At 46.4% G+C, this 118627-nt stretch overlaps 1 protein-coding gene across 1 annotated transcript; it reads left to right on the forward strand.

The window, feature by feature from the left end:
- Positions 1-39574: 39574 nt before the first annotated feature.
- UBASH3B (ubiquitin associated and SH3 domain containing B) lies at positions 39575-115303 on the forward strand (the record flags this gene model as incomplete). Its single annotated transcript, XM_084221646.1, has 14 exons — positions 39575-39717; positions 94574-94627; positions 96029-96215; positions 96636-96834; positions 100890-101059; positions 102132-102340; positions 104970-105105; positions 106668-106788; positions 108515-108637; positions 108906-108998; positions 110450-110594; positions 112846-112952; positions 113139-113248; positions 115166-115303. 14 exons carry the CDS (start codon positions 39575-39577, stop codon positions 115301-115303), a joined length of 1935 nt encoding a protein of 644 aa, XP_084077772.1.
- Between the last annotated feature and the right edge of the window lie 3324 nt (positions 115304-118627).

Consider the following 118627-nt stretch of genomic DNA (forward strand, 5'->3'; position numbering starts at 1 on the left):
GAAAACAAAACCTCTGTTCTATCAGCAAGTCCACTCTGCAAAAGTTAAGCTCAGCTCCCAGAAAATTGTGGCTGTTTTCACTTAAACCAAGTTTACCTTCAGCAGAGAGAATGAGCAAGCAGAGAAATGCTGGATTTTTTTTTTGTTTTTCTCTTTTTTCCCCCCCCAAAAAAAAAGTTCAGCTGTGCTGGAGATGGGAAGGGATAGAGGAGAGCAGAAACAGGGCAGTTCAAAAGTCACAAAAGCTGCTCGCAAAGTTCCTCTGCGCCCCCTCGTACTGACCTAAGCAGTCTTCGTTTCACAGGTAGCAAAGTTTTGTCTCCTTCTCCAGGGCGAGATTCCCACTCGCAGGAAAGCATCAAAAGAACATTGTTTGCACTCCTCTGAGGAGGAGGGAAGGGAAAAAAAGCAGCCCAGGCAGGTAGGGTTTCTTCCTGAAAAGTAAATCCGGCGTTCTGGACCGAGTTCAAACCTCGGGCTTGACAGGCAGGGCAGAGAAGCTTTTTGCACTGAGCATGCTTCGTCCTGCACTGCCTGCACACTTAATGAACATTACTTCCTTCCCAGTGGTTACTCCTAGCAGAAATCCACACCCCCTCTTTGAGAAGTGAGGAATGCAGCTGAAACCAAAGTCCAGAAAACATGCCCGGCACCCAGACAAGGCCCCACGGATCAATAAACTCAGGTTGTGACCCGCAGGTCAGTTTGTCAAACAGGACATCAGGGTGAGTTTTTTCTACACTTGGTGGAGTTTGCTTTATGCCTCAGCTAATGCTGCTCGCTCCCCAGAGAAAATAAAACTGTGCTGCCTTTTGGAGGATGATTAAATGCTCCAATAACAGATGGGAATTCTCTTTCAAATCTTGTCTTTCCGAACCTGATGGAAAGTGAGGAAAGAAGTTGTGCTGTTTTTTTGTTTTTTTTTTTTTTCCCAGACTAAACTCGGTTCTTGGACTCCTGAACAAAAGCTGTTTGAATTTGTTGTAGGGAAGGAGTATCTGGTGACTGAAAAAAAAAAAAAAAAAGCTCCTTTTATTTAGTTAGGGTCTAATCCTGTTCCGTTTGCAATCACATGGAGTTTTGTCATTACCTCCAGCGGGAATAGAGCTGGGGTTTTAGATTACAAATGCTTGCAGGCAAGAGCTGTGTCTACTCCAGTGACCTGCACAGGCCAGACTGGTTTTGGCACTTCAATTTGCAATTTACACCATTGCTGTGCCTGAACCCTGCACAGCAGACACCCCCCCTTCCCCAAATTCACAGGGAATTGCTGAGGAGAAGCAATTTTGCAAAATTGCATGGGTCGTTTTCAAAGTTTTCTTTGTATTTCCAGGGTTTTTTTCCCACTTTGCTCTCATGTCTCAACCCTCCTCCACAAGAGGAGTAGAAATTTTGGTCCTGGACTCTCTGCTGACAGGAAAAAGCCAAGTTCAAGAATTAAAAATGAAATAACACAGGCCATGATATTGTCAGGGTAAGGAGCACTAATCCCAGTCACAACTGCGTGGGACATTACATTTAAAATGGGTTAAAACTCGTCATGACCTCAGCGTCTGAGCAAAGCCAGGCTCCACAGGGCTGCAGGTCCTGATGGGAGCAGGACAAACCACGACAGAAATTGCATTTCTGGAGTCCAAATGGCCCAGACCTTGAGAGCACAGACCCAGTTTAGCCTGCAGATTGTGACACTGCACATGGGGATGCATTCACACCAACCCAGTTCAGAACCACTTTGCTCCCAAGGGCAGCCAAGTGATGTCATTTCGTTAAAAAATTGTTTCCTTGCCCACTCATCTCTGGTTTCCCTTGTTTCCTTCAGGATCACAGAAGAAAAAGTCCAAATCCTACATGACAAAACCAAGCTGTGCTGCTTTCCCAGCACACACAGAGCTGGAGGAGGTTTTGGAAACCCCCAGAGAAAGTTTCTGGCTGGTTTGGAGAAGCAGCCATGGCAGGCTAATTAAACCCAAATGCAGGGAGCAAAAAGATTTTCCCTTTGCTGTTTCCACTTCACATCCCAAAGTTTCATTTGCTCAGGAAAGTCCCTGGTTCCCCTCAGATGCATAAAGTCCCACACAGGGGACTTTCCTAACAGGCAGCTAAATTGGGATTTTATCTCCTCTGGGCCATCTCAGAAGCTTTTCTGGGATGTGCCAAGGACTAAAATCAGGTGTTTATTGATGTTCATGGAGAGCAGGGGGACAGGGGCTGAAAGGATTTACCCTGAGCTCTGAACTGATAACACAGAGTGGGGATTTCAGACAACCTCGTGTCCCTCAGCTGTTCAGAGAGTCCTAAAGGGGTTTTGGTTGGAAATAGAATAATTATATTAATAATTTTATTAATATATAAAAATATACAATATATTTATATATAGATTATTACTTTATATATATATCAATATATATTTAAAATAGATATTTAAAATAGATATTTAAATAAACATGTATATCTATTAATATATAAAAATACAGTATATTAATATATTAAATATATTATGCATTTATATGTTATATATAAATATGTATTAATAAATATTTAAAATATATATTTAAATATATGTGTGTGTGTGTTTAGATAGATATATATATTCTATTCTGGCACACAAATTCCATGGTTTTGAGAGTAGTTTCATTTCACACAGGGATCAGTCCCACCTGTGACTGCAACTCCGTTCAGTGCTTGAACACCCTCCAGGCTCTGCAAGAACTGCCAGAGAGTTGAGCAGGATGGAAAAGAGCAGGGAAAAGGGACATTGCCCATGTTTGGAAGCTGTGAGGAAATCAAAATCCCACCCTCACAAATTCCAAACCCTGCACTCAGGAATCCCAAATTCCACAGTCACAAATTCCAAACCCCATGCTCAGAAATCCCAAACTCCATTCTCACAAACCCCAAACCCCACACTCACAAACCCCAAACCCCACAGTCACAAATCCCAAACCCTGCACTCAGGAATCCCAAACTCCACGCTCACAAACCCCAAACCCTGCACTCACAAACCCCAAACTCCACACTCGCAAACCCCAAACCCCACACTCACAAACCCCAAACTCCACACTCACAAACCCCAAACCCCATGCTCACAAATCCCAAACCCCATCCTCAGACACCCCAAACCCGGGCTGTCACCGCAGGGATTGGAGCACCCAGCCTCCTGCAGGCCCCCTGAGCCCGGAGCTGCCCGGGGCTGGGCACAGGAGGGCTCTGGGTTGGACACCAGCTGTGTTTGCCACAGCAGCCCTGCAAGGAGCTCCCCACTGTCACTGCTGTGTTTCATGAAAATCCCTTTGCCAGGATATTTCTCCTGACAAGCTGAGAAGCCTCAGAAAAGGAAATGTCTGATGGCTGTGGAAGGTGCTCTGGAGGTGGTTCACCAACGGGTGCATCGTGGATTGGGCTCATGGGGATTGTTTTTACTGATGACCAATCCTGGTCCAGCTGTGTCAGGACTCTGGTCAGTCACGGGATTTTATTGTCATTCCATTCCTTTCAGCTTTCTGATGTCTCCTTTCTCTCTGTTCTTTAATATAGTTTTAGTATAGCATATGCAATATGATATGATGCAATATGATATGATGTGATATGATATGATATGATACAATATAATATAATACAATGTAATACAATGTAATATAATACAATACAATGTAATATAATACAATACAATGTAATATAATATAATGTAATATACTGTAATATAATATAATATAATATAATATAATATAATATAATATAATATAATATAATATAATATAATATAATATAATATAATATAATATAATATAATATAATATAATATAATATAATATAATATAATATAATATAATATATATACAATATATATTATATACATTATATACATTATATATGATGTATTATTATATATAATATAGAGTATAATATAATATAATGGTTTATATTATATATGATATCTATTTTATATATAATATATGTATTATATATTATATATTATTATATACAATATATATAATATACATAATATATAATATACATAAAATATAATATGCATAATATATAATATATTCTATATTATTATATATATTATATATGCTATATATTATATATATTGAATACGATATCATATAATATATTGTATTATATTACATATTTTATATATTTATATATAATATATAGGTATTATTTATATTATATTATATTATATTATATTATATTATATTATATTATATTATATTATATTATATTATATTATATTATATTATATTATATTATATTATATTATATATTATAAATATATTATCAGCCCTCTGAAACATGGAGCCAAGATTCTCATCTCTTCCCTTGTCGGGGCTGCCCGCAAATCCCAGAGCCAGGGTGAGGCCAGAGCCCAGCAAGGCACGGGCACCACCCCGGAGGAGCATCCATTGTTCCTCCAGCTCTGCCACTTCAGGGAGCGCCGATCCTCCTCCTCCCCCGGAGCAGCATCTCCAGCCGGGACAGCTTGGCCTCCTCTCTCCCCCTCCGGAGGCACAAACGCGTTCCTGCTCTCCTTCCTGACACCAGAGGAGCCTGGATCGCTTCCCACTGTGCTGCCAGAGCTTGAACCCTGGCCATGCTATTTCCAGCATCCCCCTTGCCCGGGGGGCTGGAGAGGCATCCCGGTTTTTCCAGCATATGCGAGCAGCAGGCGCCGCTGCCCGTGCCAGCTCGGCCCTACCTGCCCGTGCTGCCTGGTGGCCGCTGGAAGCACTACAGAGGGAAAAGCCTGGATTTCCCGAGGAGTTCTGTCTGTGTCCCCATTGTTCTCAGCATCCATCCTTCGGTTCTTGGTGGGAAAGGACAAATTAAAGCAAGGCTCTCGAGGGTGGGGCTCGGTTTCTGCTCCTCTGAACTGTCATGTTCGCTTTGGGCCGCTGGAGAGCTTTTCAAAAAGGCTTTCAGTGACTCAGAAACCTCAAATCTCTTGGTTTTCAGCGGGAGTTGGGCTCCTGGGCTCCTGCTGGAGCTGCAGAAAGCATGTTCTGCTTGTGAGAACCATCCTGCCTTCTCCATGGACATTTAACAGCCCCGGGACAGGCTCTGGGTGTTTGGGGTTGGGATATACCTGGGGTGACCTCTGGAGCCTGTTGGATGGGTGGAGGTGGCCCTGCTGCTCCTGCAAAGCTCATCCCAGCCTTGCACTGGCAGCAAAAGTGACCCAGGAGACTTCATTGCTATGGGCAGGACAGAGAACTCAGCCAGGGTTTGGATAATGTCAGAGAACACCAAAAACCAGAGAACTCAGTCAGGGTTTGGATAATGTCAGAGAACATCAAAAACCAGAGAACTCAGCCAGAGCTCAGATAATGTCAGAGAACATCAAAAACCAGAGGTTTGGATAATGTCAGAGAACACCAAAAACCAGAGAACTCAGCCAGAGTTTGGATAATGGTGTGTCCCCAATGTCCCCAAGGGAGAAGGCTCCAGGAGATCAGATGGATCAGGGAAGGGTGCCAAGGATGCCAAGGAGGGAGCTCCAGAGCTGGTACCAAAGTCTGCCTCAAAGGGACTTTGGGGCTGTTTCTGTTGGGAATTCAGTTAAGGAAATTAAGACAGCAAATCCTGCTAAAGAGCTCCAACCCCCAGCAGGCAGAAGCAGAGGGAAGAAAAGGAGTGGGAGTGTGTGATGTGCACAAAAATGTGCCCAACTATTGGTCTCCTCCAACTTTGGGACCTGCTAAATAAAGAATAATTTACTGCATTAATTTGATGGAACACTAAATAAGAGTAGCTGGCACGTTTTCCAGCGTGCAGCAGGTAACCCAGACATGTTTAATGCTAAATTACAAGAAAGTTTAACTTTGAAGATGGTGCAAGGACAGAGCAGGAAGCTCAGCAGCTCCCAAGGCTGTCCCAGCATCCCCCTGATCTTCCACACAACTTTGGGGCCAGGCACTTCACATCCCTGATTAAAGGTGATCAAAGGTTGCAAATAATGCAGCCACAGAATTCCAGGGGGCTCAGCTCAGTTTAACAAATTAAATTAATGATGATTTTTTTCCAGTGTCTTGTTGTAGGGTAATAAATGACAGCAGGCATTTACCTGTGACAACCTCTGGTTTTATATTCCAGGAAAAATAAAGTTGATAGAAGGAGGAGAAAAAGACAAACTGCCCAAGCAGCAGCATTGAGCTCAGGGAATTTAATTTTTCTCCTCTCTCAGGAGAGAGCTGTCTCAAGGCTAAATGTTTTGTGTGCACAGGTACATGTGATAAATCCTCGTGGAGAGATGTTGAAGTGCAATTCTTCTGAAGGAGCTGAGCTGCATCCCTCGTGCTGCATTCCTAACCTGAAAACAGCTCAACTTCAACAAGACACCATGCTTTAAAAGAGAAGGGAAGAGAAGAAAGGGGGAAAAAAAAGAGGGGGGATATCAAGATTTGTTTGTAATTTCATCAAATACACACCCCCTGCCTTTTCAAGCCACTGCTGATTTATTCCAAGGACTCTCCTTTCTTCTCACTATCTCCCTTATCCTTTCTTTGCCTGTTGGTAACTTGGCTTATCCCATTTAAGCAGTTTGCAGGGTCAGAGTGAGTGTCAGGGGATGTTTGTCTTATGTCCCATGAATTTAAAAGTCCCTTGTCCTGCACATGCTGTTGTCCCTGTGGCTGCATCACCCCCTTAACTGTGCACCACACACAATACTTTGGGTTTTTTTGTTGATTTTTTTTTTTAATGAGCTCTTTCAGTGATTTTTAAAAATTTTAAGGTGTTTGGGTGAATTCACACAGCTCCAGATCACCACAGCCTTGGTGCCTGCCAGAGGAGTGAAAGCTTTTCATTTGTTGCAGAGGAAAATGCAATAAATACCCACAACATCTCCATCAGGCAGGACTTTGTCTGGTGTTTACTTGGAAACCACTCTCAGATGTGTTCCTGCCATAAACCCCTAATTGTGAAATGCTAAAACTCTGGGTATTGAGTGCTGCACCTCGTGGTAAAGTGTTTGCAGCCTTTTTTTTTTCTTTTTTGGCTTTTAAACAAACAAATTGCATACAAACAAGGTTTAGAGAAACAAATAATAATAAAAAAATCACTCCAGACTGTTTCACACACTTCTGCTGGGGGTTTATTTCCCTGCCAGCATGCAAGCAGTTCCTGCAATGAAATTGAAATCATTAATAAATGTAACCTATGCAGCAGGAGAAAAAGCCCAGCAATTTCAGCTGCAATTTCAGGAGCTGTGGGTGCTGCTCTGCCCTTCCTGCTCCAAGCACAGGGAGATGCTGCATTCACCTCTCTGCTGAGCCTCCAAAGCACTTCAGGTACCTCAGACAGAGAAAATGTCTCAAAGAAAGCCAAAACACATTGCAAAGTGGGGTTTAAAACAGATTTCTGCTATGAACTTCTGCAGAAATTCATTATAAAAAGTGAACAGACAGGTGTCTTTACAGACAGGTATTTATCATTTATACACCCCTCAGGAATCCCAGCCTCTCACTTGGTAACACCCCAAATCCCACTGACAAAGGGGGTTTGCAGTTCTGGGCTGGAGGTTATGGATGGGAATTCATGGAATTCCCCCAGGAATCCTTACTTCTCACTTGGTAACACCCCAAATCCCACTCACAATGGAGGTTTTCATTCTGGGCTCGGGGTTATGGATGGGAATTAATGGAATTCCCCCAGGAATCCCACCTCTCACATTATAACACCCCAAATCCCCTGCTCCCACTGACAAAGGGGGTTTGCAGTTCTGGGCTCGGGGTTATGGAGTGGAATTCATGGAAATGATGGGAACACCCCTCAGGAATCCCAGCCTCTCACTTGGTAACACCCCAAATCCCACTCACAAAGGGGATTTACAGTTCTGGGCCTGGGATTATGGATGGGAATTCATGGAGATGCTGGGAACAGACCTGAGGAATCCCAAACTCTCACTTTATAACACCCCAAATTCCCCTGCTCCCACTGGAACACCCCTGAGGAATCCCAACCTCTCACTTTGTAACACCCCAAATCCCCTGCTCCCACTGACAAATGGGGGTTTGCAGTTCTGGGCTGGGGGTTATGGAGTGGAATTCATGGAAAGGATGGGAACACCCCTCAGGAATCCCTAATTCTCCCCTTGTAACACCCCAAATCCCCTGCTGCCACTGATAAATGGGGGTTTTCATTCTGTGTTCTGGGTTATGGATGGGAATTCATGGAATTCCCCCAGGAATCCCTACTTCTCACTTTGTAACACCCCAAATCCCCCTGCTCCCACTGATAAATGGAGGTTTTCATTCTGGGCTCGGGGTTATGGATGGGAATTAATGGAATTCCCCCAGGAATCCCAAACTCTCACTTTATAACACCCCAAATTCCCCTGCTCCCACTGACAAATGGGGGTTTGCAGTTCTGGGCTCGGGGTTATGGAGTGGAATTCATGGAAATGATGGGAACACCCCTCAGGAATCCCAGCCTCTCACTTGGTAACACCCCAAATCCCACTCACAAAGGGGATTTACAGTTCTGGGCCTGGGATTATGGATGGGAATTCATGGAAATGCTGGGAACAGACCTGAGGAATCCCAACCTCTCACTTTATAACACCCCAAATTCCCCTGCTCCCACTGGAATACCACTCAGGAATCCCAACCTCTCACTTTGTAACACCCCAAATCCCCTGCTCCCACTCACAAAGGGGGTTTTCATTCTGGGCTTGGGGTTATGGATGGGAATTCATGGAATTCCCCCAGGAATCCCAAACTCTCACCTTGTAACACCCTAAATTCCCTGCTCCCACTGACAAAGGGGGTTTGCAGTTCTGGGCTCGGGGTTATGGATGGGAATTCATGGAAATGATGGGAACTCCCCTGAGGAATCCCAACCTCTCACATTGTAACACCCCAAATCCCTTGCTTCCACTGGAACACCCCTCAGGAATCCCAAATTCTCCCCTTGTAACACCCCAAATCCCCTGCTCCCACTGACAAAGGGGGTTTTCATTCTGTGCTCTGGGTTATGGATGGGAATTCATGGAATTCCCCCAGGAATCCCTACTTCTCACTTTGTAACACCCCAAATCCCCTGCTCCCACTGATAAATGGAGGTTTTCATTCTGGGCTCGGGGTTATGGGTGGGAATTCCTGGAAATGCTGGGAACAGCCCTGAGGAATCCCAGCCTCCAGCAGCAGGCTGGGCAGGCTCATCCCAGGCTCCAAAGCCATCCCAGGCAGCAGGACAGGCAGGAAGGGGGCAGGCAGAGCATTCCAAGCTTTTCCTCTCCTTTCTCTCCCAGGCAGGGCCAGCTCTCACACAGCTCCTGCTGCTCCACTGCCAGCTGGAAGGAGACCCAGCTCTTCATGGGTCAGGACTCCTCAGCAATGCTCCAGTTTCCAGCTCTCTGTGTCTCCTGAGATGCACAAACCCCCTCCAACTCGTGGACATCATTTCCTTTCCATCTTTCTCCGTTTTCAAATTGCTGAGCAATAGAAATGCTTTTAATGCTTGGTTTACTCCACAGTTTCTGAAGAGATTTCCTGATAACCCAAGCTCCTCTGAATCCTGTCTTGTTGGTGTTTTTAACTTGCAGGAGTTGATTAAAGAGGAAACAACTGGTGGGTGGCTGATGTGGAAGGAGCTCCCACATCTCAGAGTGGTTCCATGGCAGGACAGAAGGGAGCTGCAGGTTTTGTGTGAGTTTGATTCTGCTCCTGTCCCTTTCTGTCCTTCCATTTCTTTCTTGATTTCTCCATTTATAAAGCCACAGCTGTGAGGAGTTCATTTGTACATTTATACAGGAACGTTTCTATATTAAACCATAAAATCATTTAGATTGAAAATAATCCATTTTCAAGAGCATCCAGTCCAACCCTCCACCCAGCACTACTGAGCCCATCACTAACTGTGCCCTCAAGGTGCCACATCCACATCTTTTAGGTAAAAAAGGCCAATTTATTGCTCACAACCATTTCTGCCATACCCTAGATGCTGTTATTGCTCCTCTTGTGTGGTGTCTGCAGTCCTGCTGTGAGAGACTCTGCAAACACAGAATTAAAACCAGACTGGGAGGTTTGGAGTGGCCTCAGATCCACTTTCTGTTCAATGTTCCCTCTTCAGGTGTTCAGAGGAGGCTGTGCCAAGAGAAAGGCAGGAAACTCTGGGATTTTGGGGACTGGATGTGGCCTTTGGCCCAAGCACAGGAAAGCAGGGAAGACCAAAATGCTGACAAATATTTAAAGTGTCATTGGTGCAGGAGCAGGCAGTAAAATGCTGCTTCTGACCCATTTTCCCTCAGCCTCACCAGCCATCAAAGCCAAACCACTTCTCCACTGCATCCTTTTTTTTGTGTTGATAAAGAAATTCGAGATTTAACCCAACTTTTCCCCCTTAATCCCACCCTGATGTGCAGCTGGAGAATCCGAGGGAGGTTCAGAGCCAATCTCATCCCATAAATGAAAGGAACCAGGGATGCTTTATGCTGCAGGGACACTCAGCTGCCACTGGCACACCCTGGGGAGGGCACAACCCTCACCACTCCAGGCAGGGATGATTTTCAGGCAGCAAACCCTGACTGGCCTCGTTCTCCACCTGCAGCACTCATTTCATCCACTTCACTCCATCCAACCCTCAAAAGAAGGGCTGGAAACCTGGGTAATTAATTAAGGAATGGGTTTGAGCTTGTGCTGGAGAGGAATCCTGAAAGCTGAAATTTTAAATTCCTAAACTGCACACAACAGTGGGGGGAAAAGGAATTTTCATGTAAAATATATTCCAGCAAATATTCAGTGTTCCACAAACCTGGAAGCAGCTGATGAGATGAAACACCCCAGAGCCTCCACAGAGAGGTGGTTACTCCCATACCACAATATTATTAACTAATAATACAATAATATTAACTCAGCCATATTTTTATTTCTTTATGTCTGATCTTAATTTAGTGACAATTAACAGACCAAGATTTGAACCTCACAGGGCAGAGAGGAATGGAGAAATGACTCAGGGTTGTTTCAAAGCTGCTGGAGCAATGCTAAATCCCAGTGAAACCCCTTTTCCTTCACCAAAAATTGGCATTTCCCTGAAATTTTAGGGGAACTCCAAGAACTTTGCTCACTGGTGATGACTGAAGGGTGGAAATGGCAGGGCAGGCTGCAGGATCACCCCAAATAAAAGATATCCAAGCATGAGTTTCACTGGGGAAATTGAGGGTTGTTTAGGGAGTTTTGGGGATTGTCCAGGGATTTTGGGGGATTTTCCAGCACCAACACATCCTGGAAAATCAGAATATTATGGATAACACCTCCCTGCCACCTGGAGCTGAACCAGCAGCGTTTTCATCTCCAGCAGGTCCATCCCTGCTCCCCCCTCACACATTCCCACCTCTCTGCCCTCACCCCAAACTCTGGAATTGGGAGAGAAAAAAAAATCCAGATTGACTTGGAAATGGGTGCTTGGGAAGGAAATGGGCCCTCCCTGGTGACAGGGGGTGACAGAACTCATGGGTTCAGCAGAGCCAAAGCAGCTGGAGAGGAGAAACCAGCATGGTGAGCCCCCCAAACCCCGGGATTGGGATGAATTCCTGGATATTTGGGGATATTTTCCCAAGGTGGGGATCCGAGTGTGCCAGGGGGAGGGCAAAGCCAAGCCCAGAGCTCAGCACAGCAGCAAAGAAACCCCTCTGGGACACGGGGACACAGCCCAGGGACACTGGGCTGGCACTGGAGCCAGCCAAGGTAGCAGAAAATGGGAATTAACGAGCTGCCCTGCACCAAAGCTGCTCCCACACGCAGCCATTCATGCCCTGCAGCCTTTAGTAACCCCATTCTCCAGGTTTGCCCATTGTCTGTGGACAATGAAAGCCGGGCTGCACTCTGGCACCTTCCTCCTCATCCCCATGCCCACCCCTCAGCCTTTCCCTCGACAGAAAGGGCAGCACAAAGTTCAAAAAAATTAAATAAAAATTTAAAAAAACTCATACTTTGGGTTCTTCCCTTGAGCTCTGATCCGCTTGGGCTGAATGATCTGCCAGAGAAAAGACCTAAATACAAATATTAAACCTTAAGCTCTCATTTCCCACTTAATTAATTAATATTTCTATAAGCACACGTACACCTCTCTCCCCAAACTTCTGTAAGTCAGCACGTTTTTTATTATTATTATTTTTTTTTCACTGCAGACTGTAGCTCCTACCCCAACCCCCCCCAACCCTCGCTTCAAACTTTATTATAAAGCCCCAAAAGTTCACATAATGTCTGGCTATTGTTTCTCCAAAGAGGAATTCTCCTCCCCGCCTCCTCCTTTCTCTGTATCTCTGAGGCACCACATGGCACAATAAGAGCCCTTTCATGTTCAAGACTCCCGGTGGTTGCTGTGGTAACTCACCCAGCCTCACCGAGTATCCAAATAAATAGTGAAAATTAAAAATCCCCAGCCCCAGCGGGGCCGGCTGCAATCTTATCTCTGCTTCAAGGGACATTACGAAGCCAAATAATAACCTTTTGCCCAGATTAGTCACCTAAAAGTGGCGATTATTGGAGACAGAAGGACATTTGTGCTGTTCCAACAAGTATTTGGAGCACAAAGAAGGGGAAGACGCAATGCAGAGCGCCAGTAGCCAGTGGCATCAAAATGCTGCTCTGGAGTTTTTAACCACTTGCAGACAGATTTCTCTCCCTTCTCCTTTTGCTCCTCGACAGCTTCGGGCTCGACACTCCCGGGGATGCTTTTTTTGAAGGATTTTTTTTATCTCACGGGCAACGAGCAGCACAAAAGTGTCATTAATTGCTACCTCCTCGCTGCAAAGAGAAAGCCGTGCTTTCCCTAGGAAAAAAAAAATATATATTTTTTAAAAAGGGATTTTTTAATATATATATTTTATTTTTTTCTTCTTTTTTTCTTCTTCTTCTTCTTTCTCTCCCCTCCCTCTACGTGCCGAGACAAGCCACCGCTTGAGGCCCCCAAGTCTCAGCTATTATCAGTTAAGTCACGTCTAGTGCCAGGCAAAAGGTCATTTCAGGTCATTCCGGAGATGAAAGGAAGGGGTAATGTATGTGAGAATGCCTGAACTGGCAAGCGAGGAGAAAAAAGGGCCAGGGGGTGAGGGAGAAAAAAGGGAGGAAGGAAAAAGGATGCGAGACGAGGAAGAGAGGGATAGAAAGAGGGAGGGAGAAGATGAGAGGATGATATCAGGCTGAAAAGGAATGTTCTTATTGCCAGGAAACAAATAAAAGCCCGGACCGCAGCACCTCTGCTGACACGCTGTGAACTTGATTCCTCATCAAATAAAAAGGCTGCCACGTTTTCCGGGGTCATCTTTTTAATTCATTCCTTCAATTAGGGTTTTCTGGTCGGTTTTTTTCTTTTTTTTTTTTTTTTTTTAACCTTAACTGCTGAGAAAGGCAAATGCTTAAGGGAGACAGGACTATCCATTGTCTGGGGTGTCTGCTTCAGCTTCCTTTGTCTGGGAATTAGAAGAGAGAGGTAGAGGCTGCTTGCTTGACTTTTTTTTTTTTTTTTTTTTAATGCACCAAAAAAAAAAAAAAAATCAATTTTGCATTTAGCGGTGAAAAATGAAATATCACGATGCTGGAGAGCAGACAGCCCAGCCTTTCTCCATTCGCCTTTTCTCACTTCTTCCCCTTCCCCCGCTCAGCTCAGCTCAGCTCGGCTCAGCTCAGCTCAGCCCCCCCTCTCCAGAAGGTAGAAGTCGGATGAGATTTTCAGCGGAGCCCATCAGTCATTCCTGAAGCCATTCCAAGGCTCCTCGCAGCCTCCTCCCCCTGCTCCCAGCTCCGGCTGGACTTGTCGAACAAATCATTTTTGTAGGACAAGCTCCCGGCGCTCCCCGGCACCGCAGCGAGCCGGCGCTGCCGGCGGAGCCCGAGCCGGGTTTTGTTGTTGTTGTTCCTTTATTTGTAAAAACATTCCCGTTCTGGGATGCCCCCCTCCTCCTCCTCCTCCTCCTCTCTGCTCGCCCCCAGGCTCAAGCTGACCGCGCTGGCTTTGCCTGGAGCCTCAGTGGAGTGTTGGGAATGACATCACATGAAATGATCCTTTTATCAGCCTGCCGGGTTCCCTTCTGAGCGCAGCAGCCTCACCCAGCCCCATAAAAACGCCTTCTTTCTGCTTTATCCCCCAGAATCTTTATTTTTCTTTTTTTTCCTGGATGGTGCAGCTGTTTCTCCCTCTCCATCCCACCGTACCCTTGTGGATTTCGGGCTTCCAAAGATTTGGGAGAAGAGAAAATTACCTGGGGAAGGAGCCCAGATGTCTTTGTTAGCAGCAGGGTGCTGTGTTTGGGGAGGGGAGGGTGGGTGCTAAACTACCTCCAAAATTTGGGGGGCTGCTAAGAGTCTGGGTGGGCCCAGAAGAGCTGAGGTTCAAGGGACCTCTGGAGGTGACACAAAGGCTGTGCCACCCCACACTGCCTTTCCTCTAAAAGCCCGGTGCTAAAACAGCTCTGGACACTCAGAACCCCCAGGTGAAGCCTCTGGCAGCGGCTGATAAGGGTGGCACTCCCACCCCAGGCCTGTCCAGAGGGCTTTTCCTGGTTATTGTTCTGGCAGAGGCTGGAACCAACAATTAAAATTCATTTCAGGGTTTTTGCAGCCAGAGTCCTCCGAGAGCCCCAGCGACTCCGTGGCTGGAGCTGTGCAAGACCAAGCTTCCAGTCCCATACCTAATTAACCAGGCTGAATTAAGTTCCCTCTCTCCTGCTGGTGGTTCTGCATTGCCAATAAATTACCCAGTGCATTTCTTTTTCCCTTCACTCATGCTAAGTTTCCAGCAGCCCCACTCTTCTCCCCCGTTTGTCACTTTTATTGCAGCGCTATCAGAGACTCAGAGTTGCAGGCACTCCATCAATCCTGCTTTTGTGGCTCTTTGCAACTTGCTGCAGCTCTGGAGAAGGTTCCTCCAGGGTTCAGGATCTGCACTAGGAAACCTTGGCATTCTTGCTTGTCCATTTATTCCCTAAATAATTCCCTGCAAGTTAATGCTGAGTTGGCCTCCTCGGAGGTCACTGCTGAACAAAAATCACTCCTGCTGTCAGCTCCTGAAACGTGGGGATAAAACAAACCCAAAGGCCCTCCTTGGCACAGAAGTCACCCCAAATCCAGAGATTCTTTCACCCCTCATGCTGACATTTCTCCAGCTGTGCCTCTCCAAAGGGTTAAAGCCTGGCAGATGAAGAAGCTGCAGGTGTGAGAGCACTAATTGGGTGGCTGAGCAGTAATGAAGGGTTTGCAGCACTCTGGAAAACCCCAAACACATCATTCTGTGCAGGGACAGAACACCACAGTGAATTTGGTGTGGGATTGATCCCACACAGCCCCGCTGGGTCTGGTCCACCTGGGATGGCAAAGCCCCATCAGCTCCTCCTGACCAACTTGACTTTGGGCTGCAAGCCCAAGCCAAGCTCAAGTGACTTGAATATCTGAGCTATGATGAACAACACTTTAATTTTTAAGTAAAAATTCAAATTTTCAGCCAGAACCCAGGAGAAAAATAAGTTTGGCTCACAAAGGAAACAAAGGGAAATATTATTAATTATTAGAGGCAAAAATTCCAGTAATGGAAGGTAAAAATATCCTCAGCTGTAAGGTTGAGAACCACAACAAAAGCAATCTAACTCAGAATAAATAATGACCCCAGCAGCTCTTGGAGCTCCCAAAAATCCTCAGAAGAGCAGGGAACACTTCCAGGGATGGGGCAGCCCAGTTTCTCTGGGCAACCGGTGCCAGGGCCTCGCCACCCTCACAATAAAGATTATTTTCCCCAATATTTAACCTAAACCTGCTGAGTGTCAGTTTGAAGCCATTCCCCCTTTTCCTCATGTGAGACACCAAACCTGAGAGGGGCTCTCACAGTGGAATTTTTTATATCCCTCAGGTGGGCATTAAAGAGCAGCACAGAGCTCACCCAGGGTTTGTTTATCACAGCTAGCAGGGGACACGCTGCAGAGACTCCTCATCAGGGACAGCAAAGAACCCCCCTCAAAATCAAAAATGTAAATGCATTTATTTCTGATATCGGGTTCAGATTCCATCCCCACACCCCACTTCCTGAAAATCAGCGTGGATAAGCCTCTGCCACCAGATTTCCAAGACAGCTTCCTGCAGCAGGACTGGAGGCATATGCCACCAGCACCTGAATATTACTTTGTTGTTAGGGACCAGCCATATGTTTCCTATTTGAAAAAATTACTTTCTATCACAGGAAGCCACTTTTTTTCTAGCAACAATAGCAGAGGTTCTTGTAACCATTTCACCCACGGAGGGGGGAAAAAATAATGACAAAGCAGCCCACTGGAACAGCTTTCTCCAAGTCACAAGTGGAACCTGGGTTTTGAGGCTTCATATTCAACAAATCTTGGGTTGTGATTAATTTATTCAGTGAAATGGTGCTGTTGCAACAGCAGCCAGGGGAAATTAAAAGACTTCAGGATATGAACAACATGTTGGAATAGTGTCAGCTTCCTCCGTCACCGAGCCTGGAACCAAAGCTCAGCTTTATATAGGGACAGAAAAGACGGGATCTGACAGAATGTTTGGCGCTCTGACAAGGAGACACCTCTCCACCATGAAAACTGAGACCCAGCCACTCAACACAGAATTTCCAAAATCACATTCGAGGCGGTTCCTGACGCTACACACAACCATAACACGGAGTGTCTGCAATGGGAGGCAGATGGGAGCCTGCCAAAACCGTATTACGTTTTTTCATTTGAGAAGGAAACTTTCTTTCAAACAATATTATTCGCTCTGACAGTGATTTTCCTCCTGGAAAACATCCTGAGCACATTTCCATGTGAAGGAGTGCTGCATCACCCCTGAGCCTGGGACAGGAGAGGGATCAAACAGCGCTGCAGGCACGAGGCACCAGGATGTCTCATTGCTGGAACCTAAACCATTTGGGTTTTCAACTACAATATTTAGTATTTGATTTCTAGCAGGAATAAGAAAAAAAAAAAAATTTGTCTTCATCAGAAGCCCTTCTGGAAAAGTTCCACATCCCATCCCTGCTTTGCCAGCTGGCCAAGCCTCCAGAAACATGGCACTGAGCTTGTGGATATTTATTTCCCTTGGATATTGAGGTAGACATTTGATGCGTCTCTTGACAGAAACTGAAAAGTTTTGGGAAAAAGCAACAACAACCAAACAATCAGGAAGGTTTTCCAGCGATGGGAGGGGTCAGTATTTCAGTTTTATCGAGGTGTTCTGGAGGTGGCAGGGATGTCTGGATGTCTCCTTTCCAAGTAGGGAGATTTCCAAGTCTCCAGCTCTGCTCTGGGAGAAGCAGCTCCGTTCCACTCCTGTCTCAGCTGCAGCTGGGACTTCTCAGTCGCCAAGGTCACAAAATCCCCAGTCAGACACAGCAGAGCTCTAAATCTGGTTCCTCATCGAGTTTAGGTTGTCACAACATGTGCTTGAATTCCAGCTGAGATTCTCCTGATAGTTTTGGGGGAAATAGAAATTCATGACAACCCCTGCCTTGTTCTACAGCTGAGCATTTTAGGGTTTATACCCCAATCTAAATTTCCTCCTGGGGAATAAAGTACTGCCCATGTAAAACTCCACGGCCTAGCCCAGTTTTGTCTCACTTTAATTCATAGTGTCCCACTGAAATTGCCACAAATTCAGGCTCAGGCTCAAGAAAAGCTCAGGCAAAGCTCGGAGGGAAATGTTTTCTCAAGATAATTTGATGCTTCCAGCCCAAATGTGTGAAAATCAGCAACCACTTAAGGTTAAAAAAAAAAAATCAAACAAATGATTATTAATTTTTTTTTTTTTTTGCCAAGTAGATATTTTGGACAAAGGCTGTGGGGTGGTTCAAAGTGCCATCTGCATGGGAGACAGTAATGGGATGTGATGGGAGCACAGACACAACACGGCCGCGGCGGCTCCGCCTCACCCCCACCATTGTCTGGGAGCCTCTGGGAGCTCTGCCTGCATCTGGCAGAAAAGTTGATCAACTTGGGGTAGCTAATCAGGCTGCTGCAATTTCCGGCCCTTTCTTTCCCCAGATTCCTCAGATCAAAGTTCAAGTCCCAGAATTATTATTCCCCGAATGCTTAATGAGCTCCAACCGAGGGACACCAAAGGCAGAGCTCAAACATTGACCGTGCACTTCATTGAGCTTGGCCAAAGCGCCTAAAAACAAGAGGGTGGGATCCATGGCATGCAAAATCACAATATACAGATTTGTATTTTAATCCAATTAAGATTCCTGCGAGGGAAAGGGGAAGGCAAAGGGCTCTGGGGGCTCTGTAAAGGGACCTTTGCTTTTCCTCTTCGCTTTCCCCCCATCTGAAAATTTTGCCAAGGTGGAATCGGCCTCGTCGTCAATCATTTCTGAAGAGGGAGAAAAGCAGAGCCCCACAAGCACAAAAGCTTCCTCGGAGACTAAAGTTCAGGATGTTGAAATGCAAAAGTCAGATTTTGCCAGGAGGCATGATTTCTGAAGCCAGATGATTCCACCTCAGATTAACTTATTGAAGATCTTTGCATGCAGAAACATTTCTTTGTTCTGGCAAACCCTCCCCAAGTTTCCTATTCACAAATCCTGACCCTTAGGAAAGCCAGCCAAGATTCTTTTGCATTATCAGGTCAGAATGTTCAGGGCCCAATTATTTTAATAGTTACAAAAAAAAAAAATAAAAAGGGGAAAAAAAAGAAAAAAGAACCTGACAATGCTTCAGAGCACCAGTGAGAATAGAATTCAGGGACTTAACAAGTCACTCACTCTAACATCTGGCATGTTCTTTGGAGAAGACTAAACACATGGAGAGTCTTGCTGCAAAAAGTCAATGGAGAGGAATGATAATTGCTCATTAGAATGCCTCCTCCACAGGTTATTTTTAACTTCCCCTACTCTTTCTAATCATGGTGCACGCATCAGATGCTCCTGAAAAGGGTCAGTGCTCAGGTTTCTCCTCTGCAGAGCACACTCGGAACAAAGCCCTTTAACCAAGCTGGGGGTTCACAGGCTGCACCCAAGGCACCTGCTCTGGGTTCAGTCCCAAACAAAACAGCCCCAAACCCCCTGGGTGGGAGGATGGAGAGCTGTGCTCCAGCCTGTGATGTGTTCCAGTCTTGTTCTCCCTCAGCTTTAGGAGCAGGAGCAACCCCAGGTGCCCAGGAGCAAAGATGTGAGAGGGCAGCAGAGCCCCGACACCAGCAGCCCAGTGCCAATAAAGCAGAAGTGCCAGAGGAAGCAAAACTGATCTTTATCCACTTTTGGAGGGGGAAGAATCCTGGCTGGATTTTCCCAGCGTGTTTCACGTGATGCTTCCAAGTCTGAGGAGACAACTCAGCCCAGCCCTGCCCAAATGAGCGCAGATCTTTGGGCTGGGGCCTTTGTGAGGGACACCAAAACCATTTCCATGGGTCACCCCACTTCCTCCCAGCCTGGCTACGTGAAACTCTTCTTTTTTTTTGGTTTTGTTTTTAATGGGGGTTCAGCAGAGCATTTGGAAAAAGGGGGAGATTCTTTGTGGTGTAACATCAAAGGCTGCACACAAGGAATCTCGTTCTGAAGCCTCTCACCAGGAAAAGCCAAACGAATTAAAAGCTCACATCAGACGCTTCGAAGACAGCAAAGACAACGGATCCAGAGGCACAGGGAAAGCTGAAAGCCAACGGTTTATGGCCAAGACTGGGGAGGCTGTGTCCTTATTTAAGGCTTTTTAAAACAGCAAAAAGCTGTTTGAAGAGGAACTGAAGGACATGCTCATAATGGGCTGTAATTTGTTTGTTTATCTGTCTGTTTTTAATGAAGGAACCGCAGAGCCTACTGGAGAATATTCGAGTTTCACTTCTGTCACCGGCCCAGCCATTCTCTAAAAGCGCTGCCACCACATCAAACAGCTGCCAGAGCTCCCTGGGAATGGGCCTTAAAACATATTTCAGAGCCCTGAGGGAAGAGAGCCGGCTGGACAGAGCCCCTGGAATCTCCTGGAATGCAAATCCCCTTTCAGCAGCCAGCCCCCGTGCGAGCATCCCTCACGCCTCCTGCTCCAACCTGCCCCCGGACCACCCTGGGAGGAGAATCGCAGGAGGAGGGATTGGGATCAGCCTTGGAAGGGTTTTTCAAGCCTTGATAAGTGGAGCGGAGCTGCCGGCGAGCCGCCCGCCCGCCCGCGGGGCGCTGCGCTGGGGTGGAGAGGTTGGGCTCCTGCAGCAAAGAGCTCCGGGGCCGGAGCAGGGCTGGCACGGGGAGGGGAGAGCCTGCAGATCGAGGTGCACCCCAGCTCAGAGCCTCTGAGGGTCTGCTGCCAGCTCCCCGAGGCGTGAAATCCACACTGTGCTCCTTTGACCCTTTCCCTTCCCAAAATCCACACTGTGCTCCTTTTGCCCTTCCCAAAATCCACACTGCGCTCCTTTTGCCCTTCCCAAAACCCACACTGAGCTCCTTTTGCCCTTCCCAAAACCCACACTGTGCTCCTTTGACCCTTTCCCTTCCCAAAATCCACACTGTGCTCCTTGGGCCATTTTCCTTCCCAAAATCCACACTGCCCTCCTTTCACCCTTTTCCTTCCCCAAAAATCCACACCATGCTCTTTTCCTTCCTAAAATCCACAATGTGCTCTTTTGCGCTTTTCCTTCCAAAAATCCACACCACTTTCCTTTTGCCTTCCCCAAAAACCCACACTGTGCTCCTTTTCCCCTTTTCCTTCCCAAAATCCACAATGCGCTCTTTTCTCCTTTTCCTACCCCAAAAATCCACAATATGCTCTTTTCCTTCCCAAAATCCACACTGTGCTCCTTGGGCCATTTTCCTTTCCAAACATCCACACTGCTGTCCTTTTCCCCTTTTCCTTCCCCCAAAAATCCACAATGTGCTCCTTTTCCTTCCCAAAACCCACACCATGCTCCTTTTCCCCTTTTCCTTCCCCAAAAAATCCACAATATGCTCTTTTCCTTCCCAAAATCCACAAGGGTGCTCCTTTGCACTTTTCCTTCCCCAAAATCCACAATGTGCTCCTTTTCTCCTTGTCCTAACCCAAAAATCCACAATGTGCTTTTTTCCTTCCCAAAATCCACATGCCCTCCTTTCACCCTTTTCCTTCCCAAAATCCACACCATGCTCCTTTGGCCATTTTCCTTCCCCAAAAATCCACGCCATGCTCTTTTTGCCCCTGCCCAAAAATCCTCACCGTGCCCCCTTTTTCCGTTTTCCTTCCCCAAAAATCCACACTGTGCTCCTTTTCCTTCCCCAAAAATCCACACTGTGCTCCTTTTCCTTCCCCAAAAATCCACGCTGTGCTCCCTTTTCTCCTTTTCCTTCCCCAAAAATCCACACTGCGCTCCTTTTCTCCTTTCCCTTCCCCACCCTGGACACATCCCCGCTCCTTCCAGCATCACATCCTCCGCCAGCTCTGCTCAAACTGCCCCGGAGTGCCCGGCAGGAATGAACCTCCCTCCTGGGTCAAGTTTTCCTCCAAGGCCACTCTGACTTTTCTCTGCCATTTCCACAGTGCAACACTGACCTCCTGTGGCTGCGGCTCCCCAGCCCTGCCCCAGAGCAGCTGATGAATATTTAGATTTTTATTCTGGGGAAAAAAAAACCGAAAAAAATTCTCCCTGCGCACATCTACTGGTGTTGTCTGTCAGCAGAAAGGGGGTGAAGGGAAATGTGGCTTTGCTGGCATCAATCCCAAAAGAAAAACAACTTTTAGGACACCAAAACTCCTGGTTTGTGTATTCCTACAAAGCAAGGAGTGTGCTGTGCAGAGTTCTTGTGGAATTGCTACAAGCAGGTGGATTCCATCCCTAGTAATTTGGTTTTTTCTCTATTTTTTTTTCCTTTTACCAGATTTCTGGTAATCTGTTTGTTGTTGGGGTTTTTTTGCCTAAATTGAAGCAGAAATGGGATCTTGCCTGCACTGGAAGTGGATCTTGGAGAAGTGAGGCTGTGCAGGCATCCCCACACCACCACCCTGAGCAGCACAGGGGCAAAGCAGCTCTGTCAGGATTTTGGGATTTTGTGCTTGTCACAGCTCCCAGGTGTTTCAATCATTTCCATGGGTGCTTTCCCTCCCTGCAAGCTGGGGCTCTTAAACCAGAGGTGAAAATCCCTGCTGGGAGACAAAGGCAGATTGTCCAGGAGAAATCCTGCTGGCCTGTTCTGCAGCTTAGAGCCCAGAAAAACAGGGGATCCCATAAAAACAGGGGATCCAACGGGAACAGAGGATCCCATAAAAACAGGGGATCCAACGGGAACAGGGAATCCCACAGAAATGAGGGATGCCACAGGAACAAGGGTTGCCACAGGAAAAAGGGATGCCACAAAAAGAAGGGATCTCACAGGAACAGGGGATGCCAGAGAAATGAGGGATCCCAGAAGAACAAGAGATTCCACAGAAACAGGGGATCCAACAGGAACAAGAGATCCCACAAGAAGAAGGAATCCCACAGAAAAAAGGGAGCCCACAAAAACAAAGGATCCCATAAAAACAGGAGACCCACAAGAACAGGGGATCCCACAAGAACAAGGGACCCACAGGAACAGGGGATCCCACAGAAAAAAGGGAGCCTACAAGAACAAAGGATCCCACAAAACCAAAGGATCCCATAGGAACAGGGGATACCACAGGAACAAAAGATCCCACAGAAAAAGAGATCCCACAAAAACAAGGGATCCCACAGAAAAAGGGAGCCCACAGAAAAAAGGGAGCTCACAAGAACAAGGGATCCCACAAGAACAAGGGATCCCAAAGAAACAGGGCATCCCACAGAAACAGGGGATTCCACAAGAACCAGGGATCCCACAGCACATTCAAGAGATTCTAAAAGGTCCAGACTTCCAAAATCCAGCTCCTCCTCCAGAAGTGAATCAGACACGTGCCCCAGATGTCCAAAATCCCGAGGTGAGGAGGGCCCTGGGATCACCCCAGATCCCTCTGGGAATTTCTCCACCCAGGACTGTGACAAACCCGATTCCAGGGATCCCTGGGATGCTCAGCACACTCCCAGCTCCAGCAGCCCCAGCCTGCCTCTCCACACAACCTCCAGACCCCTGTCGGTGCTGCTGCTCCTCCCCACCTTCAAACATTTCAGGATCCTCTTTAAAACACCCCAGAACGAGAAGATTTTAACCCTGAGCAGCAGCAGCACCCCCCCGACAGACAAACAGGAGCTCAGCAGGGACCAGCTCATCCCACAGAGGGAGATTTCACCTGCTGGGTGCCTCTGGGGGACCCCAAAACCTGTCAGAGCCCCCCAGGAGCTGCTGCAGGGGACAGCCAGCCAGCAGCTGTCACCTGCCATGGGGAGGACGCTGTCCCTGTCGTGCCAGCAGGCAGCAAGGGGGAACCAAGCCCTGCTGGCCTTGCCAGAAGCTGTTCATCAGCTGGGCTGTGCCCCCACACAGAACAGGGGCTCCTGCTGAGCTGAGGCTCCTGAAGCTGCATTTCCACTCCTGTCCTGCCCCTGCCTGGGAGCACGGGGTTGTAAATGATGCATGACCCTTCTGGGCCTTCTGCCTGGGCACAGGAACCCTCCCACGGCAGGGGAATTCAAATCTAGGTTAAACACACTTGGCACTCCAGTCTCTTCCTTAAAGCAGATGTAAAAACCTTTTTTTTTTCTTCTTTTTTTTTTTTTTTTTTTTTTTGTTGGTCACTTCTCATTAGATTTTTGTGATGAGATCCCCCTGCAAGGCTGGAGGTGTGAGATCACAGCAGAGAGGAGAGATGCCTCTGTGTGCCTCACAGGCTCCTTCTCCCACAGCTTTCAGCCATTTCTATATTTATTTTCCAGAGTTTATCAGGGAAAATCCACAGCAGAGAGGTGAAACTGGCAGAACACCTGAGTGCACATCTCATTGCCCTGAATGCCTGATACCTCAACTGAGCATCCAAAAAAAGCTGGGTGGGGTGTTGGGAAAGGAAGCATCTCACAGTACAGAAGGGAGGTTTCCACACAGGGCATCTCCTCCAACAGCTCCACGGAGCCCCAGAACGGTTTGGGCTGGAAAGGAGCTCAAAACTCATCTCATTCCATGGGCAGGGACAGCTTCTACTAGAAAAGGTGACTCCAGCCTGCCCTGGGCACTGCCAGGGATCCAGGGGCAGCCACAGTGGCTCCGGGCACCTGAGCCAGGGCCTGCCCACCCTGCCAGGGAACAATTCCTACCCCAAATTTTAGTTTGAGCCCACTCCCCTTTGTCCTGCCCCATTTCCTGGTGCAGAATCCCTCTCCAGCTTCCTTGGGCACCCTCCAGACATGGGAAGGTGCTGTGAGGTCTCCACAAAACCTTCTCCAGGCTGAGCTGCCCCAACTCAACCTTGCTCCAACCCTTCCACGTCCTCCTTTCCCTGGGGGCACCACACCCGGGCACAGCACTGCCACTGTCACGTTTTTTGAAAAATCCCTTCGCCAGGATTTTCCTCCTGGGAAGATGAGAAGCCTCAGAGAAGAATGAAAACAAGAATTGTCTGATTTGCTTCTCCTGTGTTTTGCTACTTTGGAACGTGGCTGGAGATTGTTCACCCACAGGGGCATGTTGGATTGGTTACATGTGAATTGTTCTGATTAAAAACCAATTCTGATTCTGTTCTGATTAACAACCAGGAGTCAGTCATGAATTTTTATTATTCATTCTGTCTTATTCATTCATTATTCATAAGTCTTCTGTCTGTATCCTTTCTTTCTTTAGTATAGTTTTAGTATAGTAATATAATATAATATAATATAATATAATATAATATAATATAATATAATATAATATAATATAATATAATATAATATAATATAATATAATATAATATAATATAATATAATATAATATAATATAATATAATATAATATAATATAATATAATATAATATAATATAATATAATATAATATAATATAATATAATAATGTGAATTGTTTTGACTTAATGACCAATCACCCTCAGCTGTGTCAGACTCTGAGCAGTCAGTCAGGAGTTTCTCCTTATTGTCTTGTTAAACCTTCTGATGTCTCCTTTCTCTATTCTTTAGTATAGTTTTAGTATAGCATAATATATTATAATGCAATGTAATATAATATAAATATGCTATACTATAATAAAATATACTATAATATACTGTAATATACTATAATGTAATATACTATAATATGATTATAATATGATATACTATAATATACTATATTATAATATACTATACTATAATATACTATAATACAATATACTATAATACAATATACTATAATACAATATACTATAATACAATGTACTACAATATACTACAATATAATATAATATAATATAATATAATATAATATAATATAATATAATATAATATAATATAATATAATATAATATAATATAATATAATATAATATAATATAATATAATATAATATAATATAATATAATATAATATAATATAATTAATATAATATAATATAATATAATATAATATAATATAATATAATATAATATAATATGCCTTCTAAGAACATGGAGTCACATTCATCAATTCCCTCCTCCGTCCTGGGGACCCTGCAAACACCACACAGCACTCCAGGAGCAGAGGGGGAGGAAATTCCTCCCTGTTCCTTACAAAAGTGGGAGCCCTCAGGACCCATTTCCCCCTCTCAGCACCCCCAGCAGAGCTGCAGAGAGCGAGGCACGGGCAGAGGAATGCGCAGCTGGAGGAGAGGGAAGGCAGCAGACACGCCGTGACACGCCGTCATCAGGGAGTCATCATTTCCTTCCTGCAGTCATCCAGCAGCTGGCAGCAGCAGCTCCAACACAGACCAGGACTGGAGCACCAAATGCCTCCTCAGGCAGGGAGGGGAGAGGGCAGCCGGGTGGGTGAGGAGCAGCGAGGAGGTTTTGACAGCCTGGCGTGCTCACCTCCCCGTGCAACACCCACAGCCTCTGCAGGACCCGGCTTGGGACGCACCTTCCCCAGCTGGGTGGGCACAGAGGCACCAGCAGCACCCCCAGGGCCAGGGGACACCCACCCACCCACTGGGACACCCACTGGGACATCCACCCACCCACTGGGACACCCACTGGGACACCCACCCACCCACTGGGACACCCACTGGGACACGCACTGGGACACCCACTCACCCACTGGGACCTCGGGGCTCCAGATGTGCAGCTCCACCCCTCCCAGGTCGCTCACCACCCCTCCCAGATGTGCATTTTGGGTTCAAGAGGGCCAAGGGGATGCTGTGGGTGTCCCATGGGCACAGGTTGTCCTTGCACATGGGAATTGCCTCCTGCCTTGCCTTCAGGAGCAGGGAAGGCATCCAGGCATTTTCCAGGCATTTTCCAGGCATTTTCCAGGCATTTTTCACCTTCTATCCATGATTTTTTACCAACCCAGTGTCGTTCCAATGATGCCATTTCCAACCAGAAGCAACTCAGACCCTTCTTCCCTCCATCCTGAACTTCTCAGGAGGCCCCAAATCATCCTGTTCCACCTCCCCTTGGCCATGAGGTGCCAGCCAGATCATGGGAATTGCCTTCTGCCTTGCCTTCAGGAGCAGGGAAGGCATCCAGGCATTTTCCAGGCATTTTTCACCTTCTATCCATGATTTTTACCAACCCAGCATCCTTCCAATGATGCCATTTCCAACCACAAGCAACTCAGACCCTCCTTCCCTCCATCCTGAACTTCTAGGAGGCCCCAAATCATCCTGTTCCACCTCCCCTTGGCCATGAGGTGTCAGCCAGCACATCTCCAGGACAAATTTTCCTGACATGGACCAAGTCCTCAAGGGTTCCTGCACTCCAGGTGCCTCGAGTGTTTGCCATCAGCAGTTTATCTAAGGCAGGCTGATTATTAAAGCTTCCAGTGCAGCTTTTCCAGGAGCAAGGGCTCTCATTACGAGGCAGGCTGCAACAACTCATCAATCTTGGGCAAAAGATAATTAATCAGCACCCAGAGCCATTTTTTTTGCAAATATAAAGCCTGGTTGAAACAAACCAAAATAAGAGGGGGGGAAGGGGGGGGCAACCATGACAGAGCTGTTGGCACTTGCCAACTCCTCTTGATTAAACTTATTTTCACCTCCAGGTGCATACACAGGATGGGTTTTGTTAATTAAACCTGCCAGTCACCTCATTATGCATTCAATTAAAAAAGCCTGATGCCTTGATTTCATGCAGCTGGCAGGCTGAGCAGTGACAGGCAGCGTTGTTAGAGTGCCCAACTTCTGATGGGGAGGGCAGCAGAGACACTCCAAAACATGGCCAAGTGCAGGATTTACTAATTGGAAACCCCCTCTTTTTTATTTTTTAAATATTTTTCTGTGGGTCTAACGGATGGGTTGTTTATCAGGCAGGCTGTTCAGAGAGGAGGAGGAGGCAGGGAGTGGAAGAGTGTGCTCATCTCATTTGGAAACCCATCAAAGATGCTGGGAATATTCATGACAGGCTCTGGCAAGGTTAAGGGACGAGGAGAGTGGCACCTAGATGCCATGGTGATGAATGCTGTGTGAATAGATTAGACAGAGGCCCTGAAGCTCCTGTAAAATGGTGGGGGTTTAATTTAGATGAAAGATAGCCTTTATTCTTGAGGCATCACGCTGGCAAGAGCTGGATGCAGGTCCTGGCTCTGCTACAAACTCCTTGCACGACCTTGAATAAATCCCATCCCCTAAAGGTACCTGCAGCTCCATCTGAGCTCCTGTCCCTTGTGCCTGGCTGTGACTCCCCAGAACAATTCCTGCTGCTGTACCCCACCAGGAGCCCTGGCACAGCAGGGCTGGGCTGGCAGGAGGAAAACCTGAAATATTTGGGACAAAAGGCTCTGTGCCTCCACGCTGCAGCTTTCCACCCGCCTCACACTGACATTTCTGAGTCTGCCTCACGCTGACAGCAGCTCTGAGGAGTGACCTGCAGCAGAGGTGACCCATATGTCGTGCTCTGAGGAAGGCAATTTTTGTTTTTTCTTTTTTTCTGCAAGTTTCCAGTGAGCTGCTTGAACAGACAAGAGAGATTCTCTCCCAGCACCCTGCTAACGTGTTAATCACATCTGCCCCTCTCAGACCCTTGTGAAAATCTGGGAATTAATGCCCATGGAAAGACCTCTGGACACTGCCAACAGCACTGATTTCCTCTTCCCCTTTTCACTTTTTTGGAATTGTGCCTTTTCCCACCTTTGCTGCAGCTCCCCAGTGGTAAGAGGAGATTTTGTGCCTGATGAGGAGTGAAGGAGATATTCTAAACCCCCCTGGCTGGAAGTGTGAGGAGCTGAACTTTGACCAGGGGGATCCCTGGAGTGTTGTTTGTTTGCTCAGAGGGTGAAATGGAGAGGGTGTTGTTGCTGCTGCTGTATCCTCCTGGGCTATCTGCTTTCAGCCCCCTGGGAGCTCCACTGAGGCCAAAACAGCTCCAAACCCTTGGGAAATCCCTTGAACCACCTGAATCCCACCAAAATGAAAGAGCTGGTCCCAGTCCAGGGTGTTCCCAGTGCAGATCAGCAGCCCAGCCCCTCTCCCCTGTGGGTTTATTCATTTTCCTGCCAGCAGCTGTGTCCCTGTCACAGCCAGGCCACTCGGGCTCCCAGGAGCCACAGCAGCTGGGCTGGAGTTTTTATTACAACTTGCATTGAGAAATTATTTTCCAGAACAGCAAAAGGAGTTGTGGAGGTGTTGGGGTGGATGCTCCCTGCTGGAACAAAGCACAGGATGGGCCACGGAGCCCATCCAGCCAAATTCCCTTGGGATGGAGCTGGGCTTGGAGGGGTTGGAGCAGCCTGGGGTGGTGGAAGGTGTCCCTGCAGGGGAATGCAACAGGATGAAATTTCAGGTTCCTTCCAACCCAAACCATTCTGGGATTCTCTGAAAATGCCAAGTTTAGGCTCAGTTTAATGCTCAAGTTTAGGCTCAGGGCTGTTTTCTGAGCCAGGCTTAGACTGGAGCCTTTCACATCCCAGGTGGGAACTCGGCCCCCTGAGCCAGCAGCTGCTCTGCTCAAGGAATCTCATTTCCCTGTGAAAGTTTCCTGAAAAATCACAGCTTAGACTCAACATCTGGATGGAAGAAAGTGATAAAACCACTTTTTTTTTTTTTTTTTGGTTGTTTTATTTTTTTTTTTAGGCAACCTGTCATTCTTGAATTCCAGCCAGGAACACACAGCAGCAGGAAGAGCCCATCTCCTTTTCCAGCAGAGGATGCTTTGCAATTCCCCCCACAGTTTATTAACACATCCCAACACACACAGACCAGCAGCTACTGCTCAAAAATCTCAGGACAGGACAAAATTTTCCTTCCTATCTCAAACTTCCAGCACGGGAAAATAGCTGGGTAATTCTCCTGGTAACAGAAAAATAAATTGAAGGAATGGGATATGCACAGAGATGTCCTCCCATGCTTTGTCTTTCCAGGGATTTTCTCAGGCACAGAAAACCAGCTGAAAACTGAAGCTGTCACCTCAAAGGAAATCCAAAAAAAAATATAAATTTTTTAAAAATCAGAAATTCCAAGAGAAGCTGGAAAGTTTTTTTTCCACCCTACCACTGTAATTGTCCTCTCTCCAGGTTTATTTGCAAGGATAAAATAGAAAATTAGGGATCTACAGCACCCATGAGGAATGGTTTGAGGGCTGTTTGTTCCTTGTGAATCCCAGCAATTCCTGTGCTCAGCTCTCAGCTGACCCTGCTCCCCACCCCAGGACCAGCTTGGTTTTGAACACCTTTATCCCTCCCCTAGAAAATCCTGGCCTTTCCTGAGCTGCTCTTTTTGGGGTAGATGTGCCCTGTTCACTCCTCTCAGTAAATAATGATTGAGTTATTCTGTTATTCCACCTCTCCCTGTGCATTTCCCACCCACAATTATTGCCCAAACAGAAATCAGGGACTGCGAACTTGGGAAAAAAAAAGCTCAATGCTGGCATTAAAATACACCCAGCTCCAGGCTCAGTACATTTTGTACCCACTAGATGGGGCAAAAAAGCCATATTCTGATTAAAAACGCTCTCCAGGTGCTCCTGTGGCTGCTTTCACCTGGCCCCGAGTGGGGAAAAGGTCCCAGAAATGTGTAGGAATTACAGAGAAGCTTCCCCTGAGCTCCCAAAGAGAAACTCGGGGTTCCTGGCACCCCGGGGTGGTCCTTTCTCAAAACCTTCCTAGAAAACACCTGGAGGGTGAAGTTCAGCTCACAGGGAGGTTTTGAAGGTTGAAATCCCATTGCCAAACTGGAATTCCAAACCCCACCATCCCAGAGCATTCTTTGCAAAAAGAATTAGAAACCAGGGCTGGGACATGACAGCTGATGGGAAAACTCATCACTCCTAAAAAAAAAAAAACAGGGAATAGAGCCCAGATTTGGGTTTAAGGGTCTGGGACAGAGCCTGAGCTTGGCACTGGCTTAAAATCCATGGGCTGGAGGGGAATGGACAGGCAGGGCCTTTCCCTTGGGGAGAAATCTGCTTTTTTGTTCATCAAAAAGTCCAAATGTCACCATCCCAGGGCAACTCCTTGTGGTTGCCAAGCTGGGCAGAATTATCTCAGAGCACAAAAAGAGAGGGGGGAAAAAAAATTTAATTAAATTGGGGAATTATTTAATTATCCAAAAAAAATCTTCAGGAAGGGGAGGATGAGGGGAGGGCAAATCAAAGCTGCATTCAGCAGGGTATGGGGAGGACAGGAGGCAGAGGAAATCCAGCCAACAGCAGAGGGAAGTGCAGCACCAAAATCCAGCCCTGAAAGAGCAGCAGGAGCCAGGCTGGGCTCTGGGGTCTGTGCTCACACCCAGGGGTGGGGAAGGTTTGGGGCTCTCCCTGGTGGAGCCTTCCCCCTCCCCTTGGAGTGATGCTGATTTATTTCCCTCCAAATACTTAAGCAAAGGCTGTCACTTAAACCCAGGCTTACGTTCAAAGTCATTTAAACCCAGGTTTAAGTTCGACTGGACTGCATCAAGGTGCATTTATAATTATCCACATTTTTTCTCCTCTCAATTCAGGTGTTCCATCAGCTGCTCTTTGTCACAGTGCCCCTAAAATAATCTGGGTGTCAGCTCTAAATTGGATAGTTTGGTCTTAAAAGCCCTTGGAACAAGAGATTGTTGGCCATTCTGTGCCTTGCTGCCAAACTCATGGCTGTGAGGCTGTTTCACTGAAAGAAATAACAAACTCCTGGGTCCCAACATGAGCTGCTGCCTCAAATGCCTCAGTCCAGACCCAGAGAAACCAATAACTGCCCAGCCTGACTCATTCTCCCAGTTTAGGTTTTTTAGGGATTTTTAGTGTGTTCTGGATGGCAGCAAGATGGAGGGCACAGGGTGTCATCATCTTCTTTCTTCTCCATGGGTTTGGGTGGCATTTTGTAATTGGGCAGAAAAATCCACATTGAGGGATCAGTTATTGGGTTAAAAGGGGAAATAATCCAGGTGTCAGCTCTTAATTGGATAGTTCAGTCCTAAAAGCCCTTGGCACAAGAGATTGTTGGCCATTCTGTGCCTTCTGATGAAAAGCTGCAGAGCTCACAGCAGTGAGGCTGTTTTAGTGATAAGAAATAATAAACACCTGAGTGTGAGCATGAACTGCTGCCTCAAGTGCCTCAGTCCACACCCAGAGGAACCCACACTTTCCTTCTCTTTAACCCAGGAAGGTTTGTCCCCCTGTTCTAGGGCAGCCTCCTCCAGGCATCCCTGGCACCCCCCAGGTCCCTGCAGGATTTGGGGGCTCAGAGGAGGAAGCCCCGGGCTGGTGCTCTCTGCAATGAGATGAGCTTCCCCAGAGCCAGGCAGAACGAGAAACAGATGGGCAGGGAGCTGCAAACAGGAACTCTTCCCTTCCCCTCTTTGCCTCCCTCGTTTTGTTTATCCCTGAGAATCCTAACACCAAACACAGGCAGGGAAAACAACTGCAAGTGACTCCAGGGCAGGGCTGCAGAGCGCTGACACGTTTATTTTGGGTGGGTTGTCTTGAGAAAGGCATCGAGTCCTACCTTGGACCCCAGCCCAGCAGGTCCAGGGAATCATTTCCTTGCTGGGAATACAACAAGGATACTCTGAGTAGTAAAATTAAACATGTGTGTGCACTTTTGGGACTGTCTTCAACAGGAAATCTGATTTATTCTTTTTTTTTCCACATGACAAGAGCAAGGTTCATGCTAAATATTATCAATCCAGATCAGAGTTTGGACTGAGAGCATTTCATTCTCTGCAGCACTCACATAAAGAGAGAAGCAGCTGAAATCAAAGTTCTATGGAAATTTATGCTCCAAAGGATGAATGTAACATTTGAGTAAATGATTGCAAAGAGTTACACATGGAGCCACAGACGGGGGAATTCAATTTGCACAGAGCAGCCTCTCTCTCTTAGCCACTCATCTAATGAAGATTTAAATATGAAATAAATTGCAGACACTTCCAGCAGGAGCAGGATGTTGGATGATGCTCATTCATATTGAAATTGCAGCTCCCAGTTCCTCTCCAGCTCCAGAAATGTGTTTATAATGGACACACACGTCCATGGGAAATAATCCTCTTCTCTAATCGTTGCTAAAGTGATGTTTTCCAGATAAAAATCTTATCACAAACATTAAAAAGCTGCCTCCTATGTCCCTAAGCCTGTTTGATGGTTACATCAGAAATATTTCCTTTTCAGATTTTGCTTCTCTCTGCCATGTGCTGCTTTATTATTTCTCTTTCAATGAACTTTGTGAAACTTGGCTGAGCATTTTCACAGAAGCACTTCCAGGCTCTTCTCCATTCACAGGCTGTTGTTCTGCACAAAGAGAGGAAAGTCAAACAGCAAAAATAACTCAGGAAAAATGAGGAAAGGAACCAAAGCATCCCCCCCATTGATTCGAGCTGGTTCCTGCCTGTCTTTGAGATCAAATTAAATCAACTCTCATATTATTTCAATACCCTCATATTATTCCAAACAATTTTGATTCCAATTCTACAATTTCAACCAACTCTATCAAAGAATCAGGATGATTTCAAATGACCACAAACACCCCCTCCTCTTCCTTTCCAACATTCTGTCAAACAAAAGCAATTTTTTATTTTTTTAGTTCCTCCAGGGAATCCAACCAGGGCTCAGGAATGCAGCTAAACAAATCACCACCAAAAAAAAAATAAAATAAAATAAAATAAATAATTCAAAGCAAAAGCCCCAAAAAGAAAGAGATTTGCAGACTTTGTACAACCTCCTGCAGCTCAGCACATTTCTCTGTGTGGGGGAGTTGGGGAAATCCCAGCAGCTTTCTCTTGTGCCACGTTATTTCTTGGCTCAGTCCCCAGCAAATAAACGAGGGTGGAAATAAACTGGGTTCACACCAGGGCCAGCCAGGGGATCCACGAGATAACACAGCCAAGGACCTGCAGGTTTCTTGCACAAGGGCTGCAAGTTGGGGCTTTTTTAATATTTAATTTACTCAACTCTGCTGCTGCTAGCAAAGGGAGCAGCCCAGCTTCTCCTCCAGCTCAGAATAAGTGGAATTTATACCAATAAAATTGGTTTTTATACAAATAAAATTGGTTTTTATACCAATAAAATTGGTTTCTTATACCAATAAAAGTGGGGTTTTATACCAATAAAAGTGGGGTTTTATACCAATGAAAGTATTATTTTATACCAATGAAAGTATTATTTTATACCAATGAAAATGTTATTTTATACCAATAAAAGTATTATTTTATACCAATGAAAGTATTATTTTATACCAATGAAAGTATTATTTTATACCAATGAAAATGTTATTTTATACTAATGAAAGTGGTTTTTACACCAATAAAAGTGGATTTCACACCAATATTTTCATTTGCCTGTGGTTTTAGCTGAATCCCACCTTGTCCCAGCTCACTGCCCGGAGCTGCCCCAGCTGCTGGGCCAAGCAGGAGAAATTCAAATAAAAATTTGCTGAATTAAACTCTTGTCTAGGTAGGGTATTCAATACCTGTATGAATAAAGGGTCTCTGTAATCACCTGTAAATTAGGTCTGTATTTGGGGGTTACCTCAAAATAAACAAACACTTTCTAACTAAACTGCCAGAGTTTTTGGGTATCTTAGATCCATAGATCAATATCCATATTGGAGTTATGAATGTGCATTTGTACTTTGGGTGTTCAATGCCTGTGCAGATAAAAGGGCTCTGAGATCACCTGGGAATTGGGTGTGTATTTGGGAGCTATCCCACAGTGAACAAACACTAACTTTTAAACTTTAAACTTTAAACTTTCTAACTCTAAACTGTCAGAGAGTCTTTGGATATCAGTACTGGATCAAGATCCATATTGGGAATGGGATGTACCAAAGTGATGAATTTGTATTTTGAGTATTCAATACCTGTATGAATAAAGGGTCTCTGTAATCACCTGGGAATTGTGGGGTGTATTTGGGAGCTATCCCACAATGAACAAACACTAACTTTAAACTTTAAACTCTCTAACTCTAAACTGTCACAGAGTTTTTGGATATTGTTACTAGATCAATATTCATATAAGAAATGGGATGTACTAAAGTTAAAATTTATATTTTGGGTATTCAACACCTGTATGAATAAAGGGCTCTGGGATCACCTGTAAATTCGGTGTGTATTTGGGAGCTATCCCACAATGAACAAACACTTTCTAACTCTAAACTGTCAGAGAGTTTTTGGATATCAGTACTAGATCAATATCCATACTGGGAATGGGATGTACCAAAGTGATGAATTTGTATTTTGGGTATTCAACACCTGTACAGATAAAAGGGCTCTGGGATCACCTGTGAATTGTGGTGTGTATTTGGGAGCTATCCCACAATGAACAAACACTTTCTAACTCTAAACTGTCGCAGAGTTTTTGTCCCTCACAGCTGAATATCGGTGCTGGATCAATATCCACATTTTTAGTAAATCATTGGCAGATGGGAGGGGAGGAAGGGAACGATCCTGTGGGAATGAATGCCGATTCCAGCTCCACATCCAGCCCCGACAGGTCCCGCAGCTGGACAAAGGGGATTTATTCCCCAGGGCTGCTCTCAGGAATGTTGTTCTTCCACTTCCACCGAGGCTCAGCACCCACAGCACAGAAAATGAGCTGGAGTTTGCACTTTTTTCTGCTCTCAGCCTCACAAAAAAACCTCCTAAATAACAATGAAATCATCATTTCCCCTCTGTTTTGGTGCTGTTTTGAATCAAGTGTGAGGCAGCTGTTGATTTTCCTCAGCCATAAATCAACGTTCCTTGACACTTGGAAACTCAGGAGACTGGGGGGAAAAAAAATTAAAAATTAAAAAATAAAAGGAGGTGAAAGGGGAGGGGAACAGCTGAGGGTGGGCTGAGTTTGATTTTTAATTTCAATTTTTTTTTTGATTTTTTAGCTGGTATGGGCAGGGAAATCAAAAAATGAGGATGGATTTGGGATGGGGGGAAAAGTGAAGCCCCTGCTCCATTTCCTGCTGCTGAGCTGTTTATTTCAGAATATCCCCACTGTTAGGGAGCAAAGAATTCCCATGGCAGCACCAGGAGGGAGCATCAGGCTGGGAAAAAAAAGCTGAATTTGGCTCAAATTCCTCAGAAACCTGAGCTCTTCCTATGGAAATCCCCCCTACCTGTATTTTTAAAAACACTCCCCCCTCAATTCTGCCTTCACCCCAGGAAGAGAAATAAAAATAATAATAAGTTTAAAAATCCCCTAAAATAATAAATATAATAATTAAGAGAATTATATGTATAAATAAATATAAATAATAAAATAAATAAATATAATTATATAGAAATAATAATAAAAATAATCCCCTAAAAACTCATTTTCCTGTAGGTAAAGGGATAAGGATTGGAATTCACTCAGGAAAATTTAGGATTTCCCAGAGGACACAGACAAGGCTCTTGGGGCAGGAATTTGTGCAATTTCTGGCTTTGGGCACCCAGAATTTGTTGCCCTCAATGTGCAGCAATAAGGGAACACAAACAGAAATATCTGGGATCAGGCCAGCAACACGAGGCCATGTGAAAAAAAAAAAGTAAATTAAAAACCAAACCAGAAATATTCTCTGTGAAAATGTGACAGCATTTTAAATAAACTGAATTTCACAGCTTTCATACAAGCCAGATCATTTTGTACATTTTGATTATTTTGCTGGAATTATTGTTAATTTTAGAGGCTGCAACACATTTTTCTGGGTGTTCTCCTTTTTTAAAATTTGGCTTTCTGCTTTTACTTTCTTCCCTTTCCCTATCTGATCACTGTGACAGCTTTCATTTTCAGCTTACAATCAAAAAAAGAAAGGAAAAAAAAAAAAGGTGGGTGGCAGCTTTATTTCCAGGCACACATTTGACAGCTGGGGGTAGAAAAAGAAACCTTTTTTTCCAAAAAAATAATAATAAAAAAATTTTCATGTAAAAAAGCCCAGCCAGATCAAATGCAGGGACATTAAAGTTCCAAGGACATGATCTTGGCAGGCTTGGAAAATAATTTCCAGCCAGTCTCACCTAAAATAAATAAATAAATAAATAAATAAATAAATAAATAAATAAATAAAAATCTTATTTCTGTTCCTATTTGTTTGATGCAGCAGCTCATCCAACCAAACCAACTTCAATATTGCAACTTCCCTAACGTGGATTTATTTCTGTTTGAATTTATGGTGTGAATCTGTCACGGGCAGAGGAAGGAGATTCCCATCTGGGCAGAGTCCCTGCGAGCTGCTTCCAGAGCAAATTTCATTTTTATTGTTATTTCCTGCTTGAGGAACTCAGCTGGAGCGCAGGAGGGAGGCCCAGGGAGAGGAGTCCAAACGTTTTCTGCTGGCTGCAGATCCCTGCACTCCCCTGGCAGATGGGAAGGTGGGATCAGGATTCAAAATTTGGGATTTTTGTTTCTCCTCCAGGGTCTCTGGCTGGGATGAGTTTGTGGGTGCCAAACTCCAGCAATCCAAATTTCAGCACAAATATTGTTATTAGCATGCTTAATTCTCCTCCTGTGTCAAAATGGAATAGGAAATATTGTTATTAATGCTCCTAATTCTCCCCCTGAATTAAAATGGAGTGATTGGGTGCCTGATCCTGATTTCACAGCTGAAACCCACAACTAAATTCATTTCACCCTCTGGCTTTAATGAAGTCCTCACCAATTAATAGTGAGGGCAAATTAAAGAACCTCAGCAGGATCAGAGGAGCTAAAAGTGATTTTAAGAGAGGAACAAGAAGCATTTTTTCAGTTTGGTTTTGGTTTTTTTTGTGCTGTGTCTTTCTGGAGCCGGAATTTCTGTGGCATCCTCGGTTCAGGGATGGTTTTTCCCTGTGGATAAAGAGGCAGAAAATCTCCTGGCACAGGAGGAGAATGGAGCTGGAAGGGGAATTATTTTTGCTCCTTCATTGATAAAACAAAATGGAAATGGGCTGTTGGTTTTCCCTAATGTAATAATGACAACTGCACTGATAGATTTGTCATTGCCAGTATTGATTTCCTTCCCCAACATAAACTATTTTTAAAAATGCCTCTTCGTGGGTTTTTATTTGCTGGCAGGGCTGGGATTTCAGGCTGCTCTCCGCTGGGCCTGCAGGAGCAGGATCTGCCTGGCCTCAAAAGTGAAAGGAAAAGTGCAAAAAAGGGAAAGTCAGGGGGAAAACAATTAAAAAAAAAGGCAAAGGAGAAGGATGAGGAGGATGAATTGAAATAGAATGAGGAGAAAAGCAGGAATATCTGTCACAGAGCTGTACCAGGGCTGGAGCCAGGCTGGGACACCTGGGGGGGCTCACCTGGAGAGGAGAAGGATCCAGGGAGAGCTGGGGGGGCTCACCTGGAGAGGAGAAGGATCCAGGGAGAGCTGGGGGTGCTCACCTGGAGAGGAAAAGGATCCAGGGACACCTGGGGATGCTCACCTGGAGAGGAAAAGCTCCAGGGACACCTGGGGGGGCTCACCTGGAGAGGAGAAGGACCCAGGGAGAGCTGGGGGTGCTCACCTGGAGAGGAGAAGGATCCAGGGACACCTGGGGTGCTCACCTGGAGAGGAGAAGCTCCAGGGAGAGCTGGGGGTGCTCACCTGGAGAGGAGAAGGATCCAGGGACACCTGGGGGTGCTCACCTGGAGAGGAGAAGCTCCAGGGAGAGCTGGGGGTGCTCACCTGGACAGGAGAAGCTCCAGGGAGAGCTGGGGGTGCTCACCTGGACAGGAGAAGGCTCCAGGGAGAGCTCAGAGCCCCCAGCAGGGCCCGAAGGGGCTCCAGGAGAGCTGGAGAGGGACTGGGGACAAGGATGGAGGGACAGGACACAGGGAATGGCTGCCACTGAAAAAAAGTGAAATTTAGGTGGGAAAAGATCCCATTTAGATGGGAAATGATCCCATTTAGATGGGATATTGGGCAGGAATTGTTCCCTAGCAGGAGAGGAGAAGGGAGAGCTCAGAGCCCTGCCAGGGCCCAAAGGGGCTCCAGGAGAGGGACGGGGGACAAGGATGGAGGGACAGGACACAGGGAATGGCTGCCAGTGCCAGAGGGCAGGGATGGGTGGATATTGGGAATGGGGAATTGATCCCTGGCAGGGTGGGCAGGGCTGGCACAGCTGGGGCTGCCCCTGGATCCCTGGCAGTGCCCAAGGCCAGGCTGGAACACCCTGGGGCAGCGGGAGGGGTCCCTGCTGTGGCAGGGGTGGGATGGGATGAGATTCCAGTTGGGTTATTCCAAACCAACCCTTCCCATGAGAGTGGGAGGGGCAGAGGGAGACCTGGAGGGTCCTGACACCCCTTCGGGGAGCTGGGTTGGGATCACAGAGAGGATTCCCTAAAATAGGAAAGAAGGAGAGTAAGAGAGGGAAGGAAGGAAGGAAGGAAGGAAGGAAGGAAGGAAGGAAGGAAGGAAGGAAGGAAGGAAGGAAGGAAGGAAGGAAGGAAGGAAGGAAGGAAGGAAGGAAGGAAGGAAGGAAGGAAGGAAGGAAGGAAGGAAGGAAGGAAGGAAGGAAGGAAGGAAGGAAGGAAGGAAGGAAGGAAGGAAGGAAGGAAGGAAGGAAGGAAGGAAGGAAGGAAGGAAGGAAGGAAGGAAGGAAGGAAGGAAGGAAGGAAGGAAGGAAGGAAGGAAGGAAGGAAGGAAGGAAGGAAGGAAGGAAGGAAGGAAGGAAGAAAGGAAGGAAGAAAGAAAAGGAAAGAAAGAAAGAAAGAAAAGGAAAGAAAGAAAGAAAGGGAAAGAAAGAAGGAGGGAAAGAATTTATATCTATAAATAAATAAATGAACAAACAAATAAATACAAAAAATATTACAATAAAGGCAAAGCGAACAAAAATAAATGAACAAACAGATAATTAAATAAATAACAGATTTCTAATAAAGGCAAAACTAACCAAAAAAACCCACTCTAAATGAATAAATAAATAAACATAACGACCATAGTAAAGGCAAAACAAACAAAAAAAATACAAAAAAAAAAAAACCAAAAAAAAAGAGAGAAAACCAAACCGCGCGTGCACGTGCTTTCTTTTTCCCTTTTTTTATTTTTTTTTTTAAAGGAAACCTTCCTTTCTCCTGCCCTCTCCCGCGCATCCCCCACCCACCCTCGGCGGGGCGGGGGCATCCCGCCTGCGCTCCCCGCATCCCTCCCCTCCCTCCCCTCCCCTCCCCTCCCTCCCTCCCTCCCTCCGCCGGCCGTGGGCGGTGTCGCCGCGGCTCCCCGGCCGTGTGGCTGTCCCCGGCGCTGTCCCCGAGCCCGCGGCGTGCATGGCCCTGCTGGGGCGGCGATGGCTGCGCGCTGATGGCCCAGCTCGCCATGGCCGCCCGAGAGGAGCTCTACAGCAAAGTCATCCCCCGGCGGAGCCGCCAGCACCGCGCCGGGACCATCAAACATGGCTCTTCGCTGGAGATCCTGCTCTCCATGGGCTTCCCCAAAGCACGGGCGTGAGTCGCTGCCCCGCGGGGCTTTTCCCCTCTTTTCTCGCGCTTCACCGGGCGGGGAGAGGCGGAGGAGCGGCGGGCGCCGCTCGGCTGCGCTGCTCCGGAGCGCCGCGGGGCCGGACGCGGGGAGGGAGCGCCGGGGAGCCGGGGATCCAGCCCGGGAAGAGGCGGGGATGCTCTGCCGGAGCGGGGGGATGCTGTGCCGGAGCAAGGGGATGCTCTCCCGAGAGGGAAAGGCGCTGCCGGAGAGGCGGGATGCTCTCCCGGCTGCGGGGGGATGAGCTCCCGGAGCGGCCCGGAGATGCCTTCTCGGAGGGAAGCGGGGAATGCTCTCCCGGATGCTGGGGATGCGCCGTCAGAGCGGGGGGATGCGGTCCCAGGGCCGGGGGATGCGGTCCCAGGGCCGGGGGATGCGGTCCCAGGGCCGGGGGATGCAGTCCCAGGGCCGGGGGGATGCGATCCCCGGGCCGGGGGATGCGGTCGGGATGCTCTGCTGGGGCGGCCGGGGCAGAGGCGCGATGCTGTCCCGGGCTGGAGGGAATACGGCCTGGGGATGCCCTCTCGGAACGGAGAGGGAGCAGGAGATGCTCTCCCGGAGCAGGGGATGCTCTCCCCGAGCAGAGGATGCTCTCCCGGAGCAGGGGATGATCTCCCGGAGCAGGGGATGCTCTCCCCGAGCAGAGGATGCTCTCCCGGAGCAGGGGATGCTCTCCCGGAGCAGGAGATGCTGCTCCGGAGCAGAGGATTCTCTCCCGGAGCAGAGGATGCTCTCCCGGAGCAGAGAATGCTCTCCCGGAGCAGAGGATGCTCTCCCCGAGCAGAGGATGTGCTCCCGGAGCAGAGGATGCTCTCCCGGAGCAGGAGATGCTCTCCCGGAGCAGGGGATGCTCTCCCGGAGCAGGGGATGCGCTCCCCGAGCGGCCCGGGGTTGCTGTAGGACCCTCGGGATGCTCCGCTCGCCTCCTCCGGCCAGGCAGGAGCCCCGGGCACTCCGGGTCCCCTCCCCGCATCCCGCCTGTCCCGAAGTTGGGGACGGCCAGGGAGGCACCAGAAGTTTTTGCCGCCCAAACTGAAATTTGCTTTAGCTCGGACACCCGGGGTTTGCTTTGAGCCGGGTACAAGTCACCCTAAGAGCAGCGGAGCAGATTTCCATCCGTAGCCTGGAGCGGTTCGGTTTTTCTTGCCCAATTCACGCCCCGTTTGTGCTTAGGCTTGAAATTAATCAGGCAGCAAACTAATGGCAACTTAATGAGGGAACAGTGGCTGCTGAGGTGGGACTGCTCGCTTTGGGATGCAAATGAAACCGGTGGGGATCGGGATGGTTCCCTGAGCTCCCTAAGTTTTCAGTTTGGTGTTGATACCCATCACAACTCCGGGGTTTTGCAGCCTGTCTTGTCACAGGGTTTTTTTGTTTTGTTTGTTTTTTTTTTTTTAAATATAAATATAGACAGGCACATGCAGTTTAAGGGCATATGTTCCTTGTGGATTCGTGGGATTGCACAGATCCACCAGCACATGCAGGAAATCTTATTTCTGTTTTCCACGGGGCTGCTTTGCACTCCTTCTGGCTGTCAGTTATCCTCTGAGATCAGCACCAGCTTTTAGACACAGTGAATGCAAATGAAGAGCAGGGCAGAGCGGTGACTTCATGCTTAGCTCGGCTGGAAGAAAAGATGGTTGGGAAAAAAAAGATGTGTATCTTTCAGTGGAGCTGGAATTTTATAAAAAATCAGCTTGATCCTGTGAATGAAAGTGGTTCTTACCTGCACAACAGTGCCATCAAGGCTGCCAGGCAGCCCTGCTCTCCCCTGACTCAGGAACTGTGTCTATGGGCCACATTCCTGCCCAAAAAGCTCTGGCATTTGTTAAAATGCACTCAGAGCTTCATCATGCAAAGCAGAGAAGGTTAAACACAGGGAGCAGGCCAGAAAAATGGGCAAAATATCCCTAAATGCAAAAAGAACCTATTGGAAAAGCAGCCAGGCAGGTGGGGAAAGCTGCCTTGAGTTCAGGATAACCCCGTGTGACAGCTCAGCAGAGCAGAGAGGGTTAAACACAGGGAGCAAGGCAGAAAAAGGAGTAAAATATCCCTAAATGCAAGAAGTATCTATTGTAAAAGCAGTCAGGCAGATGGGTAAAGCTGCCTTGAGCTCAGGATAACCCTGTGTGACAGCTCAGCAGAGCAGAGAGGGTTAAACACAGGGAGCAAGCCAGAAAAAGGAGTAAAATATCCCTAATTGCAAGTATCTATAGGAAAAGCAATCAGGCAGATGGGGAAAGCTGCCTTGATACTGAGTTAAGGATAACCCAGTGTGACAATCCAGCAGAGCAGAGAAGGTGAAACACAGGGAGCAAGCCAGAAAAATTAGCAGAATATCCTGAAATGCAAAAATAAAATTTAAAAATGCAGCCAGGCAGGTGGGGAAAGCTGCCCTGAGCTCAGGATAACCCTGTGTGACAGCTCAGCACCACTCATCCCATCTGAAGGAGCAGTGAGTGTCCCTGTCCCACCCTGCTGGAAATGCTACAAATCATTCATCATGAGAATTCACACGAGGAGCAAAAGGGAAATAAACCAAATAAAATCCAAGTGGTGCCACCAAGGGTAGGATGTGGATGGAGCACGGGTTTGGGAGCTTGAGAGGGGGAATTCATGGCAAAAGGACATTTCCTAAAGGCCCAGAGGGAGATTTGTAACTCTCAGCATTTCTCTGGACATGGGAATGAGAAAACCACGATGCCAGGGACATAAAATCATCATCTCCCTCCAGAGAGGGTCAGGAGAAGTAGCCTTAAAGCCTTTGTGAGTTTTCCCCAAAACTCTCCCACCTCTGGTTGCTGCCCCAAAGGCACCAGCAGGAATTCAGTGAGATGGGAATTCAGTGAGATGGGAATTTGGTGGAATGGGATTTCAGTGGAATGGGATTTCAGTGAGATGGAAATTCAGTGAGATGGGATTTCAGTGAGATGGGAATTCAGTGAGATGGGAATTCAGTGAGATGGGAAATAGAATTTCAGTGAAATAAGAATTCAGTGAGATGGGAATTCAGTGAAATAGGAATTCAGTGAGATGGGAATTCACTGAGATGGGAAATAGAAATTCAGTGAAATAGGAATTCAGTGAGATGGGAATTCACTGAGATGGGAAATAGAAATTCAGTGAAATAAGAATTCAGTGAGATGGGAATTCAGTGAGATGGGAAATAGAATTTCAGTGAAATAAGAATTCAGTGAAATGGGATTTCAGTGAAATAGAAATTCAGTGAAATAGGAATTCAGTGAAATAGGAATTCAGTGAAATAGAAATTCAGTGAAATAAGAATTCAGTGAGATGGGAATTCAGTGAAATGTGAATTCAGTGAAATGGGAATTCAGTGAAATAAGAATTCAGTGAGATGGGAATTCAGTGAAATAGAAATTCAGTGAAATGGGATTTCAGTGCAATAGGAATTCAGTGAAATGGGAATTCAGTGAGATGGGAATTCACTGAGATGGGATTTCGGCTCTGCACACAAACACGAGCCAGGCTGGTACTTTAAAAGTGGTGACCATCTGTTTGGGTGGCTTATGCAAAACAAACCTCCAAGTTGTCAGACAAGTCTGTCAGGCATGTCACAAAATACCATCGGTGCCTCCTGGCTCGGTGGTGCAGCTGGGGGCACCCAGAGGGGCAGCTCAGGCAGGGTCACAGGCACAGGGCTGGGCTGCAATCTGCATTTCCAGGGTGCTCTCACTGCCTGGCTGTCAGCTTTGCCCTGTAGGTGTTAAAATCATGGAAGGTGAAAGGTGGAATGTGATCTCCAGGTGCTGCTGAGGCAGAAATTGGCTGAGGCAGGCAGGAACCAGGAGGGGAGGTCAGGTAGCAAACTGCCCTGGATCTTGGGTTCACAGCAAGAGGTTCTTAAAAAGCCTTTATTTGTCCATCCCACGGGGGTTTAGGGGGCACTGGGGTGAAGGGCCCCTCAGGGGATGTGTCCTTCCCCTCTGGGCTGAGCTGTGACTGCGGTGGATGGATCTGCCCTGATCCAGCATCCCCCAGCTCACACTCAGAGCCTTGAGGTTCACCCTGCTCCCCTCTCTGAAGGACTTTTTGGCACAGGTCTGTCTGTTTTTCCTTCTTCCCAGCACCAGCTGCAGCTCAGGGCTCCTCTGAATCACAGGGTGAAGTTCAAACCACTTCTGGAAGGTTCTACCTGAGCGTGGCACCTGCTCAAGCGCAGTGTGTCATCCCTTTGAACCATCTCCACCAGCTGCTGCTCTGCCCTGCTGGCTCTTGCCAGCACCCAGCCGTGGTTATTATGATTTTATTTTGCAATTAGCCCATTAGATTACGTACTGTCTGGCCCCACAGGCTGTCCCCATCCCCAGGAGTTTCTGGTTGAAGCAAGCAAGGAAGGCAAAGGTGAGGTTATAATTCCCATTTTGCAATTTGGGCACCAAGGAAAACATTTTACCCTTGTTCACACAAAGGATTCTTCCAGAAAGAGATTTCATGCAAATATTATTTCCCAGTTGCCCCAAAATATTATTTATCATCTAGTTATGAATTTCCCATCAGTGGATCCTCCTAATTGTCGTCCAATCTGCCTGCCAGCACCTCTCACTGTTGTTTATGATCCCTGTATAACCCTGAGAGCAGAGAGAAGAAAAGCACAAAGTAATTTACAGACCATCAAAACCACAGGGGATCACTTACAACTCCTATGCCTGTAGAAGCAATTAAAAAAAATCCATCATGTGTCCATAAAAGGCTAAAATTGAAGAAAAAAAAAAATTAGTGATGGACTGCAGTTTCATTCAGGATGGAAGAAGACCTTTGACCACATTTGAAATATTGAAACTTGAAATCAATGTGGCTCCAGAATCTGCAAGTTTTCAAAGTTTCATGTCAGCCTTTAAACTCCTCCAAAACATCCTCAAAACCAGTTCAAGTTCGAGCATGAGGAAGAAGAATCAATTCTGCTTTTTTTGGTTTTAATTCTGGGTTCACAGAACGGATATATAAATGGATCTACAAATGGATCTATAAATGGATATATATATATATATATGGATAAAATTCAAGATGTTTCAGCTGCTGCACCCAACTCTGAACTCAAGGCACAGCTCTGAGATGTTGTGTCAGAAGAGATCCAGGCCTAAGAAAATGAAGATAATTCCCTGGTCCCTGCCATTACTCAGGCTGGGTAAATCACTGCCCACAACCAGAACACTGAAATTAGAGATATTGAGCTTTTCCTGTCTCTGATAAGCACAAGAGATGACACAGGTGGCAAAGCTTTCCAAAACTAAATGGATCTTCCTTCCCCTCCTCTGGGCCTGGAGAAGGGTTTAACTCTGTGTCCATGAGGAGGAGTTAATTCCCCTGGACCAGGGTAAAACCAGGATTTGCCTTCTCAGAAAGGAGAATTTATTTATGAGCACTAAAGGTTTCATTATTGTCGAAGAAACGAAGCTCAGATCCCGTTTGCAAACAGCAAAATCTTCTCTGCTGTTTGGGAAGGGATTTGAGCCTGCTAAGACTTGTTTTGCTTAGTAACAGACTTAGCAACATCACAGGATTTCAGCCCAGGATTCCAGGAGCTGCTCCTTGCTCTGGGCTTGGAGCTGGATTTGGGAAATGACTGCGTGGAAGAGAAGTGCTGCTCATCATTTTCAATTTTTAAGTGGTTTCCTTCCCTTCCCTTCCCAGCTTTGCCTTCAGGGGGTTTGTTTGCTGCAAATGCTCCTGGCTGAAATTCATCCTGCTGCGAAGACCCAGCCCAAAACCAGCCCCAAGTCCTGCTTGAGCCCAAGCATTTGAAGGGTTTTCCTCATTCCCAGGAAAGAAATGTGAAGGATTTTCCTGATTCCCAGGATTTTTATGGGAAATAAATTTGAAATATTTTCCCGATTCCCAGGATCTTTCTCGGGAAAGAAATGTAAAGGATTTTCCTGATTCCCAGGATTTTTATGGGAAATAAATTTGAAATATTTTCCTGATTCCCAAGATCTTTCTGGGAAAGAAATGTGAAGGATTTTCCTGATTCCCAGGATTTTTATGGGAAATAAATTTGAAATATTTTCCTGATTCCCAGGATCTTTCTGGGAAACAAATATAAAGGATTTTCTTGATTCCCAAGATCTTTCTGGGAAAGAAATGTGAAGGATTTTCCTGATTCACAGGATTTTTCTGGGAAATAAATTTGAAATATTTTCCTGATTCCCAGGATTTTTATGGGAAACAAATGTGAAGGATTTTCCTGATTCCCAGGATTTTTCTGGAAAGAAATGTGAAGGATTTTCCTGATTCCCAGGATTTTTCTGGGAAACAAATGTGAAGGGTTTTCCTGATTCCCATGACCTTTCTGGAAAAGAAATGTGAAGGATTTTCCTGATTCCCAGGATTTTTCTGGGAAAGAAATGTGAAGGATTTTCCTGATTTCCAGGAAACAAATGTGAAGGACTTTCCTGCTTCCCAGGATTTTTCTGGAAACAAATGTGAAGGGTTTTTCTGATTCCCAGTGACTGCTGCTGGCCCAGGGCGTGGAGGGAAGCCCCATCCCAAGGGAAGGAGCTGATGGACAGAGATGTTGCTGGGAGCAGCAGCTTGGGAGGCTCCATTGCAAGGGATTTCCACGTTTAGCAGCACTGGAGGAAACCTTGGATGGAAAATCCAGGTGTTGCAGCCAGAAGGGCTCAGGGAAAAGCTTCCCCTCAAGCTCTGTCTGTGCTGGGCACTCAGGGCTCTGGGGCTGGGTGGGCAGGGAGGAGTGATGAGTCTGACTCCATGTTCTCAGAAGGCTCAGTTATTATTTCATGGTCTATATTATATTAAAGAATGATTGCTAAAACCATAGTAAAGAATAGAGAAGGGATAGTTACAGAAGGCTAAAAGATAATAATGAAAATTTGTGACTCCTTCCAGAGTCTGACACAGCTTGGCCATAATTGGCCAAAGAGTCAAAACAACTCACAGCAGAATCCACTGAAACATTCACCTGGGGGTGAACAATCTCCAAACACATTCCAAAGGAGCAAAACACAGGAGAAGCAAATCAGATAATTATTGTTTTCATTTTTTCTCTGAGGCTTCTCAGCTTCCCAGGAGAAAATCCTGGGCAAAGGGATTTTTCAGAAAGTGTGACGGTGAGAGTTCACAGTTTGATGTGTTGTTACAGGATAAACTGTTCTAAAAGGCTGCTTGATCTGGGGCACCAGCCCCTAAACCTGGCTTTAGGTCCCTCCTCAGGCTGGGTTTTGTAGGAGTGATGGGGGTGGGAAGTTCTGGAGGTGTTCTGGGGAGTCACCTGCACAAGCCCCTGGTCCCTGCACTCAGCTCTGTGCCCAGGCTGGGGTTTGGGGGATGGGACTGGGGCAGTTGGAGCACTGAGCTGCTCTGGGCTGTGTTTTGCAATTCCTGGGTCAGCTCTGAGGCCTCAGAACTGTTCTGTCCATCTGTGCTGGAGGGGATCCAACAGGTCTGCAGGACAGGGACAGGGAGATAAGGCAGCACTGCCAGGGAGGTGCTCTGGGAGAGCTGCAGAAAATCCATTTGGGGCTCACTCCGTGGCTGCTCTGCACATGGATTTTAATTCTTTTTTTCCATTGGCTCTACTGCAGATTTCTGCTGTGGGACTGAGATGATTCCTGCAGGATTCAGCCTGTTCTGGGCCAGTGGCTCCAGTGTGTTTGGGGTGGGGGGCTCTCCCTGAGACAGCTCCTTACTTTGAAGATCTAAAGGGATAAACCACAGAGAGCTCTTTATTTCCACTGTATATTCTGAAAACAGGCACAGAGGAGCTCAGATATCAAATCTACAGTTGGGCTGAGACTTGCACCTGAATCTGGGGAGTTTCAGTCCATTCATGACAAGACTTAGTGCTACAACTGTTTCCATGACACGGTACAACATTTTCAGAGGGAGGGAAACCTCTTATCAAAGGAGACATTTCTGTGATAAGATCACACTGTAAAATGATAACAGCAGCAGCAGGGCTTGGTGTTACCTCCTCAGTGATTCAGGATGCTGGACACAGAAGAACTGCCATTAATCAAAGGGACACAGACCTGCCATTAATCACATCTGATGGCTGGGAGCCCTGGAACAATCAGATATTTGGGGCTGATATCCACAGGGAAAATCTTTCTGAGGGAAGAGTTTCAGGACAGAGCAGCCCTGCACAAAGATTGCCCAGCCAAGGTCAGAGAAGGGAGGAGAACAAAAATCAAACTCCTCTGTGGTGCCTGCACACCCCAACCTCACTGGGACCTGGTGTTGGTGTTGGAGCAGCATCACCATGTGCAGAGAGGTCCTGGGGCAGCCAGCACTCCCTGCACAGCTGAGCTGTGCCTTTCAAGGCTGCCAGAGATGTCAGAGAGTTTCCTGGTCCCCAAGCACTGGGTTTGTTTTGGTGTTAGCATTACATGGTGACAAGGAAACATTTCCTCGGGCTCCCGTCCCTCTGATGATTTCCTTGTCTCGGAGCCAAGGTCCTGAACTTGATCCTGCCCTCTGCTCCAGGAAGGAGAGGAGCTCAGAAAGTGCAACCAGACCTCACATCTCATTGAGAATTGCTCTGTGCCTTCTGTGCCAAAGCCCCAGGCAGTTCAAAACTTGATCCTTAGGATGCAATTCCCTTTCAAGCTTCCCATCAGCTTGGAGGGATGCAGACACCAGTGTTATCTTTTCTGTCCCTTTTTCTTTCTCTTCACTTATCTCCAGACCTGATTAGCACTGTCAGGAGCCACCTCAGATGTTCTGGTGAGATTCTCAAGACAAAGAGTGACAGGGAGAAGTCAGGATTTTAGGTCAGGGATTTCAGATATCCAGCGTGTCTGAATGGAGCCCTGTTGGCATTAAATGCTGATTTTCCTTCCCCCTTGGGCTGTGGCAGCGTGTTGAGCTGTTTCCTGCAGAGCTCTGCCTCTTGTAAAGCCCTCTGGAAGTTCATCCCTGGATTATTGCTGCCACTTTGCTACGGAGCAGCCTGTGCTCAGAGGGTGCTGCACGCCCCTGAGGCTGGCAGAAGTCAGGGGGGAATTCCATTCTTTGAAAGATCATGAGAAAAAAAAAATAAATTAAACAAACCCTAAAAACATGGTGCTTTTACATATCAACTGCTAACCCTGCTGGCTCCTGAGGACACTTTTGTGTTAAAGTCACTTCAGAAAGTGAATTTAGAGTTGAAAACACTGCCCTGGGTTTTAACTAAGAGCTCATCGTGGATGCACAGCATGTGCTGAGCAATTGCAGGAAGAATAGAGACATCCGTGTGTGTGTCTGTGTGCACCAGCCTAATTATCCTCAACAAGCAGAGTCATCAAAGGAGCTGTGCCTCAGCAGCTGACAGAGATTTGGATCCCAGCACCCAGGCTCTCTGCAGCCTTTGTGCTCCACAGTGGGCTGCACTGCCACGCCAGGGCTCCCTCAGCCTGCTGCCTCAGGTTTAGATTTTCTATTTTCACATTCTGTGCTGCTTTAATGTGTGGGGCTGGGCTCATCAGGGGATGCTGAGCTCTGTGCACAGAGCAGGGAGACAAAACAATTCCTGCTCCAGCTGGGCACCAAGGACAAATGACCCAAATCTCAGCCCAGGAGCACAAACCCCGTGGGCTGGAGAGAGAAAAACAAGCAGGGTGGGACTGCAGGGGCTAAAGCTGGGATGGGACAATGAACTGCAAGGTGCAAATGGAGCAGAGCTGATCCCAGGGAGAGACCCCGTGCCCGGCCGGGCATTTTGGGGCCATTTTGGGTCATCTTGGGTTCATTTTGGGTCATCTTGGTTCATCTTGGGTTCATTTTGGGGCCATTTTGGTTCACCTTGGGCTCATTTTGGGGCCATTTTGGTTCATCTTGGGTTCATTTTGGGACCATTTTAGTTCATCCTGGGTTCATTTTGGGGCCATTTTGGTTCATCCTGGGTTCATTTTGGGGCCATTTGGGTTCATCTTGGGTTTATTGTTTCCCCATTTTAGGTTCATCTTGGGTTCATTCTGGGACCATTTTAGGTTCATCTTGGGTTCATTTTGGGACCATTTTGGTTCACCTTGGGTGCAGCCCTGGCTGGGCTCTGGTGCTGCCCAAGGTGCATCCATGGAGGCCTTTTAATAAATCCCTGCTTTATTCTGTAACTCTACCCAGCCTCTGCTCCAGGGCAGCCTGCACAAGGCACCAAACCCCTCTAGAAACACAAAACAAGAAAAAGAAAAAGAAAAAAGAAAAAGAAAAAAGAAAAAGAAAAAGAAAAAGAAAAAGAAAAAACAAAAAGAGTCCTGGGTGTTTTTCTGTCCCCACCACGTTCTCTGCTGCCTGGTGGTGCACAAAGGCTGAGGCTGGACTGCAGAGAAGTGGAGGGGGGAAAAAAACCAGTGAGAAATGGAGGGAATTGCTAAAATTGCTGTAACAAAGCAGCTGACAGCCTGCAGAAACAGTCTTTGAGACACCCTGGACCTCTTGTCCGTGTTCATCTGGTGCTGTCCTTTCTGACCCACTCTTTACATTTCTCCTGAAGTTTAGCAAGTCCCAGCTGCCCCAGGTGGGGCTTGAGGTGCTCCTGAGCCCCCACAACTCCTGGTACAGAGCTTAGAGACAGCAGCCTCACACACCTGGGAGCAGCAGTGCTCCTCCATTCCCTGGGAAGCCTCAGAATTCCCATTTCCCACAAAGATTCCCAAAAAACAGAGTTGCATGTGCAGGTATGACAACATCTGTCAGGTGTGGACAGGATTGGAATAAAATTTGAAGCAGTAATTATAAACTGAGCCTGGAATGAGGGAGGGGAGATGCTTTTGATGTCTCTGCTTTCCCCAGACACCAAATCTGTGCCCTTGGGGCTGAGTTCTGGCACGGGCAGCGCCTGGCAGGCCTGACAGCAGAACACCTTGGGAATGCTGCTGGAAGGCTGAGGCTGAGCAAACCTTGGGATGTCTGCCCTCTGTGCTAAACCCAGGGACTGGGAAATCTGACAGACACCCACAGCCTGGCAGGGAAAGAGGTTTTAGCTGTGCTCACTCCCACCCAGCACCCCTGGCACTGTCAAACTCAGGGCAAGCGCCGCTTCCCACCCTTGCACGGAGCTCTGGCGATGCTCTGCTCCCCATGGCTGTGCAGAATTAATCCCTGGGGGCTGCTGACTGTGACATCACTTGCCAGTGTAGAGCTGGGGGTGTTGGAGGGAGATTTCTCATCCCCTTGTTGTGTAAAAAATGACTCTTTTCCTTCCCCTGTGCTCAATGAAACCCAGCGTGTTCTGCCACGACTCATCCCGTCAATGGGATGAGGAATAGCTGAGACCAAGATGGCCCAAACGTTTCCAGGCACCAAATGGCAGTGGGCAGACCTGAAACAGAGGAGGTTGTGCTGTTTTCCTTCTGAGCTGTTCCCCATTTCACCCCTTTTTGCACTTTCGTGATGCAAATTTCAAGCCGGGGTGAAACCCCCGCGATCGTTTCCCCCCGTGAGCAGAACTCTGATTTTTGTGCAGCACAGCCTGGCTGTGCAAGCAGGAAAGGTAAACATCCTCCCTGCTCCAGGGGCTGACACCAAACTGGAGCCAGAAAGGAGGGGAGGATGGGGAGAAGGAAGGGAGAAGGCAGGCCCTGATCCCAGCACTGCCTCCCAAATCCCTTTTTTTCCCGGAGAGTTTGATTGCTGGGTAAATCCACAGCTCCATAACTCCCAGATAAGCACCACTCCCATTTTCCAGACAGAAAAATGCACCTTGAGACAGTGCAGGGAGGCTCCTGATGCCAGGGAGGGCACCTTAATTAACATTTGCCATCCCCTGGAGACAAAGGGCTCTCCAGAACTGCAGCTCTAAGTGGTGTCAATGATGTCCTGCTCCCTTCTTCTCCAATTATATTGGATTTCTGCCTCACAATCGATAGTTCCTCCTGAGAGGAGCTGCCAAGCCCCAGGAAGTGTCAGCTCACAATGTATTAGCCAGGGCTAAGCCAGTTCTCCCAAGCTCCATTCAGAGAAATCTCCAGCTCACCCAGATTTGGGTTCTTACTCACATGGAGCAAGCCTGGAAGCAAATGGAGTTTAGAGCTGCACCTTCCAAATCACATTTCTGTTCCTTGTACAGCCCCTTCAGAGCTGTGCCATAAATGAATTCATGTTCTGAGGGGCAAAGCCTTCCAGGAGTGTAAATCAGCCCAGCAGCATTTCCTTTGTTGGAGCAATAATACCACACAGCAGCTGAGCATCTTCCCCAGAAATAACCCAACTTTCATTGCTGGCAAAGCTTCCTCTGGAGAAATGGGGATTTTACACCACTCAGGAAATGCAGAAAAGCCTGGGCATAAAAAGAATCAGCACCAAAGCCTCTGGGAGGGAAAATATAAACCTCAGGTGCTTCACAGCACATTTATGCGCTGGGGAAGTGGAGTATTTTATAAATAATGACTCCAGCTTCCTGCCTGGAGCTGGGGCACATCACCCTGCTTTTCCAGGCACACCATCCTGCTTTTCCAGGCAGCTGGATCCATGGGAATCCTGATTTTTTGTGTCTCAGCCAGGCAGAGCAGAGGCTGAGTCAGGAAGGGCCCCCAGAGTGGGTGATGGCACAGGACAGCTGATGCTCCTTCCAGGGCCACAGCAGACACAGGGGACACATCCCCTGTCCTGTTCAGCCATCAGTTCATCTCTGATGAGCTCTGGGTGGGGCTCTGCTGTAGGGGGGATTTTAAAGTGTTGCTTAGATTTGATGAAAAGAGTCTGATTTGCAGGGGGAAAACAACCTGCTCCCCCTGGTATTGCCTGTTTTCCCCCTGAGGTAACATTTTCTACTTGCATGGGAAGGTCAGCCTTTTGAGGATTCTCAATTTCATCACCCAGATTCCCAAAGAAGCTGCTCACAGAGGGGATTTAACTCCTTAAAACTCCCTGACTTTAGGGATCAGTGCATCTTTCCCATCTTCCTGCCCCAAAGCTGCTCACAGAGAGGATTTAACTCGTTACAAACAGCCTGACTTTGGGATCAGTGCATCTTTCCCATCTTCCTGCCCCAAAGGTGTTCACAGAGAGGATTAACTCCCTAAAACTCCCTAATTTTGGGATCAGTGCATCTTTCCCATCTTCCTGCCCCAAAACTGCTCACAAAGGGGATTTAACTCCCTAAAACTCCCTAATTTTGGGATCAATGCATCTTTCCCATCTTCCTGCCCCAAAGGTGCTCACAAAGGGAATTTAACTCGTTACAAACACCCTGATTTTTGGGATCAGTGCATCTTTCCCATCTTCCTCTGATTCCTGCCCCAAAGATGCTCACAGAGAGGCTTTAACTCCCTAAAACACCCTGACTTTGGGGATCAGTGCATCTTTCCCATCTTCCTGCCCCAAAACTGCTCACAGAGAGTTTTTAACTCCCTAAAACTCCCTAATTTTGGGATCAGTGCATCTTTCCCATCTTCCTCTGATTCCTGCCCCAAAACTGCTCACAGAGAGGATTTAACTCCCTAAAACTCCCTGACTTTGGGGATCAGTGCCTCTTTCCCATCTTCATGCCCCAAAGGTGCTCACAAAGGGGATTTAACTCGTTACAAACACCCTGATTTTTGCGATCAGTGCCTCTTTCCCATCTTCATGCCCCAAAGGTGCTCACAAAGGGGATTTAACTCGTTACAAACACCCTGATTTTTGGGATCAGTGCATCTTTCCCATCTTCCTGCCCCAAAGCTGCTCATCCTCCCCAAGACCAAAACACTTCCAGCCCCTGGGAATTCCAGGGGGGAGGATGAGGTGCTGGAAGTGCAGAGAGTGCCTGGGACTCAGCTGGACTCTCATATTCCTGCTGAAATCTGCCAGCTTTTCTTGGCACAGCCTGTAACTCCTCTGGAAGTGCCTCCCACGTGGAGGAATTTGCTCTTCACCCTGGCTGTGTCCTGCCAGGTCCTGCTGTGACTCAGCCTGACCAAGGGCACGGGGCCTGCTGAGATCCTTTTCATCTCCTCCTGGGCAGCTCCAGGGAGCAGCTGCTGAATTCTTTGCTCCTTCTGGGTGTTCAGAGAGCCCCATCTGCTGCAAAGGGAACACTCAAAGGGCAGGGCCGAGGCTGCCCGGGGAAAATGTGACAGCAGGAGTGGTGGGGAATGAGGAATCTTTCAGAGAAATGAGGGATCTTTCAGAGAAATGAGGGATCTTTCACAGAAATGAGGGATCTTTCAGAGAAATGAGGAATCTTTCAGAGAAATGAGGGATCTTTCAGAGAAATGAGGGATCTTTCACAGAAATGAGGAATCTTTCAGAGAAATGAGGGATCTTTCAGAGAAATGAGGGATCTTTCACAGAAATGAGGGATCTTTCACAGAAATGAGGGATCTTTCAGAGAAATGAGGAATCTTTCACAGAAATGAGGAATCTTTCAGAGAAATGAGGAATCTTTCAGAGAAATGAGGGATCTTTCACAGAAATGAGGGATCTTCCACAGAAATTAGGGATCTTTCAGAGAAATGAGGGATCTTTCAGAGAAATGAGGGATCTTCCACAGAAATTAGGGATCTTTCAGAGAAATGAGGGATCTTTCACAGAAATGAGGAATCTTTCAGAGAAATGAGGGATCTTTCACAGAAATGAGGGATCTTTCACAGAAATGAGGGATCTTTCACAGAAACCTGTCAGCCCCACAGAGCCCGAGGCCAGGCTGGCAGGGCTGGGTTTGGCAGTAAATTCTGGGATCACAAAGTTTGGGGACAGGGTTGCCATGTCTTAATATTTCCTCCCTCTGCTCAGCCCCCACCAACCTCCACGAGAAATGCAAATAAAATCCTCCTGCTGCTTCTCTGAGCAGGAGCTTTGCAGAGGTGCCATGGGATTTCCCTGGGTGACAGCTCAGGAATTTTACAGGATTGCTGTCAGCAGCTTGTTTTGGGGGAGAGGGATGGCAGAGATGTCACCCCAGCCCCTCCTGGCAGCCAGGAGGGCTGTGCAGGCGTGGGGAGGGCTGAGAGCAGGGAGTGCCAGAGCACCCAACCCAAACCCAGCACCCAAAACCCTCTTGTGATTCTGTGGGAGTGGGGAGGATGCTCACAGGGCTGTTTTATCCTTTCTGACAGCAAAAAGTCACTTGAAAACCTTCTCAGATCTCACAGGAAGCTGAAATGAGCAACACAACTGAGGCACCAGTGCAGAAAAAAACATCTTCCCTGGTTCCTGGAGCCAGCTCCAGGTGCAGGGTGCTGCCTTCTTTGGGCTTCAGGAGTGCAGTAACTCCCTGTCCCACAGGTGTTCTGGGGAATAAATCCATCAAACACGTGAGCTGTGACAGTGACAGGGCACAGGAGTTGTGTCTGGAGCACAAAAAGGGCAGGATTCCCCCCTGGAGCACCAAAAGCCAACAAAAATCCCCTAAAAAGCGAATTTAGCAGCACATGGGAGGAAGTTGTGTTGCTGGGGTTTGGGTTTGTTCACAAAAGGAACAAATGGTGAAAGCTGAGGGCTTTGCTGTGTCTGGAAGCCAAGGCCTGAGTGGGAGTCCAGGAGGGATGAGCTGGAGCCAGGAGCCGCTCTGGGAAGTCCTGGCTGAGGGATGGATGCTCAGTGTCTGTGAATTGAGCACCTCCCTGAGCATGACAGCATTTTAAGGTTTTTGCCTGAGGACACAGAGAGAGGCTGTGGCAGCACTGGGTGGTTTGGATTTGCCATCAGGCCATAAATAACCCCAAAATGTGCTCTTAGGTGGAAATTAGCTGCTGTTCCAGGCATCCACCCCAACCCTCCACCCACTGGATATTATTTCAGCACATCCCCAAACCTTGCAGGACCTTTGATGTGACTTTCATTTGGGTAATAGACATGAAATTTTGTGGTTTTTTAGGCTGGATGTAAGTGATGGTGAGGCAGCAATCCTTTTTCCATGCTGCTTTATCTTGCAGCACATTAGCTCTGAGTGTCAGGAGCAGGCAGGGAGTTTATTTGTGGAATATCTCTCTAATCACTGAAGGATCTGAAGCAGTTGAACAATTTAGATGAGCTTACGAAAAACGGGATTGAGTGTTGTGATTAGATAATTGTCCCTTTGCTTCAAGGTGTGAGTCAAAGCAGAGACAAGTTCTTGGTTGCAATGAAAATTCCTGAAAACTCTGGCTTTCATGGGAGTGGTGGTGGTGGTAAAACAAGCAGAGAATATCAGCAGCATCCCAGCTGGGTTTAGGATGTTTAAGGGATAAATATTCCTGTCATTTTTGCTGCATTAAACATCCTGCTGAGGGATGTTTAAGGGATAAATATTTCTGTCATTTCTGGAGTTTGGGGCAAGGCATTCGAGGTGTGAGTCGAAGCAGAGACAAGTTTTTGCAATGAAAATTCCTGAAGACCTTGGCTTTCATGGTAGTGGTGGTGGTGGTAAAACAGGGGTTTGGGAGTTGGGATGTTTAAGGGATAAATATTTCTGTCATTTTTGGAGTCTGGGGCAAGGCATTCAAGGTGTGAGTCAAAGCAGAGACAAGTTTTTGCAATGAAAATTCCTGAAGACCTTGGCTTTCATGGTGGTGGTGGTAAAACAAGCAGAGAATATCAGCAGCTGGGTTTGGGAGCTGCTGGGGGATGTTTAAGGGATAAATATTCCTGTGATCTTTGAAGTTCAGGGTGAAGTTGGGCAGAGGGAATGCTCCCAGTTCCCCACATGTGATCCCAGCTCAGGGGAGGGACCCAGGATGGATTTTGGTGATGAAAAATCCAGAGGTGCTGCTCAGGCTCAAGCACACGAGCAGCTCTGGGGTTACTCAGCACAGCCTCAGGGCAATTTTTGTTTTCAGTTTTCAGGGTGGACTCTGCTGGGAGCCCTTTGGAGCTGGAGTCACCACGAGCTTGGGGCCATCCCACAGCAGAGCTGCTCCATTCCCTTATCTGGATTATGGCTCTCCTTTCATTTCCTCCTGGGTTTTGACTAAGGCGTTGAGCTGCTGGGGGATGTTTAAGGGATAAAAATTTCAGTCCTTTTTGAAGTTCAGGGCAAAGCTGGGCAGAGGGAATGCTCCCAGTTCCCCACATGTGATCCCAGCTCGGGGGAGGGACCCAGGATGGATTTTGGTGGCGAAGGATCCAGAGGTGCTGCTCAAGCTCAAACACATGAGCAGCTCTGGGAGCTGCTTGGAGTAATTTTGGTTTTCAGTCCAGTGCAGGGTGGACTCTGCTGGGAGCCCTTTGGAGCTGGAGTCACCACGAGCTTGGGGCCATCCCACAGCAGAGCTGCTCCATTCCCTTATCTGGATTCTGGCTCTCCTTTCATTTCCTCCTGGCTGCTGATCAGGGAGGGTTTTTCTCTGTGTGTTGGTGGATCCTGTTTGTGCTGAAATGTGCAGTTCCATCCCCTGGCTCTGCTCTCTGCTGTGCCCTCCTGTCCTGGTGGAGGAGCAGGGTTCTGAGCACAGGCAGTGCCCGGGAGGAGCTGTGGCTGTTCTGCCTTCCCTGCGGGGTGAGGAAGGCAGAGAAGTTTCCAGCAGCTTTCCTGCCATCAGCAGGGTGGTGAGTGTTATCTCCATCCCCCTCCACAGCGAGGGGAGTGCAAGGACAGAAGGATGAAGCTTCTGTTTTCCAGACTGGCTGTCAATTTTCTGTTTTCCAGACTGGTGTGAGTGAGCTCTGCCAGGTGCATCCTGCCCTCCTCCAAAACCCTTCCACGGCTGGAATGGGAGCATCCAAAACCTGCACCTGCTCCTGGCTCATCAAAAAGCACCAGTCCAATTTGAGCACACAGCCTGGGATGGGGTGCCTGACAGGATCTGGGAATTCAGGAGTTGTTTTCAGTGGTGGTTTGGGGCTGGATTTTAAAAAGTATTCAGGCATCCCGACAACAATTCCATCCCCTCCTTGGTGATTGTCTCAGCACTGTCTTGGCTGCTCCCACAGCCAAGTTCTGCACTTTCCTGCCTGCCAGATTTGGCTGCATATCTGAACTGGCTCCTCTTGTACCTGTGGTGTTACGTTGCATCTTATAATTCAGAAGGAAAAAAAATAGGTTTATATTCTACCTGGTTCAGGTTAACCTTTCTCATCCAATGCTGCTGCTTAAGATCTAAGTGGAGGGGGCAGGGGGATCTAGCAACCAGCACAAGAGCTTTCTCTCAAGATGCAGATTGCATTATAGGAAACGAGAGGCAGTAATCAAAGGAAGTTCTTCATTCTCGTTATCAGCTCTCCCGTCTCGTTTCTCACAGAGCACTTCTGTGTCTGCAGCTCAGCCCCTCTCAATTCTCCTCATTAGAGGTGGAGCCTCATCCACAGCCTCAATCACCTTCCCTGAGCCAGCATGGATTTATTTTTTATTCCTTTACCCTTAAACAAGTCATTTTCAAGCCCAGCCAAAGACACAGCTCCTCTCCCTGGAAAATCAATGGCCATCAGAGCTCCCCTTTGTCTGGCCTCGCTGCCTGGCAGAGGAATCATTCCCTTGCATTCAGCAGCCCTTGCAAGCATTGATTTTCCTGCCTGCCTTGTGTGCTGTTGATATCTCAGGCAGCTCTGGGGACGTGATAAGCCTGGCCAGGAGATTGGCAGCTGGTCAGCAGGCCAGGCTGGGAAGGGAAGGTGGAAATGTTTGCAGCAGTTGGTGACAATGAATCTCCTGTGCTGGTGGCTGAGTGGGATCTGTTGGGGTTTGCAGAGAAGGACTTGTGGGTTCTGATTGAAGAAAGCCCTCAACACACATTCACATGCCACTGATCTCAGTGAATGGCACAGCCTGAGGTAAAGGAATGTTTTGTTTCTGCCTCCCTGAGCAGGCTGGTTAAGAGCAGAGTCATTTCCCCACTCTGCACGTGCCCACACAGCAAACACCCAGCCCAGTGCTCGGCCTCAGAGGCTGCTGTGCTTCGCTGGCACTGCTCAGAGTTTGCAGGGAGCACTGAATTAACTTTGGGTTCGACTTCCAGGGGGCTCCTGAAGCCCTGTGAGCACCTCTGCTGTGGTGTTCACGTGCCCTCTGAACGGAGAGAAGCTGTGAGACAGGCAGAGAAGGAGGAAAACACAATTCTTGTCTCGCTTGCCGTGCCTGTGCTGTGCTAAAGCAGAATGCAATATGGAGATGGTTTGCCCAGGAGGATGTTTTGTTCCCTTGGCCTGTCAGGGCCAGGTGTGTGTGTGGGACTGTCACAGGACAGGCAGGAGAGAATCAGAGCTGAGTGCAGTTCTGTGCAGCTGTGAGCAAGAGTGAGTGCAGGGCAGATTCAGTTTAGATGAAATGTACATAGTATAGTATGATAAAATAATTAATTAACCTTCTGGTGATGGAGTCAGATGCATCATTCTCTCTCCCCTTCGTCAGAGTCACCTTTGATTTACAATACTCTGCCACTCCAGCAGGCTCCCCGTGCCAGGGACCCCTCTGAGAGCTTTGGGGAAGCACAAAGAGCACAAGTGGAGGTGGCCATGGGCACTGGGAGCTCCCAGCCAGTGCAGGGCACAGCCCCCCCAGCACCCTGGGAACACGAGGATCCTTCCCTCCCCAGCACCCTGGGAACACGAGGATCCTTCCCTCCCCAGCACCCTGGGAACACGTGGATCCTTCCCTCCCCAGCACCTTGGGAACACGAGGATCCTTTCCTCCCCTCCCCAGCACCCTGGTAACACGAGGATCCTTTCCTTCCCTCCCCAGCACCCTGGGAACACGAGGATCCTTCCCTCCCCAGCACCCTGGTAACACGAGGATCCTTCCCTCCCCAGCACCTTGGGAACACGAGGATCCTTTCCTTTCCTCCCCAGCACCTTGGGAACACGAGGATCCTTCCCTCCCCAGCACCTTGGGAACACGAGGATCCTTTCCTTCCCTCCCCAGCACCCTGGTAACATGAGGATCCTTTCCTCCCAGCACCCTGGGAACACGAGGATCCTTTCCTCCCCAGCACCCTGGGAACACGAGGATCCTTTCCTTTCCTCCCCAGCACCCTGGGAACACGAGGATCCTTTCCTTCCCTCCCCAGCACCCTGGGAACACGAGGATCCTTCCCTCCCCACCCATCAGTGCTCCCCAGCCCTGCTCCTCAGCTTTGCCAGAGTATTTGTGCAGATATTTTCCCTTTCCAGGGTCTCTGTTTTTGCAGAATCTCGTATTCCCTCGGAGTGGTGGCTCAGAGCACTGAGCACACCCCAGGAACACTCCCTGGCTTGCTGTCCCTCTCCCAGGAGGGTGAAAAATGCCAGTCACTTGTTTTTAAAATTTTAAAAGTTTAATAGTAATAAAATGGTTATAAAAATAGTGATATAATTAGAGTGGTAATAGTTTGGACAGTTTGAATTAGGACAATATGAGACAATAGAAACAAAGAGTTATGGACATCCAGGTACATTTTTCTGGGCAAAATAAGCCCGAAAAAGGGCCCAGGTTAACAGAGGATTAACCCTTAAAAGCAGCAGCCTGTTGCATATTCACACACCTCACACATGGTGCATCAATTCCATTCACACCCAGGATTCTGTCTGGCCAGCTTCTTCCTCTGAGTCCTGACAGCACCTTTGAGGTGGGAAAAAGTTTGTTTCTCCTGATAAGAGGACAATAAATTCTTTTTCTCTGTAAGATTCAGGTGTCCTGTGGCTGCTATCTCACTGCAAGTCCTTTCTTTAAAAAAAACATCCCACATAGCACAGTTTCTATTTTAACATTTGTTAGAACCTAAAACTATATTTACCACACCACTTAAGAGAATTAACACAGCATCACTTTCTAACACCACACAAATAATATTCATTTTGATATTTGCAAAAAAGCCAATCATAAAATACCCATTTTTCACAAGGAGCATTGGAGGGAGCCCAGCAGGAAACTGCTCCTGCTGGGGCAGGAAAGGAAGGTCAGGAAAGTGGAGCTGTCAATCTGCCAGCAGTGGTTATTTCTGGGGTCAGCCCTGTCACAGCGCTGCTCTGCTGACAGGTGATCTGGCTGCTGGCCCAGCCCAGGTGAAAAGAACTGTTGAAATACAGGATTTTTGTGGATTTCTGTGGATTTTTGTGGATTTTTGTGGATTTCTGTGGATTTCTGTGGATTTCTGTGGATTTCTGTGGATTTCTGTGGATTTCTGTGGATTTCTGTGGATTTCTGTGGATTTTGTGTCTTCCTCTCCCCCTCTCTTTGTGACGCACTCAGAGGAGAGGAACAACAATTCTCCTTCTCCTGAAGTGTGCAAGTTTTAGAGCTGCTCTGGCTTATGAAAGGTCAGAGCAATTCTAAAACTTGCACACTGCTTCTTCTGGTTTCTTGGATCACTTCTGACTTTAAGGTATCTCCATAATCTGTACAAGCCATAAGAGAGGGGTGGAAGACAGAGCAGGTCCCTCCTTCCAGCCAAGCCCTGATATTTGGGTTTTCTCCCTGCTCTGCCTCCTGTCAGCACCAGCACAGGGGCAGTTTGACTCCTCTGCACTCCTGAGCCTGGGCAGGGAAAGGAAAAGGAAAAGGAAAATACTTCTTCCATCCCTGCAGCACTTCTGAACTCTCCAGCTCCCCAAAAAAACATCCTGAGGCAGCTGAAAATCTATCCCAACGCAACAGATGTGTAATGCTGAACATCCCTGAGGGTCCTTAGGGCTGGTAGCTGTGAAAACACACAGAAAATACATTTTTTTCTCTCTCTATCCAGGCATATGAAGACATTTATCCACACAATGCTCCTACAAGAGATATTTGCAGTGAAGCAGCCATTTGTGGCCAATGTGTGGTTTGCTTTCTTCTGTATTTTTTCCCCTCCTCCCTACAGCACAAACCATCAGAATTAGAAGCAGAAACCATGAGAGTTTGTTGGTTCGGAAAAGAACACGAAGCACGACAACAAACATCACGCAATTAAACTGAAAAATGCATCTGAAACCCAGTGAATTATGGTGGAGGGTCTGAGGGGTGAAATGATTCAGCCACCAGGAAATTGTGTGCAAAAGCTGCCGCTGGAAACACAAACCCGTCCTCAACGCATTTGTACATCTTGCTGACCACACTTGCAGGAGCCTGATGAATAAAATCACACCTTTGCACGTTTATTAACGTTTCTGTTAATAAACCTAGCCAATCCTAATTTTAATTTCCCTCTCTTAAGCACAACGTGTGTCAGTAAATGCCCCCACTCAGTGCCCCATCTTCAGGGCACTCCAGAGGTTTTCCTGCTGCTTTTAAGCACAAAAACTCTTAAATTCAGACCTCAGGCTGTCTGAACAAAGCTCTGCATCAACTCCAGAGGATGCCCAAAGATCATGAACTTTTATTTTAGGTGGCTTAAGCCATATCTAGAAGCATCCAAACCTGAGTTTTGCTGGTGAAATAAAATCAAACTTTGTGCTTTGCCTCTCTCCCCAAAGATAATCCAGAAATTCCTCCAACACTCATGTGGGTGCTGCTCTTATATTTTTATAAGATCTTGGGGAAAGCATGGACATGGCCTTAACTCTCTTAAATGCATTTGGAAGAGTTTAGTTATTAATCTTAGTGTCAGTTTTGACTGGTGGGTCAGATAGATTTAAACCCTGCCTTTCAGGAGGGATTAACAGAGCCATGGTTCATCTGGGCTGGGCATTTCCTCGCTGTGAGCCCAGGCTGAGAGCAGGAGTGTAATGCAGATTTCAAAGATAATACTGCTAAGACACATGGGAAATCAATGGCAGCAGAGACCTGCTTGCAATTAAATCATTGCAAGTACAGTTAGAAATCTAGAGTTCAATCTTACTGATTTTTGAAGGGAAAGGAGAGATCTGAGGACACAAGTTACTGCAAGCAAGATCTGGGTGGGTATTATTGAGCTTAATTCCCTCTTGATGGCAAGCCAAAAGGCATTTAGCAGAAGTGGGAAATCCCCCTTCCCCCTTTCAGATAAGAAAATTATCTGAACATCTCCGTGTGAGAGTCTTATCTGCCTGGTATTCCCCTGCTCTCCTGGCTGCCACACTTCTCTGTAAAACACTCTGAGCTCAGCCTTGCTGGAACACCCCAGAAATTATTCAGCAGGAGCAGGAGGGAGCCGTTCTCAGGCAGGGCAGGGATGGGGCTCTGCTCTGAGCAGAGTTACAAACCAGCCACAGAGCCCTGCTGCAGTGTGATACAAACAAACCCCAGGGCCAAATTCATTCCCAAATTCCCAAATTCCCAGGGTTCTGAGCTGAGCTTGTTCTTGGGTGGCTGATGGTGACCTGGATGTGGAAGGGAAGCGATACAGGGGTGGCTAGATTGTCATGTGATGATTTTGGATGCCTAATGACACAATTCTGGATGCAATGCATTGTGCCCTAAAAGTTTGTATTGCTGTCCATGGACTGTAAGAAATGCCTAGCAAATAACTAGAGCAGATATCTGCAATTGCAGAATCACAGAATACCCAGTTACAGAGCCACAGAATCACAGAATACCCAATTACAGAGCCACAGAATCACAGAATACCCAATTACAGAGCCACATTCTGAGTTGGAAGGGACCCACAAGGATCTTGGAGCCCAACTCTTCCATGAACAGCCCAGAGAGGGATCAAAGCCCCAACCTTGGCTTTATTAGCACCATGCTCTGACCACCTGAGCTGACCTCAGGCTCAGGCAAATCCCACCTGCACCTGCACCCAGAAACTGGGAGGCACAATTCTCCTCCAAAGAGAACCATCATCTCCAGGTGTAAGCACAGAACTTCTTTTCCAATCATTCCAACACAAGAGGAATCCAGGAATATTGGGAGCACCATCATTGGGTGCACAATTTGATGCAAAATGAGGCTTGGTCTAGGAGTTAGGATGTCCCAAAGATGGGTTATTCCATCCTCTGCCCCATGGACTGTGTGTTCCCTCCTCTGTTTGAGCTGGGAGCACTTCAGGGCAGGGATTGTGAACAAACCTCAGCTTGGGGTGAAGGACATCAGGGCAGCTCTCACCCTGCATCCTTCAGCATTCCTGGGCAGCCTGGCTGTGAGCAGCACAGGGTTCAGCTCCCAAACTGACAAAAACCACGAGAAAACACACTAAACATCCCTGTTTATCTGAGAGGGGGTTGGGGGATGTAGGTGGTGTCATTTTTATTGGTTTTTTGGGGGTTTTTTTAGCCCCAGTCACATTTCAGTCTCTTGACTGTTGGGTTTGGTGAGAATGGATGGTTTGTTCCTGTGGAGAAGGATGGAGCAAACATCTGAACAAAAGTCAGGGCATCTCCCACCCTGCATCTTCCAGCATTCCTGGGCAGCCTGGCTGTGAGCAGCACAGAGTTCAGCTCCCAAACTGACAAAAACCATCAGAAAACAACACACTAAACAGCCCTGTTGATTTGAGAGGGGGTTGGGGGATGTAGGTGGTGTCATTTTTATTGGTTTTTGGGGGTTTTTTTAGCCCCAGTCACATTTCAGTCTCTTGACTGTTGGGTTTGGTGAGGATGGATGGTTTGTTCCTGTGGAGAAGGATGGAACAAACATCTGAACAAAAGTCAGGGCAGCTCCCACCCTGCATCTTCCAGCATTCCTGGGCAGCCTGGCTGTGAGCAGCACAGAGTTCAGCTCCCAAACTGACAAAAACCACGAGAAAACACACTAAACATCCATGTTTATTGGAGAGGGGGTTGGGGGATGTAGGTGGTGTCATTTCAAATGGTTTTTTGCGGTTTTTTAGCCCCAGTCACATTTCAGTCTCTTGACTGCTGGGTTTAGTGAGGATGGATGGTTTGTGGAGAAGGATGGAGCAAACATCTGAACAAAAGTCAGGGCAGCTCCCACCCTGCATCTTCCAGCATTCCTGGGCAGCCTGGCTGTGAGCAGCACAGAGTTCAGCTCCTAAACTGACAAAAAACATGATAAAACAACTTACTAAACAGCCCTGTTTATCTGAGAGGGGGTTGGGGGATGTAGCTGGTGTCATTTTTAATGTTTTTTGGGGTTTTTTTAGCCCCAGTCACATTTCAGTCTCTTGACTGTTGGGTTTGGTGAGGATGGAGGGTTTGTGGAGAAGGATGGAGCAAACATCTGAACAAAAGTCAGAGCATCTCCCACCCTGCATCTTCCAGCATTCCTGGGCAGCCTGGCTGTGAGCAGCACAGAGTTCAGCTCCCAAACTGACAAAAACCATCAGAAAATACACTAAATGTCCATGTTTATCTGAGAGGGGGTTGGGGGATGTAGGTGGTGTCATTTCAAATGGTTTTTTGGGTTTTTTTTAGCCCCAGTCACATTTCAGTCTCTTGACTGTTGGGTTTAGTGAGGATGGATGGTTTGTGGAGAAGGATGGAACAAACATCTGAACAATCAGGGCATCTCTCACCCTGCATCTTCCAGCATTCCTGGGCAGCCTGGCTGTGAGCAGCACAAAGTTCAGCTCCCAAACTGACAAAAAACATGTTAAAACAACACACTAAACAGCCCTGTTGATTTGAGAGGGGGTTGGGGGATGTAGATTGTGTCATTTTTAATGGTTTTTTGGGGTTTTTTTAGCCCCAGTCACATTTCAGTCTCTTGACTGTTGGGTTGAGCTGTGGTTTAGTGAGGATGGATGGTTTGTTCCTGTGGAGAAGGATGGAGCAAACATCTGAACAAAAGTCAGGGCAGCTCCCACCCTGCATCTTCCAGCATTCCTGGGCAGCCTGGCTGTGAGCAGCACAGAGTTCAGCTCCTAAACTGACAAAAACCACGAGAAAACACACTAAACAGCCCTGTTTATTGGAGAGGGGGTTGGGGGATGTAGCTGGTGTCATTTTTAATGGTTTTTTGGGGTTTTTTTTAGCCCCAATCACATTTCAGTCTCTTGACTGCTGGGTTTAGTGAGGATGGATGGTTTGTGGAGAAGGATGGAACAAACATCTGAACAAAAGTCAGGGCAGCTCCCACCCTGCATCTTCCAGCATTCCTGGGCAGCCTGGCTGTGAGCAGCACAGAGTTCAGCTCCCAAACTGACAAAAACCATCAGAAAACAACACACTAAACAGCCCTGTTTATCTGAGAGGGGGTTGGGGGATGTAGCTGGTGTCATTTTAAATTTCTTATTTTTACCCCCCAGTCACATTTCAGTCCCCTGGCTGTTGGTTTAGTGAGGATGGATGGCTTCCTCCCGTGGAGAAGGATGGAGCACTGGAAGAAACAACACCCTGCTAGTTCTGTGCAGCTCTGACAGCCCTGCCAAGCTGCCATCTGCCACCCAGGAGGGGACTGAGGCTGCCAGGGCCTGGCTGCCTCCTTGCTTTGTTCCAGGAGAGCTGAAATGTGAGCTGACACAGCTGACACCCCGCTCAGGTGCTGTGCCTCCAAAAGAGCATCTCAGAAATGAGGAGCTGCAGGGTTTGTCTGGGGGGTGTGCTGCTGGGAATTGTCAGCCTGGGGGCTGGAATTGCATTTTTTTTTGTGCTGGAAAGATCAGGAGATTCCCTCTGGTAGCACAGCACAGTGCCACGTGCTGTTTGCTCTCTGCTGAGGCTTTCAGGGCTCAGAGAAATGCAAAATTCAGAGCAGCTTTCATCCTGCCCCACCGACAGCACAGGAAGTGGTTCTTTGAGTGTTTCCTACTCAGCTGCGAGGAGGAAACACTCCCAGGGCAGGAGTCCCCAAATGTCACATCTCAGGTGCAGACCACAGGGCTGAGAGGAATTATCTGCACAGGGGGACAGCCCCAGAGCATCCCAAACTTTGCCTGGCCCAGAATTAAGGAATCATGGAATGCTTTGGGCTGGCAGGAGCCCTAAAAATTTGCTCCAAGCCCTGGATGGATGGCAAGCACGAAATCATTGTTTTATTCCACTGGTGGAGGTGGAATTATAAAAGATGTCACTATAGGGCACAACGTGGACACACTGCTCTTTCCAAAGTAAAAAAAATTTTTAAATTTCTAATTCTGAAGATTTATAGATTTCTAAAAGTAACAGTGGATTGGAGGGTGAAAGTGCCACCTCTCCAATAACACTAGACAAACTAACAGCCTGTCAAATTTCCCCTCCTCCATAAAAAAATACAAAACAAGAAGTTATTTACATCAAGTACGTAAAAAAGTTTGTTGCAAAAATGCAAACATCGAAAAACTTAGAAAATCTTTAAAAAAAAAATCAAAACAACCAAAAGTCACTGTGGATGTGGCACTTGGGGACATGGTCAGTGGTGGCCTGGCAGTGCAGGGGAAGGGTTGGGCTCAGTGATCTCACAGGTCCTTTCCAACCTGAATGATTCAGGGGGGTGGGGAAAATGATGCCAGAAGTAGGAGCTGAAATCCTCTCCTTTTTCTGGGCTGTCCTGTCCCTGCCAAGCTGTGAGCACCAAAGAAGTTTGTTGGGTCTTTCAGCTCATTTTCTCTCAAAATTCAGTCATGATGTGGTGGTAAAACCAGCAAAACTTGCTTTTCTCAGCTCTCCTGCCCATTTGCAAGGTGAAAATGAGCAGAACCCATTAAAACAAAAAGCAAAACACATTGAAGGATAATCCTCTGGTGATAAAACCCAAATTAATGCTACAAAGGTACTGATATGCTAAACAGATGAAAATCAGAATTTCCTGGAAGCAGCTGGACCAGAGTGTGGCCGTTGTCACTGCAGAAGTCTTTAAAGAAAAGTAGAGACAATTCCAGGGGTTTGAACTCCTCACCACGTTAAAAACATTCAGAACGTGACTCAGGCAGATGCTTCCATCCCCTGGATAATTCCAACATGAAATTTTCCTCTCTGTGTGCTTCCTCCTCCTCCTCTTTCTGAACGATGTCCCCAGCATCCTGCCACAAAACATTCCTGCTGAACTCTTTGCCCTGAATGTATTCCCATCCACAAAAAAGACAATGCCTGAGGCAACAAGCAGCAGGAGCAGAAGGAGGATGAGATGTATTTTTATTTCCTCTAATATTCAGCCAGCAGGATGGCAGAATTCTCTCATTCCTCGTTCTCTCCCTGAATTACTGTGTGCTAAGTTTAGCTGCTGAACCCATTTGTGCTGTGGTTTTCTCTCTCTTAATGAGGGTAATGACTACCTGGAGTCCAACCCACTGAGAGCTGCAAAGCATTCAGAAAAAAAAAACTCAGGAAATTGGGTGAAATTGGGTGCAGGAGAGCTGCTTCCCCTCAAACCATGGAAAATCCACCTTGATTCCGAGGTGAAATGATTTCCCTTTAAGTCATGGGAGATGTAACTGCAGTACAGACACACTTCAAGAAATTATTTTGGGTTATTTCTGGTGGTGTGTGGGAGGTGGGTGGGGGATGGAGCTGATACTTGGTGGTTGGAGCAGCCTTTAGCCTTTGCATCATCTCCCCCTGCTCTGCACTTTGGGGTCTTTTCAGCCCCTCTGCCTGTGCTCAGGCAATTTTGGGGTTTTTTCAGCCCCTCTGCCTGTGCACAGGAACTTTTTGGGTTTTTCTCCTCCTCTGCCTGTGCACAGGAACTTTGGGATCTTTTCTGCTCCTCTGCCTGTGCACTGGCACTTTTGATTTTTTTCAGCTCCTCTGCCTGTGCACAGGCACTTTTTGGGGTATTTTCAGCCCCTCTGCCTGTGCACAGGAACTTTTTGGGGTTTTTTTCTCCTCCTCTGCCTGTGCACAGGAGCTTTGGGATCTTTTCTGCTCCTCTGCCTGTGCACAGGCACTTTTGAGTTTTTTCAGCTTCTCTGCCTGTGCACAGGCATTTTGGGGTATTTTCAGCCCCTCTGCCTGTGCACAGGCAATTTGGGGTATTTTCAGCCCCTCTGCCTGTGCACAGGCAATTTTGGGGTTTTTTCTCCTCCTCTGCCTGTGCACAGGAGCTTGGGATCTTTTTTGCTCCTCTGCCTGTGCACAGGCACTTTTTGGGGTATTTTCAGCCCCTTCTGCCTGTGCACAGGAGTTTCGGGGTGTTTTCTGCTCCTCTGCCTGTGCACAGGCACTTTTGAATTTTTTCAGCCCCTTTGCCTGTGCACAGGCACTTTTTGGGGTATTTTCAGCCCCTCTGCCTGTGCACAGGCAATTTTGGGGTTTTTTCTCCTCCTCTCCCTCTGCACAGGAGTTTTGGGGTATTTTCTGCTCCTCTGCCTGTGCACAGGCACTTTGGATTCCTTTCAGCCCCTCTGCCTGTGCACAGGAACATTTTTGGATCTTTTCAGCCTTCTGTGCCCAGGCACTTTTTGGTTTTTTTCAGTCCCTCTTCCTGTGCACAGGAACTTTTGGGGTCTTTTGTGGACTTTTTGTGGACATTTCCATTTTGTGGCCGCACCACCCTGGTGATTTCCCTCTGGCAGTTCCTGAGCTCCATCCCAGCTCGGATGTTCCCGATGAGCTCTGGCTCAGGGATCCTTTCAGGGATGGAGTTTTCCAAGGAGGCTGAGGGAGCTGAGCAAGGCTTGGCAAAGCCAGCTGGGTGGGATTTGGGAAGCTCCCACCTCAGGCTGCTGTGAAAATCCCAGCTGAGGCTCTCAGGAGGAAAAGAATCACCAAGAATTCACTGAGGCACCTCCAGGAGGGAGCTGTGGGCACAGCAGGGAAATGCAGAGCTGCCCTGGGGGAATGAAAGGAATAAAATGGGAATTGTGAGTGGCAGGGCTGGGATCCCACACCCAGTGCTGCTCCCCACACCATGGGTATGATGATGATGATGATGGTCCCTGCCAGAGCTCCCTGCTCCCAGCACTCTGCCTCCAAACCCTGCTTTCAATCCATGCAAAAATTAAAGAGGAAAAAAAAAAAACCACTTCCCTGAGCAGCCAGAAGGGAATGCAATTAAGGTGAAGCTCATGAAGGCTAATGCATGAAAATAAGCAGACAAATTAGGAGGGAGCATTAGGAAGAACATTTCTAATTGTGAGGTCGGCTGGCCCTGTTCCTTCAGCTGAGCCGGAGAGGGAAATAAAAGGATCCCACTGGGAACAATTCTGGGCAGGATGAGTAAGATGGAAACTCCTTCTCTGCAATATAATGCACTTTTCCAGCCTTTCTCCAGAAATCCAGCCACGGTTTCTGGCTCTTATTTGTGAACCTGTGTCCTTCAGGAATTAAAATCTGCTTTTGTTTTGGCTGAGCTGTTTTCTCTCTCCCCTCCGGATGTTTCCTTAGCAGAAGATTTCATGCAGGTTTCTGATTCAGGAGAAAACAGGAATATCTCCCATCCTGAAACTCTCAGGCACTGCTGGGATTACTCTCCAGCTCCTACTGACATATTTGGCTCTTCTTTTGGGTTTGTTTTCAGAGCTTGGCTGCTGCTGGAGCTTGAATTACAGAAATACCACATGCACAGAGGAAAAAAAAACCCAGCACCTTGTTCTGAGTGTTTCCTGCCACAAGTCAGCTCTTCTGCCTGTCCTGACCTTCTTTCCAAGCAGTTCTTGTGTGGTTCCTGGAGTGAAATCTGGGAAACCATCCCTCAGAATCCATCCCCAGGCTTTGGGTTCTTGGGATCACCCAGCTGTTTTCCAGACTGTAAATCAGGAATCTCCTATTTGTGACCCAGCAAAAAACCCAGCAAGATTTCCCATGGGAAAAAGGGTGGGAATTGGGGTGTTTGTCACAAATAATAGCAGAGATTAAATCTGATCCAGGGTTTTCGTGCCTCAGTGGGGAATGTGAAATGAATATGAAAATATAAATATGGATACCAAAGTGCATTTTTATTCTGGATTTTTTATTCTCATCTCTTCCAAGGCAGCTGCAGGGCAGAGGGGTGGACAAATAGTAGCATTATTCTGGAGTGTGTGTGTGTGAGTACATCTCACACGCTCAGGCACAGGGAAGGAATCATGAGATGCTGCTTAAATAAGCCTTTGTGCAATTTTTATCTACGATTTTCCACTCTGACTCACCATCATTTACATGTTATCTAACACTGAGAGTCGCAGGTTTAGGTTCCTTTCTGTTCTTCGTGGGGAAGGAAAAAAAAAAATTTGAAAAAAATAAATAAAACAGTTGGGAAAGATGAAACAGGAAAGCCTTGTAAATATGATTGCCTGGCAAAAGGTTTGGAGAATATGGAAACTATGAGGGAGATTGAAATGAAAGCAGCTTTGAGATATTTTAGTGACTGAACACTGGAAAACAATGGCATGGCCAGCTGAAGGTGATCCCCTTTGGATGGAACAACACCCTCTGCTTGCAGACAGCTCCAAGGGGCAGAGCAGACCCTGCTGGCTTGGCAGAAGGGGCCCAGAGAGGAGTTTTTGGGGTTTAAAATGGAACACAGGATGGCAATGGAATGATTCCTATAGGCTGTGTGTAAATGCTGTAGGATTTGTGTCTTGGGCTGGATTGGTCAGTGAGAATTGGAATATTTAGAAGAAGATTTATGGTATTGGAACGGGAACCTCGCCCTCTTACCCTTTTACTCTCTCATCCTCTCTGCCCCTCTCTTCTCTCAGCCCTGCTCCAGCTGTGCCTGGCAGCTCCCAGCAGGTCCCTTTGCAATGAACCCCAAATTCCAGGACCAGAAGATTCATTGTATTGTAACGGGAACCTCGCCCTCTGCTCCTCTCTTTTACTCTCTCATTCTCTTTATCACGCTCTTGCCTTCCTTCTTTTACCTCTCTCTTTACCTCTCTCTCCCTCTTTGGGGCTGCTCCAGCTGTGCCTGGCAGCTCCAGGCAGGTCCCTGCACTTGTCCCTTTGCAATGAACCCCAAATTCCACAACCAGAAGAAGATTCATTGTATTGTAATGAGAGCCCCACTCTCTGCTCCTCTCTTTTACTCTCTCATTCTCTCTTTACCACGCTCCTGCCTTCTCTCTCTTTACCTCTCTCTTCTCTCAGCCCTGCTCCAGCTGTGCCTGGCAGCTCCAGGCAGGTCCCTGCACTTGGCCCTTTGCAATGAACCCCAAATTCCAGGACCAGAAGAAGATTTATTGTATTGTAACAGGAACCTCACCCTCTGATCCTCTTTCCCACTCTCTTTCCCTCTCTCCCCCTCTCTCAGTCCTGCTCTGAGCTGTGCCTGGCACTCCCTTTGCAATAACCCCAAATTCCAAGCCCTGCCTTCAGAGATCTCTCCTCTCCATCCATCCCACCCTTTCCCTCCCCAAAACCTTTCTGGGGAGGATCCTGTGGCTGGCAGGGGTCCCAGCTGGGGAAGAGCAGCAGCTCCCAAGCCCATCTCAGCCTGGGGCTGCAGGAACAATGCCGGCATTGTGGCGCGCTTGGCACCCAGATAAGGCAGAGAAAATCAGGTTTTGTTGGGCAGGAGGTGATGGAATCCACCCCAAGGTTATTGTTGGAGCGCCTTTGGAAGCCAATTCCCCCTTTGGGTCGGGGTTTTTGGGGCAGTGGTGTTGCCTTTCCTCTCCCTGGGGTGTGACAAAGCCAACCTGCCTCCGGGTGACCTCCCAGCCACCCCCCAGGGAAAAACAGGGTTCATTCTGCTCTGTGAAAATTAAAAATTCAAATTAAAATTAAGTTAAATTTTTAAAAGTTTCATAAAGGACAATAGGAGACTAAAACAGTAAAATAAAAATTATGGTTGGGTGTGTCTTGGCAGCTAAGAGCACCCTGTCACCTCTGAGGATACTCCTTAAATACTTTCTTTATTAAATTAGTTTGCTGTCTATTCATATACTGTATATATATATATATATATATATATATATATTTAGATTTAGATTTATATATAGATTTAGATTTAGATTTATATATTTATTTAGATTTAGATTTATATATTTATTTAAATTTATATATTTATTTGGATTTATATATTTATTTTTATATATATATCGCTAAACTGAGTGTATATATGAATATACTCTTCTATATTCCTACATTCATAGACTCTTATGTATATTCATATTTTTCTAGAAGCCACTTTACATATTTTAGGAATTATTTGGCATGGCCTCAGGGTCTGCTTTTTTAGAGTCTGTGTTTCTTGGGAGGTGCTTTTGGCTCTTTTTTTATCCCTTTTAGTCTGGGCCTATATACTTTTTATATAAAAGGCTGATGTTGATAATTGGCCTATTAATTAGTAGTAGATAGTTGGTATATGATAGCAATAATAATTAATATTGTATGTTAATTATATTAATAATTAATGGTAGGGTCCTCTGTATATGTTCAGTGCTGTAATCCTGACTAAACAGATACTTATAACTAAATAATAATAATAATAAATATAACTATTATTCTACTATATTCCTGTATTATTAATAGTTATATCTATAACTATTATTATACTATATTACTATAACCCTAACCCTAATACTTTAAAATTAAAAATAAAGTTTTAACTTTATAAAGTTAAAATACTTGATAAACTTATATATATTTAATAATATAATAACTAATTATGAATACTGCTATGCCCAAGTTTTTTGATAGTAGCAGAAATAAAAGCAAAGTTAATTTAACATTTTACATACAGCATTCATCTTAATATATGTGAAAAACCAACAATATAATATGAATTTATAACACCCTGCAAGCCCAAAGTTACATCATAAAGGTGGAAATGTCGAGCAGGAGGCTGGAGTAGAAGTAACAAAAAAAACCCCAAAAATAAAATAAAACCAAAAATAAAACTAAAAATAAATCCCAGTTGGAAAAAGAAATTAAGAAAAAAAAAAAGTTGGGAAAAAAAATAAAACAAAAATAAAGCAAAAAATAAATCCCACTTGGAAAATTTCACCTCTTCTTGACAGTGACAAAAATCCCGAGTTGGGTTTGGAAATGTGGAGCTCTCAGAGAGGAATAAAGTTGATTTTTCAGGCTACATAAAGTGCTTAATCCTCGTGGATTTGGACAAGGTGTGAGGCTGCCCCTGGTTCGGTTTTTATCTTTTATTCCTGCTTTTAGCAAAGGTCCTCCAGGCTTTAAAAACCTCAGGGAAGATTTTTCTGTGTGGGAAATGTCTGAAATAATTCAATTCCCGTTGATTGGAGAGGAGGACAATGATGGGAATTTTAATGAGGAGGTTTTTACACCGTGCTGGGTCGTCCCAAAAATGCTCTTGGCACAGAGGGACACAGAAAATCAGAGCCACATCCCAAAATCTGCCACAGATTTTTAATAATTCTGAGGAATTTTAGGGTTGGGGTTTCTGAGCTTTTTTCCTCTCCATCAACAGAAATCTGCAAAACTCAAGGTCTGACTAAGGACAGAACCTCCTGGGCCTGGCTTAAAGGCTGAGATTTAATTATTAGAATATTAATCCCCAAAAATGCTCTTGGAGCTCTCCCTATCAATGGCACAGAGGGACACAGAAAATCAGAGCCACATCCCAAAATCTGTCTTTGAATTTTAATAATTCTGGGGAATTTTAGGGTTGGGGTTTCTGAGCTTTTTTCCTTTCCATCCTGCACCTACTCCAACAGAAATCTGCAAAACTCAAGGTCTGACTAAGGACAGAATTTCCTGGGCCTGGCTTAAAGGCTGAGATTTAATTATTAGAACATTAATCCCCAAAAATGCTCTTGGAGCTCTCCCTATCAATGGCACAGAGGGACACAGAAAATCAGAGCCACATCCCAAAATCTGCCATGGATTTTTAATAATTCTGGAGAATTTTAGGGTTGGGGTTTCTGAGCTTTTTTCCTCTCCATCAACAGAAATCTGCAAACCTCAAGGTCTGACTAAGGACAGAACCTCCTGGGCCTGGCTTAAAGACTGAGATTTAATTATTAGAACATTAATCCCCAAAAATGCTCTTGGAGATCTCCATATCAATGGCACAGAGGGACACAGAAAATCAGAGTCACATCCCAAAATCTGTCTTTGAATTTTAATAATTCTGGGGAATTTTAGGGTTGGGGCTTCTGAGCTTTTTTCCTCTCCATCCTGCACCTACTCCAACAGAAATCTGCAAAACTCAAGGTCTGACTAAGGACAGAACCTCCTGGGCCTGGCTTAAAGACTGAGATTTAATTATTAGAACATTAAAACTTGAGGTTTATTTTAGTTCCTGTGAGGATTTAGGACAGGCTGGAGTTGATTTTTTTAAGCTTTTCTTGCCAGGCAGGAAGGACGTGGATTGACTTTGGCTTTTCTGATGAAACTCTTTGATTCTGAAATAATCACTTGATATTAGGAGCTGTGCCATTAAAACATCAACAACAGCAAAAAAAGAGGTGAAATTACAGGAGTGAGGAGCTCCAATAATACAAATGTGAAAAGGCTTTTAAAATTCTTCAAAGGTGATTATGTTCTCCACGCTTTGCTGATTTTTTTTTAAGTGCCTGGTTTCATTTGAAGCACTTCCCTTATAAATTACACACTTAAAACCTGCTGATGTTGCCTCCAATACCTACAAAAACATCAATTTTTTTGACTTCTTTTTCCCCCCCCATTCCCCATTTTATCTCAGTTTTCCTTGGACAGACAATTTCAGGCAATAATTTCTTCTTTTTAACCTCAGGAACAGCAGATTAACTCAACAATTAAAATTCCTGGGGTGCAATGCAGAGCCTGCAGAAATCTTCAGTTTGTTTTGCAACAGAAAACATTGAATATACAATATTCAGTGAATATATGAACATTTATTTTCCATGATTTTAATTCACTTCACACCTGGCATTACTAATTTGGAGCCAGGTTCAGCAGGGAGCTGTGGCTTTTCACCCACTTGTCCAAAATTCTTCCATTGGAAATGTTCAGGTCAGAGCTATTTGGAAGCCACTGGGAAATTTATTTTTTTTTATTTCAGCAGAAAATTTTTTTATTTTCTTTTGGAAGAAATTCTATGGTAACCTAAAAGAAAGCAGCAACAGGCAAAGACCTCCCTACCTCTATTTTGGGCTGAGGATAAAATGCACCCAAAAATAAATAGATTTGTCAACATCAAGCAGCAGAATAGGAGCAAATGCAGCAGGAGATTGAGTTACTCCAACCCCCTCAGGACTTTAATAATCCTGCTTTTCCTGGAGCAAGGAAGAAAGTTCTCCACTGGAAAAACCCAAACTGATTTAATTTCTTTTTCACCCCATCCACCCATCTGGGTGCCACACAGAGCTGGGGTTTCAGGCTGCAGGGGATGGGAGGATTCACCCTGCTCTGGGTGAATCACCCCACAATAGAAGTTCTGTGTTTGTGTCAACATCCCAGAGACAAAAATAGGGAAAAACTCAGAGAAGCATAAATGTGTTCACATCCAGAGCAGCCTCCACAAAGAATACTTTGTTCAGGCTTTTTATTGTTGTTGGAGCCTTTTTTTTTTTATTTTTTTCTCTCTCTCTTTCCCAGAAGCATCAGCAGTTCCTTAGGCATGTAATTTATGAGAGGCTAAAATCTAAATTATGCATCAAAAAAGGGAGGGATGCAACTTGAGGGTAATAACACATTGCAAAAATAACTTCAAATGCGTCGTTCAGAGCAGCCTATAGCAGTGCCCAGTCAGCAAAGGCAGCAGAGAAGTAAAAATTACTCTTCCTTACATAAAAAAAACTCTTGTGGAGATCTTTATTTTTAAATCTGACAGCAGCAGAGCTGGATCCTGAATCCATTGGGAGGGGTGATCCTTCAGAAATGTGCAGATTATTAAGTAATGCAGGAAATTGTGTTGCAGACTGTAAAGAAAAGTTTCTTTTTTAGGTTTAACAGACAGAAAAACTCTTACCACAGCCCAGGGCTGATGTTTGTACAAATAAAAGTCCCTTGAGAGCTCTGAGATCTTTTTTTGTCCTCCTTGAGCTGCTCTACACCTGAATTTCACTGCACTTAGGGGTGGCTGATCTTTCCTTAACAATATTTAATCCAAAAATTTATAAAATTATTATAAGTATAAAATTAGGGTTATCAAAAACCTTACTTTAAGTTTTAAAACTTGTTATTTAAAATTTATTATTAATAAATTATTAAAAATATTTAGTAGTTATATATATTTTTTACAAAAGGTATTTAGTTGAAAATCAAGAAATGGTGAGTCAAACTCACCCTGGAGCAGGAGGATTTTGAACTGTGACAGAAAAGGTGGGATTTAGCCTGAAAAGGGGAAAATGGGGAAATCTGGGCATAACCCTGATAAAAAAAAAAAAGGGATTCAGCCTGAAATGGCACCCAGATAAAGGGAAAGGGATTCAGCCTGAAATGCCTCCAAAAAAAAAAAGGGAAAAGTGGGGAAATCTGGGCATCAGCCAGATAAAAGGAGGGATCCAGCCTGAAATGGCACCAGGAAAGGGAAAAATGGGGAAATCTGGGCATAGGCCAGATAAAAGGAAGGGGATTCAGCCTGAAATGCCTCCAAAAATAAGGGAAAAGTGGGGAAATCTGGGCACAACCCAGCCACAAAGGAAGGGATTCAGCCTGAAATGCCATGAGGAAAGGGAAAATGGGGAAATCTGGGCACAACCCTGATAAAAAGAAAGGGATTCAGCCTGAAATGCCTCCAAAATTAAGGGAAAATGGGGAAATCTGGGCACAACCCAGCCACAAAGGGAGGGATCCAGCCTGAAATGGCACCAAAAAGGGAAAATTGGGCACAGCCCAGGGAAGAGGCTGCAGCAAGGGGTGACACGAAGCCACCCTGGCTGTTGTCCCCCTGTGAGCAGCTGGCAGCCACAATAAAAGGCAGATTCTGCTCTGGGGGCCCAGATGGAGCCACAGCAGCTCCTGAGGATGCAGCAGAGCTCCTGGGGATTGCTGCCAGCAGAAATGCAGGAGCTCATCCTCTGCAGCTCCCCTCAGCTGCAGGGGCACACAGGGAAGTGTGGCACTAATCTGGGAGGTGACAAAGCCCCCCCCAAAAAACCCTTTTTGTTTTTGGGAGGGCTGGATACAGAAAAACAGCAATAAGGAGAGTGATGAGTCTGGGAGATGACCTTGGACATGCAATTTCTTCTCTCAGCTTTCAGGCTGTGCTGGAAATGAAAGCCTTGACTATCACAGCAAGCAAATTTTTATCCTTCAGCAATATCAGGGCTCCAGTTAAATGTCAGGAGCAGGGAAATAAATTTTTGCCTCTCTCCTTCTCCTCCTGGGGGTAGGTTTAGAGCTCCCAGGGAATGGGGTTGTTGAAATACCAGCAGAAGATGTGATCACACTGTCAGGAGATCCAACAATAATCACTGATTAAAAAGGAAGAATGAAGAGAGTGAGAGCTGGTGGCAGCATTGCTAAATGCTGATCAGCGCTGTAAGACTGCCTTTGATTTTTTAAATTAATTATACATTCCCTCATACTTTGTACTGCTGTAGATTTAATTGGACTCCTTATTTTTAGGCAACTCCAGCAAGAGGAAGATAGGATGCAGCTTTCAGCAGCTCAGCTCCAGCCTAATTCTGCCTCATTCAATGCCACTGGGAGCAAAATTAGGCTGATGCTGTGGAAGCCTCGTGGTCTCTGTGCAGCTCAGCACGTTCACCTGCCTGCCAGGATGGAGGCATTTCCACCCAGCAATCCAGGCAGAGCTGGGCTCAGCAGCCAAAAAAATCCCAAAACCCCTTGATGGCAGCCAAAAAAATCCCCAAACCCCTCGATGGCACCAAGGTCTGTCAGATTTGCCCTGATCGTCCCCTTCAGCCTCACTGCACAGGATTTATTTGCACCTTGTTTGCCAAGGGGCTTTACATGAAATGTTGAAGTGCAGAACAAAGAGGATTGCACTGGAAACAGAGAAACAGAGAGGCCTCGCTGCAAAAAAGGTTGGAAGGTGTCCAAGGCCAGGCTGGACACCCTGGGACAGTGGGAGCTGTCCCTGCCGTGGCAGAGAATGAATTAAATGATTTTTAAGGTCCTTCCCACCCCAAACCATTCTGATTCTGTGACTCTGTCACTTAGCAGGCATGCCTTGCTGGATCAGCCCCTGAAATTTGCTGCAAATTCCTCTCAACTGACAGATTCTCCTTTCTTGCTGATTTTTCACGAGGCAGCTCTTAAACATTTACCACAAGGGAAGCTCACACGAGTCTGGGTGCTTCACCATGACCACAGGAGCCTGCAGAGCAAACTGACCTTTAAAAACCAAGAGAGCTTGGCCAGCAACCTCTGCAAGCACCTGCCACTCATTTCATTTCATTTCATTTCATTTCATTTCTCCATTTTTCTTGTCCCAGCTCCCAGGACCCCACTCTGACAGGGGTCCTGCTGGAAGCACAGATATTATTTTGAAGTTGTAGATATTTTATTATGTATTTATTCATTATTTTATTTTATTTATTTATTATTTTGAACACTGCCAGGTGTTCTCCTCCTTTCTGTGCCTGGAATTGTCCCTGGATCAGTGATTCCCTCCCAGGGCAGGCTGCAGGATGGAAAGAGAGGCTGAAAAAGAAGCTCCTCGTGTGTTTAGGAAGGAAAAACTGCACTTCTCAGGCTGCTTTCTAGATATCAGCCACACACAGAAACCCAGAGAAGATGGGGCTCAGCTCTCAGTTGTAAAAGGGTTTTTTGGGGTTTTTTGGGTGTTTTTTTCCCCCCATGAATAATTTTAGCAGCACACCCCCACAGCAGCGCCCGCCGAGCTGCGGGGGAGAGCTGAGCTCTGGAAATGAGGTGCTGCTCATGGGGGGGGAGGTGTGTCTGCCTGTCTGCCTGTCTGTCTGTCTGTCTGACTGCCAGTACCTGCCTGCAGAGCTCAGCCTGCCTAACGAGGGCTCCGGGGCGAGCGCCCGTCCCACACAGCCCTGGCGTGGCAGGAAATGTGTCCCCAGCGCTGGGATGAGGTGTGAGCCGTGGGAAAGGAGGGGAAAATAAACCATGGGAGAAGCTCAGGCAGCACAGCTCAGCTGGCAGTCCTCGTGGGCAAAGGTCTGCAGGGAAGGGAAGCCCCAAATCTGTCGCTGTTTAGGTACCCAAGCAATCCCAGGACACCTGGCCGAGGAGGTGGAGGACAGGCTGGGATGTCTCTGAGCTCACACACAAGTTTTTCTCAGGAAAAAGGAATGAGGGCTTTGTCCTTATCTATTCCCACCACATTTCACACCTCTTAGGTGTCAAAAATTAAAATTATAATGGTGAAAGGAGGGGGGGAAAGGAGATTTCATTAGATTGTAGTGTAGCCAGATTTCTCTTCACAGAGAAATTGGTAGAAATTTATTGGTAGAAAATAAAGCAATGTGTAGATCTGTAGATTGATAGATTTCAGTGATTATTCTGTCTATTATGCTGTCTGGCACCGTTTACATTGTAGAGGAAGAACAGAGAATATGTATCTCATGACACACTGTTCAGATAAGCAGAAATGTATTTTTGAGCTATAGAAATTCCAGGCAATTCTTGGAATGGGGAGGATTACGAGAGAATTGTTGTGAGGATTGAATAGCATTCTTTGATAGCTCAGGCAGAAAGGACTGCAGGAAGTCCCTGGCTGAAAACAGTCAACCCTGATATCAGATCACTCAGGGCTTTATCCAGTCTGAATGTACAGATGCAAGGCACAGTTCTTCCCAAGAATATTTCTGAGATTCACATTCTCTGAACCTCAGAGAAAGGAAAAACAATTCTTACCTCATTTGCTGTGCCTGTGTTTGTGCCAGAATGCACAAAGTAGAGTGCAACATGGAGATTCTTTACCCAGAGTGATGGGGTTTTGGTTCCTTGGCTGTCAGGGCCAAGTTGTAGCCCCACATTTCTCTTCGCAGAGAGAAGCAAGGCACGATTCTTCCCAAGAATATTTCTGAGATTCACATTCTCTGAACCTCAGAGAAAGGAAAAACAATTCTTATCTCATTTGTACCAATGCAGAATGCAATATGGAGATTGTTTACCCACGGTGATGGGGTTTTGGTTCCTTGACTGTTAGGGCCAAGTTGTAGCCCCAAATTTCTCTTCACAGAGAGAAGCAAGGCACGATTCTTCCCAAGAATATTTCTGGGTTTCACGTTCTCTGAACCTCAGAGAAAGGAAGAACAATTCTCATCACTTGCTGTGTCTGTGTTGTGCCACAGTAGAATGCAGTATGGAGATTGTTTACCAACGGTGATGGGGTTTTGGTTCCTTGGCTGTTAGGGCCAAGTTGTAGCCCCACATTTCTCTTCCCAGACAGAAGCAAGGCACAGTTCTTCCCAGGAATCTTTCTGGGTTTGCTCTGAATGTGATTTGTGCCGAGGTCGGGCAGGAACAGGCAGAGGCAGGATCGTAGAAGGGCAAAGAAGTTTTATTTTTATAGAGTGGTACAATAGATTCTGTTCTACTGGCTAACTAAAACATCTTTCTCACTCACTGTCCTTGAGAGGAACAGAAAAATAAAGTAGAAAAACCCCACCTGCAAATTGCTTACAGACAATGAGTTATCACATCTTTCCAGCTCCCTAAAACTTCTCACAAGCCGCTGTGAGAAACGCTTGCCTTGTCTCTCCCTCTGTCCTGTGGCATCCACATCTGAACCTCAGAGAAAGGAAAAACAATTCTGATCACTTGCTGTGCCTGTGTTTGTGCCAAAGCAGAATGCAACATGGAGATTGTTCACCCACAGTGATGGTGTTTTGGTTCCTTGGCTGTCAGGGCCAAGCGTGCAGCCCTGAAATTCTCTTCCCAGAGAAAAGCAAGGCACAAATCTTCCCAAGAATATTCTTGTCTCCTTTGCTGTGCCTGTGTTTGTGCCAAAGCAGAATGCAATGTGGAGGTTGTTCACCCACAGTGATGGGGTTTTGGGGCCAGGTGTGTTTGTGTGTGTGTGTGTGTCAGGACAGATTCTGGGCAGTGTGTGCAGAGTTGAGTGCTTGGCAGATTCAGTTCAGATGTAATGTGACATAATGTAATATAGTACAGAATAATATAGTATAATAAAGTCATTATAAAAAGTCATAATAAAGCCTTAGCCTTCTGCTAAGGTGGAGTCAGATGCACCATTCTCTCCCCCCATTGATATCCACAATAATTGTAGTGCCCACATCAGGTAACTCTGGATACAAAAGCACAGAATTGGAGTTGAGCACCTTCCTGGTCAGTGCTGTGAAACCAGCAGGATCTCAGCAGGGCTCGAGCCCTGGGAATTCCCATCCCCTGTGCTCAGATGTGCTGGGCACTTTTTAAGGCATGTGTTTACCCAGGTGGCTCAGCAGAGGCTGGAGTGATGGAGGAGAGCCCTGCTGAGCTGGTGTTCTGTGATCCACACCGTGGCTGTGTCCTGTTGAGGTCTCTGACACAGCTGCAGAACCATTCTGCTGTTAAACAGACATTTTGGATCATGGGAAGGTGAAGATTTTCCCCCCAAACATGAGAATTTAGCCCTGGCAAAGATCAAATTAGGCTGAGCACAGAGGTTGGGATGGGAGTGGCTGAGCTCACCCATTTTTGGCCAGCACAGGATATTCCCTTCCCCACTGGGTAGAGAGGGAGTGAAGCAGGGAATGGATTGGTGGGAGGAATTCTCAGCAGAGGCTGGAGTGATGGAGGAGAGCCCTGCTGAGCTGGTGTTCTGTGATCCACACCGTGGCTGTGTCCTGTGGAGGTCTCTGACCCAGCTGCAGAATTATTCTGCTGTTAAACAGACATTTTGGATCATGGGAAGGTGAAGATTTTCCCCCCAAACATGAGAATTAAGCCCTGGAGTGACCAGTTCTTTGTGCCAGCTGCTGGATTGGGCAGATGTAGGAATGTGCCTCTTGTTGACAGAGTGACAAGACTATTCTGTGTCTCCTAAAAAAGGAAAAAAAGCCCAGAAGTTTCTTTCTTTAATTAGTGAAAAAGACACCTCATAGGACCTTGGGGACTTCACCTCAAACTCAAGGACACCCAATGAAACAGAAGCTAAAAAGTCCCACCTCAGCAATTTGCTAGAAAAAGAAGAGAACAAAGAAACCAATCACTCCTGTGAAATGTTTTACCAACAGCAAAACCCTCTTGTACCTAGCTCGGTTTTTTTTCCTGTAAGGAGTTTTGTTATTTTGCCTTTTATTAAAACTTTTTTGATTCCAACACTACCCCAGAAGCCATCCTGATTTGATGCCTTCTGAGGTAGCTGAGCTATCTGGGTGTGATACAGATCTGCAAGAGCTTGTGAGACCTGGCTGGAAGAGACCAAAGCTCAGGCAGTCTGTGATTAAAGGCATGAGAGGGTCAAGGAGGATCCTTGCAGAGGGGATGCTCTGGGAGCACGCAGGGGATGTCTCGGGGTGCTCACAGTGACCCCCAGATGTGTCACAAAATCTCTTTTTTCCAGCCTGGCAGTCAAAGAAGGAGTCAGAGCTCTTCAGTTCTCCTTCTCAAAGTTGTTTATTGTTTCTTATCTATGAAATTCTTTCTCTGGCCTGCTGAGGTCTGTCTGGCAGGTCAGACAGAGGCACTCTGGTGTTATCTTTATATACTAAAAACTACATGTGCATTATTTACCATGACTTCCCAATACCCATCACCTGTGTCAGACAGTGAGCTTCTACTCTAAACCAACCCAAAAGTGCCAACATCACCCAGGACATGGAGGCCAAGAAGAAGAAAGAGAAAGGCTGGACACACCCAGATCCCTCCATCTTGCCCTTTGAACCCCCATTCTAAAAACCCCAAAAATCTATTTTCCACCCCGTGATAAATTCACTACCATTCTACTTAACCTCTCTTGACTTGTAATTCTTCACATAAAGGTTGGTAATTGTTTTTCCATGGTCAAAATCAAAGGCACAGGGGTCTTGGGCTCTGTGCCAGGGTCTCTGAGCCCCCTGACAGGGTCTCGAGTCCTCCAGGGCATCCAGAGGAATTTCCTGGGTTCCATCATCTTGCCAGATTTTTGCTGCTTGAGGGGATTTTTGTGAGCAAACACACCAGCAAAAACCACACCCCTGGGTTCCTGCCAGCACCAAATCCCCAGGTTTTCAGGGAGCTGAACAAAGTTCCTTTTATCACAGCAAACACTTGGTTTAAAATCCTTGGAAATTGTGCTGGGAGGAAGAGGAGCCCCAAAGCCTTGATGATTTTTAATAACCTTGCAGCACCTGCTTTGCATAAGAGCAGGGCTGGAGTCTGTAAGTACATGCTTGGAGTTAAAGAGATGCATAAGTACTCTTTGGTGTAGGGATAATTACTAAATCCAGGTCTCATTAAAGTCTTCCTATTGCTTTTTTTTTTGTAATTCACTGACAGATTCTGCAGGATCAGATAGAGGAATAAAAAGGCTCCACACTCAGAGCTGACAGGCCAGGACAAAATCAGGAAAGTATGCAGGGAAATCTTCCCAGTCTGTGGTGAAGTTTTCTCATTAAATTCTTAGATCCTTCTTTATCTCATTGTTTCTCACTTTATCACCATTCTTCATTTCCTGTTCCCTTTTAGGCTTCAAACATATTTTTTTATTTTTTTTTTAACCCTTCCCTACTGAGGATTGAAACTTTTTGGAGTCTCTTAGTTAGATGTAAAAAATATTTTAAAAATTCAGATTACTGAGCCAGACATTGCAGGATCATTTTTAATATTTATTCTGGTATTAAAGTCCAGACACGAGTTTACAACTTATCATGATTATAACAGCAAAATAATTGTACATTTTTATAGCATTTTTATCACCTGAGGACTCCAAAGTGACCTGAAGGACACCAAGTCCAGCTCCCCAAACTGAAATTCAGAGCAGAACTCGCTGCCTCACTTGTTTTCTCTTTCCCCTGGTGGAAACTTTGACTTTAGCTGCAGCTCAGTGCTGTAACCACACACTTCAGACTCTCTGAGCCCTGCGTGTGTTTTCTCACCCCCACGTGGGGACTCCCAGCCCCAGCTCTGCTCTGGGGGTGTTTTAGTCAGTGGCAAATGTCCCTCATCATCTGCTGCATTAACCCCTTCTCCCCCTTTTCCTACAGCAGAGCTCCCATGTGAATATTGATGTAATGAATATTGGTGTAATTAATATTGGCAGGATGAATATTGACATAATATTGACAGACTGGATATTGATATAATTAATATTGACAGACTGAATATTGATATAATTAATATTGACATACTGAATATTGATATAATTGATATTGATCTTCTCTAGATGACAAAAAAAAAAAACCCAAGGAATGCTAATTTGGAGTATTGTGAATTTTGTGTGTTACTGAAAACAAGAAGGCTTCCAGAATTTCCTGAACAGAGCTGTCTAGAGCAGGAGGCTATTTTGAGCCTCTCTTTTTGCCTTTGACCCAACTATTTCAGCACCCCACCCTTCTTCTTCCTTCCACCTTCCCTTAATTTCTTAGACTTCCTTCTTGCTGCTTTGCCTGAGTCTATTTTAGGTGTGAGAGCAGGCTGAGCTTCATGCCACGCGTCCACTTCCCATTTTCCCTCCCTGGGCTTTGCCTTTTCAGCAGAGCTGGGAGCCCCTGAGCAGGCAGAACCTCTGAGAAGGGCACACACTGCCCCCAGAGAAGGGAAAATCAGCACTTGAGGGGAAAACAAGGGCTCAGAATGAACAGAAAAATGAACATTAAATCAGGCTGAGTGCAGAGGTTGGGAGGGGAGCGGCTGAGCTCACCCATTTTTGGCAAGCCCAGGATATTCCCTTCTCCTTGGGTGGAGAGGGAGTGAAGCAGTGAATGGATTGGAGGGAAGAATTCTCAGCAGAGGCTGGAGTGATGGAGGAGAGCCCTGCTGAGCTGGTGTTCTGTGATCCACACCGTGGCTGTGTCCTGTGGAGGTCTCTGACACAGCTGCAGAACCATTCTGCTGTTAAACAGACCTTTGAGGGTATGGGAAGGTGAAGATTTCCCCCCAAACATGAGAATTTAGCCCTGGCAAAGACCAAATTAGGCTGAGTGCAGAGGTTGGGATGGGAGTGGCTGAGCTCACCCATTTTTGGCCAGCACAGGATATTTATTCTCTTCTCCATGGGTGGAGAGGGAGAATGAAGCAGTGAATGGATTGGTGGGAGAAATTCTCAGCAGAGGCTGGAGTGATGGAGGAGAGCCCTGCTGAGCTGGTGTTCTGTGATCCACACCGTGGCTGTGTCCTGTGGAGGTCTCTGACACAGCTGCAGAACCATTCTGCTGTTAAACAGACCCTTGGGGGCATGGGAAGGTGAAGATTTTCCCCCCAAACATGAGAATTTAGCCCTGGCAAAGATCAAATTAGGCTGAGTGCAGAGGTTGGGAGGGGAGTGGCTGAGCTCACCCATTTTTGGCCAGCACAGGATATTTATTCCCTTCTCCATGGGTAGAGAGGGAGTGAAGCAGGGAATGGATTGGAGGGAGAAATTCTTCCCCATCAGTGTGGTGAGGCTCTGGGAGAGCTTTCCAGAAGCTGCCCCTGGATCCCTGGAAGTGTCCCAGGCCAGGCTGGAGCACCCTGGGCTGGTGGGAGGTGTCTCTGGTGGAACCAGAAAATCTCCAAGGCCCCCTCCAACCCCATCCATCCCAGGATTCCGTGATTTGGGTGTGCAGGACCCAAGCTGACAAAGCTTTGACCAAAACCTCAATCTCAAATCCCAAGTTCAGAGCAACACTCTGCCTGTCCCTCTGAGGGTGTGCAGCACAGAGAGCCCTGGGGTCTCCCCTAGGAGGGGTTTTACACCCCAGGTTTCCTCAGCAGGTCCAGACCCAGCAGCTCCCTGCTCTGTTCTGGGCTTTGGGCTGCGTTCTCTCTGCTCCCTTCCCCTCTCAGCTGGGCAAAGCTGTGTGCAGGGCAGGCCAGCTCTGCACTGCAGCTCCAGCAGGGCTCCTCCAGCACAGCCAGACCTGCTGGGATCAGTCCCAGAGGTCACATCCTTGGTGTGCTCGGGTTCCTGGTACAGCCCCGTGTCACCAGCTTCACAGAACAGCAGCTTCTGGCAAATTGTGCAACTGCACCGCCCCCAAACTTCCTGTTTTGAAACCCCAAGAAGCTGGAAAATGTTAACACTGGCACTTTAAAGTGCTACTTGTGGCTTTGCTTTTTTTTTTTCTTTTTTTTTTTCATTTTGTTCCTAAAGATCTACCAAAAATTCAGTGTACAGAGGAGTAAAGTGGGGCTGCTGGAGGACTGGGGGGACAAAGGGGGCACAAGGAGCTGGCCCACCTCCCCAAATTAGGGTGGGTGGGGCTGAGCTGGGCACTGGGGACAGTGCAGAAGGGCTGTGACAGATGAACAGGCAGGAGGTGACAGTGGGACTCTGGTGACATTGCAGCAGCCACCTGGCCCTGTTCCCATTCCTGAGCAGGGAACTCACTCCTGGTGGGAGAAAGAGGCTGTGGAAAAAGGGAAAACAAGCAGAGCTGTGCAAATCTCATTTGAGGAGAGGAGAGAGAGGAGAGAGGAGAGAGGAGAGAGGAGAGAGGAGAGAGGAGAGAGGAGAGAGGAGAGAGGAGAGAGGAGAGAGGAGAGAGGAGAGAGGAGAGAGGAGAGAGGAGAGAGGAGAGAGGAGAGAGGAGAGAGGAGAGGAGAGGAGAGGAGAGGAGAGGAGAGGAGAGGAGAGGAGAGGAGAGGAGAGGAGAGGAGAGGAGAGGAGAGGAGAGGAGAGGAGAGGAGAGGAGTGCCGTGTTTGCCTCGATGCACAGGCAGGAGGTGGCAGTGGGACATTGGTGACATTGCAGCAGCCACCTGGCCCTGTTCCCATTCCCGAGCAGCTCCCCCAACCCAAACTCACTCCTGGTGGGAGAATGAGGCTGTGCCAAAAAGGAAAACAAGCAGAGCTGTGGCAAATCTCATTCCTGGATAGGGAGAGGAGCAACCAGGGAGAGGAAAGCGCCGTGTTTGCCTCAAATGTGGGACTGCATTTCTTCCCAGTCAGCTGCCAAGTGCTTCCTTTCCTGGCTATCACCGAGCCTCCAGATGGTGCCTTGGAGCATCCTTGAACCTCCAGCCTGGCTCCTTGCAAAGACATTGTCTTCCTGGTTGGCTAAAAATGGATTCATGCCTTGGAGGTGAAAGCTGCTCCCTGTGAGAGCTGAGCTGGTGGTCAGTTCTGGGCGCTGTTAAAATCAGGTTTTGGAGGGGGTGAGCCCCTGCTGAACGAGCTGCAGTCGTGTGTGAATTTATTTGTGTTATTATTTGTGTTATTAACCCATCCTGGCTGCTTTGCTCATGGCCACAGCTCTGCAGAAGTTATTTATTGAAGAGCAGCAGTTATTTCTCACTTGGCTTCAGCGAGCCCCCCCTGCCCTGCAGTCAGGTTTGAGTTGAAGCAGGCAGCTGAGGTGCTGCCAGTTGTTGGGGGTTTATTAGGGAATTGTGAGACAGCATTTTCTTAAACTCCCAGCTTCAGGCCTCCTGCTATTTTCAGAGCTTGTTTGAGCAGCGCTTTTAGATTAGCACGCGGGGAGAGAAGCTAAAGGAAGTGAACCAGGAAGCCAGACAGCAAATATCATCCAAAACTGAAATTAAAAACTAAACCAATATCAGGATTGTGAGCAAACCTGACGACAGAGCCTGGCAGCTGAAGGGGAGAATGAAAAGAGGAATTTTGATGGGGTGTGACTGATTCAAATCAGCCCAAAAAGCTGAGCCTTGTTCCTCCTCCGTCCTGCAGGGACCTGGAGGGGCTGGCAGGAGCTGGCCAGCCAAGCCCACGCCTGGAGAAACGCTGCCCCGTTGTTGTTCTCAGGAAGGGAATATCCTGCTTCCTCTTTAAACCCTCTTTGAAAGTGGTGAATGGCTGCCACATTCCTGCCTTTATCCCAGCCACTTTCACAAGCCTGTGCTTCCCTCTCCTCGTGCTTTAACAAGCTGGCTGAGCAGGGGATTAGGGAACGACTTGGTGCACATGTGGGGAGAGAAATCCGCCTTCAAAACCTTACATAACTCCAAAAAGCACGAGACACGCGCCCAGGCCTTCATTCTTTGCACATAAAAATCATCATTCCGTCCTCCTTTGCACATAAAAATCACCATTTCATCCTCCTCATCCTCCTCCTCCTCCTGTGGCCAGGCTGCACTTTGCTTGCCCTCTGAAGAAAAGGAATATTTGAAACTGTGGAGATACAAACACACAGGATTATATACATTTCCCTCTTCCCTCTCTTCCCTGCTAGCAGAGCTCTCTATTCCAGAGCTGGGGATAAGCAGGCAGCCCTTGGGAAGAGGGAAAAGGGAATTTCCAGCCCTTGGGAAGAGGACAAAGAGAATTTCCAGCCCTTGGGAAGAGGAAAAAGAGAATTTCTAGCCCTTTGGAGGGGGGAAAAGAGAATTTCCAGCCCTTGGGAAGAGGACAAAGAGAATTTCTAGCCCTTGGGAAGAGGAAAAAGAGAATTTCTAGCCCTTGGGAGGGGGGAAAAGAGAATTTCCAGCCCTTGGGAAGAGGACAAAGAGAATTTCTAGCCCTTGGGAAGGGGGAAAAGAGAATTTCCAGCCCTTGGGAAGAGGACAAAGAGAATTTTCAGTCCTTGGGAAGAGGGAAAAGGGAATTTCCAGCCCTTGGGAAGAGGGAAAAGGGAATTTCCAGCCCTTGGGAAGAGGACAAAGAGAATTTCCAGCCCTTGGGAAGAGGGAAAAGGGAATTTCCAGCCCCACCAGGCACCTTCCATAAGCACTGAGTGACCTGCAGGCTGCAGCACAGCGAGCTGGCAGTCCCCACGTCCCCAGGAGCTTCCCCTGTGGAAGTTGCTGCGTTCCAGGCAGGAGCTGGGTGTTTCCCAGAGCTGGGATCTGCTGCTGGCCCTGCCAAGCTCAGGGGCTGGGAACAGCACATTCCCAAAGGGGATCCTGGGGTGCAGACCCAGCTGGGCTCTGGCTGAGATTGAACTCGGTGACCCCAACGTGAGCAGGGATCTCCCTCTGCCACCAGGCAGGAAAACAGAATTCCAGGGGCCATCGGAATTCTGAGCAAGTGAAATTTGCCTTTTGCCAAGTTTTAACTTTTGGAGGTGATCAGGCTTCCTGGTTTTGGAGGTGAATGGGAATCACAGACTTTATTCACTGTTTAGATTTAAAACTCAGTGAAGGGAGAGCAATCCATTCCCCTGCCACACTCTGATATCAGAGCTGTTCTCCTCACAAAAACACCACGGGGGTTTTGTTGGGTTTTTTTCCTTCACAGAGGCAGAAAAGGAACATCCCCAACCCCTGCCCCAAACAGGAACTGGATCCCTGGTGATATCTTCCTGTCCTGGCCCTATTTATAGCAGCAAGGTCACCCAAATAAGAACAGAAGCAGCATCATATGATTTTATTTTTTTGGGGGGGTGGCTGAGTGAGTTGTGCATGCTGAGGATTCAGAGGAGCTCAGCACATTTTGGAACCCCTCACTGAGTGCAGAATAATTAAGAAATTCGTGGGGCCCCCCTGGAATTTGGGTAGTTTTGTTTTGTTTGTTTTTTTTTTTCTACTTCACATAACCAAGTCATTAAAAGCACAGAAATTTTCCTTGCAAAACCATTCCTCAGTGTGTTTAGTGAAAGCCTAAAACAGACACATTCCCCTTGTTGGATTGTTCATAAACAATTGGTGAAAACAGCAAAAATTCAGGGATCTGTAAAGGTCACTTGATGGGCAATTTGGAAAAAAACTAAAACCACAAAAATTACTGGGAATTTTCCTGTTTGTGGAGAATTTTTGACAGCTTTACTGTGGGTCATAGAGCAGAGTTTGAATTCAGGACCTCCCACCCCATGACTTTGACACATAAGGCAAGGAGAAATTTAAATATTTAAAAGAAATGTAAATATTGGGCTCCTGACCTGTACCTGCACTGACAGATCTGCTCCAAACAGCAGCTGCAGCCAGAAAATTCCTATTTTTCCCCATTCCCTGCAGCCAGCCAACATTTTGCTTTCTATTCTTTTACCAAAACCAACAGAGAAGGAAGAAGCCAAGCTTTAAATAGATCCACGGAGCTAGCTGAATATATGTTTATATAAATATGTTTTATAGGCACAAACAAGCGAAAACGAAGGTGCTCATTTTGTATTCCTCAGGAAAAACTCTCTGTTTGACAGCATCCTTCTTTCAAACTGACTTGGCATAAATCATGGGCTGGAATTCCTGTTGTACCCTCTCAGGCAGGACCTGATGAGGAAAGAGAAGTGTTTCCATCATGTTTTGTTTTTTTTTTTGTAAATCTTTATTTACACAGTGGGATATTTGATGGGCCAAAGACTCAGGTGAGGAATTCACCCCTCAGAGGGGTTTTGCTCAGGGGGAAGGAGTTTGTGGGGTGGGATGCAGGGACAGAGTTGGTGACTCCCTCTCTTTCCTCCATCCCTGCAGGGCTCATTCCCAAATCCCTGGGTGCCTCTGCAGCTGGGGCTGAGGTGCTGCTGGGCTTTTCTGCAGCCTCTGAGAGCAGAAATTCCAAATAAAACCAGTCAGAGCTCTGCTGGGGGCACAGTTGGTGAAATTAAAGAAGACCCCATGGAAATCCCTGCTGGGGCATCAACCCCCTGAAGTTTGCACCCTTTTTTAGTGATGTATTTTTATCTGCATTATATTTTATCTCAGAATATTTCCCCCCATGCCTTGCTCTTGCTGCTTGCAGTGGCTTCCCCACGGCCTGCTCACCCTCCTTGTTTAAGCTGGGCTTAGATAAAGCCCAAGATTTTTTAAACTGGACTAGAAGCAGAAGGCTGAGCTGTCAGCAGAGGGAGGATTTTCGTGGGCTGCTTCTGAGGTTCTCATTATGGTCAATGCTCATTCCCCACTGCAGTCATTTCCTCTGAAGCAAATGGGATTTGCCCATTATATTTTATGTTTATTGATGAATATTTCCCAGCTCAATTGACATTCCCTTTTTTTTTTTTGCCCAGCCAGAAGGGACAGGAAGCCAGAATTGGCTCAGGAGTGAGGAGTGAAGTGCTGCAGTGGGGTTAAATTGGGCACCATTTACACACCAGGGTGGGCCAGGGCAGGAATATTCTGGGGTCAGCTCTTTATCTGGGATGTTTCCTGGCCATATTCCACCCTGTTTAACCAGGAATATTTTGGGGTCAGCTCTTTATCTGGGATGTTTCCTGGCCATATTCCACCCTGTTTAAGCAGGGATTGAGTGGGGAAAGGTTTTCCTTGGGCCTTGAGACTCAGGAGTGTCGTGGGGAGGGCTTTGAGGTGCAAGAACCAAACCCATTTAATTCCTCCTGGTGATTTTCTTTCCCCTTCCCCAAATTCTCCAGAGCTGCAGTTGCACAGAACCTCTGCCTTGCTGTCTGTTCAAAATGATTATTCCATGTTGCTGGGTGCTTTTAAATGATTTCCCTGCACTTCATCTCAATTCTGCTGGAATATTCTGGGGTCAGCTCTTTAGCTGGGATGTTTCCTGGCCATATTCCACCCTGTTTAACCAGGAATATTTCAGGGTCAGCTCTTTAGCTGGGATATTTCCTGGCCATATTCCACCCTGTTTAAGCAGGGATTGAGTGGGGAAAGGTTTTCCTTGGGCCATGACACTGAGCAGTCTTTAAATCTTTGAGGTGGAAGAATCAAACCCATTTAATTCTTCCTGGTGAACAAAATTCCTGCTGTGCATTTGGAGGACATTGCTGTAAGGATTTTCTTTCCCTTTCCCCTAATTCTCCAGAGCTGCAGTTGCACAGAACCTCTGTCTGTTCAAAATGATTATTCCATGTTGCTGGGTGTTTTTAAATGATTTCCCTGCACTTCATCTCAGAAGCCAAGAGATGGAGGAGCTGGGTGCCCCAGGGGACCAGCAGTGCTGCACGAAGCTCCTGAGCCCATTTTGCATCACCAGAAACAGTTACTCAGTGATACCATCCAGTAAATTCTGAAAAATAAGTCATTTTCTTACTTTTTCCTCTTTTCTGGTTCATCTGAGTCACAGTTTTTTTTCATACAGTGCTCCAGCCAACACTTGCTGCCCAGCGTGAGGAAATGTGAGCACCTAAGCCATAATTTGTCACCTAATTAAGTGACCTGATTTTCTCAGGAGCAGGATGTGTTTTCCAGCTCCCACTGCACTCAGCAGTTGTGAAAATCAGGCCACTTTTGCGTGGCTGGGACCAGTTTTGAGTACTCAGCTTCTAAAAAGCTGATTTTGGCCTGGGAGCTGGAGAGTGGGATTTTGGGAGGGAAGCAGAGACTTACCAGTCATCAGCACCATTCCTTGCACTAAATTAAAAAATAAGGGGGAAAAAAAAATCACCAAAGAAATCTCTCAGCTGCAGGTCCTGGGATAAAAACATCCTCTGGCTTTGTTTGCTTTGTGCAGCATTTCCTCCTCACGCTGAAAATTAAATTGGAAGGGGAGTTGGTGGGTGATGGAGGTGGGCATTGCTCCCAGAGAGATGCCCTTTATCTGTTAGAGAGGTGCCCCTTATCTTGTCCCCTTATCTGTTAGAGAGGTCCCCTTATCTGTTAGAGAGGTGCCCCTTATCTGTTAGAGAGACCCCCCCTCTCTTTTAGAGCTCCCCCTTATCATTTAGATAGGTGCCCCCTGTCTTTCAGAGAGATGCCCTTTGTCTTTTAGAGATTTCCCCCCTATCTTTTAGAGTTCCCCCTTTATCTTTTAGAGAGACCCCCCTCCTTGAGGTGCCCCTTATCTTTTAGAGAGATCCCCCCCTTATTTTTTAGAGAGGTCCCCCTTATCCTTCAGAGACATCCTCCATATCTTTCAGAGAGGTGACCCTTATCCTTTAGAGAGGTCCCCCCTTATCTTTCAGAGATGCCTCCATTATTTTTCAGAGAGGTGCCCCTTATCTTTCAGAGATCCCCCCTTATTTTTCAGAGATGCCCCTCTTATTTTCCAGAGATGCCCCTCTTATTTTCCAGAGATGCCCCCCATTATTTTTCAGAGATGCCCCCATTATTTTCCAGAGATGCCCCCATTATTTTTCAGAGATGCCCCCTTATTCTTCAGAGATGCCCCCTTATTTTTCAGAGAGGTTCCCCCCTCTCTTTCAGCTCCTTTGCCTGAGCTGCTTTCCAAAGCAAAGCAGTTTCTGCTTTGCATAGAACATTTTCCAGAGCAGAGCAAGGTCAGCCAGGCAAGAGCCCCAACCCACAGCGTTCACCACCCCAAACCCATCAAATCCATCCTCCCCAAACCCATCAAATCCATCCTCCTCAAACCCATCAAATCCATCCTCCCCAAACCCATCAAATCCATCCTCCCCAAACCCACCAAATCCATCCTCCCCAAACCCATCAAATCCACCCTCCCCAAACCCATCAAATCCATCCTCCCCAAACCCACCAAATCCATCCTCCTCAAACCCATCAAATCCATCCTCCCAGAGGGCAGGAGCTGGGCCCAGCACTGCTGATCTCCAGGGAATGCTGGCACATGAGGGCAGCAAAACAGCTTGGGGAGGAAGTCTTTTCATCATCACACATTTGCAACACCACCCTTTATTTCTTTTTTGGGTTTTTTAAATCATTATCAGCATTATCAGCATTATCTCTGTGCCTTCCTCTTACCCTCCAAAGGAACCAAGCTGATGTGTGTGTTCAAGGGGTGGGGAGGGCTGAGCACAGCTGAGTCAACAGCACATGGCTGGGGGCAGGGGGTGGCTCAGGACTGTCCTCAGGGGGTGACAGAGCATCTGGAAGGGCAGCACTGCAGACAGAAGGGGTGACACCAGCACAGCCACGAGTCCTGGAGCCTGGATCTGCTTCCCTCCCCTTCCTGAAATCGCCTATTCTTGGGGAATTCTGCACCCTCCCCAGCTGAGCTCCTGTCTCTGCCTCGTGACCCTGAAATTTCTGTCATTTTCTGCCGCCTTCACTCATAATTCTTGCTCCATTTGGGTTCTTTGGCTGTCCCTGGTGCCACGGAGCTGAGCTGAGCCGCAGCTGCTTTCCCGTGTTGGTGTCGAGCCCTTGGAAAACACAATTCCATGTTTAAATCCCTTACTTGTGCTGGTCTGCTCAGCAAACCAACCGAGCAGGAGAGCTGGGTGCTCCCAGCTGCAGGGAGAAGGGATTCAGGGGCATCCTGAAGGGAAGGAAGCAGAAGAGTACAGCAAAGGACTAAAGGGAACTTTTCTAAGCTGGAAAATCTCTGTTTGTGCCCTCTCGTGGCTGCTGAGTTTTTCTTCTCCTCGGTGCAACTCCTGCACTTTCAGACCCAAATTTTTTAGGGTTTCATGCTGAAATTGCCAGCAAAGAGACCATTAAATGCTGGTGTTTCTCTGTCCAGAAAAAGTGGGAAAACCCAGAGGTCCACAATCCGTTTTTTGCTGGTTTGATGACTTTGCCCTTCAAACACTTTATGTGGATTCGACAGGTGGCACATCCAAAAAAAGCAAAAAAGCCCCAGGGGTTGGAGAATTGGAAAGGGCATCCCACGAGTGTCCAAGCACACAGCAGCACTGAAATTCTCTTTTTATTTTGCTCTCTCTGCAGACAAAAAGCGCTGGCATCGACAGGCGGAAGGAGTGTTCAAGCAGCATGCGACTGGTTGGTATGAAGTAATAAATGTTAAAAAGTAGCAGAATTGGTGAATTTAGGGTTTCAGCCCTTGGCATGTGGAATGTTTAAACAGAGGGTGTTGTGTGAAAAGCACCTGCGGGGTTGATGAGGTGCTAAGTGCTGGAAATGAGCCTGGTCTGAGAGGGTTTGTGATCTGCAGCAAAGGTGTTATAAAAATGGGGTTTTTTTGGGGTTTTTTTAGGTAACTGAGTCAGCAGAGGGTTGAGGCAGCTTCTGTAATTGCCTGCCACATTTCAGTCCCCAGGGTTTTGGTCAAAGTCCTTGAATACCTGGGAAGAAGAGCTGTGTTCAGAGGGACCATCATTAGGCAAGGCCCTGCAGGGAGAGTGGGGTCTGTTAAATCCCTTTGGCTGCCCCTAACAGGAGGCACTGGGGGGAATAAACTCCCAAGCAGGTGAGAAGGAGAACAGGTGAGAGAAGGAACCCCCCCTTCTGCAGCTGAGAGCTGCCTGCTCAGAGACATGGAGCCATCCCTGGTGCTCTCCTCCCTGTGTTTTACTTTCTGAAAGGCAGAAAAGGCAGAAGCACTGACCTGGCTTAGATCTTCAGAGCATCAGCCTGAAAGTAAAACCCAATTTTCTGTGTTACTGAGCAGTGCTAATGGGCTGCAAGTGAGGCAGAGCAGCTCTGCCTGACCCACCAGAACAGCGTTTTCCCATGAAGGGACAATGAATGGCAGCACAGGGCGAGCTGGTTTTGCTGGGGGAAGAAAATCTGTGATTATCTCTCAGGATCTCTGCTGGTCAGAGCGACTCTGAGATAGGTAGAAGCTTCTTTTTCCCAGCCTGGCAGTCGAAGAAGGAGTCAGGACTTTTCTGTTCTGGTTCTCAAGGCTGTTTATTGTTTCTTATCTATGAAATTCTTTCTCTGGCCTGCCGAGGTCTGTCTGGCAGGTCAGTCAGAGGCACTCTGGTGTTATCTTTTATACTAAAAACTACGTGTGCAATATTTACCATAACTTCCCAATACCCATCACCTGTGTCAGACAGTGAGCTTCTACTCTAAACCAACCCAAAAGTGCCAACATCACCCAGAGGATGGAGGCCAAGAAGAAGGGAGAAGGACAAGGCATGCCCAAATTCCTCCATCCTGAGACCCCGAGCCCCCATTCTAAAAACCCCAAAAATCTATTTTTCACCCCATGACTAACTAACTATGATTCCACTTAACCTCTCTTGACTTGTAATTCTTCACATAAAGCTTGGTAGTTGTTTTCCCAAAGGTAAATCCAAGGCACAGGGGTCTTGGGCTCTGTGCCAAGGTCTCTGAGCCCCCCTGGACAGGGTCTCGAGTCCTCCAGGGCAGCCAGAGGGATTTCCTTGGTTCCAACCATTCTCTGTTGATTTAAGAGCTCTTTCTGCCTGCCAGGCTCTTCTCCCACGTGGGTGACCCGTTCCTGGATGACACCCTGCCCCGGGAGTACGTGCTGTACCTGCGCCCCACCGGGCCCCTGGCGCAGAAGCTCTCCGAGTTCTGGCAGCAGTCCAAGCAGATCTGTGGCAAGAACAAAGCCCACAACATCTTCCCCCACATCACCCTCTGCCAGTTCTTCATGGTAAAGCTCCTCTCCCTCATCTCCTTCAGTCTGTCCTTGCCAAGCTCAGCCTGGAGGTTTCATCCCAGCCCAGGGGGGTGCTGGGGGGATTTTGTTGGTGCCTGGGCTGCTGGAGGAGGAGGTAATTGTTTTTTTAAGCTGTTGTTTTCAGGGAAGAGCAGCAGCAGAAGACAGAATTCTCATCCTCTCCAGTGATCCTCAGTGAGGATGGGTGGGGGGAGCTTGGGGAGGTTACTTGGGGATAGCTGATCCTGCTTTGAGGACAAGGGAGGGGCCGAGGATTTCTAAACATAGATTTATTTATTTTTTTTTCCCCGTGCCCCTGTGCTTTTTCTCACTGCATGGGGGGAAGGGCAGGCCATTGACAGCCACCCACATCCTCTCCTTTGCTGAGCCTTGCCTGTCCTGCTTCCTTGGCAGTGTGAGGACAGCAAGGTGGACGCTCTGACGGAAGCCCTGCAGGCCACGGTGATGCGCTGGAAATGCAAATTCCCTGCGCCCCTGCCCCTGGAGCTCTACACATCCTCCAACTTCATCGGGCTCTTCGTCAAGGAGGAAAGTGCTGAGGTGCTCAAGAAGTTTGCTGCAGACTTCGCTGCAGAGGCGGCTTCCAAAGCAGGTGAGGGGCTGCTCTGGCAGCTGCCAGGCTGGGCACTGTGAGGAAAAACAAAGTTGGGATGGCATCAGAGCCCAGCCTGGGCACTGTCAGAAAAACCAAAGTTTTGGTGTCATGAGAGGCCAGTTTGGGCATTGATAGAAAACCAAAATTTTGGTGCCATGAAGGAGCCCAGTTTGGGCATTGCCAGAAAAACCAAAACTTTGGTGTCATGAGAGGCCAGTTTGGGCATTGCTCGAAAAACCAAAGCTTTGGTGTCATGAAGGAGCTCAGCCTGGGCATTGATAGAAAACCAAAATTTTGGTGCCATGAAGGAGCTCAGCCTGGACATTGATAGAAAACCAAAATTTTGGTACCATGAAGGAGCTCAGCCTGGACATTGATAGAAAACCAAAATTTTGGTGCCATGAAGGAGCTCAGCCTGGACATTGATAGAAAACCAAAATTTTGGTGCCATGAAGGAGCTCAGCCTGGACATTGATAGAAAACCAAAATTTTGGTGCCATGAAGGAGGCCAGTTTGGGCATCGTCAGAAAACCAAAATTTGGATGCCTAAAGAGCTCAGTTTGGGCATTATTAGAAAACCAAAGTTTGGATGGCAAAAGAGCTCAGCTTGGGCTCTGATAGAAAACCAAAACTTTGATGTCATGAGAGGCCAGTTTGGGCCTTGTCAGAAAAACCAAAGCTTTGGTGCCATGAAGGAGCTCAGCCTGGACATTGATAGAAAACCAAAATTTTGGTGCCATGAAGGAGCCCAGTTTGGGAATTGATAGAAAACCAAAATGTGGATGGCTAAAGAGCTCAGTTTGGGCAATATTAGAAAACCAAAGTTTGTATGGCAAAAGAGCTCAGCTTGGGCTCTGATAGAAAACTAAAACTTTGAGGCCATGAAGGAGCCCAGCCTGGACATTGATAGAAAAACCAAAGCTTTGGTGTCATGAAGGAGCCCAGTTTGGGCACTGATAGAAAACCAAAACTTTGATGTCATGAGAGGCCAGTTTGGGCATTGCCCGAAAAACCAAAGCTTTGGTGCCATGAAGGAGCACAGTTTGGGAATTGATAGAAAACCAAAATTTTGGTGCCATGAAGGAGCCCAGTTTGGGAATTGATAGAAAACCAAAATTTGGATGGCTAAAGAGCTCAGCTTGGGCATTATTAGAAAACAAAGTTTGGATAGCAAAAGAGCTCAGCTTGGGCTCTGATAGAAAACTAAAACTTTGAGGCCATGAAGGAGCCCAGCCTGGGCATTGATAGAAAACCAAAATTTTGGTGCCATGGAGGAGGCCAGTTTGGTCATTGTCAGAAAACCAAAACTCTGATGCCATGAAGGACTCACCCTGGGCATCATCAGAAAACAAAATTTGGATGCCAAAAGAGCTCAGCTTGGGCACTGATAGAAAACTAAAACTTTGATGGCATGAGAGCCCAGGTTTATTCTGGAGTTTACATGCACAACTGGTTTAGTCCTTCCCCATCTGATCCCAGGTTTATCCTGGAGTTTAAATGTACAACTGGTTTAGTCCTGCCCCATTTAATCCCAGGTTTATCCTGGAGTTTAAATGTACAACTGGTTTAGTCCTTCCCCGTTTAATCTCAGGTTTATCCTGGAGTTTAAATGCACAGCTGGTTCAGTCCTTCCCCATTTAATCCCAGGTTTATCCTGGAGTTTAAATGCCCAACTGGTTTAGTCCTTCCCCATTTAATCCCAGGTTTATCCTGGAGCCCAAATGCATCAAAATGCAGCAAATTCTGCATTTCTGGGCTGTTCCCCTGCAGCCTTGCAGGGATGCTGTCTGTGAGTCTGTCCCTGCTCCACAGCAGGAAGCCAGAAGGATCCAGAACCTCTGGAATGTGTTGCTTTCACCTGACCTAGAACTTCCCTTCCCTTTAGAAGAGGGAGGGAATTTTATCTTGAAAAAGAAGATTTTGGAAGGCAGGCACTGGGTGGGTCCAAGGACACTGCAGCCACGTGAGAGTGGGATCAGTGTTTCCCTCCAGCACAGCCAAAAATGCAATTTTTATCCAAAAAAACACCCCACTGACCCAGAATAAAGAAGCATTGGTGGCTTCCAATAATCTTCTGCCCCCGAGACTGCTCCAATTCTGGTTAAATTGGGGTTTTTAGGGGAAGAAAATTGCTGCATTGCAGCCACAGCTTGATCAGGTCATCACATTAAAGTCTCTGGGGTTTTTTTTTAAACATATTTTTTATTGCTGATGAAAAATATCAACAAAAAAAAAGATGGATGAGCTTGCAAAGCTTCCCCTGGCTGGCACTTGGAGCCAAGTCTCTGAATAGCTGCAATTGTGACTGAATAATCAGTCAAATCTAATTGCAATTTTTGGTTGAGTAAGCATGAATAAATTACGTGCAAACAATGTATCCTGTGATTTCCACGTCTACTGAAAGAGCCCAAATATTTCACATATTTTCACCTGGAATCATCTCCTGGTGCAGATTCTTTTCTTTTTTTTCTGCAGCATCATTTTGAATCATTCTTTATGTTTCCAAAATTTGGGAATACCTCACCCTCAGTGGCTAAACTCATAATCCAACTAATGTCCAGGGAAAAGATTTCATCAACTTGCACAAACCTGCAAATTCCATGGATTTGTAATTGAGTGCAGCAGAGAGAACAATGGAGGGAGGGTGAAAATCATGCTTTTTAACCTGCTTGTTCTGGAAAGGTCCTCAGCTGCTCATGAAAGCCTCCTGGATTTTCCTACCTGGAAAAATCTCTTTTTGTTGGTTTTTTTTTGGCAGGAGACCCTGCATGTCCAGAGTCGCAGTAAGGATTGTCACACCCCCTGTGTGTGGGTAGCAGGGATGCCTCGTCTGGCACCCTGGCTGAATCAGACCCCAAATCTCTCATTATTTTCAATATTAGGGACCTCCTGGGGATGCTGGCAATGTGGACAGAGAGAAAGTCAGATGAACCTTCCCAGGCATTGCTCTGGGGGAGCTCTGAGAAAGCTCAGAGGAGGAATTAAAATCATCTTTAATCTTTGCAGCTGATGTTTTGAACTTGTTTACTCATAAGGTGTTTACAAAAAGGGTTGTTCCTAATTAGCCAGTGAGGTGAGGGGTGTGGGTTGAGGACCCACCAGGTGCAGCTTTCTCAGAACAGTCTATAAAAGAATGTGATGTGTAATAAACTTTGCTGTTGCCTTCTGAGAAGGCCTTGGGGTCTGTGTTGCTTCATTCAGCTGTCCCTAACACGACAGCAACAGCCTCACACTCCCAGATTTCCAGCTGAGCTCCATCATGTCCCACTGGAGCATCTTTGCTCGTCCAGCTCTGTTAGAGGCCACAGCCACTCCCCTGGCAGAAAGGGGTTTTCAACTCTCCTCTCTGCAGGGCAGCTCTTCCAAATGCAGTTTATTGTATCCAAAATGCAGTTTATTGTATCCAAAATGCAGTTTATTACATCCAAAATGCAGTTTATTACATCCAAGAGGTTACAGCAGTCCAGGGTGACAGAGCTGTGCCTCCAGCTGTCAGCTCCAGCTGCAGGCAGGCCTGGAGAGCCTTTGGTTTTGGTTCCATTGCATTATAGACTTTTCTTTGCTGAGCATCTTCATACAGTAGAACCAATCTATGCCTTAACTATTACCTATAGCCTATCATAACTACTTTAGTTACCATATTCATGTTACTGCTCTCCAATCACTCACCGTCAGTACATCACAGTTTAAGTTGGAAGTTGTTTTTCAGTTTTCTTGCAGTGGAAAATTCTGAGACCTTTTTTTACTTGCCACATTTGCTGCCTTGTTTGCCTGTGCTCTCTTTCTGCTTGGTAAAAACACCTTCTTGTTTGGGGTGGGTTTATCCTTTGCTCTAAGCCATAAAACCCCTCCTAACTCACACACCCTTTGTCTCCTTGGTTACCCAGTGAGACTGGCTCAGCAATTCTGTTCTTCTCTATCAAAACTCGCTTCCATCTCTATTCATTCTTCAAATTCTACATTCAAAAACCTTTCTGCCGAGCACACACACACACACACCTGTGAGACTCTTGTCAAACTTCCATCCTTCCCAACACCTCTCCCCATTGCAGATGTCCACGTGGAGCCCCACAAGAAGCAGCTCCACGTGACCCTGGCCTATCACTTCCAGAGCAGCCACCTGCCCACGCTGGAGAAGCTGGCCCAGAGCATCGATGTCAAGCTGGGCTGTGACTGGGTGGCCGCGATCTTCTCCCGCGACATCCGCTTCGTCAACCACGAGGTGAACTCCTGGAGCTCCTCTCAGCCCAAAACAGCCACCCCTCTGCTGAAGAGTGGCTTTGCAGCAGCTCTCTGGCCACAGAGAGAAGCACAATTTTCCCAGGCATTGTCCTGGGGAAGGGTGTGAGAGGATCAGAGAAAAGAATGAGAAACAATTCTTACCTCCGCTGGCTGCACCTGTGCACGTGTGGAGTGTGTTATGGGGATTTGCTTAGCAAAGGGTGGATTCTTAATTAGTCAGTGGTGATTGGTATGGAGATTTGTTTACCAAAGGGTGGATTCTTAATTAGCCAGTGGTGGTGGTGTTTTAAGTAAAGCACCAATCAATTCTGCCTGTAGTGAGCTAGAATATAAAAAAGAGCAATGGGTTTCTTAATAAAGATTATTATTCATTGGAGTCTATGAATTATTACCCAGCTAATTATTAGCCAGCTGATGGTATGGAGATCTGCTTACCAAAGGGTGATTTCTTAATTAGACAGTGGTGATGGTATGGAGATTTGTTTACCAAAGGGTGGCTTCTTAGTTAGCCAGTGGTGATGGTGTTTTAACTAAAGCACCAATCAATTCCGCCTGTAGTGAACTAGAATATAAAAAAGAGAAGTGGTTTTCTTAATAAAGATTATTATTCACTGGCATCTATGAATTATTACCCAGCTAATTATTACCCAGGTGCTGGTATGGAGATTTGGTGACCAAAGGGTGATTTCTTAATTAGCCAGTGGTGATGGTGTTTTAACTAAAGCACCAATCAATTCCACCTGTAGAGAGCTAGAATATAAAAAAGAGCAATGGGTTTCTGAATAAATATTATTATTCATTGGAGTCTATGCTAATTATTACCCAGCTGATGGTATGGAGATTTGTTTACCAAAGGGTGATTTCTTAATTAGCCAGTGGTGACGGTGTTTTAACTAAAGGACCAATCAATTCCACCTGTAGTGAGCTAGAATATAAAAAAGAGCAATGGGTTTCTTAATAAAGATTATTATTCATAATGCTAATTATGACCCAGCTGGGGGCCCGTTTGATGTGACATCCATTAACAACATTTTGTGCTTTTTCCCCCCCAGACTCTGCAAGTGATCTACCCCTACACCCCGCAGAACGACGACGAGCTGGAGCTGGTGCCGGGGGATTTCATTTTCATGTCCCCAGTGGAGCAAAGCAGCACCAGTGAGGGCTGGATTTATGGCATTTCCCTCGCCACGGGCTGCTCGGGGCTGCTGCCCGAAAACTACATCACCAAGGCGGATGAATGCGGCACCTGGGTGTTCCATGGGTAGGTCAGGCTGCTCCTGCCCTTCCCACAGCTGCAAAAAGGGCTCAGGGATGGCTGGGGAGGCTGCTGGAGCAGAGTTAAAGGAATAAAGCAGGGATTTATTAAAAGGGTTTTAAAGGACACACCTTGGGCTGTACAAGAGCCCAGCCAAGGCTGCACCCAAGATGGATCCCAAGTCATGAGTTTTCACATTTTTACAAGTTTTGGTCCATTTCCATATTGGGTTCATTGTCCAATTCCAGCTCCAGGTGATGCAGTCCCACCCTCCCAGGTGGCTCTCCTCCATTCTCTGCTGTTTGCACTTTTTGGGGCTGGAGCTGCAGCGGTGTCCTTGGGGCTGGAAAAGGATCGTTCTGTGGGACTGAGCTGTGAGGAGAACTTGGTGACACTTTGTATGCAGCTCAGAGTCACCCACTAAAGCAGAATCCAGAATCTAGAAAATATAAATACTCAAACTTAAGGCATCAGCAGCAGCCGGGATTTCACCTGGGGCTGCAAGGAGGGATGCTGAGAAGGGCACTGAGGGGAAGGAGCTGGCACACAGAGCCCCATCTCACCAGCCAAGGAGCAGCAGATGCTCTCCCTCAGCCCGGGGTTAGAGGACAAGGTGATTTTTGCAGCTGAGACGTTGCAGCAGCTCGTTGTGGAGCTGCAGCAGATGGCTGCTGGAGGCACTGCTGTGCAGGCACCTCTGGGGTGGGCCTGCCATCAGCAAGGTGCAAATCTGAGAGTTAATTTGGGAAGAGACATCTCCCCTGCATGATTCCCTGCTGGGAAAGACTTTGGATCAGGGACATTCCTTAGGATATTTAGCAAGATTTTTTAGGAGCGTGTTTTTGGCTTCAGTGAGGATGCTGCCCTCACCTTTGGAACAAGGTTATGCCTCTTGATTTTGGTGGGAATTCATGAAACAGAACGCTGGTCCTGAAATCACTCATTCACCCTTGATTTATCCCTGCCAGAGCAGGGGAGACAAGGCACCATCTGGAAGTTGGAGCCAGGGGTTTTGGGGAAAAGCCTCCAAACAATGACCTGTCCTTAGGAGATGACTAAGCTGGAGCAGCCTCAGCAGTTTTGTGTTTTCCAGCAGCACTGGAGACAGGCTGGTGGCTCTGCTCCAGGCACACTGAGAGTTTGCCTCTGCCTCATCACCATTCCCAGCAAATCCTGCCTCTATAAATAGATGGTGGAGTGTTTGTGGCCTTTATTAAAAGGTTTAGAGAGAGAGGAAGGCTCAGAAATTGTGTGGCAGCTCCTGGGGGCAAAGGGAAGTGGGGTAACTAAAAAATCCTTGGCATTCTCCTTAAAAAATGTCATATGGGCAAGGCAGGAAAGGGATTAAATGGGAGGAAGGGCTGATGGCTGGGAGAAATTCACTTTGTACAGAAGCAGAGATGGGTCCTAAGTGAGAAATGAGATTCTGTTCACACTGAGATTCTGTTCACACTGAGATTCTGTTCACACTGAGATATTCAAGTTCTGGGGTCACTGAGGATGGATTAGTGCTGTCTCCAGTGCTCCACCTGCATTTGGGCAGCGAGGGGAGCAATTCAACAGTGCCAGCCCCTGTTGGGAGCTCAGGAATAATCCAGTAGCTCAGTGTCATCCTTGCACCCTAATTCAGCAGATGATACATCAGGAGCAACATCATAGTGGGTTTTTTCCTCCTTTAAATCATATAACTCACACAGGTGACCTATTTTTGTCCCACTGTCAGGGCTATTTTACCAGCTGTGAAACCCCTGTGAGGTTTTATCCGAACTGCTGCTATCAGGAAGCAGCTCCTGCTGTGTTTAAGGCACTGAAAAGAGCTCTGGCAACTCTTTCTGTCAAAGTAAATGGCCACATCCATTACCTGATAATGTCCTTTTTTTTTTTTTAATGACTAAGCAGAGGTAACTGAGTCAGCAGAGGGTCGAGGCAGCTTCTGTAATTGCCTGCCACATTTCAGTCCCCAGGGTTTTGGCCAAAGTCCTTGAATATCTGGGAAGAAGAGCTGTGTTCAGAGGGACCATCATTAGGCAAGGCCCTGCAGGGAGAGTGGGGTCTGTTAAATCCCTTTGGCTGCCCCTAACAGGAGGCACTGGGGGGAATAAACTCCCAAGCAGGTGGGAAGGGAAATAGGCAGCGCTGAAAACTTCAGGAGCTGAGTCCCTGCCAGGGGGAGAAGCTGTTTTGGGCACAGGAACCCTGAAAACTGCCCAGGGAGAGGCCCCAGTTTGTGCTAGAAAGGTGAGTGCAAACTCCCTGTAGCCATTAATTCCCAAGCCTGGGACCACAAATCCGGAGTCAGTGACATGGACAGGTCCCCAGGTGAGGTCAGTGAGCATCCTGTGGTCATCAGGAGGGTCCTGGCACTTTCCATGAGAACATTCCAGGGTGGAGAGAGCCTCCCAGGCCAAAGTTTGGGAATTGTTTTGGGAATTCTTTCCAAGGAAACAGCCCTTGGAGATGGAATTGCCTCCTCACGTGTGTGCATCACCTGGCAAGGTGCTCAGGGCAGCACTGAAACCCAAATAATAACGGGATAACACCACAGCAGCAATTACCACCAGCTCCTGGAGGCTGCAGAAACATCCTGAGAGCACAAAAGCCATTCCCAAAGACAATGTTTTTCTATTTTTGGTAGGTCCTACTCCATCCTGAACACCACATCTTGCCCATCCCTCCAAGCCTTTGCTGATGGAGCTCTGGAGAGGAGGCAGCAGGAAGACCAAGGGCCAGGGGATGCTGGGCCACTCACCATCATCTGCCAGAACGTGCAGGTAGGGACCCCACAGCCAGAAATCATTAGGGACAACCTTCCAGTGAATGGATTTTCCTCCAGAATTTATCTTTTCACTCCCTGCAGCACAAGTTACAGAGTTTTTTGAATGACACAGCCCCGTCCCCAAACTGCCTCTTCAGCTGGGGTGGCAGGACCCCATCCTCTGCCCCCTCAGCAGCTTTATAGCACCTATAATAAATGTAAATGTACCAGGATTATATGTGTAGATAAATAATTATATGTATAGATAAATGATTATATGCACAGATAAATGCACCAGGATTGTAAATTCCCAAAGAGCCCCACAAACCCATCAAAGGAACAAATCCTGCAGCCTGCCCTGGGATGTTTGCACAAGGACAAAGCAGGAGGAGCCTGCTGCTGGCTCCTGTGGATTGCTCAGGTGTCTCTGCTCTCTGCTGAAGGTCAAACCTGCTGTCACTTTGATGCCTGGAACAGAGGCTGGGCAGAGTTAAAGGAATAAAGTGGGGATTTATAAAAAGGATATTATTAATTTATTTTTTAAAGGACACACCTTGGGCTGTACAAGAGCCCAGCCAAGGCTACACCCAAGATGAACCCTGAGTCACGAGTTTTCACACTTTTACAAGTTTTGATCCATTTCCATATTGGGTTCATTGTACAGTTACAGCTCCAGGTGATGCAGTCCCACCCTCCCAGTTTGCTCTCCTCCATTCTCTGCTGTTTGCACTTTTTGGGCCTGAAGCTGCTCTTTTATGAAAAATCCTTTCCTTAGAATTTTTCCTCCTGAGAAGCTGAGAGGCCTCAGGAACAAACTGCAAACAATGATTGTCTGCTGCTGTGGGATGCAGCAGGTGGATCTGGGATTGGGCTCATGTGGTTGTTTCTAATTAATGGCCAATCCCAGTCCGGCTGTCCAGACTGTCTCAGTCAGTCTGAACCTTTGTTATTCATTCCTTTTCTATTCTCAGCTGCCTTCTGATGAAATCCTTCCTTCTATTCTTTTAGTATAATTTTTAATATAATATATATCATAAAATAATAAATCAAGCCATTTGAACATGGAGCCAACTTTCTCATCTCTTCCCTCACCCTGGCACCCCTGCAATCACCCTCACAAGCTGCAGCGGTGTCCTTGGTTCTGGGGCTGGAAAAGGATTGTTCTGTGGGACTGAGCTGTGAGGAGAACTTGCTGACACTTTGTATGGAGTTGTCTTGGTTTGGAAGGACAGGTGCCTGCTAAAGGAGACAGGAGCCTCCCCTGAAATGGAGAATGCAAACCCTCCCCACCCCTCCGAATTGCTGTGAATTTTAAATTAAGGGGCTCTCAGGCAAAAAACATGGGAGCAGGAAATAACAGTTCTTTAATAGGGGAAGGGAAAAAATATAAAATGATAAAATACAACAATGCAACACACCAGAACAGAGTCAGAGTCAGAACTCACCCTGACACCCTGTGGGGTAGCAGTCCAGTTGGAAAAGGGGCAGCAGTCCCCGTGGAGCTCAGAGCTCTGAACCAAGGCAGTGCAGAATGTGGGAAATACGAGAGCTCCAGCTGAAGCCTGCATTCCCTTGCAGCCCCTGAGGATCAGCAGCCAGCCAGGCCCCCAGAAGCGCTGCCTGTTCGTGTGCAGGCACGGCGAGAGGATGGACGTGGTGTTCGGCAAGTACTGGCTGTCCCAGTGCTTCGACGCCAAAGGTGAGCCCGGGGCGCTGCACAGAGGGAAAACCTTGTAAAGGAAAGGCCTTAAAATGTCACAGTTGGGATGGTCACAGCACAGAGCAACACTTCATTTTCAGAAGGTTTCAAACCTGGTTTTATTACAGCATGCATGCTTTTTATCCATTCTTACAAAACTCTTCAGTTTACGCTTTACTCATTTGTCAGGAGAGACAAACAAAGTGCCCATTGGAACAGGCAGGAGCAGGTTTCTCTTATTTCTCCTTCTTTCTTTCTTGGTTTCTGTGTCAACAACCTTGGTAGAAAGTTCTTTCAGGGACCCTCTTATCAAACCCCTCTCTGGCTCACAAAAGTCACTGTAAAGCCTCTTCCACATTTTAAAGTCAGGCCTTGCTATTTCAGCTCAATTAACAGGTAGCCTGTGAAGTTCCCATGGAAAAGAACCATGAGAATGGGTTTACATAGCAATCTGTTCTTGTCAAAAGGCAGCTTGCATCTGTGAAAACAAAGAAATCTACCCTGTGAGAATCCACACAGAAAAAAGGGAAATTTACAATGTACCTGTGTAAAGAGTCTTTATTACAGCATGCATGTTTTTTATACTTTCTTACAAAACTCTTACGCTTTACTCATTTGTCAGGAGAGACAAAGTGCCCATTGAAACAGGCAGGAGCAGGTTTCTCTTATTTCTCCTTCTTTCTTTCTTGGTTTCTGTGTCAACAACCTTGGTAGAAAGTTCTTTCAGGGACCCTCTTATCAAACCCCTCTCTGGCTCACAGAAGTCACTGTAAAACTCTGATACATTACTCCTGTAAAAGTGTCATATTTGTTGTGGGCTAGAAATGACATTCCCTTGGGGAAATCAGTCCTAAAAAAAAAAAAACAAAAAACATTTTTAGAACCTTAGCGACATTCTGTGCTGATTTTGAGCTGGTGAGAGGTGTTTCATTTAATTTTGTGAGATTCCTGATGGATTTACATGTAGAAAAAGAAAAACCTGCTCATGAGCCAGGCTGGAACTGCACAGCACAGGTGAGGTGGTGGTGGGAGAGGGAAAAAAATCAGGTGTGATGTTCCTGCCTCTGCTTGGGGGAATAATTCCAGGTGTGATGTTCCTGTCTCTTCCTGGGGGAATAATTCCAGGTGTGATGTTCCTGTCTCTTCCTGGGGGAATAATTCCAGGTGTGATGTTCCTGTCTCTTCCTGGGGGAATAATTCCAGGTATAATGTTCCTGTCTCTTCCTGGGGGAATAATTCCAGGTGTGATGTTCCTGTCTTTTCCTGGGGGAATAATTCCAGGTGTGATGTTCCTGTCTCTGCCTGGGGGAATAATTCCAGGTGTGATGTTCCTGTCTCTTCCTGGGGGAATAATTCCAGGTGTGATGTTCCTGCCTCTGCCTGGTGAATAATTCCAGGTGTGATGTTCCTGCCTCTGCCTGGTGAATAATTCCAGGTGTGATGTTCCTGTCTCTTCCTGGGGGAATAATTCCAGGTGTGATGTTCCTGCCTCTGCCTGGGGGAATAATTCCAGGTGTGATGTTCCTGTCTTTTCCTGGGGGAATAATTCCAGGTGTGATGTTCCTGCCTCTGCCTGGTGAATAATTCCAGGTGTGATGTTCCTGCCTCTGCCTGGTGAATAATTCCAGGTGTGATGTTCCTGTCTCTTCCTGGGGGAATAATTCCAGGTGTGATGTTCCTGCCTCTGCCTGGGGGAATGATTCCAGCTTGGCCCCTCTCCCTGCAGGCAGGTACATGCGCAGCAACCTGAATATGCCTCACAACTTACCTCAGAGGAGTGGTGGTTTCAGGGATTATGAAAAGGATGCTCCCATCACCGTGCTGGGCTGCACCCAGGCCAGGCTCGTGGGTAAGTGCTGCTCAGCAGGCAAACAGGGGGGATTTGGGGGGGATTTTTGGGAAGGAATTGTTCCCTGTGAGCTGCTTGTGCTAGCAGAGACTCCAGCCAGCCGAATTCAGCTGGGTTTGAGTTGTGTTCAGTTGTTTGATTTATGATTTACAAATGAACTGAAATTAAACCCAACACCTTCACCATTTTTCTGGCTGCTTTTCTTGGCCAGCCCCACGAGCAGCAGCTCCCTGCAGTGCCACTCACAAAGATCAGAACTTTGTTGCAGGTGAAGCCTTGCTGGAAACCAACACCATCGTAGACTACATCTACAGCTCGCCCTCGCTGCGCTGCGTGCAGACAGCTCACAACATCCTGAAAGGTGAGGGCACAGGGCAGGCTGGGCTCTGCTCAATTCCTGCCCAAACACTGAGAAACAGAGAAAAACATGGACCTAAGTCCATGGGGAATGGTAGTGTTAATTTTATTACTGAATTAATTATTATATTATTATATTATTGTATTCTTATAGTATGTGTTGTTATATTAATTATTATTCTATTTTATTTTCTATTATTCTATTATTATATCATAATTTTATATTATATTCTTATAATTAAAGTAATTATTATTATATATTAAGTGAATGGTAATCATTATTTCCTTAGGAATATATATATATATATGTGTGTGTGTGTGTATAATATTTATATATATATATATGTGTATGTGTGTGTGTTATATTTATTATTATATTATTGTATTCCTATATGGTTCTATCATTATATTATAATTTTATATTATATTCTTATAATTAAATTAATTATAATGAAATTATATAGTAGTTATTATTATATATTAAGGGAATAGTAATCATTATATATTAAGTGAATGGTAATCATTATTTCCATAGGAATACATATATATATATATATATATATATATATATATATGTGTGTGTGTGTGTGTGTGTAATATTTATATATATATATATATGTGTGTGTGTAATATTTATTATTATTTTATTGTATTCCTATATTGTTATATTATAATTTTATATTATATTCTTACAATGAAATTAATTATTATTAAATTACATAGTTACTATTATATATTAAGGGAACAGTAATCATTATATATTAAGTGAATGGTAATCATTATTTCCATAGGAATATATATATATATGTAATGTGTATTACTATATTATTGTATTACTATATAATTATATTATACTTTTATATTATATTCTTACAATTAAATTATTACTATCCATCAAGGGAATGGTGATCATTATTTCCATAGCAATATATTTTATATCAGCACAATCCATAAGGAGCCCTTTTCTAATTGCTGCCAGCCAGAGCTTGACATTCCTACAATACATTCCATACAATATATGTATTGTAGGGAATGCATTAAATAAGTTTAATTATTTTTGATTTTTTTAATTAATATATTTTTATTTTAGTAATCATTTAATGATTTACAAGTCAATTGTTGGGCATACATTGAAAATACACTTAATTTTCTATAGAAAACCAATGAATTGACAGATACTGAAGCACTAAAGCTGCTCTCTCCCTCCCCACTGCCCCCTGTCCGTGTGTGCCAGGTGGAGCCCGGCCTGTTCGAGTGGACCATATACATTGAATAAATTTAATTCTTTTTAATTTTTATAACGAATAATTTCTTATTTTAATGATTTTAAATTTTTTTACAAATCAGTTGCAGGGCATATATTGAAAATACACTTAATTTTCTATAGAAAACCAATGAATTGACAGATTCCTGAAACACTAAAGCTGCCCTCTCCCTCCCCTCCGTGTGTGCCAGGCATGCAGCAGGAGAACAGCCTGAGGATCCGGGTGGAGCCCGGCCTGTTCGAGTGGACCAAGTGGGTGTCGGGGAGCTCGCTGCCCGCCTGGATCCCCCCCGCCGACCTGGCTGCAGCCACGCTCAGCGTGGACACAACCTACAGGTAGGGCAGGGCAGGGCTGGGCATCCTGGGGCACCCAGCACAACCTACAGGTACAGCAGGGCTGGGCATCATCGGGCACCCAGCACAGCCTACAGGTACAGCAGGGCTGGGCATCCTGGGGGCATCCTGGGCACCCAGCACAGCCTACAGGTACAGCAGGGCAGGGCTGGGCATCCTGGGCACTCAGCACAACCTACAGGTAGGGCAGGGCTGGGCATCCTGGGGGCATCCTGGGGGCATCCAGCACAACCTACAGGCAGGGCAGGGCTGGGCATCCTGGGGGCATCCAGCACAACCTACAGGTACAGCAGGGCAGGGCTGGGCATCATCAGGGCACCCAGCACAACCTACAGGTACAGCAGGGCAGGGCTGGGCATCATCAGGGCACCCAGCACAACCTACAGGTACAGCAGGGCTGGGCATCATCAGGGCACCCAGCACAACCTACAGGTACAGCAGGGCAGGGCTGGGCATCATTGAGGTACCCAGCACAACCTACAGGTAGGGCAGGGCTGGGCATCATTGGGGCACCCAGCACAACCTCCAGGTAGGGCAGGGCTGGGCATCATTGGGGCACCCAGCACAGCCTACAGGTACAGCAGGGCTGGGCTGGGCATCCTGGGGGCATCCTGGGCACCCAGCACAACCTACAGGTAGGGCAGAGCACGGCTGGGCATCCTGGGCACCCAGCACAACCTACAGATAGGGCAGGGCTGGGCATCCTGGGGGCATCCTGGGCACCCAGCACAACCTACAGGTAGGGCAGGGCTGGGCTGGGCATCCTGGGCACCCAGCACAACCTACAGATAGGGCAGGGCTGGGCATCCTGGGGGCATCCTGGGCACCCAGCACAACCTACAGGTAGGGCAGAGCACGGCTGGGCATCCTGGGGGCATCCTGGGCACCCAGCTCTGCCCAGGGGGAGCAGGGCAAGGCTGGGAGAGTGCTGAGCCTCTCCAGAGACACCCAGAGCAGGCTCCAGGCTGATGTGCTGAACGTGACCTCAAAATTATAAATAAATCAATATTATATTTGTTTATTTATATGTTTATTTATATGTGTGTATATGTGTCTATATGTATATATTCATGTTAGTTGCAGTTCGTTTATTCAATAATATCTATAAATATATATATTATATATATGACCTGAACATTATATATAAATATATATTTTATCATCATTTATTTGTTTATTTTATATATGTGTGTATATATGTATATATAGATATATTAAACAATATCTATAAGTATACATATTATATATATTACCTGAAAATTATATAGATATATATTTATATTTTTGTTAATTTATTTATAGATACGTGTGTATAGATGTATATGTGTGTATGTATATATATGTATATATAGATATATTAAATAATATCTATTAAAAATATATAAAATATATATATGACCTGAAAAAATATATAAATATATTTTTATTTATATATATATGTGTGTGTGTATATAGATACATTAAATAATAACTATAAATATTTATAATATATATTACCTGAAAATTATACATAAATATATTTTTCTATTTTAGATATAGCTATAAGAATGTATATATGTCTATATATTAAGTAATATCTATAAATATATGTAACATATATATGTGCCCAGAAAATTATATAATATATATTATAAGAAATACATAGATAAATATATTATATAATCAATATTGGTTCTATATATTTATATATAAGTTGTACAACTATGATTCCATGTAATATATATACACTATATATAATTCTAGATATTTCTATATAAATTATAGAAATGTAATCATATATTAAAAGTATAGGTATAAAATAAATTTGGGCTTATTCTCAACCAAATTTCCCACATCACTGACAATTCCTCCTGATCACAGAGGTTGCACAGACCTTGCAGTCAGTTGGAATTCTTTATTTTTCCAATTCCATGGCTGTGTTTCTGTCCTGTCACACATTACAGTTGGAATTCTTTATTTTTCCAATTCCCTGCCTGTGTTTCTGTCCTGTCACACATTACAGTTGGAATTCTTTATTTTTCCAACTCCCTGCCTGTGTTTCTCTCCTGTCAGACCTTGCAGTCAGTCGGAATTCTTTATTTTTCCAATTCCCTGGCTGTGTATCTCTCCTGTCACACATTACAGTTGGAATTCTTTATTTTTCCAACTCCCTGGCTGTGTTTCTGTCCTGTCAGACCTTACAGCTGGAATTCTTTATTTTTCCAACTCCCTGGCTGTGTTTCTCTCCCCCCAGACCTCATATTCCTGTCAGCAAGCTGGTGGTTTCTGAGTCCTACGACTCCTACATCAGCAGGAGCTACCAGGTGACGAAGGAAATCATCAGTGAATGTAAAGGCAAAGGTGAGTGTGCAATTCCAATAGTCCTGAAATTGTTTTCCGGCTGTTCAGTAACTAAAATATCTCAAAGCTGCTTTCATTTCAATCTCTCTTATAGTTTCCATATTCTCAACATCTTTTGCCAGGCAATCATATTTACCAGTCTTTCCTGTTTCATCTTCCCCAACAGTGTTTCTCATTTTATTTCAGGAAATAACATCCTGATCGTGGCTCACGCATCCTCCCTGGAGGCCTGCACCTGCCAGCTCCAGGGGCTGTCCCCCCAGAACTCCAAGGATTTTGTGCAGATGGTCCGAAAGGTGAGGCCAGCAGGAGCAGGGCCCCGGCTCTGCAGGGTCAGAAACGAGGGCAGACCTGCTGGAGCTGGGTTTGGGCTGAGTTTGACTCATTCCAGGAATCAGGAGGGGGAGGGAGAAGGGTTTGAGAGGCTGGGGAAGAGTGTGGGGTCAGGAGCCCACCTGAGATGGGTGTGCAGGTGGGATTATTTGTGCTCTGTGGGGTCAGGTGCCATCTAAGAGGGGTTTGCAGGGACCCTTTGGGGCTTTGTGGGGTCAGGTGCCATCTAAGAGGGGTTTGCAGGGACCCTTTGGGGCTTTGTGGGGTCAGATGTCCACCTGAGTTTGGTGTTTTGTGGGGTCAGGTGCCATCTAAGATGGGTTTGCAGGGACTGTTTGGGGCTTTATGGGGTCAGATGTCTACCTGAGATGGGTTTGCAGGGACCCTTTTGGGCTTTATGGGGTCAGGTGCCATCTAAGATGGGTTTTCAGGGACCCTTTAGGGCTTTATGGGGTCAGATGTCCACCTGAGATGGGTTTGCAGGGACTCTTTGAGGCTTTGTGGGGTCAGATGTCCACCTGAGTTTGGTGTTTTGTGGGGTCAGGTGCCATCTAAGATGGGTTTGCAGGGACTGTTTGGGGCTTTATGGGGTCAGATGTCCACCTGAGATGGGTTTGCAGGGACTCTTTGGGGCTCTGTGGGGTCAGATGTCCACCTGAGTTTGGTGTTTTGTGGGGTCAGGTGCCATCTAAGATGGGTTTGCAGGGACTGTTTGGGGCTTTATGGGGTCAGATGTCCGTCTAAGATGGGTTTGCAGGAACTCTTTGGGGCTTTGTGGGGTCAGGTGCCCACCTGGGATGGGTTTGCAGGGACAGATTGGTGCTTTTTGGGGTCAGAATGGGTTTGCAGGGACTCTTTAGGGTCCCAGGGGCTGTGCAGAGAGCCCCAAACCCCCCAGCACAGCCAGCAGGGCACTTCAGCCCTGCAGCACTTCCCCTGCTCACCTAAAGCGATGCTCCCCATCCAAAGGCTGGAAATCACAATGGGATTTTACTTCCTCTCCTTTCCTGCCCTCTGCAGAGGCTCCCTGGGATATTCAGGGCTCATCTGGGCACCCCAGAGCTGCAGGAACATCCATATCCCCCCGAAGTTCAAACAAAACAGGAACAAAAATGTTCCTGAGCTGCAGGAACATCCACATTTGCTTTGAGCTGGTCCCTATTTAAACCTTCATTCCATTTAAACCTCCATCCCATTTAAACCTCCATCCCATTTAAACCTCCATCCCATTTAAACCTCCATCCCATTTTAAACCTCCATCCCATTTTAAACCTCCATCCCACTTAAACCTCCATCCCACTTAAACCTCCATCCCATTTAAACCTCCATCCCATTTAAACCTCCATCCCATTTAAACTTCCATCCCATTTTAAACCTCCATCCCACTTAAACCTCCATCCCATTCAAAACTACATCCATTTTAACCCTCCATCCCATTTAAACCTCCATCCCATTTTAAACCTCCATCCCATTTAAACCTACATCCCATTCAAAACTACATCCATTTTAAACCTCCATCCCCTTTAAACCTACATTCTTAAACCCACATTCTTAAAACTACATTTCATTCAAAACTACATTTTTAAACCTACATTCCATTCAAACCTGCCTTCTTAAACCTACATTCTTAAGCCTAAATTCTTAAAACTACATTTTTAAAGCTACATTCCATTCAAACTTGCATTTTTAAACCCACATTCCAAGGGTATGATCTGGTTTTTTTTTTTGTGGTGCACAATCTATTAATCACCATCTGAAAATGGAATTTGGGAGAGGGAAAGAGAGACAAAAAAGGGTGAAATCCTGGAGTGGCACATCAGGGTTTGATTGCCCACCTCCATCCCTGCTTTTTGCCTGAATTCCCACCTCTCTCCCCACAGATTCCCTACCTGGGCTTTTGCTCCTGTGAAGAGCTGGGGGACACAGGTGTGTGGCAGCTCACAGACCCTCCCATCCTCCCTCTCACTCACGGACCAACTGGAGGCTTTAACTGGAGAGAAACCCTCCTGCAGGAGTAGGAGAAGCCCAGCAAGGACAGCCCTTCCCAGCGCTGGAGAATGTCTCTTCTTCTTCCTCTTTTTCTTCTTCTTCTTCTTCTTCTTCTTCTTCTTCTTCTTCTTCTTCTTCTTCTTCTTTTCTTCTTCTTCTTCTTCCTTGTGTTTTATTGCCAGCAGGACAAACCCTCCTCATCTGTCCCAAGCACATCGCACACAGCCACAGCCCTGCAAAAAGTCTTTTTTACATTTCAACGGGCTGTAAATCAGCAAATTTACAACAAAATGGGCCGATTTGAGGGGAGGGAGGGGGGGAAAAAATTAAAATACAGCTTGAGGCTCTTGTTGGTTTCCTCTGGTGACACTTTCACTGCCACAAGGAGCCCTGGGTCAGGCAGGGGGCCGGGGTTGTTTTCTCACTGCTATTTTTGCAGCCTCGTTCAGCACCTCGGGCTCTCTCCACTCCCAGCCCCCAAACCCTCAGCACCTTGCAGAAAAAGAAAAGGGGTTTGTTTCCTTCCCCGAGGCTGGGAATGAATCCAGTGCTGCCTCTGCAGGTTGTTCCTCTCCTCTGAGCAAAGATGGGAGGGCTCCAAATGTGCTGGGTGTTGTGCAGAGATTGGTGGATATTTCTTCCTAAATCCCTCAGGTTTGGTTCTTTTATTTCCACTTCAAAGAAATCCCTCCCAGCTTTTGTTGTGCTGATTTTTGATGCCCAAAGTTCCCCTGTAACTGATGCAAAATTCGGGATTTTCCCTCTGATGCAGAATTTTCCTTAATCTCAACCAAACTCTTCTTTTCCTTGATATCAACCAATCTCTTATTTTCCTTAATATCAACCTGTTCCTCTCCTCTGAGCAAAGATGGGAGTGCTCCAAATGTGCTGGGTGTTGTGCAGAGATTGGTGGATATCAAGGAAACAGTAGGGAGAGAGCAAACCCCAGAAGAGGAGAAACAATTGGGATGGAGCAAACCCCAAAAGAAACAATTGGGATGGAGCAAATCCCAAGAGGAGAAAATTGGGAGGGAGCAAACCCCAAAAGAGCAAAAACAATTGGGATGAAGCAAAACCCAAAAGAGGAGAAAATTGGGAGGGAGAAACAATTGCCCTGGAGCAAACCCCAAAAGATGAGAAACAACTGGGAGGGAGCAAAACCCAAAAGAGGAGAAAATGGGGATGGAGCAAACCCCAAAAGAGGAGAAACAATTGGGAGGGAGCAAAACCCAAAAGAGGAGAGAATGGGGATGGAACAAATCCCAAAAGAGGAGAAACAATTGGGAGGGAGCAAATAATCCAAAAGATAATAAAATTGGGAGGGATCAAGCCCCAAAAGGAGAAAATTGAGAAAATTGGGGTGGAGCAAACACCAAAAGGAGAAAATTGGGATGGAAAAAAAACCAAAAGGAGAAAATTGGGAGGGAGCAAACCCCAAAAGAGGAGAAACAATTGGGATGGAAAAAACCCTGAAAGAGGAGAAAATGGGGATGGAACAAACCCCAAAAGGAGAAACTTGGGATGGAACAAACCCCAAAAGAGGAGAAACAACTGGGAGGGAGCAAACCCAGAGGGGCTGAGCTGAGTTTGGAGCCCGTGCCGAGCCCAGCCTGGCCAATTTCCAGCTATTCCCCCCATCCCTAGAGAAATATTCCCTTCTTTCTACTTTTAGGACTGTGTGACACACCTTAGGCTGCTCAGAAGTGCTTTGTTACAGCAGGGATGGAACTGAAAAGTCAGGGAGAAAATTTAGGACAGGGAAAAAAAAAACCTAAACCTGTTCCTGTGTGGTTTTATCACTGTCAGGTTCGTTTTTAATTGTCATTTAAATTCTTTTTGGGCTGTGTGCAGACATTCTGAAGAGCATTTCTGGCTTGTTTTCCTCCATGCATTAAAAAAAAAAAATTAAATATTTGACAATCATACCAAAACAAAAAAGAAAAAAATGGTGAATTCTCCAGATTTTTTGTTTCATGCCAGCAAGGTGTAAATTGGGGCAGGAAATGTTGATTTATTGCTGGAGTTGAGTGACATTAAAAGGAGATTTTTAGGAGCACGAAACAGAAGCTGAATGCACAGTTTGAGTGGTGTCAGCTGCTCTCTGATTTAGGAATAGAGAAAAAAAAATTGTTCTGCTTGAGGAGGTGGATGTTAAAATACTCTTCTTTAAAAATATAGATATATTTTTGGATGTTGGGGAAATATTTTGACAATTGTAGTCTTGTCTCGGATGAGGGAGAAAAATCTTATTTTCTTCAGCATTTTGAGTTTTCTTGGGGGGTTTTGTGTTGAAAAAAAGGTTTTTTTGGGTGGGAAAAAAGAGAAAAAATGTAAAAATGTTGTTCCTTTTAAATGTAATATTGAGAGGTTGAGAAGACAAAAGAATTGCTGCTTCATTTTCACCCCATTAATGTGGATTTCACGCTCATTAATGTGGATTTAATGTCACTCCCGTGGTTTGTCCCACAGCATTAAACTTCAGCTCTCCAAAATCTTTTCCTTCACTGTGAGCTGCATCAGATCCCAACTTTTATTCTAACAGCACTTCCCAGGTTTTTCCTTCTCTCCACAATTAAGGCCAAAAACAAAAAAAAGCTGCAAACCTGCCAAGAATAAATAGTTAATTTTAATAATCTGCAATGTATGGCTTAGAAAAAAACGAGAATTAAATTGACATTACACTCAAACCAACAGAGCTTTGCTTGTTTATGCAAAATGAGGATCCAGCCCGTGATAATTGCAGTCAAAATTGGTATTTCCCTTTTCTCTGAAGCTGGCTGGGGCCAGGGGCTCCTGCTGTGAAATTCTGGTGAATTTAAAGAGTTTGGTCGTTTTTATCCCCAAATAAAGCCTTGGGTTTGGGGTTTGGGGTCGTTTTTTTCCAAAAAAACCCCGAGGAAATGAAGTCCCAGGGAGGAGATGGGGAGCAGAGCGCTTGGGATGGTGTCACAAAAGCGATGCAATTAACGCTGGCTGTTAATTAACAGCTGGGCTGCAAGGGCTCTGAATCGCTTCTTGCTGCTCCCCACTTCCTCAAATTCACCCCCCTGGGACTCCTCATGACCCACGACAGAAAATCCTCAGCCAGTTCCTTTCTTATTTCTCATTATTTCAGTATTTTCTAAACTTTCTCTCTTCAGACCTGACGTTACCGACGGCTCCTTTTCCTTTTGTTCTGTTGTTTTTTTGTTTGTTCGTTTCATTTTCAACCTGTTGTATCATTCTGTTTATCATGGATTTTGTTTTTTATTTAGCGAGAGCAGATTGTATTTATTTGAGAGGGAAAAAAAAGTTTGCTGTTTAAAAGAAAAAACCCGATAACTGTATTGCCAAAACCAGCTGGAATTACCGGT

This window comes from Fringilla coelebs, assembly GCF_963513975.1.
Source record: "Fringilla coelebs genome assembly, chromosome: 25".
In the NCBI taxonomy this organism is placed as follows: Eukaryota; Metazoa; Chordata; class Aves; order Passeriformes; family Fringillidae; genus Fringilla; species Fringilla coelebs.